Source organism: Dasypus novemcinctus, chromosome 1 (assembly GCF_030445035.2).
Source record: "Dasypus novemcinctus isolate mDasNov1 chromosome 1, mDasNov1.1.hap2, whole genome shotgun sequence".
In the NCBI taxonomy this organism is placed as follows: domain Eukaryota; kingdom Metazoa; phylum Chordata; class Mammalia; order Cingulata; family Dasypodidae; genus Dasypus; species Dasypus novemcinctus.
In genome coordinates this window covers 121,733,340-121,856,289 of record NC_080673.1, presented here as the reverse complement: position 1 = coordinate 121,856,289, position 122,950 = coordinate 121,733,340, and the positions used below count along the sequence as shown (strand labels likewise).

Sequence of the window (122,950 nt, the reverse complement as noted above, 5' to 3'; positions counted from 1 at the left end):
GTAAAAGGAGTAATTGGAAAAGTAAGGAGACTATGAAAGGAAATTATGCACTAGGATTAGATTAGAAAGGAATTTAAGGCAGAAAAGGAGAGTGCTCATTATCTAGCCATCAGAGAGAATTGAGGTAGAAAGGCATTTACTGTTCATGATAATAAAAACAGGGTACCAGGAAAATGGTTTAGTTTACATTGAGTCATGAGGACAGAAAATAGATATGGAAATCAGAGAAAATGGAAATATTGGATTCAGCTTATTAAAGTGGGGTATGAAAGGAAAGGGAAAAGGAGGTCAGTGGAATGTATCTTAGATTCTAAGAAAACCATTTATGATGGAATGTGATGGAGAAGGGTGTTAGGAAGAACATGACAGAGAAAATAGACTGGCCACTAGAGAGGAAAAATGCCTACGTAAGAAAGGGGGTAGTGAACTAGGAGCTGAATCCAGATAAATTCATGTCCTTAATAAGGGCAGGAGGACAAAAATCACCTCTGAAACTTCCAAAAAGGGAACAAAAGCATGAATTTTCTCCATATTCTGTTTGCAGGGAATTAAGACAAAGGCCTCTTTTAAAGTTTTAACCCCATTTTATTTCTCTTTGTTATCCAGATCTTCTGCCTCAGTTGTGCTCTTTTCCAGTGCATTGATTTCAATCTTAGGTCAAAACCCAGGTATTTTTTTTCCCCCCAGAGGAGAAGCCTTAGACAAAGATGGTTCTCTTGTATTAGCAGCAATTCTGGAGTTGCAGGATTTCCAGTTTGGCTTTCTGGCCTTAGTTGCTAAAGCTTACTGATAAGTTTAGAGCAAACAAGGAAAGGTTGAGAGCCACTGGCCTACTGCCAAGACAGATTTATAGCAGCCTTTGCCCAGCAGATGGTGCTCTTTCTCCAGACAACCTGTCAAGGTCGCAGCCACCTGATACAGCAGATGGAGCTAGGAGGATTGCATTCAAAGAAAATAAGGATAGTTCATTTATCCTTAAAAACCAATAGCAGCATGATATTGCAAAAGTCAGAGTACTTTGGAAAAAATGACAATAATCTCGAATGAAATCCACTAATATTCCTATTCTGTCTTTCCTTCTAAGTCACATTTTAAAAAAAAATGTAAGTTTTGGATAATTTTTCCAGCTTCAGTGCTAGAAAGGGTTTATTTTTCATTTTTTTCATTCCAATCAATGCAAAATTGATTTTAGTGTGTGTTAAATTTTTTATACTACCACCTAAGACCAGATGACCAAATGATATTGTCCTCAGCCTAATATTTAAGAATAATCTGTAGTTTCTAACATTCTTGGACTGACTCTCATAACAGAAGTAAAACTCACCCTCCTGGCAGATTTAACTCAGATTTACTCAAGAAATGTTATTAAGTATCTACAATGTGCCTGGGTTCTGCTGCAAGGGAATAAAGTAGTGAACCAGTCTTTCCTTACTCTCATGGCACCTGTATTCTTGGAGGCAGCTGATAAAAAGTGAACAACACATATTTTTCATAATGTAATTTAAAAAAATAAAAATAAAAAAATAAATAATTAAAAAAAAAAAGTGAACAACAAAAGTCAGATGCTAGTAAGTGCTATGCAGAGAACATATGATGGTGTAGACTGACCTACATAGGAGCATCTGAGAAGGTGACAGCTAATCAAAACAGTGTGAAAGACAAGGATGCAAGAAACCATGAAGATAAGCACTCTGTGCAGATGGAATAGCATGGCAAAGACTCAGGACAGGTTGGCCTCTTCAGCAACTGAGAGAAGGCCAGTGGCCAGATGCTGTCAGAGAAGTGAGCAGAAGCCAGATCATCTGGCCCTGGGCTTTTCTTTGTTGAAAGTTCCCTCCCCACCCCAATCCAACATTGTATTATGAGAACTTTTAAACACACAGCCAAGTTGAAAGAATTTGATTGAATATCTGTACACCCACTATCTGATTCTACCATTAACATTTTACTGTATTTGCTTTATCATACACCTGTCTATCCTATCCATCCATTCATCCAACTTTTTTTTCTTTTTATTGTGAACTTGGAAAGTTTTGATTATTAATTCAATCTCTTGTGATAGGTCAATTCAGATTTTTTGTTTCTTGAAGTAGTTTCAGTAGTTTGTATCTTTCTAGGAATTTGCCCGTTTTGTTGGCATACGGTTGTTCATATTATTCTCTTATTTTTGTTCCTGAAAGGGTAGTAATAATGTCCCCACTTTGATTTGCAATTTTAGTTATTTGATTTTTCTGTTTCTCTTTGACAGTCTACCTAAAGATTTGTCAATTTTGTTGATCTTTTCAATCTTTTCAATGAACCAGCTTTTGATTTTTTTTATTCCATTGTATTTCTATTTTCTACTTCTCTCTCTTTTTTTTCTTTTTCTGTAATCCTTATTATCCTTCCTTCTGCTTGTTTTGGGTTTAGTTTGTTCTTTTCTTAGTTCCTTAAGATGGAAAGTTAGGGGGAAATGGATGTGGCTAAATCAATTGGGCTCCTGTTTACCATATAGTAGGTCCAGGGTTTGATGCCCAGGGCCTCCTGGTGAGGGCAAGCTGGCCCATGAGGAGTGCTGGCCCACCTGGGAATGCTCCCCTGTGCAGGAGTGCCACCCTGCATGAGAATGCCACCCAGTGTGGGAAAGCCACCCTGTGCAGGAGTGCCGGCCGACGCGGAGAGCTAGCGCAGCAAGATGATGCAACAAGAGACACAGAAAAGAGAAAATAAGAAGACATAGCAGAACAGGGAGCTGAGATGACACAAGAGAGTAATTGCCTCTCTCTCACTCTGGAAGGTCCCAGCATCGGTTCCTGGAGCCGCCTAATGAGAATACAAGCAGACACAGAAGAACACACAGTGAATGGACACAGAGAGCCAACAATGGGGGAACAGGGCTGGGTGGGGAGAGGCGAATAAAATTTAAAAAAAAAAAATATGGAAAGTTAGGTTATGGATGTGAGATCTTCCTTTTTTCAATGTAAGCATTTACAGCTATAAATCTCTGAGCACTGCTCTCCATACATCCTTTAGGTTTTAGTATGTTGTATTTTCATTTTTTATTCATCTTAAAGTGTTTTATAATTTCCCTTGTGATTTTTTTCTTTGACCCATTTGTTGTCTGAGTGTTTAATTTCCACATATTTGTGAATTTTCTTCTGTTAATGATTTGTAATTTCATAACATACTTTGATTTCCATCTTTTTAAGTTTATTGAGACTTGTTTTGGGCCTAACATATGGTCTATCCTGGAGAATGTTTTATGCGCACTTGAGAAGAATTTTTATTCTGCTCTCGTGGGGTGGAGTATTCTATAGATATGTCTCTTAGGTCTTTTTCGGGGGTTCTTAACCAGGGGTCCATGACTTTGAATTGAAATTCAAAAAAACATTATTCTGTGGGAACGTGTTGGTGCAGGTGTGATATATTTATTAAATAATGCACAGTATAGTGTGGACTTGTTAAGGGATCTGTGGTATTCACCTGACTGGCAGAGGTGTCTGTGGAACAAAAAAGGTTAAGAGCCCCTGGTTGGTTTGTAGTATTGAGTCTTCTGTCTTCTTCTTGATCTCTGCCTAGTTATTCTATTTTTGAAATGTGAGGTATTGGTTGAGCTGTTTCTCCTTTCAGTTCTGTCATTTTCTGCTTCATGTATTTTGGGGCTCAGTTGTTAGGTGAAAATAGGTTTATAATTATTTTATCTCGGTAGACTTACCCATTTATTATGTATATAATATCCTTTGTAATATTGTCTTTCATAATAATTTTTGGCTTAACCTATTTTGTCTCATATCAGCATAACCACTCCACCTGTCTTTTGGTTACTGTTTGCATAGAATATCTTTTTTCATCTTTTTACTTTCAACCTATTTGTATCTTTGAAACTAAAATATGTTTCTTGTAGAAAGCAAATAGTTGAATCATTTTTTTTAAATCCATATTGCCAATTCTTTTTAACTGCAGTTTAACCCACCTAAATTTAATGTAATGACTTCTACGTAGGATTTGCATCTGCAAATTTGCTATTTGTTTCTATATGTCATGTCTTTTCAGTTTCCTCAGTTCTTCCATTCCTGCCTTCTTTTGTGTTAGATATTTCTTGGTGTGCCATTTTCGCTTGCTGTTTCTTTTATTATGTATTTCTGAGTTATTTTCTAGTGGTTGCCCTGGAGATTGTAATTAACATCTTAATTCATAACAATCTAGATATGGCTAGTACCACCTTTAATTTTAGTAGCATACAAAAACCTCTCTCCTGTATAGCTCCATTCTCCTCCCCCGTGTTGTTATGGTCACACAGTATATGTTTATATACTATTGCTTATCAACATAGGTTTCTTTTTTTTTCTTTTTTTTTTTTAAAGATTTTTTATTTTTTATTTATTTAATTCCCCTCCCCTCCCCCGGTTGTCTGTTTTCTGTGTCTTTTTGCTGCGTCTTGTTTCTTTGTCCACTTCTGTTGTCGTCAGCAGCACGGGAAGTGTGGGCAGCGCCATTCCTCGGCTGGCTGCTCCCTCCTTCGCGCTGGGCGGCTCTCCTTATGGGTGCACTCCTTGCGCGTGGGGCTCCCCTACGCAGGGGACACCCCTGTGTGGCAGGGCACTCCTTGCGCGCATCAGCACTGCGCATGGGCCAGCTCCACACAGGTCAAGGAGGCCCAGGGCTTGAACCACGGGCCTCCCATGTGGTAGACGGATGCCCTAATCACTGGGCCAAAGTCCGTTTCCCCACCATAGGTTTCTAATTACTGATTTATGCAGCTGTTTTTTAAATCAGACAAGAAAAAAAAGGGGAGTTACAAACAAAACATTTAAACAGTGTTTTATATTTGCCTATCTAGTTACCCTCATCGGCAGTCTTTATTTCTTTATGAGGCTTTGATTTACTGTCTTGTCTTTTCATTTCAGCCTGCAGTTTTTCCTTTAACATTTTGTATAGAGCAGGTCTACTAGTAACAAGCTCTCTCAGTGTTTGTTTGTCTGGGAATATCTTAATTTTTTCATTTTTGAAGGGTTGTTTTGCCAGATTAGAATTATGCGTTGACAGTTCATTTCTTTCAGTACTTTGGATTTGTCATACCTTTGCTTTCTTGCCTCCATGGTTTTTGATAAGAAATCAGCTGTTAATCATATTGAGGCTCTCTTGTATGTGACCTGTTACTTCTCTCTCTCTCTACGTTCAAGATTGTCTTTGTCTTTCAGTGATTTAGGTATAATGTGTCTTATTATGTATCTCTAGTTTATCCCACATGGAGTTCATTGAGCTTTTTGGATGTGTAGATTGGTTTTCTTCAAAATTGGGAAGTTTTGGGCCATTCTTTAAATATTCTTTTTCTGGTATTCCCATTATGTATATGTTGGTATACGTGACGGTATCCCACAAGTCTCCTAGGCTCTGTTCATTTTCTGTCATTTTTTTTTCTTTCTTTTCTTCAGATTGGATAATCTCTCTTCAAGTTTGCAAATTCTTTCTTCTGCCTGCTCAAGTCTGTTGCTGAGGTCCTCTAGTGAATTTCTCATTTCAGTTATTACACTTTCCAACTGTAGACTTTCTATTTGGTGCCTTTTGTATGTCTTTATTGATGTTCTCTTTGGTGAGACATTGTTCTGATGGTTTCCTTTAGTTCTTTAGACATGATTTACTTTAGCTCTTTGAATTTATTTAAAGTAGTTGGTTTAAAGTCTTTTTTTTAGTGGTCCAATGTCTGGGGTTCCTCAGAGGGACTTTCCATTAACTGCTCCTTTTACTGTGTGTGGACCATAATCTCTTGTTTCTTTGTATGCCTCATAATATTTTTCATTGAAAACTAGACATTTTGAATGTCTTAATGTGGCAACTCTGGACATCAGATTCTCCACCTCCACTGGTTTTGTTGTTGGCTGCTTGTTGTAGTAGTCATTTATTTGTTTAGGGACTTTGTAGACTTTAATTTTTTAAAGTCTGTATTCTTTGCCATGTGTGATCACTTAAGTATTTGTTCTGTTAACTTACGGGGCAACTAGTGATTGGACAGAGATTTCCTTATACTCCTGGAATCCATAAAAAATTACAGCCTTTTTAGGTGCACTCTGTGTATGTGTTGGGGCACACCTTCAACACTCAGCTAGGCAGTTTACAACTGTGCCTTAGCCTTCACTGTTTTTGTACAGAGCACGAAGGTCACCTGGGCATGAGAGTTTGGAGACATACTCAGCTCTTCGTATATGCATGGCTTTCTAGAATCCCAGGAATAAATCCGAGCTTTTCAAAGCCCTTATTCTTCAACGCATTCCCTATCCTTTCCTCCCAAGTTTTTTGATTCATCCATATTTTGCCTCAACTCTTATCCATTATCCCAGGTAGCTGCACAAATATATTTGCCTATTAATATTTCCGACAAATACCCCTGGGTAGCAGCTGCACCAGCACTGGGAGTTCCTAATTAGGTGAGGTAAAGGCAAGCCCTTTGAACCAGTCCTCCAGGGAACTACTAGACAAGTCAAAACAAATAACCACAATTTCTTGTCTGCTCCCTCCCTTTCTGAACCTATACTAAGAATGTGGGCTGTTATCTTGAAGCTACTGTCCAACTGGAGAATGGGATTGAACTAGCGTAGGTTAAAATGTCACAAAGCTCTCTGTGCTTGCTAAGAGCCAGTTTTCCTTCATTAAGTCAGTGTTTTCATGATTCCTCTAGTTGTTGCAAGCTTTTGGTTAGATTCCAGAACTCCAAAAAAGTTGATTCTGACAGTTTTTGCCAGGTTATTCTTCGCTTTTATGGAAGGACAGACTTTTGGAGTCCTTACTTTACCATTTTTACTGACATCAACCCACAGACTCTTTCACAGTGTGAGTTTTTGACACTTTTCTCACCAAGAGTTGGGGTCTGTATCTCCTCCCCGTGAATCTGAGTGGGGGCTTATGACTGCTCCAACCAAAAGAGGACAACAGCAGTGATGCTTTGTGACTTTCCAGGTTAGGTTATGGATAAGATACAGCTTCTGCCTGGCCCTCTTATTTGGAGGTTGAGGACCATTCATTTTGGGGAAGTAGCTGTCTGCTCTGAGGGAGCTCAAACTCTGCCCACATGGACAGAGCAATTGGAGAGGCCCATGTAAAAAGAAAATGAGACCCCAGCCTACAGCCAGACTGCCAGACCTGTCAGTAAATTAGCCTACAGGTGATCTTAGCCTCCAGTCTGCAAGTCTTCCAGCTGGGGCTCCAAATGTCATGGAGTAGCAATAAGCTGTTCCTGTGATGTCCCATCTGAATTCCAGACCTGCAGAATCCAGGAACCTAATAAGTGGTTGTTTTATGCCACTGCATTTTGTGATAATGTGTTACATAGAGTAACTCAAACATTCACCAAGGGAATCAAACGGTACCAAGCAGCAGGCAGGTTTATTCAGCCCTTCCAATGCTGAAAGTGAAGCCTTTAAAGGGCCTGTGCTGGAGCATACAGTCAGGGACATCACAATTGTATTTTCCCTCAAAATAGTTGTCTCTTGAGTCTTCCTAGATTTTGTAAGCATATCATCATCTCAGTTGTCTAAGCTTGAAACCTCAGAATGTCTTTGCCTATTTCTTCCTTACCACCCTCCTTACATAGGCAGTGTTTTAATTTGCCAAGAGGGTGCTGATGCAAAGCACCAGAAAAGGGTTGGCTTTTATAAAGATTTTTTTGGGGTAAAAGCTTACAGTTCCACGGCTGTGAAAAGTCCAAACCAAGGCACCATCAGAGATGCTTTTTCACCAAGTCAGCTACTGTTGATCCCAGCGTGTTGCCATGTAGTAAAGCAAGATGGCCGCCAACCTCTGCCCAGGTTTCAGCCTTCCCTTCAGGGCTCACCCTTTCCTCTTGAACTGCTCCATGGACCCAGCTTCTTGGAGATGCATCCTTAAGCGATCGTTTCTCTTACCTTGCAGGATCAAACATGGTAGCGTCCTTTTCCTGTGTCTGTCTGAGTGAGTCTGTGTTTCTGTTCAATTCAGACCAAGCAAGGGGTAGAGACTCAAACTGAGTCATGCCTCACTGACAAAGTCCAGTCAAAAGCTCTAAAGCAATTTTATCAAGTAACCTGATCAAAGGCCCCTCAACTGAATTTAATGCAATCAGAGGGTATCACACCCAGAGGAATAGATTAGTTTACAAACATAATATTTCTCTTTTTGGGATTCATAAAATAATTTCAAACTACCACAAGCAGCAAGTCACACCGTTTTTAAAAAGACAACGCCTCTCAGATTCACTTTTTATTCCCATTCCTAACAGCCTGTGCTTGAAGCTCCAGTAGTTCATTATTACCTACAGAATAAAATGCAATGGAATAGAAAAGGACCAATAATAAGCATTGTGCTCAGGTTTTATACTAGAAGAGGGTAGTGTTTAAGCCTTCCAAGGGCAAGTAATGATAATGTTTATAGATAGAATATAGAAGGCCAGTGAATTTTGAGAAAGCTGCCTCCCATTTCAGCAATGAGAAAGCAAATCCCTGGCTAGTCTCTGGAGTGTTTCTAGTCCCTGAATTTACTTTGGTCCTGTGTTTAGTCAAAGTTTTTTCCTGCTGCTCTTCTTAACAATCCCTTGCTACAAATTTTAATTTGGTCTACAACAATCTAAAGATATTAGATATACTAGTATCGACTAGTAAATCTTAGTTCAGCTTTCTACAGAAGTATCCATCGAAAACTTACATCTTCTTTCTTTATCCTTATTCATCAAACAGCATTTGTGAGGGTAGTTTGTAATAAATTTTAAAAATTGAGTACAATCACTCAGCATCTTCTCTTAAAGGGAAACACGAAATACATTTAAATGTCCTCAGCCAAAGGCAGAGATTTGAAGCTACACAAGAGGTTATCAGATGCTGACACAGGGTTTGCATAAGGATGTTTTGGTTCCTATTTAAACTTGGGTATTTGACATGTTCTAGTTGCTGAGGACATCATAAAAAATAACCCTTTTAATAATCCAAAACTTTCTCCTTAAGACACAACTTTTCTAGGAGAAGCAGGACAATTATATCCTCTGAAATCTGACCACATTACCATTGTTTCCTAAATGCCCTGAACACCGAGCAACTCATATCTAAGAAACTAACTCTGAAAGCAACAACAATGGGACAACTACCATTCACTTATTTATTTTAAGAATATTTATTAAGCACTTTAACTATGATTCAGGCACTGTTCTTGATTCTGGGTGTAAGGCAGGTGAAATTCCTGCATCCATGGAGCTTACATCGAGGTAGAAAAGGAAAATAGTAACAAAATAAATTAAGTGAAATGTGGTAGACCATGTTATACATGTTGGAATTTTAACTAATCATAGGACCATATTTTAAAAAAGTGCTGTAGAGCAAAACAAAGCTGGGAAGGTAAGGTAGTGCTGGGCGGGCACAGGGTGTTGAATTTTAGGTCAGAGAGGCTGCAGTGAGTAGGTGAAGAAGAGAGATTTAAATATCTGGGGAAACATAGTCCCCAGCAGAGGTCACAAAGGCCCTGAGGTCAGAGCATGCCTGTCTGTTGGAGGAACACAGAAGGCAGAAGAACTGGAATAGAGAGAATGAAAGGGGAAGAGGCAGATTTTAGTAATTGAGATTTTAGTCTAAGTGAAGGTGTTAGAGGGATTTGAACAGAAGCGATGATGATCTAAATTAGCATTTCATAGGATCGTTTTGGCCACTGTATTGAGGACAGCCTGAAATGGAACAAACGATGGAAGTAGGGAGAACAGATTTGGTGGCTAGTACAAAAATCCAGGAGACAGGGTGTTTTAATCTACTAGACTGCTGGAAGCAATATACCAGAAATGGGTTGGCTTTTACAATGGGGATTTATTAGTTGACAAGCATAGAGTTTCTATACTGAGAAAAATGTCCAAATCATGGCATCATCAGGTGATGTTTTCTCCTCAAAGACTGACTGCTGCTGATTATGAACTCTCTCATATGACAAGGCATGTGGCAAAATCTGCTGGTTTCTCTTCTCTTCTGGGTCTCGTTGCTAGGGACGTGGGGAGAGGGTGGTAAAATTTTCAGGCATTGCATATGGATTGAGGTAAGATAGGACTGAAAACTGACCACTGCATATAACATCATGAGGTCTTTGAGAGCTTGAGTAAAGCAGTTTCTTTGAAGCAATGGGAGCAGAAACATGATGGGAGTGGGTTCAAGAAAGAATTGGGGAAAATTAGGGGAAGATGGCAGAGTAGGAAGTTCTGGGCATTAGTCCCTCCACTAGAACAACGATTAAACAGACAGGAACTGTCTGAATCAACTGTTTTGAAACTCCGCATCCAGTAGAACTTTATACAGTATCCAGGGAAAAGCAGGAGGAAGAAACTGGTAAATCATGGTAAATACCAATAAAGTGCTCTCTTCATGTGGTAGTTACTGGTGCACATCCCTCAATCACGTAGCAGGCCACTTGAAGTCAAACTCCTGGCATGCCTTGCTGATGCCCAAAAGAGCCATAAAAATCCACTTCCCCAAGTCTGAGGTAGGCATAGACTGATTGCTGATCATGGCTTTTGATTCATGACTTCACACCACTGGGGGTCCACTCTGAGGTTGACCGTTGTTCCAACCCATCCCAGACAAAGGAGGGGGCAAGATTTAAAGATGCTAAGCTTCCTCAGAGCCACAGGGGACAGTTGAATGGCTGCATTTGCTGAGAAGTTCAAGAAAACACAGCTTTGGGGAGCCATGGAGGAAGTTCCTGGTGCCATTCCTGACTCCTTTCTTATCCTCTACCCAGAGCAGTTTGGAGCCTGTCTGCACCTTCTTAGTGGGTCCCTGATCTTGTTCCCACTGGAAAAGAATAACCTGGGAAAGTACTCTCCAATGTGTCCCTTCTCCCAGAATTTGCACTCCAGACAAAAGCAGCTTGAAACAAAGAAAGCAATGTAAGAAACAGTTGAGGTAGATGGCCTGGGACAAAGACCTGTACTAAATAGAGCTGCAAAACACCTGGGAGAGGGAGTCTGTTTCCTGGGAAATAGAGAGGACATTTAAACTCTTGTAAATGGGAACTCCAAAACAACTCACAAGCACAAGCCCAGGACAAGACATAGGCCAAGAAAAGACAGGCAGAATACTGTACACTGGATTTGCCTTGGGAAGACCTTCCTGACAGCAGAAGTGATGCTGAAGAAAGTCTCTATCCTATAAAGAGATGGTTACAGAACAAAAAAGACTTCTTAAGGAATAAATCCCAGAGATAACAGTTTAAAATATTAAAATGTACACTGTGCAATGTAAAATACAAGACAAAGAAACAGGAAAGGAAGAGGATAAAAATCCAGAAAACACCAATGAAGAAAAACAGATTGTGGACATACCAAAAAACAACTTAAAAAAAAAAAAGACTGTAAATATCCTCAAGGAGATGAAAGAAAATACAGAGAAAGAACTAAAGGGTATCAGGAAAACAAATGGATGGGCAATATGAGAATCTTAGTTAAGAGACAGAAATTTTAAAAAGGAATCAAACAGAACTACTGGAGTTGAAGACCACAATAATGGAAATGAAAAATTCCCAGGAGGGTTTTAATAGCAGATTGGAGCTGGCAGAAGAAAGCATTAGTGGACTCAAAGACAACACAATTGAAATGAGTCAGGCTAAGGTGCTGAAAGAAGAAAAAATTATAAAATGTGAGAAATGCCTAATACATTTCTGGGACACTATCAAGTGTACTGATTATATGCATTATGGGAGTCTCAGGAGGAGAATAAAGAGAGAAAGAGGCAGAAAGAATATTCAAATAAATGACAGAAAACTTCCCAAACTTAGCAAAAGACACGAATATGCACATCCAAGAAGTCCAGAGAACAGCAAAGAGGATAATACACCCCATCATATGAAGAAAATATACCCCGTCATATATTGATCACACTGTCAACGGTGAAGGACAAGGAGAGAGTTCTGAAAGCTACAAGAGAAAAACAATGTGTTACATACAAGGGAGTCCTAATTAGATTAAGTGCTGATTTCTCATCAGAAACCATGGAGGTAGGAAGGCAGTGGGTTGAAATATTTAAAATGCTAAAAGAAAACAATTCCCAGTCAAGAGTTTTATATCTAGTGAGTCTTTCTTTCAAAAGTGAGGGAGAAATTAAGATATTCTGATAAAAGCTGAGAGAGTTCATCACCACTAGACCTGCCCTACAAGCAATGTTAAGGAAGTTCTTCAGATGGAAAGGAAAGGATACTAGACAGTGGTTCAAAGTGACTTAAAGAAATAAAACCTCTGGTAAAGGTAACCATTTGGCTAATTATAAATGCCAGTATTATTATATTGTATTGTTTAGTATGTAACTCCACTTCTTATTTCCTAAAGTTGCTAAAAAAGCAAATGTATAAAAAGTAATGATAACTCTATGGTTTGGATATAGAATGTAAAAAGATATGTGATAAAAAATACCAAAAAAAGGTGGTGGACAGAGGGGTATATGAAAAGTATGTGTGTATGCTAGAAGTCAAGTTGGTATCAAACTTATGATTGTTATATATTTATGGTGTTCAAATTTCAACCCCATGGTAAACACAAGGAAAATATATGAAAAATATATCCATACAGAAAGGAGAAGGCACTAGTTTGTCAAAGGGCTGCCAATGCAAAGTACCAGAAATGGCTTGGCTTTTATAAAGGGGATTATTTGGGGGTAAATGCTTACAGTTCCAAAGCTGTGAAAAGTCCAACTCAAGGCACCATTAAGAGGTGTTTTCTCTTTAAAGTCATCTGCCATGTGTTGAAGCAAGAAGGCAGGTGATCTCTGCCTAAGTCTCTGCCTTCCACTCCAGGCTGTACCATCTCCTAGAGCTCAGCTGTGGGAAACCAGGCATAGGGCTTGTCTCTTACTAGGTTTGTCTGCTCTGATTTCTTCCTGCATTCAGCTGCAAGCTCTCAGGCATACAGCTCATCTCTTGCCAGGTCTCACCTCTTTGAGCCTCTTTTCTCTCACATGGCAGGATCAAATATGGTGGGCCTCTCTTTTCATGTGTGTTTCTATCAGACCCAGTAAGAGAGAGGGACCTCAACCTGAGCTACACTGCCCTGATGTATTCCAATTTGAAAGGATCTCACACCCACAAGAATGAACCAGCTCACAGATGCAATATTTCTCTCTTTGGGATTCATAAAATAATTTCAAACTGCCATAGCACTCGGTATGTACAACACAAAAATCAAATAAATATAGAAGTAGGCATTAATGGAAACATTGAGAGGCAAAAATGTAAAAGACTTACAAAGCCTAAGCAGCAATTTGGTACCAAATTCCTCCATTATCACCAGCAAATAAATGCTCCAGTCAAAAGGCAGAGATTGGCATAAAACATGACCCAACTATATCTGTCTGCAAGAGACTCACCACAAATTCAAAGATACAAGTATATATACAAGTGGTAACCAAAAGAGAGCTGGGGTAACTATTCTAATATCAGATAAAATAGATTTTAAGTAAAAAAATTATGGGGAGGGGGTTGCCCAAGATGGCAGCAGTAAGGAGCTCCAAGAGTCAGTTCATCCTACAGGGCAGTTAGTAATCACCCACAGCTATCTAAAGCACCAGTTTGGGGGCCCCAGGAGACCAGAAGAGCATCCTGCAACATCCTTGAAAGTATGGAAGGAGGAGACTGCCCATCTACAGGGATGATTAGTGAGTAGAGCACTCCACACTGTCTGTGGTGCAAGCTGCCTCTGGAGCTATTCCATGGCTGGAACTGGAAACTCCATTTCCCTGAAATGGGGAAGGAAGACACAATGTGGCACCAACTTCAGCTACTGATTAGTAAATTTGGCAGGCTAAAGTGTAATCCTAAGAACAGCTAAAGTTTAAACCTGCCCATGTCAGAAAGAGGCTGGTAGCTGCCTTCCACCCAGATTGGATTGCAGGTTTAGCCTAAACCCCAGCCCCACCTCCAGCAGGGAGGAAGCTGGGAGGACCTGCATCAACTATCTGGGAAACTGTAAGCCACGCCATGGAGGCTGGTGCCCATCCTACTCTAGCTGGTCAAACTGTCTCAGGAGCTATTCTGTGGCTGGAGAGGAATGTTCCATTTCCTGTAAATAGGGGAGGGAGAGATGATTGTCCACTGACTTCAGTTACTGATTGATGGACTCTGCTGGCTAAAGTATAATCCTAAGAACAGCTAGGGTTTGAACCAGTGGAAGTTGGAAAGAGTCAGGTAGCTGCCATTTTGACTCCACCCCTGGCATGCAGGGAAGCCAGGCGTGACCAAAAATCACAGTGAAGTTAGGGACTGGCTTATTCCACCAAGATCAGACTGCACCCCCACCCCAGCCTAAGCTCCAGCCCCACATCCAGCAAGGAGGAAGCTGGAAGGGCCTGCACCAGTCAGGCACCTGGGGCTACATCCTTGCACCCCAATAGGGGAGCTGGGTCTCCTTGGCCTCTCCAAGCAACTGCTGGTGTTTTCAGCTCACGTGAACTGGTTTGCTTAGTGCCTCTGAGTCCATCTCCACTTCTGCCCCACCATAGGACAGGAGGGAGCTGGTGTTTCCTCTGCCTCTCAGGGCAACTGCAGGCACTTTCAGCCTGCACAGACTTGACTGTTGGGCACCTGTGGCTCCACCCCCCCACCCCCAATAGGACAAGAGAGGAACTGTGTTTGCCCAGCTTCTCTGGGTAACTGCAGGTGCTTTTGGTCCATGCAGCCTGGACTGGTGGGTATTTGTGGATCCACCCCCACCACCCAATAGGAAAGAAGGGTGGGTAGTGTTTCCACAGCCTTTCTGAGCAACAGCAGGCACTTTCAGCTTACAGGGACTGAACTTTTGGGTGCCTGTGGATCCAACCCTATGCCCTAATAGGATAGGAGGGGACTGGTGTTTCCTCAGCCTCTCTGGGCAATGGCAGGTAGTCTTGGTCTAAAGGGACTAAACTATTGGATGCCTGTAGATCCATCTCCACCACCCAATAGGATAGTAGGGGGCTGGTGTCTCCACAGCCTCTCCAGGTAACAGCAGGTACTTTCAGCCTGCATAGACTGAACTGTTGGGCATCCGTGGTTCCATTCCCAACCCCTAAAGGGAAGAAGGCACAATACTCCCTCAGCCTCTCAGGGCTGAAGGCATTTTCGGCCCATACAGATTAGATTGTTGGACACTGCAGAGGGTCCATCCTCACCCCCCGCAGGGAGGTGGGGGGCAGTGCTATATTAGTTTACCTAGGCAACTGCAGTCATTTTGGACCCACATGGCATAAATTTCTGCCCACAACTGCAGCTCCATCCCAGCCCCAGTAAGGTGAGGAAGGGGTGTGAATCTTCATTAGTCTGTCCGGGCAACTACAAACAGTCTTGTCCTGCATAACTTGAGTTATTACAAACAACAGTAGCTCTGTCCCTACCCCTGACAGAGGAGAAAGGTGGGAGAAGATTCATCAATTCCTAGGGCAATGTGGGCAGCTTCAGCCTCCATTGCTTTTAGCACCAACTACATCCTTGGCTCCTACTACACAACAGCAAGGGAGAAAAGACAAAAAAAGCCCTAAACTAAAGAATAAATATACCTAGCAAGCCAGATGCGAAGACACCAACAAAAAATTAAAGCCATACCAAGAAACAGGAAGGTATGGCCCAGTTAAAGGAACAAGATGAGCCTACAGATGACATAAAGGAGTTGAGACAACTAATTATAGATGTTCAAACAAACCTCCTTAATAAATTCAATGAGATGGCTAAAGAGATTGAGGATATTAAGAAGACACTGTGTGAGCACAAAGAAGAATTCAAAAGTGTACACAGAAAAATAGCAGATCTTATGGAAATGAAAGGTGCAATAAATGAAATAAAAAATACACTGGTGGCATAAAACAGCAGATTTCAGAAGGGAGAAGAAAGGATCAGTGAGCCTGAAGACATGGCCTCTGAAAGCAAACATACAAAAGAAGAGGTGAGGAAAAGAATGGAAAAAATTGAACAGAGTCTCAAGGAACTAAATGGCAGCAAGAGACATGTAAACGTACATGTCATGGGTGTCCTAGAAGGAGAAGAGAAAGGAAAAGAGCAGAAGGAATATTTGAAGAAATAATGGTAGAAAATTTCCCAAAGCTATTGAAAGACATAGATATCCATGTCCACAAAGTACATTATACTCCCATCTGAATAAGTCTGAATAGACCAACTCTGAGACACATATAAAGCACTTTCTCTGATCATAATGGAAAAAAGTTAGAAAACAACAAGAGGCAAGGAAAATTCACATATATTGAGAGACTAAACAATACATTCTTAAATAATCAGTGGGTCAAAGAAGATTTCAAGAGAAATCAATAAATATCTTGAGATGAATGACCATGAGAACACAACATATCAGAACTTATGAGATGCAGTGAAGGCAGTGCTAAGAAGGAAATGTATAGCCCTCAAAGCTTACATTAAAAAAGAAAAAAGAGCTAAAATCAATGACCTAACTACACAGCTGGAGGAACAAGTAAAAGAACAGCAAACTAATCCCAAAGCAAGTAGAAAGAATGACAGAAAGATTAGAGCAGAAATAAATGAAATTGAGAACAATAACAAAAACAATAATTAACAAAACCAAAAATTGGTACTTCAAGATTAACAAAATCAACAAACCCACAGATAGACTGAGTAAGAAAAAAAAAAAGAGAAGATGCAAACAAGTGAAACAAAAAAATGAAAATGGGAACATTATTACTGACCCCACAGAAATAAGAGAGATCATAAGAGGACACTATGAACAACTTAATGCCAAGAAACTAGAAATATAGATGAAATGGAAAATTTCCTAGGAACATACAAACCTACACTGACCCTAGAAGAAATAGAAGACCTCAATAAACCAATCACAAATAAAGAGATTGAAAGTCATCAAATGGCTCCCCCAAATGAAAAAGCCCAGGACCAGACAGTTTCACTGGTGAGTTCTATGAAGCCTTTAAAGAAGATTTAATACTAATCTTACTGAAGCTCTAGCAAAAAATTGAACAAGAAGGAATGATACCAAATTCATTCTTTGAAGCCAATATCACCCTAATACCAAAGCCAGATAAAGATACTACAAAAAAGGAAAATTACAGATGCATTTCTCTAATGAAGACAGATGCAAAAATCTTCAATAAAATACTTGCTATCGAATCCAACAACACATTAAAAGAATTATTCATCATGATCAAGTGGGTTTTATACCAGGCATGCAAGGGTGGTTCAATCCAAGAAAGTCGACCAGTATAATACACCACATTAATAAATCAAAGAAGAAAAATCACGTGATCTTATCAATCGATGCAGATAAGGCATCTGACCAAATACAGCATCCTTTCTTGATAAGAACACTACAAAAGATGGGAATTGAAGGAAACTTTCTCAACATGATAAAGGCTATAATTGACAAACCCACAGCTAACATTGTACTCAGTGGTTAAAGACTGAAAACTTTCCCATTAAGATCAGGGACAAGACAAGAATGCCCACTGTCACCACTGTTGTTCAACATAGTGCTAGAGGTTCTAGCTAGAGCATTCAGGCAAGAAAAAGCAAAGGCATCCAAATTGGAAAGGAAGAAGAAAAACTTTCACTATTTGCAGATGATACAATCCTATATCTAGAAAGTCCTGAAAAATCTACAACAAAGTTGCTAGAGCTAATAAACAATTTCAGCAGAGTGTCAGGATACAAGATCAATACACAAAAATCCACGATGTTTCTATACAATTTTAATGCACAATCTGAGGAGCAAGTCAGGAAAAAAAAAATCCATTTACAATAACAACTAAAAGAATAAAATATTTATGAATAAACTTAACCAAGGATGTAAAGCATTTGTATTCAGAAAACTACAATGCATTCCTAAAAGAAACCAAAAAATATCTAAATAATTGGAAGAACATTCCTTGCTCATGGATTGGGACACTAAATATCATTAAGATGTCAATTCTACCCAAGTTGATATACGATCCCAATTAAAATTCTACCAGCATTTTTTAAACAAATGGAAAACACAATTATCAAATTTATCTGGGAGAGTAAGAGGCCCTGAATAGCCAGAAACATCTTTTTTTAAAAGGGAAAGTAAAGTTGGAGAACTCTCATTTCTGAACTTGAAATCATATTACTTAGCTACAGTGGTAATAACAGCATGGTATTGGCATAAAGATAGACACATAGACCAATGGAACCAAACTGATGGTTCAGAAATAGACCCTCACATGTTTGGCCAAGTGATTTTTGACAAGCCTGTCAAACCCACCTAGTTGGGGCAGAACAGTCTTTTCAACAAATGGTGCTGGGAGAACTGGATATCCATAGCCAAAAGCAAGAAAGAAGACCCTTATCTCATACCTTATACAAAAATTAACTCAAAGTGGACCAAACACCTAAATATAAAAGTAAGAACCTAAAGCTCCTAGAATAAAATGTAGAGAAACAACTTCAAGACCTGGAGGTAGGTGGTGGATTCTTAAACCTTATACTGAAAGCACAAGCAATGAAAGAAAAAATGGATAAATGGGACTTCCTCAGAATTAAACACTTCTGTGATCAAAGGACTTCATCAAGAAGGTGTGAAGGCAGCCCATTCAATGGAAAAAAATATTTGGAAACCACATATCCAATAAGGCTTTGATTTCAATTCTATAGAAAGAGATCATACAACTCAACAATAAATGAGCAGGCAATCCAATTAAAAAATGGGCAAAAGATTTAAACAGACATTTCTCCAAATAACTACAAATGGCCAAAAAGCACATGAGAAAATGTTCCATATCACTAGCTATTGTGGAAATGCAAATCAAAACAACAATGAGATATCATCTAACACTGCATAGAATGGCCACTATTTAAAAAACAGACAACAATAAGTGCTGGAGAGTATGTGAAGAAATAGGAACAGTCCTTCACTGTTGGTGGGATTGTAAAATGGTGTAGCCTCTGTGGAAGACAGTTTGGTAGTTCCCAAGGAAGTTAAATATAGAACTGCCATATGATCCAGCAATTCCTCTACTAGGAATATATCCAGAAGAACTAAAAACTATGACAAGAACAGACATCTGTACACCAATGTTCATAGCAGCATTATTCACAGTTAACAAAAGATGGAAACAACCCAAGCGTCCATCAACCAATGAATGGATAAACAAAATGTGGTATATACATATGATGGAATACTATGATGCAGTAAGAAGAAATGAAATTGGGACACATACGATAACATGGATGAATCTTGAGGACATTATGCTAAATGAAGTAAGCCAGACACAAAAGGACAAATGTTGCATGGTCTCATTAACATGAACTAAATATGAAGTTTAAACGCGTGGAGTTAAAACCTAGAGTCTAGGTTATTAGGAAATAAGAGGAGGGTTGAGAAGAAATACTGATGCTTCATGTATGTAGAAGTTTTAATTGACTGTAAAAGTGTGGAAATGGATAGAGGCGATGGTAACACATTATAGTGAGTAGCAGCTGGTTTATAAATGAGATTGTGGCTCAAAAGAGTAGTTTGGGGAAATAAATATCAATTGAAAGAAAGCTAGAGAATAATCTAGAGACTGAATAACACAGTGAACCCAGAGGTGGATGAGAATTGTGGCTGATGGTACAGATGCAAAAGTGTCCTTCTGTGAGTTAGAGTATATGTACATCACTATTGCAAGATGGTGGGAATATGAGGATGTATGGGGAAAAATACAACTGGAGTGACCTATGAACTGTGGTTAACAGAAATACTGTAAAGTTCATGTATCTATGGTAAACATATACTATGCTGATAAGGGGGAGTGTGGGAAAAATGTGCCAAATGTACACTCTGAACCATGGTTGGTGATAATAGTCTGATGATATTATCTCATAATCTGTAACAAATATTCCACCACAGTGTGGTGTGTTGGTGAAGGGCTCTTGTATGGGAATTCTACACATGTGCATGATCATTTTCTAAGTTCACAACCTCTGTTATAAAAATATATTTTTAAAAAATAGGGTAGGTAGGAAGAAAAATACACCAAATGTAAGATAGGGACTATAGTTAGTAGTAACATTTTGATTATGATCTTGCAAAGTCTGTAATAAAAGTTTCACAAGAATGCAAGGTATTGGTGGAGGGGAGATGTATGGGACCCCTGTATGATGTTATGCATGTTTATAAGTTCACAACCTTACTATAAACTTATGTTCATGCATGTTCATGTATGAATGATAAACTTCAATAAACAATATATTAAAAAAAACAGTTATAGGGGCCAAAGATAGTCTTTATATACTGAAAAGGGGGGTCAATTCAACAAGAAGACATAATGATTATACATGCAACTAACAGGAGAGTTCCAAAATATATGAAACAAATACTGACAGATGTGAAGGGAGAAATAGACATTTCTACATTAATAACAGGAGACTTCAATATGCCACTTCTAATTATGTATAGAACACCTAGACAGAAGATTAATAAGGAAATACAAGACTTCAACAATATCCTAAACCAGCTAGACCTAATAGACATATATAGAACATGTTACTGAACAATAATGGAAAACACATTCTTCTCAAGTGCACATGGGTCATTTTCCAGGAGAGGCTATATCTTAGGTCACAAAACAAGTCTCAACAAATTCAAAAATACGGAAATCATACATTGAATCTTCTCTGACCACAATGGATTTAAGCTATAAAGCAATAACAGAAGGATAAATGGAAAATTCACAAACATGTAGGAATTCAACAACCAATGGTTGAAAAAGGAAATCAGAAGGGAAATTAGGAAATATCTTGTTGTGAATGAAAATGAAATACATCAGACCAAAACTAATGGGATGCAACAAAGTCAGTGCTGAAAGGCAAATTTATAGTTCTAACTGCTTACACTAAAAAGGAAAAAAAGATTTCAAATCAGAGCCTTAACCTCAAAATTGGAATAACTAGGAAAAAAAAAAAAAGAAAACTAAACCCAAAGTGAGCAGAAGGAAGTAACAAAGATCAGAGCAGAGATAAATGAAAAAGAGAACAACAACAACAAAAAAAAAAATAGAGAAAAATCAACAAAACCAAAAATTGGTTCTTTGAAAGATCAATAAAATGTACAAGTTAGCTAGACTGACAGACAGAAAAAGAGAGAGTATACAAATGAAAATCAGAAATGAAAAGGGGGAAATTACTACCAGCCCTGCTGAAATAAAAAGGACTATAAGAGGATACTATGAACAACTATACTCTAGTAAATTAGATAACCCAGATGAAATGGACAAATTCTTAGAAACATGCAAATTACCTACATGGACGCAAGAAGAAACAGATCTCAACAAACCAATTACTAGTAAAGACATCGAATCAGTAACCAAAAACCTCCCAACAAAGAAAAGCCTAGGACCAGATGGCTTCACAGAGGAATTCTACCAAAGATTCTAAGATGTAACTCCAATCCTACTCAAACGCTTTCAAAAAATAGAAGAGGAGGGAACACTCCCTAAGTCATTCTATGAGGCCAACATCACTCTCATACTAAAGCCACATAAAGATACCACAAGAAAAGAAAATTATAGGACTTGTGAATATAGATGCAAAAAATGTCTTGTGAATATAGATGCAAAAATCCTCAACAAAATATTAGCAAACCAGATCCAACAGTACATGAAAAATACACCATATTCAAGTAGGATTTATCCCTAGTATGCTAGGGTGGTTCAACATAAAAAATCTATTAATATAATACACCACATTAACAAAATGAAGAAAAAACACATGATCATTTCAATTGATGCAGAAAAGGTATTTACAAATTCCAGCACCCTTTCTTCATATAAACATTTAGAACACCAGGAATAGAAGGAAACTTTCAGTGCTATAAAGGGCATATGTGAAAAACTGACAGCTATCATCCTACTTAGTGGTGAAAGACCGACAGCTTTCCCTCTAAGATCAGGAACAAGATAAGAATGTCCTCGGTCGCCACTTATTTAACATTTTACTGGATGTTCTTGCCAGAGCAATTAGGCAAGGAAAAGAAGTTGAAAAGGAAGAAGTAACAGTTTCACTATTTGTTGTTGTTTTTTTTTTTAAGATTTATTTCTTTAACCCCCCCCCCCCCCCCCCCGCCTGGTTGTCTGTTCTCTGTGTCTATTTACTGTGTCTTGTTTCTTTGTCTGCTTCTGTTGTCATCAGCGGCATGGGAAGTGTGGGCGGCGCCATTCCTGGGCAGGCTGCACTTTCTTTCCTGCTGGGCGGCTCTCCTTACGGGTCGCACTCCTTGTGCGTGGGGCTCCCCTACGCGGGGGACACCCCTGCGTGGCATGGCACTCCTTGCGCACATCAGCACTGCGCATGGTCCAGCTCCACACGGGTCAAGGAGGCCCGGGGTTTGAACCGCGGACTTCCCATGTGGTAGACGGACGCCCTAAACACTGGGCCAAGTCCGTTTCCTGACTATTTGTTGAAGTCATGATCCTATATATGGAAAATCCTGAAAAACTTCACAACAAAGCTCCTAGAGCTAATAATTCAGCAAAGTGATGGGGTACAAAATTAACATGCATAAATCAGTAGTGTTTTAATACATCAGCAATGAACAATCAGAAGAAGAAATCAAGAAAAATATTCCATTCACAATAGCAGCTAAAAGAATCAAATATCTAGGAATAAATTTAACCAAGGATGGAATGGACTTATACAAGGAAAACTACAAAACATTGCTAAAATAAATAAAAAACCTAAACAAATAAAAGGGCATTCCATGTTTATGGACTAGAAAACTAAATATTGTTAAGACGTCTAATTTATCTAAAGCAATTTACAGATCCAGTGCAATGCCTGTAAAAATTCCAACCATCCTCTTTCTAGATATGGGAAAGCCAATCATCAAATTTATATGGAAGGATAAGGTGTCCTGAATAGCCATAGCTATCTTTACAAAGAAGAATAAAGTTGGAGGATTCACATTTCCTGTTTTAGTTTGCTAAGGGCTGCCAATGCAACATATCAGAAGTGTGTTGGCTTTTATGCTGGGAATTTATCAGGATAAAATTTTACAGTTCTGAGGATGTTAAAATGTCCAAGGTATCATCAGAGATGCACTCTCACCAAAGGTTGGCTGCTGGCAATCTTGGACTCCTGCCACATTTTTCTTTCTTTTTTTTTTTTTAAAGATTTATTTATTTATTTCTCTCCTCTTCCCCCCCGCCCCCCACCCCAGTTGTCTGTTCTCTTGTCTATTTGCTGCGTCTTCTTTGTCCGCTTCTGTTGTTGTCAGCGGCACGGGAATCTGTGTTTCTTTTTGTTGTGTCAGCTCTCTGTGTGTGCGGTGCCATTCCTGGGCAGGCTGCACTTTCTTTCGTGCTGGGCGGCTCTTCTTACCGGGCACACTCCTTCTGCGTGGGGCTCCCCTACGTGGGGGACACCCCTGCGTGGCACGGCACTCCTTGCACACATCAGCACTGCGCATGGGTCAGCTCCACATGGGTCAAGGAGGTCCGGGGTTTGAACCGTGGACCTCCCATGTGGTAGACAGACGCCCTAACCACTGGGCCAAGTCCGCTGCCTCCTGCTATATTTCAAGGCAAAATGGCAGCTGGCTTCTGCCTTCTCCAGACTCACTTTCTCCCTGAGCTCAGCTGTGGGTGATCATGCATATGGCTTGCCTCCCTGGGCCTCAACTCTTCAGATTTGGGCTGCTCCACTGATTCCAGCCTCTCTCTCTCTCAGCCTTTTTGGGTTTCTCTGTCTTTTTGAGGCGATAGGTGAACCTAGAGTCCTCTCTGACGTGGCAAGGTAAAAGCTTACAGTTCATTTCTCTGAGTGCCTCTGTTTTCAGTCCTCAGTTTATACAAGACTCCAGTAAAAGGATTAGGGCCTTCCCTGGGTCCCACAATCTAATCAAAGGCCCTTAACTGAACGTATCTAATCAAATGTGATCTAATTGAAAGGACCCTTAACTGAATCTAGCCAAAAGGTCACACACACAATACACTTACATGCACAGGAATGGGTTAGCTTAAGAACATAATATCCTGAGTCCAAAAAAAAACCCCTCAAACTGGCACACTTCTTGATCTTAAAACTTATTAGAAAACCACAATAATCAAAATGGCATGGTACTTGCACAAGGATAGACATATAGACCTATGGAATTTAATTGAGAGCTCAGAATTCAACCCTCACATATATGGCCAACTGATTTTTGACAAGTGGGGAATGACTTCTTAACTGGGAAAGAAAAGTCTCATCAACAAATGGTGTTGGGAAACCTATGTCTCGATTTGGAAAAGAATGGTTGACCCCTACCTCACACCATATACAAAAACAACTCAAAATTTATCAAAGGAATCAATATAAGAGCCAGAACTGGAACCTCCTAAAAGAAAATGTAGGGAAGCATCTTGAGGACTTTGTGTTAGGCAATGATTTCTTAGGCTTTACACCCAAAGTACAATCAACAAAAGAAAAAATATATAAATGAGACCTCATCAAAATGAAAAACTTTTTCACTTTAAATGACTTTATCAAGAAAGTAAAATGACAACCTATACAATAGGAGAAAATACTTGAAAACTATAAATCTGATAATGGTTTAATGTTCAGAATCTATGAAGAAATCCTTCAACTCAATAACAAAAATACTAACAACCCAATTTAAAAATGGTCAAAAGACTTGAACAGACATTTCTCCAAATAGGATACACAAATGGCCAAAAAGCACACAAAAAGATGCTCAGTATCATTACCCATCAGGGAAATGCAAGTCAAAATCATGATTTCACACTCACTAGAATGGCTCCTCTTCAAACCTGGAAAATTACAAGTGTTGGGAAGGGTGTGGAGAAACAGGAATGCCCATTCATTGCTGGTGGGAATGTAAAATGGTGAAGTGCTGTGGAAGATAGTGTGTCAGTTCCTCCGAAAGTATATAAATACCATGTGACCCAGCAATCCCACTTATAGGTATATACCCCAAATAATTGAAAGCAGGCACTAAAATAGAGATATTTGCACACCCATGTTCATCACAGCATTATTCACAAATGTCCAAAGATGGATGTAGCCCATGTATCTATTAATTGATGAATGGATAAACAAAATGTGGTATATACTGACAATGGAATATTATTATTCAGCCATAAAAAGTAATGAAGTTCTGGTACATGTGACATCATGGATGAACCTTGAAGACGTTGTGTTGAATGATAAGAGAGACACAAAAAGACAAATATCGTATGATCTCACTGATATGAAATAATTAGAATAGGCAAACTCCTAGAGCCAGAATCTAGAATATAGGTTACCAGAGGGTTGTGGGTAGGGAACAGGGAGTTAATGCTCAAATTGTGCCAAGTTTCTATTTGGGATGATGGAAAAGTTTTGGTAATGGATGGTGGTGGTAGCACAACATTGTGAATGTAATCAACAGCACCAAATTAAATATTTGAAAGTGGTTAAAAGTGAATACTTTAGGTTGTATATATGGTACAATAATAAAAATAAATAAATCCATAGACCTGCACAACAGACACAATTAACCCTAGGTTAAAACATGGACTGTAGTTAATAGTACAATTATAAAAATGTGCTTTCATCAATTGCAACAAATGTAACACACCAGTGCAAGGTGTTAACAACAGGGTGGTACATGGAATCCTGTATTTCATGCATAATTTGTTCTGTAAACCCACAACTTCACTAATAAAAATAAATAAATGAAAGTTCTAATTCTTAGAAATGGGAAAACGAAACAAAACAATCCAAAAAAAATCAGCCTCTCCTGCCTGACATAGTGCCCAAGGACAAAAATAAAATAAACAGTGATGTTCCAATCTCCATTTATAACCGGATGATTACAGAGTTTGGAATATGAAAGTTTTGTTTTCCCCCACCAGGGTCAAAGGAAGCCCAGAAAATAAAACATAACAAAACTTTACCCCCTGTTTGTTGTCCATTAAATCCAAAGATATCACACTTTTAAAATATTAACTTTGTTTTAGAAATATTTCTATCCTTACCAGGAGAGTAACTTTTCTTCAAGAGACTGAGATGAACTATCTGAAAGCTAGCTTAGTGTATTCTGAACTTTGTTCTCTGGGCTGTCTTTATTAGCTCTTCCTGGGATGCTTGGTACAAATGCTGAATCCCTGGTCTTGTTCTCCAAGTATGAATACTGTGGTTCTTAGTTCCTAGGAGATTCTGTAATCTTGATCTTTATTTTTATATGCTATTAATGTAACATTTTCAACATAATCTCTGAGTTTAACATATTTCAATATTAGAGAAGAAAGAGTGTCAGAGACAAGGAAATCATAATTCTGCATAAAAGAATTTTATTTACTGGTCAGATCCGAAAGAATAATGTTGGTCATTGCTTGATTCTGCTAAAATGTTCTAAGAAAGTATATAGTGCATCACCAAAAGCTGTGTAACTGGATTGTGTAGAGTAAAAGAAAACACCATAAATCCTTATTCTTTGATAAAACTTTTAAATATAAAAAAGAAAAAAAAACATTAAAAAATAATAAATGTCACCTTGAACTATATACAGTTAAATGCCTTTTTAATAAGAGAATGCTCTTTGCTTAATTATTTTGCTCACATTATACCTATTCCTTAAGGTTGTCTCCCTCCCGCATTTGACCTATATTCAAGCTTCCCCCATTCCTGTCTTCATGTGCAGTCATCATTTTCTATTTTCTTGTCATCTTTGAATCTTCCTTTGATACTCCTTTTCTCTCCTCTTACATTACCTCTATTTCTATTCACCAGACATTTGTTGAGCACCTAATATGTGCCAGGCACTGACAGGAGCAGGGATAGATGGAGATGAAAGGACACTGACCCCCTCCTCAAGAGGCTCACACTGTGGGCTGAAGGGAAAAACAATGCTGTTCATATTATTTTCCATGAAACCCCAGGAGGCCCCTGAGAAGTAAATTTGGGGATTTCTTGAAACCAAGTGTTCTCATGGAAGGAGGGTCTGTCAACTTGACCCACTCCACAATGGCTGAATTTTTAATTCTGCTTCTCTTTTGGAAGCACAGCCTATGAAATTGCACCCGAGGTCTAGAGTTTGAAAGCAGGGGTCCTGAACTCACAGCAAGTGTAAACCACGTGTTGGGCAGAGGGAACCAGCGGCCTCAACTGGTTTTAGGGGAGAGTGGTCTTTCAATAGCTGTCTACAAATTCCAAGTTTGAAAAGCCCTTAATCCACCCAAAATACTAAATCTGAACAATAGATTCATTTTAAGGAACCCTCCCCAGATTACATCCCCCTGGACTTTGCTCTAAAACTTGCATCTTTTATAAATGTCCAGCAGGAGCTCTTTCTATTACCTCCATACATTCTTCTTTATACTTTTCTGTGAACGTTTTCTTTGCTTCAAATATAAAGCAGACAAACAAGCCTGCAGAGAATTTTCTTTTTTTCTTTCTTTCATCATGATAGAACCCAAAGCAAGCTCAATGCTTGCATTTGGGCTACCATCTTCTTTGTCCATGAGACCTAGAGAGACTCATGGTAGTTACTCTGAGGAAAAAAAAAAAGGTAATCCATGGAAGAAAACAAAAACTGTATATGGAAACAAAACTAAACCTTACCCTCACTGCCTCATTTTGTTCCATGTGTGGCAGACCATGTCCCTTCAAACATTCACATTTGGAAATATTTCTCAGTCACAATGAATCAAGTCCATACCACGGTTGCAGGCTTCACTCTTAGAGCACGTGGCATACTCTTTTTGAATTCACACAGTCTGCTGCTGAGCGATCACGAAGTGAGTTTTCATAGGGAAGTGCTGTCCTTGATCCCACACCTTTCCACAGGTTACACAAGTTAAATCTCAATACAGTTTTCCCCAACTAGATGATACTTTCTTATCCACTCAAGAGTATTAATTAGTGCTGGATTCAGAGCTTCTTCCTCACGAGCTGGTTCCCAGCCCTTTGGATCTCAAGGCAACTTCGGGAGTTGGTACTATTCCCATGTCACATTTGGTCTGCCCTACTCTATGGTAGGGTGAGCATGACGTCTGAAATATGTGAGGAGAATGTAAAGAGCAGGGAGTATGGGGAGAAGGAGGTAATCATGCACAAGCTTCTTGCTCCGTCGTGCATATATTTTCAGTGTAACAGCATGTTTTTTGACACATAAGGGCTTGTGATATTTCCTTAAAGATAACTCACCCTGAAAAGTGCATTTGGCAAATGTGGCCACGAACATGTATATGTGTGTGTTTGTGAGAAAATTGTGTCACGAGGTCACGTGTCAAGTCCTGTGTGTGTGTCCTCCTGGGCCCTCCCCCGTCACACCCACCTCACCAGCAAGGGAAAGCCGTTGGGTTACACCTGGTCAGTCTGATATTCAGACGCTTCTGACAGACTTTCTGAGAAGCTCAGGAAGTTCTCCTGGTACTCGGAGCAAACAATCTCGTAGCGGTAATGCCGGAACTCTACAGCGAAGGTGCCAAAGTAAGACAGGAAGCACATGACCAGGCCCCACTGGATCCTGGCTGCATACATGTGGATGCCTTGGGCCATGAGGATGAAATCTGGGGAGAACTGGTCAAGGAAAGTAACGCCGTTAGCCATATGACAACTGGACTCTCTTCTGGGCAGACACACGTGACAAAAAATGTCTGGCTGTCCACCTTACTAGCAAAGTTGGTAGATTGATAGAACTTCCTCTATATGAATAACAATAGATAATATTATTGAGCTCTTATTTTGTGTCAGACATGGATTTTTTTGTTTGTTTGCTTGTTTGTTTTTTGAGGTACTGGGGTTGGGGATTCAACCCTTGCATGTGGGAAGCCTGAGCACAACCACTGTGCCATGTCAGCCTTCCTGAATTGATTTTTTCATTCATTTGCTTGTTTGTTTTTAGGAGGCACTAGGAATTGACTCCAGGACCTCCCATGTGGAAAGCAGGTGCTCAACTGCTTGAGCCACATCCTTTCCCCGAGACATGGTTTTAAGTGTTTGAATGGATGATCTTATTTAATCCTCACAACAACTCTATTATCACTTCATTTACAAATAGGGAAACCAAGGCCAAGAGAGTAACTTACCTGAGGTCCCATTAATTAGTGGAGTTCAGATTATGAAATTAGTATCCATGTATTTAATCACTATATTTTATAGCCAACTAATTAACTATGAGATTAGCAAAAGGATTACAATCCCAAACTAATTAGTTGACCAGAAAAATAAAACTCACTTGTAAAATCACTGCAAATGGCTGTGGAGTCACAGTCATGTTTATGTCTGTAGAAATTATTATGAACATGCCAAATTGCTAATTACCTCCACATAAGCTGGGTTTGTCTCTGCACCACTATTAATAATCTGAGTTGCCCCACTTACCCTTCTAATTTTCACTATTGTTTTTCAGACAATACTTAGCAGAAAAAAGAACTGCAATAGTGCAATAAAAATCCAAGCATTAATATAGAGGCTAGTTTCATTCCTGTTGTCACATTTAAACTTGTGCCTAAATAAAAATATGCAATAAAAAAAAAATAAAAAGATGAGACTCTTAAGCCTGAATATTTATAACCTCACTCAGTATATATATAGATGGGAGCTGGGAAGGAGAACACTTGGAAAGGCCAAGGACTGAATACATTTATTCAGAAAAATCAGAAATATCCTGTTAGAATTATTTCTGTTTTCATAACTGTACTTAAAATCTTGAGAAATTTTCAGATGGAAAAAGCATATGAAACCACTTTAGCCAAAATTTGCTCTCCTGACAGGCCTGGATCCATTCACCTGAGAACCAAGAAATAATTCCAGGTGTTCAGAAATAACACATATTAGAATCATTTGGTATAAGCTCAAAACTCAGAAAAATTTAAAGCCCATCCATACTCTTCTGACTGAGGGTTCAAAATACTGCCAAAGCAATATTAACGTACTACTAAATTAACAGGGAAAGGGTACTCTTCAAATTGACAGAGTTTTGACTGTTTTACTCATATTTTGTCAGGTCGCTAGCAAGAGGCAAGTTTTTTGGCTTGAATTTCAGTTTCTTAAATGTTCTCTATCAGATGTGACTGGTAGAACATCAGACAACCAGAGAAATGATTGAATGGCAGCTCTGATGGAAGAAGATACAAAAGACCCACATACTCCACTAACTAGAGAAGGTTTCTGGATACTAAATGTGGACTTCATATTTTAAAGCCAACTTTCTCTAAGACTAGACAGTTAAGAGTACAAGACCTGAGCCCAAGTTTAAATCTTGAGCCATCATGTATTCTGTGTGTGATCTTGGGCAAATTAACCTGTGTTTCATTATTCTAACATGTTAAATGGGGATTAAAAGAACTGATACATTTAAAGTGCTTTGGTGAGTGATTAGCACACAATAAATACTCAATAAGTGTTTGACATTATTTTTATGATTGAAGTTGAATAGTTGTGTTAACTATACAGTTTACCATTAAGGAACTTTTGTTCCCTTCTCCTCACGTTTCCTGAGGAGGAGGACCTATTGGAGTGAACTTACCTGATATTCCACCCCATAAAAGGAGTGACTGATCTGATTGGTGGATTTGGAACTGAAAGCCTTTCATTGGGCTATGGTAGCAGTAAATGGGGTCACTGTGACCCATCTTAGGTCACATCCAGTCTCTGCCTGGGGCCTATGTGGGGGGCTAAGCAGAGTGTTCCCCTCTTTCTCAGTCTGCTACTGGTAGGATAAATTAAACTCTTGGGTGTGAGATAGGGACCTGTGGCCTTCTGCTTAAACAGGAATAAAGGCTGATTCCTTCTTCCCATCTGACAACTTGTGTCTATTCTCAATTGTTCAAATTCTGAGAAAGGAAATAAATAGCACCCCAATACCTCAAAAATACTTGTCTGGAAAAACTATGTGATAACACATAGGTTGTTCTTTACTCCTACAAATTGTAATGTGATCAAATCAGTGTTAATGACAATTGTTTGTTTGCTTGTTTTCCTATAGTAATAAGAAAAACTGCCACCTATGAGCTTCTGCTAAATTTGGTGACCCATTAGAGAGCACCAGTGTTTGAAGATTCACAAGCCATATAGTAGTAACCTATTTCTTGAATTTATTTTCCAGAAAAGTTTAGTTACTTTCCTGTAAAATATAAATAGATATGTTCATTCAAATTATTTTGGAGTTAAAAAAGTAAATAAAATGAGGTCATTCATGAAGTCACAAATGAAAAAATAATTAAGATGGAGAAAAAATTTACAATTCTTTTTTGACTATGCAATATATGTTTTTCTAAAAGGAGAACTTTTTCATCATTAGTGATAAGGAGAACACGTGACACCATTCCTACACACTGAAACTAAAACAAACTTGAAAAGGCAGTGCTTGTTTTTTTGGTTGTTGTTGTTTAGTTCTCTACCTCATCTTTGGCATAAAAAATAGGTTCTGAGAGTTTTTGTTTTTAAACTCATTTTCTTTTCTGTTTTGTGTAAGATTCTGAGATTCTGGCAGTATATACCAATCCACTGGGAAAGGCAATCATCTCATCTTCCACAAAGACAAGTTTTCTGTGTTTTAATCTTACTAAAAAAAACCTTTTCACATTCAAAGGATACAGAGTACCACACAGAGAGTGACAGATGCTGACAGAATAACTCTCGGAATTCCAACTTTCCGTCCTTCATTCTTGATGTTAACTTTGAGTGTCAACATGGCCTGGATCCAGCAAGTTAATGTGCCAAATCCAAAGGTCAAGGAAGTCCCCACATTATGGATTTCTTCATCATTCGTGAGCTAAGGAATGAACAGATTGGCATGTTGGGGCCCATTTAGAAAAGAAGATGCGAAAACCATTAGAGTAGGAGAGGGAGAAAAGACAGGAAAAGGGATACCAATAACCATCAGTATTAGAGAGACTGGATTCCTTCATCTCCATGTGGCTCCCTGTGTCCTAAATTGGTTTGAACTCTGAGGGGAAAAAGGAAAATAAATAGTACCCCCAAACCTCAAAAACATTTGCCTAGAAAAACCATATGAGCAGTGGTAATCTATTCTTTGTATTATTTTCCAGAAAAGGTTTATGGGAAAGTAAAAGAAAACAGGAGGAGAGTTACATAAAACAGAGAAATGTTAAGGTCTCTACAAGTCTACACCCGAAACTGTTTTTCAGGATCAGAAAATGAGACTCAGGAACTGGCTGTGTATTTACTGACACTGTATGGGCAATTCTAGGCAGGCCAAGATTTTAATGGCATAGACAACTGATAACACATAGGTTGTTCTTTACTCCTACAAATTGTAATGTGATCAAATCAGTGTTAATGACAATTGTTTGTTTGCTTGTTTTCCTATAGTAATAAGAAAAACTGCCACCTATGAGCTTCTGCTAAATTTGGTGACCCATTAGAGGGCAACAGTGTTTGAAGATTCACGAGCCAGACTTCTATAGAATTAATGGGTTAAACAGGATGTGAGTTGTTTCAGTTAAGGGTTAGAGTTGTAAACTTCCCAAATCATTACCCACTGACACTGAAAAACATGTCACTTAAAACACCTTTTATAATTGCATATATATATATGTATATATTTTGGTTTTATTTTTATTTTTTGCACATATATTTTTAATTGCACATGTAGGAAAATAAAATCTACTGTTGAAGAGATGGCTTTTAAAACATGGTGAAAACGTTATTTTTTAAAAATTGCCAATGCCTTCAGATATTGTGTTGTCTTACATTGTTATAAACAATAGTATCAAATCAACATTGCTTTTCCTTTAACATTTTTTCCTATTGATTTGCTTTATACTTTTTTTTACTTTTCTTTGGAAGAAGCCACTTTTTTCCCTTAGAGCTCAAAAGATGGATTTTCAAAACCTATTTTAAATAATGATTCCTCCAATCAAATTTTACTTCTAGTAAATTGGTTTTCCATGCTGTGCAGTCTATTCATTTATTATTTCTTGCTTAATTTAAAAAATAGATAATAAAGTCAAATGGTTCAAACTTTCAAAAACCATAAAAGGATATAAGCAGAAAGTTATATGCTACCATGTATGATTCCTCCACAGGCAACCAATGCTGTTTCATGTGTATTCTCTGTAGACATTCCATTTACACATAAGCAAATAGATATACATTATTTTCCACCTCCTTTTGCACCAACACAAATGAACTATTCTACCTTACTTATTTTTACTTTATGATATATCTTGAAGAATTTTCCAGATTAGCATATATGAAATATCTCTGTTCTGTTTTTTAAAAAAATAAGGCTACCCTGTATTCCATTTTGTTCCTTAACTTATTCAACCTATTGATAGACATTTTCATTATTTCTAATCTCTTGCTAGTCCAGACAATGACGAAAATATGGTCTGAGAGTTTTTGTTTTTAAACCCATTTACTTCACCATTTATCTAAGATTCTGAGATGATCCATTTCACATGTGTGCAAGGATATTTGGAGGATAAAATTACCCCCAGTAGGTCAGGAGAAACAATAGTTACTGAGCACTTCACTATCTGCCTGCATGTGCAGCACAGGTAGGCATGCAGGAGAAAGACCCTCACCAAAGTCTCAATGAAAAAAGCTCCCTGCCCCTAAATGATTGGAGTTGAACAGGATAAGGTCTCAGATATTCTCCTGATAAGCCACTGAATCAGGAAGACTCGTTCCCCAAGACTTCCTCTGGCAAATAACTACTACTCAATAAATACTGTTTCCTTGATGGATTGTTTGACAGGCTGTCTACCAATTCCTCTAGTTTAAGTTCCATCCCATATCACACTGGACAGCCAGTTAAGCTGCATTCTTGGAACACAATGGCCAGGACTCCTGTGGAACCACACTCACTGAGTTATATCTTATGCCTTCAATTATATTGAGAGTCAGGATAAGAAAAGGTCTTAGAAAATTCACTACCATATTTGGAGTAAGAATGTTACCAAATGCATAGTAACATACTGAGGGTCTTGAATGCCTATCCCATTTAGATTTCTTTCAATAGATGGGGGGAGGAGAGTGATAGAATTGGAATTTGACAGCAAGGAGGAAATTACTATTACTAATAGTGGTATATAGCAAAGGTTGCAGGATGACAGGAAGAGAATAGAGGCCAGGAAATTACTTAGGCAACTGCAGTAATAGTGCAGGGATCACCTTGGATATTTTACAAATGAAGTCATTCAGTCAAGAGATGGGTTATATAGGTGAACTACATAGGTGAGCGTGGTTAAAAGGGGAAACTTTAGGTTGTATGTATTACTAGAGTAAAAATTAAAAGATAATACATAGGACTGCACGCACAACACAGTGAACCCTATTGTAGATGAAGGACTATCGTTAATAGTAAAGGAAAAAAAAAGGCTCTTTCATGAATTATAACACATTTATGATACTAATACAAGGTAATAATAATAGGATGGTATATGGGAAATATACACCTAATGGAAATAATGGACAAGAAATCTATTTTAGTAATCTTTCACCAATTGTAACAAAGGTAACTTCTGTTTTTAAAAATAGTACAATTATTTAAAAGTGCTATCATCAAATGTAACGAATGCTCCATACCAATGCAAGGTGTTGGTGGTGGGGTGGTATATGGGAATCCTGTATTTTGTGCATAATTGTTTTGTAACTCACTTCTCTAAACAAGAAGAAAGATGGGTTATAATATTGGCAAGGAAAATTATTCTTAAAGGTTGTGATCTTGGGCTTCTGAACTCTCTTTATATTAAGTGTTAAGTAATCTAGAGAAATTCTGGGCTTTCAAACTTAACGGCCACGATAGCTTGCAAATCTGATATACAAGCTTCCATCCAATAAGGATGTTTAATGTTTAATTTTAAGAAGGCAATGATCCCATTCATTTTCCAGAAAGGTACATTAGGACACAATTTGTTAGGAAACAATATGTGTAAAGCACTTTGAAATCCTTTGCAGAAAATACATGGTTGTTTTCATAGTTAATCTTTCCCAATAGCCAACACACTGTATTTCAAATACATAGTTAGCACAGGTAGATCAAGCTGAAAGAGTAAAAGCAGACCCTGCAGATATCAGGAACCAGTGTTTGAAATGTTATTTCAGAATTATATGGGCCATGTTGAAACTAATCACTTCGTTTTGTCTATAACCAGGTTTTTGAAAAATGTAAGTAAGGGATTCCACAGTGGCTATGGTAATAGTACAGGTCAATGCCTTACCAGTGTGAGAGGAAGATGAAAAAAGGTCAAGGGAAGTACCTGAAAATTACCAAGTAAGGTCATTCCAAACGAAGCCAGACACAGGGCCACCAATCCACTAATATTCAACCACGGGTTTAAAACCTTTGGTTTCAGTTGTATGAAGCGCAGAACAGCTACCACCAGAGCTGAGAATAAAACAAAATATGAAAATTTGAAAAATGTAAGTCACAGATCCAGACTATGGGGCAGAGTTTTAAAGCCACAATGTATAAAATTAAACTTTTCACCACAGGACATTTTAAATCTCCAAGTGACAATTTTTTAAAAGAAATTTTCTATGCTATGCTTATTATTATTTAAGTATTCTATTATACCAGCATGAGGGAGGCAGAGAGGAAGGGAAGCAGCAGTGCTTATGTTATTTGGGTAATGTAAGGATGACAGAACTGTTAATCGTGTTCTCAGGGTTCTCAAAAACCAGGTGAGCCCAGGACAGACTGGCTTAAGAGAGCACTGCAGAGGCTTGACACACGTAACAAGTATGACCGGGATAAAGACAGACCAAGGCACAGAAATCCACTGATCTGATCAGCCTTTAGCTTAGAACAGGGTTAGACCAGAAAGAATAGGAAAACGTGGGGAAGAAAACAGGGTTCCCACATCTAGACAAACCTGCTGGCCCTTAGGCCAAAACTCATTCCTGGGGAACGGAAGGAAGATAAAGGAAAGTGGACAAATCCCTTCATGTCTGATTTTACTCCTATTTCCCTTTGAATCCTCCAGTAGGTATTTGTGCCCAAGGACAAAGACACTTAATCCAAATTATAGCAGTAAGTATAATCAGCTTTTACAAAATCTGTACTTTAACACAGCAGACTTGAGGCTTTGGTACGTATTAAAAATCATAGCTATTATATTGAGAAAACTTAATTCTTCTAAATGATGTTAATTACTCATTTCAAAAGACTACCTTTCAAAGCAAATTATTAGCTGAGAATTTGAACAGATAATAAGGGAAGTTACTTAGTTTTCAAACCTGACTTCTAATATTAGCTTGGGGATGATCCAGACTGAAGCCGCTAACCTCAGAATCACCTTTTATTAATTGTTTAGTACAGAGGTATTTTCATATTTACTCAAAAAGCTGGGACAGTTAGTCTGTAAATAATGGAAAAGTACGTGCAATTAGTATAATTTACATGTAGATATAAGGAAATGCACTCACTACTTCCTAAGACAATTTATTTTTACATTTAGGTTCAGCAGGAAAGACAATTAGAATTTCAAGAATTACCCTATTTATAAAAGCAACTGAATAGGTAATTATTTGCTAAAGGTTTTACCTTAATTACAGGCCATTAGTAGTCATTAATATCTATAAATTTGCATTTCCCAAGTATTCTGAATTTCATGGTCTAGAGTTTCAAGCTCTGAAGCTAAGCTCACTGAGTATACTTTCAGTTCTAAGTACCTCCGATCAAAGAGAGGTATACAACTTAATTAATATTTGGATTTTGGAAACAAAATGGAAATAAAGCATAATTTATGAAATCTCTAATTTTTCAGCCCTGTTTTGTTATATTTCAGCTAATGGCTGCTATTAATCAGAAAATAAATTAATACTTGACAGGCAATAGTTTCTCAACCTAATGGTTTGAGGGACCTAGTTAGGAATTATAACAGATCAAAGGTCTGTTAATAATGACAATAACCATACTAAAGGATAAAAAAAGCAGCACAACTTCTTGTTAATTTTTAGGATGGGAATAGGAAGAGTAATTCAACATATAGTGAAGTCATCGTTAGATGAAGAAGCCATTAGATCGAGACCAGAAACTTCAACATAGGGTACGATGGGACACATTTGCTAAATAATTGTGTATGGTATTAGTCAGGGCATAATGACAAAACATGAAGAGAGCACATTTAATTTATTTTTTAAATTACTAATGAAAATTATTTCTCTGGGAACTTTCTGGCTGTCATTTAGTTTGGAGGGATAGGATCATGCTGGAACTTTGGCCTAAGCCATAAACCACTGATGAAGCAGAAACCAAAATGGCTCTTCATGTTGACCCACCCATTCAAAGAGTTTGTTCCACTCTGCCCAAGAGAAGTGAGTCAACAGTATTCTCTGCGCAATCCATTTCTCACCATAGATCATTTCCTGGGCCCTGCATTACTAGTCTTTCCATTTGTGATATGGATAACAAATCATTTTATCATGCACAGATGAAGAATTTAAGCAGGAAAAAGAAACATATTTGAAGGTTGTAATTCAATCCAACACTCCTAACTTCCATAATTGCGTTTCAAACACCACACTTTGTTCTTTTTGCCTATTAGCTCAGATAGGATCATTCTTTCCACTGAAAACAAATTTTAGTTACATTTTTAGGATGCAGAAAGAATAAAGATTCTGGCCTGCCTTATTTACTAAGTTGCTAAGACAAATACCATACAAAGTGTTGGCTTAACAACAGCATGTATTGGCTCACAGTTTCAGAGACGAGAAGGCTTACTATCTTCCCAAAGACTATGGTGCTCTGGTACTGGCTTGCTGGCAATCCTTGGGGTTCCTTGGCCTTCCCGTCACCTGGCCATATCTCTCCTTTCTCTTCCTGTTCTGCTGACATTTTGCTTCTGCTCTTCCATGTGGCTTTCTCTTCATACAGCCTCCAGAAGTAGGACTAAGGCCCAGCCTCATTCAGTTAGGCCTCATCTTAACTAAAAATACCACCGTTAAAAGATCCTATGTACAATGGGTTCACACCCACAGAGATAGATTTGGATTAAGAAAATGCTTTTTTCAGGGATACATAATTCAACTTGCTGCATGGCCTTTTAACCATTTTATTAACACCTAGGTTTAAATGGAGGCAGGTCTAGGTTATCTGTTATGAAGTCTGATTTCAAACAAGTAGTGATTTAATTATACTTTTCCTCAAAGAGACTTCTGAGCAGTAGGGCAATTCCGAAGTCATCTCTACATATACCAAACGGCTTTTACCATATTTATATTCTGATCAACAGAAATAATTACAGTTTCATGAAAAATTTTAGATTCTAACAATTTTAGCAAAGATTTTTAGATGCCGTTCTTTGGTATTCAGAACAGTCCTTTGCTTTGCAAGTGTTATTTATTAATGTATCTGTCTATTTTAAAAGAGTCCAAATATTAGAATAATTGCTCATTCCTGACTTTTTAAATTAAGCTTTTTCCTCTTGAGGCTGATTGGGTTTTTAAAGCTCAAAACGCAAAATAAAGTCTCTTCACTGCAGCTCTAAACTGTGTCTAGCCAAATTCTTTTTGTCTTGTTTAGTTTTACTGTTTATACATCAGTAATTCCTATTTATGACTGCAGGAGAACCCGACGGTCAATATGTTTTAGCTGAAGGACAGTCAATATATTTTGCTATTAGGTGACTGAAATCATTCAGCTAATAGCTTTATCCTTGCGACCTCCCCAGGGCAGGAAATAACATTTCTTTCACGAAATTTGTCTTAGGTCTTTTTTTCCCCAAGGGAAGGACTAGTGTGGATTCAGACCTAAGAGCATAACTGGTTCTGTAAGGAAAATAATTGAGCATTCAATCTTTGATTAGTCCATCAAAAAGATAAAAGATCTTTGCTAACTAATTTTAAAAAATGTTTCACCAACTCATTTGTAGATTGTAAATAGTATTCTATACAGCTGCCAAAACACAGTGGCTTATGCAGCCTGGGTTATTTCTTAAAGTCAGTTATAGGGTCTAAAGTAATAGGTTGAGGTACAAAAGGGATAGGCCTGGGGAGAAAAAGGCCTCCAAAGTTGAGAGCAAGAAAATAATTAGTAAATTGGTTTTTTTTTTTTTGAGGTACTGGCACTGGGGGTTGAACCCTGGACCTTGTATGTGGGAGGCCAGCACTCAACCACTGAGCCACACTGGCTCCCCTGAGTTGGCTCCCTCATCTGGTTGTTGTTTGTTTGTTTTTGCTCTTTGCTCGTTGTCTGCTCATTGTTGTTGTTTTCTTGGCTGCTCATGTTTTTGCTCGTTGTCAGCTGGTTGTTTGTTTTCTTTAGGAGGCACTGGGAACTGAACCCAGGACTTCCCATGTGGGAGGCAGGCACTCAACTGCTCAAGTCACAGCTGCTCCCAAACTGATTATTTTTAACTCCCAGAGTTGATAAACAACTCTTGTGTGGCTCCCATCAAACACTAGCAGTTTTGTGCTAAACAGATGGCTCTAAAAATCATGAAAGATAATAAAGAATAAACACTGGGTGTTGCAATACCTTACAGCAAGGACTTGTAAAACTTAATTGCTTCTTGGTGGAGCAGGGAAGGACTGGAGAATAAGACAATGATGAATATCATCTGGAAGACGGGGACTTGTTCACTGTTTTTGGAAATGCATTTATAACTAATTAATTATAAGGTTTGTAACTGGATAAATTGGTGAGCTGTACAAACTGGTACTTTTTAAGATTATACACTAAAGAATACTGGGAAAACGCAATTTGTCTTAAGAATATGAGAGAAACAATATGTGGCTTTCAACATGTTCACTGGTTTCTTTAAATCACAATGGAAGACAGACAGCTTGTGACAATAATTTTATAAGGGTGGGCTCCCGTGTGTTGTGATTAAATGAGGTAGTATTTGCAAAGCACTTCGCACCGTGCTTGGAATATGAGGTTACCCTTAATTACTGTTATTATTCACCCTCTGGGGATGATCATATGAGTAGGCACCAACAAGCAAGTCTATGTGGTGTGACTGCAGAGAGGCTGGAAAAGGTCCCTGACCCTGCAATTCAAGATTCGCTCCTGTGGCTCTGCGCTCTCCTAAATCCAGACATTTCCTTAGCGGTCATTTATGCCTTGGTATGAATATATTTATTGAATCTTTTCATAAGTGTAGTGTCTAGAGTAGAAAAAAAAAGGAGCAAGTATAAAAGACCGCCAGCAGCTCTGAGGCTGAAGAGAGTGAGAACAAAACTTTATGGAATGGGACCGGCCCTGATGACCTCAGGTGCAGCCGCTTTTTCAATATTTGTGACTATTTGGGATATGAAAATCCTGACTGCTAATATGCGAGAAGCGCTTCTTTAAAGACTGAGCATCCCCAGCCTCAGGGTGTATGTAACCTTCTGCGTAGTAGGAGTGTAGTAGTCCCTGCTTTCTAAAGGCTTTGCTGAGGGGAATGGGATCTGCCGTAGGGAAGCTGGGTAGGGCAAGGCTTTGGTCAAATTAAAGAATCCCAGGAACTGCAGAGAAATCCCCAGTGTGCTATGTTAGAGACACCGTGGGAAAGCCAAAAAGAATAGAGAGCATGGCCAGTTCCCACAACCACCAACTGACTCACAGGATCGTTGAAGCACGTACAGAACCGGGGAGGGCAGGATATTAAATGAGGGTCTTGGGCCCTGAAGAAATAGTGGGGATATTGGTATTGGGGTTGGATATGAGTACCAAAGATTTCTTTTCTGTTTTTTTTTGACACTAGTTCTCCACTGTCATATAGGCATAGTGTCACCCTAATGCTAATGCTGACCTTCAGATTTAAAGACGATACCTGCATACATAAATATTTATCACAGAGCACATTTTTTTCATCTTTGTCATAAATAAGGCATTCTTTTCAAAGCAAATTATTTCATTACATTACCTTCTCATGCAAGATTTTGTGGCACCTGAAATACATAATTTCATGTAGCAAAAGAAATAAAGTCAAGAATCAGCAGAAATGATAAAAGAAGGTAAAGGGAAAAGAAAAATGTAAGATAAATGGGGTGAATGTAAAAGGTTTATGAGGAAAACCACTTCTAAAACAAACAGCTTTGCTTTGCTTTTGATATGGGTTTGAGAGAATCTAAAATAAATAAATGTATCAAAGTACCTAAAGCATTCTTGAAGCTGTTCTTACCTAGAAATGCAGCCATGTTCATAACTTGACTAAACACACAGCTTGCAGGAGGGTCATCACCTGCAATACTTGAGAAATACGAAACATTTTACCATTACTACAACGCTCCCAACTTTTAATAAGATTCAACAGATCAGAAGAAAATTTTCAAGTTACCTTATATATGGTGCATGCTTCACACCAGGTTTCCTGGATAACAAAAAGCACAGAAGCTCAGATTAAAGGATGGTCATTTATGCACAGTTTAACCTCTCCAGTGGCAAAACTTTTGCCATGTTTATCGATGAACAGTGAATTACTGAGAGAAACTTTACCTTTCAGCTGAATTTAATGGGAAAATTTTGTCATCTTCCACAGCTATGAAGTATCTATCAAAAAAATAAATATAAAAGTTTATAAAACAAAAAAATTTTCAAAAAAAGAGTCATTTGTCTTAACCACAATAAATTCCATTATTATTTTTTCTAATTGAGAAAATGCTTTTACTAGAAAGCCTTTACCTGTGGATCACCTCCTACAATACGTGTGAGCAGGTCTGTGTGTGTCTGTGTGTGTGGTATGTATGGCAGGGAATGGGCAGGTGGAAGGTGAGCAAAGGTGGAGGAGCTGGGCCAAATCGGGCACAAAATGGGCAGCCTATGGAAGGAAACTGAGGCGGGAGGACAGTGGAGAGAGGAGGGAGTAGTACCGTATCCAGCCCAGGTCAGGAGGACTGGGAACCAAAAGGGATGGAGGGAGGAGAAGAGAGAAGAGGCCACTGAGGCAGAGACAAGGAGGAAAGGGTCTTGGAGGAGCCGCCCTGGAGACAAAAAAATGAAATAAATTAACGAGATCATGAACTGGATTTTGAATGGAATCCATAGCATGTTAGTGTCAAATTAGCAAATACTTGTGAATAATGGGTTCATGTGACCAGTTTATAGAATGTTCATTACTGGAAGAAAACCCAACCACAAAATACAGCCAGTATTGTTCACTACCTGCTTTGCAACATTTATCACTTACCCTTGTTATTTAATTTGGGTAGCAGAATAAAGGAAGAAAAATGGGGACTTTAGCAAGGTTCAATTAGTAAATATATTATTTTTAAAAGTATCTATAAACACATGACAGATATACTATACACTCTCAACACTCTACATTTTTTTCTGCATTGCACACGTATCCTTAAATAATTAAATTAAATTTAGAGACTACTTACACTATCCACAATCCAGCCGAAGTAAACAAGGTGAATACAAGAGGTAAAAACATCCATATGCTGCATTTCTTCCCATCCATGCCTACGCCACTGAAATAAAATGCCTATGTATTAATAACTATGGCAAAAATTTACCTCTTTGAAGACAGCAAGGAAGTTTAATGTAACTTAAAAATAGGGTACTTTATGAAACCGTATTTTATGACACTCATTCAAATCCATATTCTTTCTGCCACCTACACATGGGAAATCCCTTGAGCAGTTAACGCAGACGATGTAATCTTAAATATTACAGAGTTTTAGTTAAGGAATGATGGAGAATTCTTCATGAAGACATTTATTCTTATACCAAATTATCAGTATAAAGAAGGGAAAAAAAGCGTCTGGGTTCGGCTTTTCAGGTGAAAAGCTAGCTAGGTACCAATGGCTACTCCAGAATACGTTTAGTGCTATTATTAATAGCTATGGATTTATGGGGCTGGTATATGCATATGTCTACAGTCTGGCAGGTGAGAGAGTTAGAAACTAATGGCTATTAAATAAATTATATTGGCCAATGCAGGCAGAAATGACAAATGCTTTGGAAACTGGAACTTTTCTCATTACTGAGCAACTATCTCAGAAGACTCCAAAGATGAATGCTTTGGGAACCATTGTATTGTGTAGGAATTTACATGAGTTCTGACAAAACACTTCAGAAAAAAATACAGATTTCAGGCATTTGGGATGTCATATTTTAAAGCAAAAATACATGAATAAAAAAATTCCTCACAAAAATGAAGTGAAAACCAGAAGCACCAGAAGTATCTATGAAAAATGACTGGTATTGAACAGAAAAAAATAACTGATCATCACTTTACTTCCTATCTTTCACTCAAGCCATCAGACAAAATCTATTTGAGACACTGCATGCCAACATAACACTTCAGGCAAAACAACAACAACAACAACAACAACAACAAAACACCTGTTCTGAGAAAATCAAGTGTCCTAGTGGCCTCTACTGGCAACATGACAAACAGAAGGAAAATGTGATTAAATGGTACCTTAGGGAGATATTACTGCTCATTATTTTGGGTTTCAGCATTTACTGCAAGAAGTTCATTGATGCGTTTTGAACCAGCACCGCTACATTTTTGAGTACCTTCATGATATCTTCTTTCACTGCTTGAACTCTCTAGACATTACAAATGTTGAGACCAGGGAGAAATCATGACACTCCCTTAAGGCTGGTGGGCCAATCCCTTCTGCAACAGCATGGGAAGGTTTTAGTTCTCAGAACTGACCTACCTGATTAAGTAGCTCTTTCAGACCAGGAGAGAACTGGGCCCACCAATTTGTCTTTGAACAGCTGTATGTAAGTCTATGCGCCTACGTGGGCAGGGATGTTAAATACATTACAAAATCTAAGAGTAGAAAGACATTAGAGTCACATTCCATCAATCTAATTCAATCCGATCCAATTCACAATTATTGACATCCTGTTTGTGCCAGGTACTATTTCAGGTGGTGGAAATATTGAGGTGAGGTAAAAGGTGGCCCATGGCTATCCAGTTTATAAAGTGTGGAAGAATGACGAATATTTTATGTATACACAACATGGCTAGACTGTCAATTTATTTATTTAGGTCCAGAAATAATATGGGCTCATAATAAATGCTATAAATTAGGATAACAAAATGATTCCGTAACTAGCCAAGATGTAGAGGCAGTATAGAAAACATGATTTAGTATGTAAAATGAACTATTTTAGTTCGATTAGGGTGCTCCAACAGGATGAGTACAGCAGAGATGGTTACACTGAGAAATGACAGGAAACCTAGTTTCGAGCCTTACTTTGCCAATAACTAACTTTTGGGCTGGGATACTTACTTAAATCTGTAACACCATCTCGCTATGTGAAGATTGTTGAATTCAAAGAAAAGGAGAAGGATGTCAAAGACTGAGACCTCCCTAGTCCAGTGGGGGTGGGGGTAGAGAAGAGGTGTCACCCAAATCCAGTGTCTTAGTTTAGCTTTGCAGTAATAGAATGCTCCAACATACCCAGGATTAAGCCAAGGGGAACCCATACCTATTAATCATTTCTAAAACAGATTGGCGAATAAATCAAAATGCCAACTTATTAATGCACAGTGAGAAACACAACTTGCAAAGGAATATCAATATGGGAAATCAAAATTTGGAAACAGGGAAGTAGAGTAAAGAAATTTAACCAGATAGTCCAAGAATAATGACATTAAGCTACAGTCGATTTATGGATTAGTTTTTTTAAAAGAGAGGTAGTGTGGTAGAGTGGAAATAGTATGGCAAGGCACAGGATTGAAATTCAGCTCTGCCACTTACTAGCTATGTCATCTTTGGCAAACTACGTTATCTCTTAAGCTTTAGTTTAAACATGGAAATAACTTCTGTCTTGTAGGGTTGTACTGAGGAATGCTGAGGATAAAGGTTAAGCACCTTGCATATAACCTCAGTTCTGTAAGCAGCAGCTGTGCCAAGTCTAACTGCCAAGCAAATCAATACATGTGTAAGGACAAGTCAGCCTCTCTCTAGGACAGGGTTCAGGACAACTTTAGACTTTCTTTTCCTCTGGACTCCCACTTTTCTAGACTCCATACAGTCACCCTTCCTGATGGTAATAGTTTCAGGCTACAGATGGCTTGTCCCAAAATTACTTAGTTCATATCTTCTTAATCATATGCACAAATTTAAGGCTACCTTCCTGAGACTCAACTCTTAAGTTATCTTTCACTATGCACTGCTTTTCTTGTTTTGTTTTGGAAGCATCTTAAGTGGCTACTCTCCTAAATTGTTTTATTTTTATGACTTTAGCTCTCAAAGGGCTACCTTAAAACCAAATTCTGGGAAAACCATATTGCATCCCTTGCACATGATAGACAAAATTGCCCTTTCCTAATTCAAAGAGATGCCTTGGGAAGTGAAAAGAATAGTGGTCATGATATCCAAGTCTATGGATAGTTGTTACATTAGCTTCCACAGTAATTACTTTGGTGTTATCTCTCTCTCTCTCTTTTTTTTTGATAATTGCAGATTTGTATGCAGTTGTAAGAAATATTACAGATAGAACTCCCCAATGTAACATCATGCATAACCATAGCACAATATCAATAACCAGAAAATTGACAATGATACAATCCTTTGACCTTAAGTAGATTTCACCAGTTTTACGGTGTAGATTCGTATGGTCATCACAGTCAAGACACTGGAAGTTCCATTGACTCCACGAGCCCTCATGTTGCCCTTTTATAGTCATATTCACTTCCCTCTCCTGTGTTTCCCCTTCCCCACCCCTAAGTCCCTCGCAACCACTAATCTCTTCTCCATTTCTATAATTTTATAGTTTCAAAAATGTTATACAAATGGAATGTAATCTTTTAGGTTGCACTGTGAAACTTTTTGGCTTTGCTTTTTTCACTCAGACTAAATTCCTACAGATTGATCCAAAGTTTGTGTTCAATAGTCTGTTCCTTTATTGCTGGGTAGTAGTCTATGTCTGTGGGAGATGTACCACAGATTGTTTAAACACTCATCTGTTAGAAGATATTTTAGTTTCCTTGGCTGTTCATGCAAATACCATGAATTGAGTTGGATTAAGCAATGAGAATTTACTAGCTCATAGTTTTGAAGCTAAAAGAAAGTCAAATCAAGGCATCATCAAGGCGATGCTTTCTTCCCAAAGACTGTGTGTTCTGGGGCTGGCTGCCAGTGATCGTTGGTGCTTAGCTTGTCACAGGACAAGGCACGTGGCAGCATCTCCTGATCTCGCCCTTCTCTTTCTGGTTCCATTGATGTTGTTTCTGGCTGCTCCCTCTGTGGCTTTCTCTCTTCTGTCTGAGTTTCACTGTTCTCATAAAGGACTCCAGTAATAGGATTAAGGTCCATCCTGAATGAGATGTACTATGCCTTAACTGAAGTAACCGCATCAAAAGATCCTACTCACACAAAGGTTCACATCTACACAAATGGATTAAACTTAAGAACATGTTTTTTTCTGGAGCATATATAGCTCTAAACCACCACAGAGGACATCTTGGTTATTTCAAGTTTTTGGCTATTGTGAATAAAGTTGTTATGAATATTCATGTATGATTTTTTGGTTTTGTTTTTTTTTAAGAGGTACTGGGGATTGAACCCTGGATCTCATACGTGGGAAGCAGGCACACAACCACTTGAGCTACATCTACTCCCCTATATGGTTGTGGTTTTTTTTTTATTATATTTTATCAAGATCCATTTCCATTTCTATGGAATAAATGTCCCAGATTGCAATTGCTGGGCCTTATGGTAGTTTTGTGTTTATTTTTAAGAAATTGTCAAACTGTTTTCCAGAGTAGCTGTACCATTTTGTATTCCCACCAGAAGTGTACAATAAATAGAGTTTCTTCATATCCTTGCCAGCCAGCTTTTTGCTGTTATCACTACTTTTTATTTCAGCTATTCTGATAGGTGTAAGGATATCCCATTGTGGTTCTATTTGGCATTTCCACGACAGATAGGGATGTTAAACATCTTCTCATATACTTTATTTGCCATCTGTATATCCTCTTCACTGAAATGTCTGTTCATGTCTGTGACAGTTTGGAATTATTTATGAATCCCCAAAAGAGAACGATTATGTTTGTAAACTCTTCTGGGTGTGATACCTTTTGATTATATTGGATTCAGTTGAGGGGCCCTTGATTAAATTACCTGTTAATATTAGGGCTTTGATTCAACCACATCAGTAAGGCATGACTTAGGTTGAGTCCCCAGGCTCTTGGTGGACCAATATAAACAGACACTCACTCAAGAAGATACATGGGAAGAGAGAGAGCTCTGTCACTTTTGATCATGGGGCCCCAGGGAGCAATAAGCCATTCACTGATAGTTTGCAGCTGACCTTGGGAAGAGAAAAGAACAGCTGAGAAGGCCCGAAAAGAAATGAGCCCTATGCCAGGAGAGAAAGGAAGCCCTGAGAGACAAGCCCTAAGCCAGCCTGAAGCTGAGAGAGAGGGAGGCCAGAGGGGAAGGCTGAACCCTCGCAGAGATCAGTGATCATCTTGCTTCAACACATGGCAACTGACTTTGGTGAGAAAGCAACCTTGAGTTGAACTCTTTAGGGCATTATAACTGTAAGCTTTTACCCCAAATAAATATCCTTCATAAAAACCAACAGATTTCTGGTACGTTGAATTGGCACCCCTTTGGCAGACTAATACAATATCTTTTGCCCAACTGGATTGTTTCTCTACTGTTAAGAGTTTTAAAAAAATGGGCGTGGTTGCCAAGCTGTGCATATGAGTCAACATATTAGCTCCACTACCCACCACTGTGCCTGCTGTCCACCATCATGCCCACTGCAAGGCCACTGTGGCAGTTTTTTTCTTCACAGATTGGGAAATACAGGGCATGGATGGACGGAAGCCTTTGCAGGTATCAGAAGTTCACATATCAGATATACCTACCTGCATGTGCTGGTTATGTTGGTTACATTAAATATTAAATATGCCATCTTGGTTTGATGTTATTGGACTTTTGCCCAATTCACAGGAGGAGGAACCTGGAATCAAGCAGGGAGCAGAAAACATCAAAACTTTGATAGACCAAGAGGTGAAGAATGGAATTCCTTCTAACAGGATTATTTTGGGAGGATTTTCTCAGGGAGGAGTTTTATCTTTATATACTGCTCTTACCACACAGCAGAAACTGGCAGGTGTTGTTACAGTCAGCTGCTGGCCTCCACTTCGGGATTCAATTCCACATGGTCTTTTCAGTGGTGCTAATAAAAATATTTCTGTTCTCTAGTGCAGGGGTTCTTAACGTTTTCATTCCACAGACCCCTTTGCCAGTCAGGTGAAATGAATACTACTGTAATTTATTTATTGCATACATTCATAAGTGAAGGAAACGCTAGATTTCAGTAAAAGGTCAGAGAAAATAAAGTTAATATGCTGATTTTTTTTCAATTCAAGCTCACAGATTCCCTGAAATCTTTCCATGGGCCCTTCGGGGGTCTGTGGGCCCTTGGTTAAGAACCGCTGTTCTAGTGCCATGGACATTACGACCCTTTAGTTCCCCTAATGTTTGGCTCTCTTATTGCTGAAAGGCTAACAGTACTGGTAAATCCAGCCAATGTAATCTTCAAAACCTGTGAAGGCATTCACCAGGAAATGATGGCTATCTCACAATTCATTGATAAAGTCCTACCATCAGTTGATTGACATCAGTGAGAGGCCTTGTGTAGAAGTACACCTGAATCATTGCAGTAAGAGTAGAAACCTTTAAACTTCTTCTTTGCACTGGTAGACTATTTTGCAAGTACATACAAATGACACAGACTAAATAATGTCTCCTCATGGGAAATGTATGTTCTTTTAAGTTTCTATATGTGTCTTTGTATAATATGATCCCAGAGTATACTATTTAAACCAGGTGAAGCAGCTGGCTTCTTTATCTCAAATGTAATTCAGAAAAATAATAAAATACTGCAGTCAGAATTTTTTTACATTATTTGGAAATTTTTTGTGTGCTTAATGAAAATTGATTCAGGTATACATGAGCAATTAAGATATAAATGATTATCATTTATATCAAAGTGTATTGTGACTTAAACTATTGATTTACCCCAAAATTGCCTAGTCACCACACAGTGGCCATATTTTTATATATGTGTTCATATATACATAATAATTATAATACAAAATAGGAATAAGATGGTATCATTTCTAATAATAGGAATACACTTTTAAGTATTAGTGGAAGAGTAATATTACTGCTCCCCTCAATTAATAATCCTTTTATTTTGGGGACAATTTTTTTTTTTCACCTATCATTTCCATTTAATATTCTTTTCTCCTCTCTTGAAAAGATGTGTTATTTCTTTATTATCCTTCATAGGAGGGCAAATATTGCTTCCCTGCATAGACATCTGGTGTTAATAAATGTAGTAACTTGACATTCTGAATCTCAGATATATGGTATTTATGATTTATGATGTATTTATACTTATAATGAAATCAGACATCACTTAAAACTTATGTACTACTTACTTCTTTAACTGTACCTTAGTCCAAATTTAGACTTATTCAGTTATTAGACTCTTTCGTTCAGGTAACAGGAATAATTCTGTACTTTTAGTTTTCTATAATCAACTGGAAGAATAATTAGATCAGACTCTAGTATGTTCTGAAATACTTAAGACTTGATCTTAGAAATTATAACTTCTAAGATGATTTGATGTAAGATGATTATCCTTGGAACAGAGTTTACTTATGTGTGAATCTAAGTAGATTCATCAGAAAATTATGCTTTAGTCAAATGATTTTTAACTAGTTTTTGTGCAAAACATGAAAATAGCAATCTTGTTATTTTATACAGTCAAAATTTTCAGATTACTGAGTAAAAATTCTTTGAAAATAAATTTCTGGGTTATAAAAGTTTGTCAGAACTCGATATATAAGGTATAATTACCACATGGTTTAATATTTAATTGAAATGTGTGCTTGGTATTTTTGAACTGTAAGTTTTTTTGCTGTATTCTACCTGTTCAAAACAATGGTGGTGTTGCACCTTTATAAATGGGTGTTAATTGATAATGAAATAATTTTGCAGTATACAATACAGATTGTTAGTAATTAAGCCATATGTTTATGTCTGGATTTAAAAATTTTAAACAATCATTTACAAATGCATTGTCCTTTACTTTGAGGAATATAAACAGTTATATTCAGTTACACAAATCAGGAATATCTTATTTATAGTAAGATATCTTCTTCTGTTGAAAAGTTTTGCTAGTATGGGAAAATGTAAATCTTTTTCACAGTTTCTATCAATGTGAAATAAAATTTAATTCTGAAAAAAAGTAAAAAATGATTTTTGATTCTAGATACTAGTCCTTTGATAAGTGGTTTGCAAATATTTTCTCCTCGTTTGTAGCTTGCCACTTCATCCTCTTAATAGGGTCTTGTGCAGAACAAAAGTTTCTGATTTTTATGAGATCCAATTCATCCAATTTTCCATCTACGTATTGTGATTTTTGGTGTCAAACTCTTTTCTTAGCCTTAGACCCTGAAGATTCTCCTTTATATTTTTTCTAAAAGATTTATAGCTTTAGATTTTACATTTAAATCTGTGAGCCAGTTATGTCTTTTTATTTTTTATTTTTTTTAAAGATTTATTTATTTATTTAATTCCCCTCCCTCCCTCGGTTGTCTGTTCTCTGTGTCTATTTGCTGCGTCTTGTTTCTTTGCCGGCTTCTGTTGTCTGCCCGCTTCTGTTGTCATCAGCCGCTCCGGAAGTGTGGGTGGCGCCATTCCTGGACAGGCTGCACTTTCTTTCGCGCTGGGCGGATCTCCTTACGGGGCGCACTCCTTGCGCGTGGGGCTCCCCTACGTGGGGATACCCCGCGTGACACGGCACTCCTTGCGCGCATCAGCACTGCACATGGGCCAGCTCCACACGGGTCAAGGAGGCCCGGGGTTTGAACCGCGGACCTCCCATGTGGTAGACGGAAGCCCTAACGCTGGGCCAAGTCCCTTTCCCGTTATGTTTTTTTAAATGATAGGTCTGCACTGTCTTATCAAATGCAGTTAGTCTTGGATGATCTATAAATCATTTTGACAAGGATCAGGAAATACATGATGATCTAAGTCAGAATTCTGAAGTAGTAAAGGAAGGTTCTTATGATGAAGAACATACATTTTAGCCATAATATATTCTATCACTTTAGGTGCTTTTGGCAACAGACTAGTATGAGCTTAAGAACAGGAGAGTAACGAGGTATATGTGTGTGTACATGTGTGCATACATGCGCACGTGTGTGTGGGTGGGTATAGATGGGGGAAAACACCGTTATTCACTCCACTTCCTTATTCATCTTTGATCACGGAGACCAGGAGATCAAAGTGTAAATCTCTTTCACGAGCAGTTCCTGGTTTTGTTAACCTACCAATGTCCCATCGACATATTTTGGGCCTTTTCTTCTTTCTCCCCTCTTCGTAGAATTATGTTAACTAAGGAGAACTCTATTTCCTTGCCCCCCCAAAGAGTCTCCTTGTCCTTCATTAGCCCATACTTAGCCTAGAATGTGACCAAAGAACCTGCAGTAGAAAAACATTACTGACATGCTTTCAGCTTTCTGTGCTGGAGGAGGATTCTTGGAGGTGACAGGAGAGAAAGGCTTGGTTTAGTTTGGTTATACAGGAATTGCTCTGAGCTGTTCTGGCTTGACAAGTGCAGATACCTTTGTAAAGAACAAATGAATAGATCTATTCAATTAACTCTCTTCACTTTGCCTCAGTGTTGTCTGTGAATTAAAAGTTAAAGTTGGGAGATGGTTCTCTTTCTTCCATCCTTTTAGACACCATTAAAATAAACCAGTCCATTGCTTCCAGGAGCATCAGAAAGTTTCACCACACTTTACTTATATTTCCTAGCAAGGCCAAGTTCCACTTTCTGGATCAAAAAGGTTTCCCTGAGATAAATCAGTAAGGTACCTATCAGCTAGGAGAATATGTTTTTCTTGCCTCTTTAAGGAAAGAAAAGAAAGAATACATCACACTCCTTAGATAGTTTCATATTTGCATTCTGAATTATTCTTTTATAATTCAGTATAATACTCTTTGGATATTGGTTAATCTTCAAATAATATCTCAAGTAAAAGCCTTAAGATAATTAATTGTTCATATGTCTAAATGGCAAACTATTATCTGGCACAATGTCACCTAATGAGAATCTGACAAAAGGAGGAAAAGAATCTGAATTGCATAAACCTTCTTGAAAGGGTTCTGGCATTTAGATTTGGTTTGGAAGACTGTTGTCCAAATAGTATCATTTATCAAAATGATTTGCAAAGCTGTTATCCAGATGGGCAAATCTTCCTGGAGAACCAATACTGTTCACTCTCTGTACATTTCTATCCCATGTTCTCTTCTTTCAACAAATGTCATTCCCATAGTTTCAGTGATATTCACTCTCTTTTCCCAATCTGTGTTATGAGCGAATCTGCCTAGTGGGTACACTTCAACGTTTTGCCAAAAAAGTTAAGATAACGCTTTCTGGGCAAGAAGGGATTTGCTTATTAAGAATTAGAAGAACTTTCCACTACCTGAGGTAATGGAAAGAGGCAACTGGAGTTCACGGTCCCTGGAACCAGACTACCAAGGCCTCAGAATCCCAGCTCTGATAGTTTTTATTTGTGTGGCCCTGGGTAAGTCCCCTCTGTGCTTTGGTTTCTTCATCAGTAAAGTGAACATAATGAATGTACCTCGCTCACAGAACTTCTATTTTTAAAATTTTTTTATGAGGATTGGAAACAGATTTAAAGTACTCAGGTGTTAAACACATAGCAAGCCTTCATGTTAGCCTGATGTTAACTATACTCCATCGAAAGTGCTGTTCGGGGGCTTTAGTTATCTACTTTTAGTGTTTGTAAATTATCAGGAAATGAGCTTCCTGCTACAGTAATTTTTCATTCTTTTCTCAGGGCCAGCTGGAATGGAGCAGGAAAAATTATAAGTCACCCCACTTATGACCACGACTGTCACAGTGTCTATGAAATAAGACTATCCTTGATTTTTTGTTAACTTTCTGGAAATCAAGGTTTTTTTTCACGTGCGTCATAGGCAAATGTGAAGGGCTTGAATTATGTTGTAATTCATCAGCAATTGTAGGTGGTAATGACAAGGATTATTTGTTTTGTTTTGTTTTTTTCCTAAAACATTTACAGACTGTCAGATATAAATCAGCATGGGGAGATATACAATAAAACTAACAAAAAAGATATACTAATTATGCTGACAGTTAAAATTTTGTTTCCATAGACTCTTAAGTTTTGGAAAGCAAGATATTCTGCATGACCTGCTGTCAACTTTAAATATGTGACTGCTGTTAATCAAACAGATACAAATAATATTACTCAATCTTTAAGGTCAATTTCCTCAGAAAATAAATTTCATGAGCACCAGCAAGAAACAGTATATTAATTGGTAAAGGATTTCTGTAAAATATCACCAATCCCCAAGAGAACAAGATGATTTCTAAATAGAAGTAGTGGGGAAACGGACTTTGGCCCAGTGGTTAGGGCGTCCGTCTACCACATGGGAGGTCTGTGGTTCAAGCCCCGGGCCTCCTTGACCTGTGTGGAGCTGGCCCATGTGCAGTGCTGATGCGCGCAAGGAGTGCCGTGCCACACAAGGGTGTCCCCCGCGTAGGGGAGCCCCACGCGCAAGGAGTGCGCCCATAAGGAGAGCCGCCCAGCGCGAAGGAGGGAGCAGCCTGCCGAGGAATGGCGCCGCCCACACTTCCCGTGCCGCTGACGACAACAGAAGCGGACAAAAGAAAACAAGACGCAGCAAAAAGACACAGAAAACAGGCAACCAGGGGAGGGGAGGGGAATTAAATAAATAAAAATAAATCTTTAAAAAATAAATAAATAAATAAATAAATAGAACTAGTGGTGATTGTTTTTTCTTCAATGCCCTTTCTCTCTTTTTTTTAAGGTACCGAGGGCCAGGGATTGAACCCAGGACCTTATGTGCGAGAAGCCAGTGCTCAACCACTGAGCCACATCTGCCCCTCTCTAATGCTCCCTTGATTTCTAAAAGCAATTGCTTTCATTCAATTGAAAGATGGCTATAAGGATGCTTTCATGCTAGTGGCCCAAAAGATCCTTTTTCTCAGAATTAGAGGGAACATACTGTTCCTACACTATTCACAGAATAATCCCTAAAGGAAATTCCTTCTAACAGTACTTCAATTCAACATTATCTCCTTATAGAGTCTATGACAAGATCCTCCTTAGAGTATACTTGTATCTTTAATAATAAACAACAATGTTGCCCATATGTGACAGATATAATTGCCAACTCAACAGTTATTTCTCACCTTTTCTCAGCTAATAGAACTCTTTTTTTTAAAAAAAAGATTTATTTATTTATTTTTCTCCCCGCCCCCCCACCCTGGTTGTCTGTTCTCTGTGTCTATTTGCTGTGTCTTCTTCTTTGTCCGCTTCTGTTGTTGTCAGCAGCATGGGAATCTGTTTCTTTTTGTTGCGTCATCTTGTTGCGTCAGCTCTCCGTGTGTGTGTCGCCATTCCTGGGCAGGCTGAACTTTCTTTCACGCTGGGTGGCTCTCCTTACGGGGCGCACTCCTTGAGCGTGGGGCTCCCCTACGCGGGGACACCCCTGCGTGGCAGGGCACTCCTTGTGCGCATCAGCACTGCGCATGGGCCAGCTGCACACAGGTCAAGGAGGCCCGGGGTTTGAACCGTGGACCTCCCATGTGGTAGACGGACGCCCTAACCACTGGGCCAAGTTCGCTTCCCTAGAACTCTTAATTTTCCTCAGGACTCAAGTGTTCAGCCCAAGAGTATGAATCATGATCAGTCTAAGTCAGTTGGAGTGACTGTGTTTTCCTTTGACAAGCACCTTTCCAGACTCTTGTGCATCAGAATGATGAGATGCAATGGGAAATCTACTGTATAGCAAATGGGAAGAGCTTGCTTCCCCAATTTGGAAAGCCCTTTTTCCACCCACCATATGATTGATGCCTAGTGCTATGGCAGCCATCATGTAACTATGACACAACAAACACAAGAACCCAAAGCCAAAGCCAATATACTGAAGATGGCAGAGTAGAAGAGGGAAAACACTGAGTTCTTGATAATGCCCAACAAGACTGCACCAATCCCCTAAAACTATAATCCCCCAAACTTCAAGGAATATGAAACAAGTCTCTATTGCTTTATTACTGTAGGTTAGTATAGCACCAAAACTCATTCTCTCTTCTTCCATTATAACTGGGAAAATGGCAGTTCAGCTTCACGATAATTACTAGCCTCCCCTGCAAGTAGGTATGGCCCTGGCAATAAGTTCTTTTTAATGGAATGTGAGTGGAAAGGTCTTATGACAATGATATCGTGTTATATAGAAAAAGGTCTCATTTTTTAGAGGAGCATACTGAAGTATTAAGTAATCAATTGTCATAATGCTTAAAACTTTACTTAAAAAGATGAAGTAAATACATCAAAATGTTATTAATTTGGTAAGGGATAAATGGGTATTCGTTATACCATTATTTATGTTTTCCCGTATTTTTGAACTTTTTAATAACAAAAAGTAAAAACAAAACTAAACAGAAAGACTAAAAGAATTAGATGGTAGATTGCCAGAAAATAGGTATACCAGGCTGGAAAGGTGAAGACTCTGCTATGCTGTGACAAAGCTTTTATTGAAACTGTCACCTGACATAATTGAGCCTATAAACATAGGAAAAGTGATTGAAAAGAGCCTGTATATTAATATGCATTGTTTGCTCCTTGATGTTTTGCCTCACTTTTACAAGAGTAAAAGACTGATATGCAAACAGAAATGCAAAGGAAGAGAAAAGGTTCAGAAATGCAGGGCCTTGAATGCTTACAAAACCCAATGGCTTTTGTACCTTGAACAGCAAGAGGTGAACAATGAAAAGGAAGATGTTACTTTCCTGCCCAAGTCTGTTGTTTCAGAGGCCTCAATACATACGTCATTAAAATGAGACAGGGGGTTATGGAAGGCAAAGAAGCAAGGAAATAAAGCAGACTTACGATTCATGTCTAGAAGGACCTTTGGGTGTGATTATAGGCATGTGAACTGGTGGAAGTTACTAGATCAAAAGCCAGCTAAGGGAAGGAATTAGATTCCCCAAGGAACCAAAGCTAAGCCAACAAAACCTTTTGGCTGCTACACCCTCAGACCCCCAAATTTGTTCCAGCAGAGAGTAGCTGCAAAAGCTGTACAGCCACCAAGGAGGGCATATCCCTGATATCCACTTCAGAGTTGGCCAAGGAGGAAAGTGAACAGGAAGAGCCCTCCTCCCCTGAGGGCAAGGCTAAGGGACACAAAGACCCAAGGCCAAGGGGTTGCTCCTGAAGGGCAGAGCCAAGGTCTAATGAGGGAAATTCCTCCTCTGCCAGGGCAGGGGGACTTCCCATTGCTGCCACAGGATTCCAGCCTTGCTACACACCAGTGGCTGCTTGTGCATTTCTTTCTCCCCTTTTTTGAATGGAAGTTTTCATCATGGTGTTTCTCCCTGTTCCAACATTGTATGTTGACTGTTGGAACCAGCGTAGAGGGGGAAATAATTTGTCTTATAGTTCATAGGTTGCCAGATCATGAGAAACCACATTTGAACTTGATGGAAATGACTGCATACTGTGAGGCTGTGGACTTCGAGGTGGTATTTACTGAGGGGGATTTTGAAAATCCGTCTCTTCCACTATGTTAGAATAATAATTAGGCATACGGCCATTTGGCTACACTATACTTCCCAATTTCCTCTGCAGTGTGAAGTAGCCATGTGACTAAATTCTTGCCAATAGGGTGTGAGCAGAAGATGGGTGTCATTTCCCGGTCTGGCACAGACACACATTTCCTATGGGCTGAGATGGCAATGACCAGAAGACAGAAGCAATGCTGAAGATGGCTTGGCTGTCATGAACTTTCCACCCTCCACTGAAACATCCACCCTGGCTGTTACATGAGAAAAAATAAATAACTTCATTTTTAAGCCTTATTATTGTTGGGTTTCTTGTTACTGCAGCTGAACCTTTTATTGCAACTAATACAGTCGGATATTCTGTTAATTGCAGCCCCAAACATAAGGTCTGATATCCCAACCTATTCCCCATTAAGAATGAGAAAGCGACTCTACCTACCTATGAGCTACTTGAGAGGTATACTGATTCTTTGGTGACACTAATTTAACAGAAGCCCAAAAGTTTCAAGTGACTAAGTAGTTTCCCCAAGTGCCTGGCAGAATAAAGCCAGGGAATGGCTTCCTTGGTTAGCAATATCCCCCTGGGGGATATGAAAGGGCTGGGCAGTATTACTAATTTTATTCTATAGATGACAATTAAGTGCTTACTCTTGCCATGCCTGATTCGGCAGTTCTTAAGAATCTTTTCTAGACCCTTTGCCATTTTCAGTTATTCCACGTGCCATTATATACCTGAGGTAAAACACAAACTTATAAAAACAGCAGTCTACCTACATACTAACTGGAAATGAGATCCTCGTGCCTGGAAGCCCCTAAGCCACAGCTATGAAACAGCATCACAACAAAGCTTTCTGGCCCCTAACAGCTCCAAATGCCACCCCAGACAATGACCCTTCATGATGCTGCTTCTCTCTTGCTAGGCTCTGCACCCAACACCTGGTTCAGTAAAGAGGAACAACCAAACATGAAACAAACCAGATCAAAATAAGAAACGTACTCTCCCCAAATCTCCAGATGACAGACGTGTCAAGTAAGTTCAAGAGATGGGGATTTGAGGTCAAATTCAGGTCAAATTTTATGTGCCTAACATTAGAATGCTCAGGCTGCACAACCATCAAACCCAAAATGCTAAGCCTGGATCTCTTCAACAATCAAAATGGTAGTTGCTCTGTAGAGGTTTTATACCAAAGGTGATGGTCAAAGTGATAACTCCTCCATTCTCCATTAGAGTGGGAAGGCAGAACACAGCAGGAACTATGAGCTCATGTCTTAGATTCAGACTCTCTGGTTTAAAATCCAGGCTCTGTCACTTACTAGTTGGGTGACCTCGTGCAAATTATTTTAACTTTCTACTTCTCAATTTTCTCGGCTATAAAATAGGGGACACAATAGTGCCTTTCTCCTAGGGTTGCCATGAAGATTAACAAAATTGACACATATACGGCACTTTAGTAAGCACACGGCAAGCATTCTGTAATAACTGTAAGCTATTATTATTATAAATGGTTGTCTTAATATCAGTGATACCCACCTCATTTGTGGTCTAGGAAAAGGAAATGGTACTACAAATTTAGTCCAGCTAAATGATGACTGCTCAGGAATTCAATGAGGAACCAAAAAAGAACATAGGCTATGCTATTTTTTTTTTTTTTCTGCTACTGGGGGCTGGGAAATGAACCAGGGACCTTGTATGTGGGAAGCTGGTGCTCAACCACAGAGTCATATTGGCTTTTCTGAGTTGGCTTTTTCATTTGTTTTGCTTGTGTTTTTGTTTATTCAGGAGGTACCTGGAGCTGAACCCAGGACCTCTCACGTGGGAGGTGGACGCTCAACCACTTGAGCCACATTTACTCCCAGGATATGCTTTCAATGTTCTCTGGGCAAAGCAGGGTATGTACGACCTTCTACAAAAATCCTTCAAACAATTCCTTAGAAATTACTTTTTGCTGATGACTTCTTTGGAAGGAAAAACAAAGAAACTCACACACATGAAATACAGCAGGCCAGAGGTTGCTTTGTGAAGTCAAACCAGCTGTGTGGATTATAGCTCAGACATGCTGCAAGAGACCACACATCATTCTGTACCCTCCCATGGCCAGAACTAATCGACAACTCAGAATCCAGGCTGTCCCTGAATGCTCAGCCTACAACTGCCCCAGAACGAAAAGCAGTGAACGCAGGCACTTGTAAAATGCAGCCAACTGCCCGATTCTCATTTCTGCAAAGCCAGCCAGCACCCACTGCGCCTCGTGAAAGAGACCTAACACAGTTTCTCGTTCCACACAGGACCTGGACAAAAACAAACTGGAACAGCCTTCATACATATCAGCCTCCTCCATCTTCCTCAATCCCTTACCCCCATTCCATGGAAGCTCTTATTTCCTATTAATTTTAAGCATTTAGGAGCTAACAGGATATAAACAAGGGTGTATTTGCAGAATTAAGAGCAAAATTAGAAAAATCACCAATAAAATGGCTCCACTAAAAATCCACAGTTAATCAATGAAATTAATCACGAACAGCTGTAACATACCCAAATGATGATTTACAAATGTGCTGCTAGGAGGACTGGCATGTTTCCCAACTGCCCTTGAACAGACTAGGAAATATACTCAGAGTAGTAACTGGCATGACACTGGAACTCTAAACTACTCAGTTCTGCTGTCTCCCACCTCCTCCAGGTCAAGCCCCTCAGAGGCTCTCCAGACACTGGAATGGACTTTTCCCCAGACCAAGGGTGAACTTGGCTTTATCCTGGTTTACCGCCCTTGGACAGTCCTTTCACAGCCCATATTCCAGCTCCCTTATTTGGCCCTATCTCTCCCTGTGAAGGTGGATTACACATTGACCCTCTCGTCCTCTCCTGGCAGGAAGGCAGGGGGCAGGGTAGAAGTGGGGTGGAATTGCCCCTCCTTTGACACATACATGATCTCTCCCAAGTCCCTCCATTTTGTTCTCTTTACCATACCCGGGCAGCAGTCTACTGTGGTTTGGTTGCCTGGTTTCCAGGCACTCTTTTACCTTTCAGGACTTGCCACCTGCCTGTCCTTCCAGCTATGGCAAATGCAGAGTTCACCTTTTTTTTTAAGTATTTATGTATTTTCCCTTCCCCTCCCCCACCCTGCTGTTTTTGCTGCCTGTGTCCATTTGCTATGCGATCTTCTGTATCTATTTCTCTATCTTCTCTTTTCATTTTTTTCCCTCTAGGATTCACTGGGATTCAATCCTGGGGACCTCTGATGTGGAGAGAGGTTCCCTGTCAGCTGAGCCACCTCAGTTCTTGGTTTCTACTGTGCTTCATTTTGACTCTCCCCTTCGTCTCTTTTATTACATCATCATCTTGCTACGTGACTTACTTGCACGGGCACTGGCTCACTATGCAGGCACTCGGCTTGCCATGTGAGCAACAGGCTCACCGCGAGGGTGCTCAGTTCACCACATGGGCACTCACGCTGGCACGTGGCTCGCCATGTGGGCGCTCAGCTCGCTATGTGGGCACTCATGTGGGCACTCGGCTTGCCATGTGGGCACTCACACAGGCACCCGGCCCACTGCGTGGGCACTTGGCTCACCATGTGGGCACTGGCTCGCCACGCAGGCACACTTTCTCTTCTTTTTCACCAGGAGGCCCCAGGGATTGAACCCAGGTCTTCCCATATGGTAGGCGGAAGCCCTGTCACTTGAGCCACATCTGCTTCCCCACAGTTCACCTTTAAAACAGTGGTACAGTACAAGGTCCCCTTATAAAAGAAATAGTTATCTTAGAAATAGCTAGTCACTAAATATATAATCTGTTCTCTTTCTGTAGATAACTAAAATTTATTGTAACTATTTGGATTCTCAAATCAGTTATCCTTCCTCTAATATCTTGAATTTCTCCTGGCCTGATGTGAATTAAGAGAAGATTCACTGACTGAGGAAGTTGAACCATTAGAATTTGTAGTGCATATGGATAGTAAAATATAGGGAAAATTTTGTTTTGATTCTGAGGATGAATATTAGCTTTCTGGAAAGAAACAACCCTACTGTAGTAAAGAAGAGCAAACCACCAAACCTGTCTTGATTGATAGAAATACCCTCACTTCTACTATTCTAAATCTTTATCTACCAAGGCGCCTTTCGGCCTTTAATATGGTTTTCTAAAGGGACTTATAAGAAACTATTTTTCCTAAGTTGAATTATTAATACTATTTAATCGCTGTTATGATGAGTTTGAGCAACTTCTAGTAAATGATGAAGTAAATTAACAAAACCTTCGACCTGGGTAGACTTACCTGGTACAATCACCCTGCCTAAACCAGCTCTGCTCCTGTCTTCTTACACACATGGAGGGCAGGAACCAAGTCTTATGTATTTATTTCCCTCATACCACCTGGACAGGTAGATTGCATACAGAATTAAAAATCAGAATGTGGAAAATCCCAAGGAATGCCACCCCCTAAATAATTAGCTACTAATGTTAAACATATATTGTCCCAGCCTTTCCCCCCATTTGCATAGGTAATATTTTGAAAAATTAATTTATTGAAGTATATCACTCATACATAAACATAAAGAATAAGTGTACAATAATAGTTGTGAACTTACATGACAAACATATATAACATCATACAGGACTCTCATAACTCACCCTATCACCAATAACTTGCATTGTTGTTAAACCTTTTTAACTAATGATTAAAGAGCATTGTCAAAATATTACCACTAACCAAAGTACTTTTCCCCCAACCAACCCTACTGTTATCTTTATATCATTTATATATGAACATACATAAACAATTTACTATACATAAAGTATAGTAAAAGTTGTGACCTGACAAAGAAAACATGCATACATCATTCAGGGGTCCCATACATTAACTCTCCACCAACACCTTGCATTGTTGTGAGACGTTTGTTACAAATTATGAGAGAATATTGTCAAAATCTTACAACTAATCATAGTCCTTATCTTACATTTGGTGTGTTTTTTCCCCCAACCCACCCTATTATTATTTTTTAAATATTTTTTTTAAGACAGAAGTTGTAAACTTATAAAACAATCATGCACATGTGCAGAATTACCAAACAGCACCCCTCCACCAACATACCACAGTGTGGTGGAACATTGGCTACAGATAAGATAATATTATCTGATTGTTACCATGTGCGTAATGTACATTTGGCTCACATTTTCCATACTGCCTCAGTATCAACACAGTACATCTTTGGCATAGATGCAAGAATATTATATTATTAGTGCTAATCACAGCCCATAGGTCACTCCACCTGTATTTTTCCCATTGTTCTCCACATTCCCGAAACCCTGCAGTAGTGTTGTACATTTGCTCTTGCTCACAAAGGACACTCTTGCATCTGTACCATCAACCACAAGTCTCATTCACCTCTTGGTTTACCATGCTATTCAATTCCTAGATTATTCTCTAGCATTCTGTCAGTTGGTATTTACATACCTACACTACCATTTTCAGCCACATCCCCATTTATAAACTAGCTGTTACTCACTATGTGTTACCATCCACTCTATACATTTCCACACTTTTACAGTAAAGCTAATTAAAACTACATACATTAAACATCAGTAGTCCATCTCAGATCCCTCTTATCTCCTTTAAGAATCTACCACCTACCACAATTTCTTGAACATATTTTCCTACAATTGCTTCTAGAAGTTTAATGGTTCTTGCTTTTATTTTTAGGTTTTTGAACCATTTTGGGTTAATTTTTGAATAAGTTGTGAGATAGGGGTCCTCTTTCCTTCTTTCGGCTATGGATATCCAATTCTTTCAGCACAATTTGTTGAATGGACTGTTCTGCCCGAGTTGTGTGTATTTGACAGGCTAGTCAAAAAGACTTGGCCCAATGGATAGGGCATCCACCTACCACATGGGAGGTCCGTGGTTCAAACCCCGGGCTTCCTTGACTCGTGTGGAGCTGGCCCATGCACAGTGCTGATGTGTGCAAGGAGTGCCGTGCCATGCAGGGGTGTCCCCCGTAGAGGGGAGACCCACGCGCAAGGAGTGCGCCCTGTGGGGAGAGTCGCCCAGTGCAAAACAAAGAGCAGCCTGTCCAAGAATGGCGCTGCACACATGGAGAGCTGACACAACAAGATGATGCAACAAAAAGAAACACTCATTCTGGGTGCCGCTGATAAGGACAGAAGGGGTCACAGAAAACATACAGCGAATGGACACAGAGCAGACAACTGGGCAAGGGGGAAGGGGAGAGAAATAAATTTTAAAGAAATCACTTGATCATACATGTGAGAGTCTGTTTCTGAACCATCAATTTGATTCTATTGGTCTATGTATCTGTCTTTATGCCAGTACCATGCTGTTTTTACCACAATAGCTAGGTAATCTGATTTAAAGTCTGGAGATAAGGGTTCACTTTTCCTTTTTATGATGTTTCTGGCTATTCAGGACCCCTTACCCTTCCAAATAAATTTGATGATCACATTTTTTCAATTTTTTTTTAAATGCTGGTGAAGTTTTTATCGGGATTGCATTGAATCTGTTTATCAATTTGAGTAGAATTGACATCTTAATGATATTTAGTGTTCCAATCCATGAGCATGGACTATTCTTCCAGTTATTTAGGCTTTTTAAAATTTCTTTTAACATTGAGTTGCAGTTTTCTGAATACAAGTGCTTTACATCGTTGGTTAAGTTTATTTCTATTTGAGTTTTATCTGTTGTATTTTATTTTCACCACTCTTTAGATACTTTAAGTTACTTTTATTGATATAATCTTCATTTCTAGACTCTCTTCCAGGCCTCTCTCTCCTGTCTTTTCTTTTCAGGCTCCAGTACACCCTTTAGCATTTCCTGAAAATTTGGTCTCTTGCTTAGAAATTCTCTCAGTTTCTGTTTATCTGTGAATATTCTAATCTTTCCCTCATTTTTGAAAGACAGTCTTGCTGCATATAAGGTTCTTGGCTGGTCACTAAATGGTGATGCAACTAGAAAAAGACCTTGAATAAAAAGGGGAAATGGTAAAGACAAATGAGTTTATATGGACAAGAGTCTTCAAAAAAGAGTTGGGAGGTCATCAGAGGGGTCGTGCTTACGCACACCTCAGCAGGATTCCAGAGATAGCCAAAGTAGATACAGCCCCAGGTACTGGTGCTCCTGAGGGTTATGGAGACACACAGGTTCTATAGTTATGGCAGCTGGATCTGGAGTTCAGTGCCTTGTCAGTGGGCCCCACTTTGGAATTTGTGTTCCTGAGTGTGATGAAGTGACCTTTCTACACATGCCTCTTCTCTCACTTTTACTGAACCTGTGGTTGGCACTAGGGTTGGTGTATACCCAGGAGACTTGAATCTCTGAACTGGTCATGTGCCAGCTGGGCCCTGAGCCTCAGCAGAGTTGCAACTTCTACTCTCTGGTTCATTGGACTTACCTAGGTCAGCTAACGGAGAGGGGAAGATGGTCAACCACCACAACAGGAACCAAGAGTGTCCACAACTCCAAGCTGGAGAATCGCATCCATCAACCATGTGGGATCTAAGCCCCTCTCAATATAGAGATGGGGTAGATATCACCATCCCAGGGTCCACAGGATGGAGGAATAAAATACGGATTAGAGTGGACTTACTGGCATTCTACTATGGAACTATTATGATAAATAATGGAAGAAACTGTAGCATTGATGTGGAAAAAATGGCCATGGTAGTTGCTGAGGGCAGGGAGAGGGAAGAAGAGATGTGATGTGGGGGCATTTTCAGGACTCGGACTTGTCCTAAATGATACTACAGGGACAGAGGCTGGACATTATATATCCTGTCATAACCCACTGCATGTACTGGGGGAGAGTGTAAACTACAATGTGAACTATGATCCATGCGGTGCAGCAGTGTTCCAAGAGGTATTCACCAAATGCAATGGATGTTACACAATGATGAAGGAGGTTGTTGATGTGGGAGGGAAGAATGTGTGTGGGGGGGTTAGGGAGTGGAGTATGTGGAAACCTCTTATATTTTTTAATGTAACATTTTTTGTGATCTACGTATCTTCAAAAAAATACAATAAAAAAAGATTCTTGGCTGGAAGTTTTTCTCTTGTAGTATCTTAAATACATCAGATCACTGTCTTCTTGTCTGCATGGTTTCTGATGAGAAATCAGCAGTTAATCTTATTGGGTATCCCTTATATGTTTTGCATGGCTTTTCTCTCGCTGTTCTCAGAATTCTCTTTGTCTATGGCATTTTATATCCTGATGAGTATGTGTCTCAGAGTTGGTCTATTTGGATTTTTCCAGATGGGAATATGTTGTACTTCTTGGACTTGGATATCTATGTCCTTCAATAGGGTTGGGAAATTTTCTACCATTATTTCTTCAAACATTCCTTCTGCCCCTTTTCCCTTCTCTTCTCCTTCTGGGACACCCATGACATATATGTTTGCATGCCTTTTGCTGTCATTTAGTCCCTAAGACCTTGTTCAATTTTTTTGATTCTTTTCTTCATTTGTTCTTCTGTATGTTCACATTCAGAGGCTATCTCTTCAAGCTCACCAATCCTTTCTTCTGCTTCGTCAAACCTGCTATTATATGATTTCAATGTTTAATTTCATTTATTGGGGCGGCAGATTGGCCCAGTGGTTAGGGCATCTATCTACCACATGGGAGGTCCGTGGTTCAAACCCTGGGCCTCCTTGACCCATGTGCAGCTGGCCCACTTGCAGTGCTGATGCACGCAAGGAATGCGTCCCACACAGGGGTGTCCCTTGCGTAGGGGAGCCCCACGCGCAAGGAGTGTGCCCTGTAAGGAGAGCCGCCCAGCGCGAAAGAAAGTGCAGCCTGCCCAGGAATGGTGCTGCACACACGGAGAGCTGACACAACAAGATGATGCAACAAAGAGAAACACAGATTTCTGGTGCCGCTGATAAGGATAGAAGCAGTCATAGAAGAACATACAGCAAATGAACACAGAGAGCAGACAATTGGGGGGGGGGGAGAAATTAATTTAAAAAATAAATCTTTAAAAAAAAATTTCATTTATTGCACCTTTCATTCCCATAAGATCTGCTATTTTTCTGTGTATGCTTTCAAAACTTCTTTATACTCATCCCGTGTCTTCTGAATATCCTTAATCTCTTTAGCCAACTCATTGAATTTATTAAGGAGATTTGTTTGAATATGTATGATTAGTTGTCTCAACTCCTTCATGTCATCTGGAGGCTTATCTTATTCCTTTACCTGGGTCATAGCTTCCTGTTTCTTGGCGTGGATTGTAATTTTTTCTTGGTGTTTTGGCATCTGGCCAAAACTAGACTATTTATTCTGGGTGCAGTTTTTCTCTTCAACTTAGGGCTTCCTGCCCTTTCTCCCTTCCTGGTTGTGCAGTAGGAGCCAAGGTTGTAATTGGTGCTATAGCTGTGGAGGCTCAAGCTACCCTCATTGTGCCAGGAACTGATGAAGCTTCTCCCAACATTCTCCTTTGCCAAAGGCAGGGACAGAGTCACAGCTGTGTGGAATAACCCAAGTTGTGCAGGCCTAGATTGTGGTTGCCTGGAGAGACTGATGAAGCTTCACACCCCTTTCTTCCCTGCCTGGGGTGGGAATGGAGCTACAGGTGTGGGCAGCAATCCATGCAGTGCCAAGATGACCACAATTGCCCTGGTAGAATTCCAATTTTCAGTCAGTGCCAGCCAAAGACACCTGCTGTTACCTAGATAGGTTGGTGCAGGGCCTACAAGCCTCCTCCCTGCCAGAGGTAGAGCTGAAGCCTATGCTAGGGATGCACCCTGATCTGGGTAAAAGAAACTGGTTTCTACCATCACTGTGATTTTCGGTCCTGGCCTTCCCTCAGGTTAGGGGAGGAGTCAAAATGGCAGCCACTGGCATCTTTCCACCTTGGGCAGATTCACACCCCAGCTCTTCCCAGGGTTTTATTTTAGCCAGTCGAGTCCACCAGTTAGTAGCTGAAATTGGTACCCAACCATCTCCTCCTCCTCTGTTTTTGGGAAATGGAGGTTCCAATTCCAGCCACAGAAAAGCTTTTGTGGTGGCTCGTGCTGCCGGAGTAGGATAATCACTGGATTCCATGACTTGGCTGGTAATTTCCCAGAGAGGCTGGCACAGGTCCCCACAGCTTCTTCCTGCTGGAAGCGGAACTGGGGCCTAGGCTAGAGCTACAATCTGATCTGGATGGAAAGAAGCTGGTCCCCACCAGCACTGTGATTTTTGGTCCGCCCTGCTTCCCCTTGTGCCAGGCGAGGAGTTAAGATGGTGGTTACCAGTCTCTTTATGACTTGGACAGGCTCAAACTTTAGCTGTTCTTAGGATTATGCTTTAGCCTGCTGAATTTACTCATCAGTAACTAAAGCAGGTGCCCAACTGTTTCTTCCTCCCCTGGTTTTGGGAAGTGGAGCTTTCAATTCCAGCTGCAGAACAGCTCCCAAGTAGCTTGTGCCTCCAGTAGAGGATAGGAATTGGCGTCCATGGTGTAGAGCATTCTACTTAAGAGTCTTCTCTGCAGACGGGCAGTCTCCTCCTTCCTTTTCTTCAAGGATGTGGCAGGATGCTCTTCTGGCCTCCTGGAGCCCTCAAACAGGTGCTTCATCTAGCTCCAGATAGCTCTGAGTGTTTGCTAACTACCCTGTGGCAGGAGCTGACTCTAGGAGCTCCTTACTCTGCGGCCATCTTGCTAGTTGTGTCTGTATAGGTAATATTTTTTACTTAACAATATATTGTGATCACCTCTTTATGTCAGTACACCCAAACGTCCTCTCAATCTTAGTCCTCCAAGCCTACTCTGCCTGTAATCTTCCCTCCTCCATTAGAGGAGGCTCTATTCTTCCAGTTTCTTAGCCAAAAGCCTTGGGGCCAATTTAGATCCCTCTCTTCTCACATTCCACATTCGATTTGTCAAGAACTCCTGAGCCAAAATACATCTGGAACCTAACCACTTCATTAGCTCAAAAACCAGGTAAGAGTGAAAGTCCAAGCCCCTTCCTCCAGGCACCCACTGCTCTCTGATGTGGCCCACGGCTCTCCCTGGCTCCAGTCACTCCACCTCCTTGGTTCTTCAAGGGCCACGCAGGTACAGAGCTGTTTGCCCTGAGCACACAGCTGTTTCTGCACCTCACAAGTCTTTCCAGAATGGCACCTTCTTGGGGAGGCCTTCCCTCAACCTTATTTAAAATCACCCTCACCTCCAGAATTATCAGCCCTCCTTGCTCTAGTTTTCTCCACAGCCAATCTCTTAGTTTGCCCAAGGTTGCCGTAACAAAGTACCAGAAACTGAGTCGCTCAAAACAACAGAAACTTACTCTCTCTCAGTTCTGGAGTCTAGAAATCCAAAGTTAAGGTGTCAGCAGAACCATGCTCCCTTTGAAGTCTATAAGGTTGTGGTGGTGGCTTGTTACCACTCAGCTGTCTTTCTCTCTCTGTCTCTTGCCATGTCAAAATTTCCTGTCCTTATAAGGACACCAGTCATATTATTTAGGACACCATCCTAACTAATAACATCTTCAAGATCCTACACAAATACCTTCACATTTATAGGACAGAGGCATAGGACTTGAGCATGTCTTTAGGGGCTAAGGCTGCCAAGGCAATATACCAGAAATGCACTGGCTTTTACAATGGGGACTTTTTAGGGTGCCAGCGTACAGTTCTGAGGCCACGAAAATGTCCAAATCAAGGCATCGGGCACTTCCAGATCTCGTTGCTTCCATCTTCCTGGTTTCCATGGCTTCCTCTCTCCTTGCCTCTGTACTCTGCTGTTTCCAGCCTTCAGTCTCCGGGACCTTCTCTCTCAGCCTGTGGGGGTTTTGCTCCTGTGTGTGTCTGTGACCTTTCTCTCAGGTTCTTTGATTTCAGTTTCTGGCTCTCCTGGCTTTTTCTCTCTGCTCCTGTGGGATCCTCTCTGAGCTCCTGGGGACTTTTCTCTCTGTGCCTCTGTGTGTTTCTCCTATTTACAAAGGATTCCAGTAAGAGGATTAAGACCCACCCTGGGTTACAACTTGCTGAAGTAATCTAAGCAAATGGCCCTTACCTGAATCTGATCAAAAGGTCCCACTCACAATAAGTTCATACCCACAGGAATGGATTAATTTAAGAACATAATTTTCTAGGGTCCGCAAGAGTCTCAAACTGCCACAGAGTGGGCACATTCAATCCAAAACAACTCCTATTATTATATTTTACCTATTTATTTTATTAATGAACTTTCTTCTTTCACTAAATATAAGTTCCATGAGGGTAGGGACTTTTATCTTTTGTTCCTACTTTATCCTCAGTGTCTTGAACAAGACCTGGCACATAGGATGCTCAGTAAATATGTGGTGAAGAAAGAAAGAAAAGTGCTTTGCTAGGAAGTAGAATAGAAAAGAAAAGACCAAAACTAAAACAGGAGCCTTGGCTCGAGGGAACATAAATGTGAACTCAAATAACTATAGTGTGAGGAAAAACCCAACCACTGCTATACGTAAGCTAACAACAAAGATCAATATCCACACCACTAATAAAAGTGGCCAATTCTGAACACAGGGATGAGGACTAGGCCCATGGAGAGGGTGGCATTTGAGGTGGACCTTGGATGATGAATAGAATGGCAAGATACTGAAAGAGAAAGGAAGGCTATCGAGTAACAGAAATTAGAAAAGGAAATATAAAAAATTTAATGGAAAACACTGAGTAATGCAGTGGGGTTTATGCAAAGGGTATTTTGTTAAGGAGGTGTGAGCTAGAAGGTGGGGCTGGAGGGGCATTTGGATGGTGTGCTCAGGAAGGGCACGCCATTCTTGGATAATGGGGGGAACATTCTCATTATGAGTTATAAAGTAAAAATGGGGGGGATTAAAATTGCTATTTGCTTACAGTATTCTCCAGAAACATGAAGACACGGGAGGGAGATAATCAGGTTAGGAGGCTACAGGAAGGAACCCATATTCTAATCACAGTTATCTGCCCTTGCAGGTCTCTGGCTGGGAACAGTGAGAGAAATAGGTGCACCTGTCCTAGTTAATCTCACCAAAACCCATAATTGATCAAGGGGAAACAATGTTGAATATTCCTGAAATGGCTTTTGACGAGAGTAATCTCCAATAAGTGAACATCACAGAAGATCTTCTGGAAATCAGTTAGGGGGACAGTAGCCCTCACAATATTATTTTCTGTAGAGCAAAATGACAGATTTACAAAGATAAACAGGTGCTTCTGGATTTTTTGAGAAACAAAGAGAGTCTGGCATCTTAATACAGGAAATAAAAATGTGTTCTGTCCTGGGAGGTATTAGTTAGCAAATTACATGGTCCTTAAACATTCTATACATACTGTTAAAGAATGAAAGGAAAAAGGAGGCAGGGTTAAAATAACCTATTTTATTAAAACATAACAACTAAAAACATGATCATAACTGAAAATTAGGTCACAGAATCTAAGGTTATCTCAGAAGTATCATTTTATTCTTTGATTCCTATGCAGCCAAAAATAATAGTTTTTCTTTCTCCAAAGGCACTAATTGTACATTTAGGTAGACACTATATATTTCTAACGAGAGTTGTGAAAGCCTTGGGAACGGTGCATTTCATCCTCGAGCTGTGAACCACTGGCCCATTTCTTTTAAATTGCCAACAAATTACCTACAGCTTTCTCAAAGTCTTCAGGAAAATTTCCAAGGAGTTTTCTTCTTTATTACACATTTTTCCTTCTTATCTATATGCCCCCTTAAAAAGGAGGTTGTATTTTCATTCACTCAACAAGCATTTACCAAGCACCTGCCATGGGTTAAGTATTATGTTGGTTGTGTTCGCACAATTATGAATAAGGCAAGAACTCTGCCCTCATTTTGTCTAGAGAAGGAGATGGACACAAATAATTACAAATGCAAATGTAATCATTTCATAATACAAACAAGCTCTGCAAAGTCCAAAGTAAGGCAAGCATAATTCTACCTGAAGAAGCTAGGAAGAGATCAAGAGGAGGTGACATTTAAGATGGGTCTTGAAGGCATTCACAGGACAGACACAGCTTAAAGGGGCATTCTGGGGAGAGCAATAGCATGAACAAAGCCATGGAAATATGATTTGATTATAAACCCATTTTACCAAGGAATAGGATTCAGAACGGCTACGGTATGGGGGTAGTGGGAAGCTATTGCAATGTTCCTGTAAAGAGAAGTAGGTATCCTGAACCAAAGCCGTAGCAGTTGGGATATCAGGAAACAGATGAATTCAAGAAATATTCTGGAGGTGGGTGGTAAAAACAGAAAGAATGCTTGAATCATGTCATTCTGAAAACACAGCCAAGCTAGGACTTACGATATACATCTTTCAATGACTACACACTCTTTAATTTATTCCACCGAGGGAATTTATGTGTTTGGGTAAAGTCAGTTTGGGCTGAAGGTATTTTGATAAAAAAGAACTAAACTATTACGTTGATAGGATCTGTGGCTTTTGGTTAAAATAGAGGCAGGTAAATGGAAATACATTCTGGGGATCCAATCAATATTGAAATTGAGTAATAAAACCAGAAGAGTCTACTGTTTTAGCATGGCCACAATACAGAAAACCTAATTAAAGATGTGGGGGAAGGGAATAAAGATTTACAGGAGGTAAGGATTTTGTGAAAACTCAGTATAATCATGATAAAGAAAGTGGTTAGAATAGGAATTTATTTAAAGGATAACATTTAATTCTTTGTTTCTTATTGTTTAGAAAAGATAAAAAGATACCAGTCCTTTCTCTCTGACAGAAAAAGGCTTAACGGCTTCAATTATGGTTCCAAATAACACTCAAGGCTGTAGACTGACACCATTCTATTGTTCCACGCCCCGCAACACAAGTCTCTGAACTGTGCTAAAGGGAGTCCATATGAGCACTTTAACCTCATCTCACTCTTTCTTGCTGGGACCTGAAAGGGGGCCAGGGGACCCTGGGCAATGTGCACACAGCTGCCTGAAAGGGCAGGTGGCCATGGCCCCAGCCACTGCTCCCTGGACTCCAAAACCATGTTATCCAAGTCCTGGTCACATAAAAGGGATGGATGGAGCTGAAGCAGGGCATATGCAGTGGAACATAAGGCAGCAAAGATAAAGACTTTGCAACCTTTATTAAGGCTCCATTACCTAAGATAGGAAGAATGGAAGAAAAAACAAGATGCCCAAGGAAACAAGCAAGATTTGATAGTCATCTTTCTGGATTTGTCAAATATGTAGGAAGATGCTGCCTAAATTATATTTAGGGGTAAACTGGTGGTCTTAAATATTGTCATTACAGTGAAAAAGGAAAGGGAGGGAAGGAGGGAGGGCAACAAGCATTACCTTGATGAAGTTAGGGGGAAAAAACAATAAAACAAATATAAAGTACCTATTAGGAAGGAAATAATAAAGTGAAAAGCAACAATCAGTGAATTAAAAAAAAACTGAATGAAGAACATAAATATATGTTAACATAAGTTAACACGAATTAACATAAAGATATTCATGAGCTGGTGCTTATGCCACTACCACCTCTACCACCAAAAAATTCTGACAAATCAAATGTAGTAAAAAATATGTAAAAACAGTATTAGAAATATAAAATATATTTATGCTGATTGGCATATACGCATATATATATATAACAAATAGCAGTAGTTACCTGTTGGGAGGAGTAGAAATTAGGAAGATAGAGGACAAGGTAAGAGAAATATTTTTTTCAATATATAACTTTTAATATTTTTTGACATTTGAATCAGAGGAATGCATTACCTATTCAAAAATAATTTTAAAAGAAAGTTCTAGAAAATACAGATTTTTAAAAATCATGAGAATTCTATGAGCAATTGGATGTTAATACATTTTAAAAGTTCAATGAAATGGACTATATATATTGAAAACCATAGTCAATGTTTGTCTTAGTTTACCAGGGCTGCTATGACAAATACCAAACACTGCTTTGATTAAACAACAGGAATTTATTGTGTCATGGTTTTGGTGGATAAAAGTCCAACTTCAAGGTATTGGCAAGGCTTGCTTTCTCCCAGAGACTGTAGCTTTCTGGCCATCCTCCATTACATGATGATCTATCTCTTCCTCTCCTGTCTGCTCTTCTGGTTTCCACTGACTTCTGGTTTCTACTTCCGTGTCCAATTTCCTTTGCTTATAAGGGCTCCAGCCATATGATTTGAGGCCAGTCCTAATTCAATCTGGCATCTTCAAAGATCCTATTCACAAATGGGTTCACCTCCACAGGACCAGGGATTAGGACCTGAATATGTCTTTTGTGGGAACATGATTCAAACCCCAATACTCTGGATCCTAAAAAAACACATTCTACCCACACACAAAATAAATTCACTCCTATACAGTATCTCAAAATCCTTAAGCCATTTCAGTAACAACTCTAAATCCCAAATCTCACAAAATCAGTTATGGGTATAGTCCATCCTGGTACAAAATTCCTCTCCATCTGTGGGCCTGTGAAACCTAGAAAACAAGTTATCCACTTCTAAAATACAATTGTGGGACAGGCATAGGACAGATATCCCCATTCAAAAAGGAAGAAACTGGAAGAAGAATAAGGATCACAGGGCCTAAGCAATTCTGAAACCCAACAGGGAAAACTCCTTTAGATTCCAAGATCTGAAAGTTATCTGTAGATCAGTGCTTTTTCCTCTGGGCCTTTGTCCTCTGAGCCTGATCTCCCCAAATACCAGGGCAGAGGCCCCATGCTCTTTAAGCACCAGAGTGTGGCCAGACTCTCCTAGAAATGCTGAGGCATAGGATCCAACCTCTCGGAATACTGGACTATGAGTGTGGCAGCCCCATTATCCCCATATCTGGGCCGAAGGCCTGCCCCTCCATGTGCCAGGGCACAAATCCTTCTTTCTTGGCCTAAGGAAAGCTTTTCAGTCCAGACCTCTATTTCTAAGTTTCTGCCCTTGAAGTCATTTTTCTTTCATTTTGTCCCATCTCTGACCCTTCCAGTCCAGGATGGCAGGGCATCCAATCATAAAAGTTCTCAAAAACTATGTCAGCTTTCCACGCATTTCAAGGTAGTCCAAACCATCAGACAAAAGGATCTCCTACAGATACTTTATGGATAATTGCATTTCCAATCCTGACATCCTCTGAGATAGGTGGATGGATCCCTGAGTCATGCATAATCTCTTTAGCAAAGGATTATTCAGCCATGTACTTGTGCAGAGCCCTGTTCTCTGGGAACTCAATGCCTGGGAACTCAGGGAAGGTTCTAAGAGAGGCAATTCTGGCCCTAGTTTCAGAGCATGCAATCCATATAGGCTGAGAAATTTCCAGATCATCAACTGTTGGTTCCTTTATGTTTAACAGTTTAGTCCTCAATTTATTCTTTCTTACCTTTTACTATAAGCAGCAAGGAGAGACTAGGCTGTGCCTTCTACATTTTTCTTGTATATCTCCTTAGTTAAACACCCAAATTTATCACTTACAAATTCTACTTTCAATCCAACACCAGAACATAATTCAGCCAAGTTCTCTGCCACTTTATAACAAGGATCATCTTTTCTTCAATTTCCAATAACACATTCATCATTTCCTTCTAAGGCCTTACCAGAAGTGCCTTTAATGACCACATATCTAATATTCTGTTCATGACAATATATGTATTCCCTAAGATGATAGAAACTTTCTTTACTAATCTCACTTATCTCACTTAATTCTGAGCCCTCACAGAATCACCTTCAATATCCATATCTCTACTGATAGTCTGCTTCTCTAGTCAGCTGGCTTCTGGCTTCTACTTCTGGTGTCCAATGTCCTTGGCTTATAAGGACTCTAGCCATATGATTTAAAGTCCATCCTGATTCAATCTGGCCTCAACTAAATAGGATCTTCCAAGATCATATTCATATCTTCAAAGTTCCTATTTACAAATGGGTTCAAACTCATAGGACTGGGGATTAGGATTTGAATATGTCTTTTGTGGGAGACATAATTCAATCCCCAACAGGTTTTATTCATTTATTTAACCCTTAATCACCTTTGAAAGTTTAGTTTCAAAATCAACTCTCACAATTGACTAAAACTTGCTATCCTAGGAAATATAATTCAGAGTACTTGAAAAGAATAAGCTACCACAACTAAGTATGAATTACTTCAAAAGGGTGAGGATGTTTTGAAATTAAGAATTTTATTAATACATAATTTTCTTTTTAAAATAAGGGAAAATATTTTCACTTAAGTAGTTACAGAAAAGGTATTTAATAAGATCCTATATCTATTACTTATTTAAAAAACAAAGAGCTTTAAAAAGACTTGAAATAGAAGGCTATTACCTTAACATAATTTTTAAAAAGGTCAATAGCCAGCAAAATTATTAATCATGAAGCCATAACAGAGACATTACCTTTAAAATTGGGAACAAATTAAGGGTGGAGTATACCAGCGTTTATTTAACAATGTTCAGGTCAAGGCAGTAACACATAAATTAGAAATAATAGGTATAATATTGTAAAAGAGGAAGCAAAAGTCCTTTGCTCCCAGATGATAGGCTTATTTACCAAGCACTTTGACTGTACAAAAGTTTTCTCTGAAAAACTATTAGACTTAACATGAGAGCTCAGCAGAGAGGTTAGATATAAACAACAACAAGAACAAGAAAAATCATCTAAAAATCAATAGCTTTCCTGTGTACCAGCAATAACAATAACAAGATATAATAGAAAAAAGAGATCATTCATAATGTAGAAGTAACAAGTGGTGGGAAAATTTTGCTAAAAGAGAAAAATAAGATCCAAAAAATGAAGAAATAAAAAGACTGTGCAAATCACTTCACAACAGTGTGTCTCTAAATGAGTTCCAGGGATCACTGGCTCAAAATGACCTCATTGCTTATTAAAATGCAGATTCTTGGGCTCCAACGAAGGCTTAGAGTCAAAAGGGAGGGGGTGAGGGTGGGCTTTCAAGACACTTGTGTTCTTAACAAGCTCCCGAGGTGATTCTAACACATCAAAATTTAGCAACTCCTGCTTTATGTAGGTTTCATAAAATTCCAGTAGGATTCCAACTTCTTCTGGAATGAGAGCCAAAAAGAGCTAAGAAAACTTATAAAAGAAGAGTAATTGGAGGGGACTGCCCTAACATATGTTAAAGTGTATCATAAACTTACCCATAAAGTATATCATAAACTTCAGTAATAACGTGATCTTGTACAAAAACTATAAACACATCAACTGAAGAGAACACATGGCCTCAAGACAAACTCCTACATTAAGTTACAGAATTAAAATTGGCTGTGTGTCAATGACTGCCTCCAAAAAGCTGCTGAATCTTTTTTTGTTTAATTTGGGAGGAATGTCTGGAACGATTTAATGCCATATAGTTTAAAAGCAATTAACCTAGGGAGGCCACAGGTATACCTCAGAGATGCAGTCAAAACCTGTGCAAGGGGAGGCCGGTGCATTGCTGGTAAGGAGATGCATCCTATACGCAAAGAGATGTAATAAGACATAGAAAATGGTGATTTCAAAATGAGCCTCCAAACTGAATATAAAAAGGAAGACCTAAGGAAACGTAGTCACTGATCTGGTAATGAGCTATTTGTCACTATGCATCAGGTTCTGGAATGAGTAGCAGCAGTGACTGTATTATTCAACAATATCTAATAGCTGCCATGGACAAGGTCAGATACTCTAAGACAAACATTAAAACAAGGTTTCTCAACAGCGACACCACTGACATTTTGGGCTAGTAGCATTCACCAACTGTGACAACCAAAAATGTCTCCAGACACTGTCAAATATCACAGGTGTGTGTGTGTCAAAATCAAAATGGTCCCACTTGAGAACTACTGCTTTAAAGAAATCACTGAGGAATAGAAGAATTATTTAAGATTTTAAAATAGGGAATAAAACCCCACATCTATTTAGATCATCTAATACATATAAATAAATTCTAGGTGAAATAAAGTATAAAACATAAAACTTGAAATATAATATAGTTAGTAAATTTAGGCAAATATTTAGCTAATGTCTGGCTATAGAAGCATTTTTTGAAGTTTAACAATAAATCATAATGGAAATATTGATTTTTTTTGACCACATATGGCTAGACTTCAGTAAAATTAAAAGGCAAATGACAAACTAGAAAAATATTACAAGCAAATGGCAATGGACTAATATTCTTAATATATAATGGCAGTATCAATCAGAAAATGTCTGATGCTTTAAAAAAATGGGCAAAAACATAATCAAAGATTTCACGGAAGACATTTATTTCTACAAATGTCTTAAAAGTACACAAAATTTTGTCCAATTTCAGCAACAGTTCAAGAAATAATTTTGAAAATAATGAGTTTCCATTTTTAAGCTATCCAGCAGGCAAAGATTTTTTTAAAAAATGGTAGTACTTAATGTATTTGAGGATCTAGATAAATGGGTAGTTTATACACCACTGATAATAAATGAGCCTTGGGGAAAGGAATTTGATAACACATATCAAGAGACATAAAAATGCTTCCATATTTTTACTTTGTATCTCCACTCACAGGAATTTATGCTAAGAAAATAATCAGAGATGTGAACAAAGATTTACATATAAAGATGTTCATCTCTGTACTATTTATAACTGCAAAAAAACCCAGAAAACCTTAAAGCAATGAAAAAGAGAGGAAGGAGTAAGTTATTAGGTGCCCATAATATATTATGCAGCCATTAAAATATGTTTTGAAATTTTTTTCATGCTATAAAAAAATTCTTATGTAAGTGGAAAATTCAGAATACAAAAGTATAAATACACTGTGATTCCAAAATGCAACTACATATAATATGCATACTGACTGATAAAATTTAGTGTTCTTCCCTTACAAAATATCTAGGAAAACTAGGAATAGGAAGCTTCTATAATGAATATCTCTATCAAACCATCATCCAATGTCATTTTTTGGTATGAAAAGAGAGTTTTCCTATTAAGCAAAATTAGGATTAATGAATACTATTCATTAACATTAAATGGCATTTTTTTAACCAATTCAATAAGATAAGAAACAGAAATAAGATGTATAGTTTATAAGAAGTACAGAATAGAATTATCATTATCTGTAACAAGACCAGCGAACTGAATAAAATATTATTAGAATCAATAAGTGTTCATATAAAGAGTTGGATTAAAGACGAAAATTCAGTTTTTAATTATATAGAAGAAACAGAAACAAAAGATTTACAATAACAGTAGAAACCATAGGATATCTAGGACTATCTATAATAAGAAATGTACCAAAAAAAAAAAAAAAAAAAAACCTCACAAAACTCTACTGAGAGTCACAAAACCTTGAAAAAATATTCCTGGAGGGTAAAGTAGAATACTTCGAAGTAAACCATTTTGCAAATTAACTTAGAGATATAAGAGAATTCAATAAGGAATTAAAGGGGATTGATTTGGAATTTGACAGTTTTTAAGTTCATCTGGCATAACTGTTGAAACACACACATACATACATACTGACCTATCAAAATGTGTGTCCAAGTCCCTTTTAAAAATCTAATTATCCTGCAGAAAGTTCATTTTACTTGAAGATTCACAAAATAAATTATTTGATGTCTCCAGTTGGTCTTTTATCTATAAAATTAATAAAGAAAACAATTTTATTGCTTGGAAAGCTTCAAAACTGAAGGTTGTTTTCTTTTAAAAGTATATTTTTTTCCTGAGCATTATTTCTTTTTTACTCTCTTCCTTGTATTCCCAACTAATTTCCTCCAGGAGCATGTGAACCCTTGCAGAGCCCTGTGGTTATTTAAAAGAAGTATTATTGAAACCTTTGTACTTACATATTGAACTATATTTTTATATTGACATAAAGACAGGTTAGTATAATAAAGGAGTTTAGATCTGAATTTCAACTCTGTCACTAGATTAGTTGTGTAGCTTTAGGCAGTGCATTCTGATTAATTTTTTCATTTTTTATTTTTATTTTTCTCTCCCCATCCCCCTCCCCCAGTTGTCTGTTCTCTATGTCTATTTGCTGTGTGTTCTTCTTTGTCCGCTTCTGTTGTCATCAACAGCATAGGAATTTGTGTTTCTTTTTGTTGCGTCATCTTGCTGTGTCAGCTCTCCATATGTGAGGAGCCATTCTTGGGCAGGATGAACTTTCTTTCACACTGGGCGGCTCTCCTTACGGGGCGCACTCCTTGCCTGTAGGGCTCCCCCACGCGGTGGACACCCCTGCGTGGCAGGGCACTCCTTGCATGCATCAGCACTGCGCATGGGCCAGCTCCACACGGGTCAAGGAGGCCCGGGTTTGAACCGTGGACCTCCCATGTGGTAGACGGACGCCCTAACCACTGGGCAAAGTCTGCTTCCCTAATATATTTATTTTTGAAAACAGATTAACATACTTACCTGAAATATATGCTATAAGGATATGGTCACATCACTATTAACTAGCGTAGTGCTTAGCATATCCTAGAAAATTAGTAAGTATGATTTATTATAAAATATACTTTCCAAGCTTCTATCTTTTTCTTTGTATTTCTCCAAAAAGTTTGCTTTTATAACTACTTAACCCTTATTTAATTCAATTTCATACTATGGCTAGATCATAGTTTGTTTATATGCATGTCTGGTGAGCTGGCCCATGTGCAGTGCTGATACATGCAATGAGTGCCGAGCTACCCGGGGGAGTCCCCCACACAGGGGAGCCCCACGTGCAAGAAGTGCACCCCATAAGGAGAGCAGCTCCACGCAAAAAGCACAGCCACACACACACAGAGCTGATGCAGCAAGATGAGACACCGATTCCCAGAGCTGCTGAGAATGCAAGCAAACACAGAAGAACACACAGCAAATGGACACAGGAGAGCAGACAACGGTGGGTGGGGGGAGAAATAAATGAAATAAATCTTTAAAAACACACAAAAAACCCACATGTAATATGCTTGTACTCTAGGAATAAAATATTATTTCATTATATTGAAGTTTAATAAAATCTTAGTTATTTTTAAAGATATACTAAATTAATACAAAGAGGTGAACTGACCTGCACAAATCAGTAAGGAACCAAAAATAAACCACAAATCAATCTGTTCATAACATATACTGAATTCCCACTATGTACTAAATGGCTTCAGGATTCTGACTCTTAATTCCATAGTCTATCAATGGTTTAAAATTGAAGAAGTGTTGACAAACTGAAAGAGCTAAAGTTCATGTATTCTGAAAGACAAGAAATACAAAATTATGATTCCTTTAAAAGTAACAGTAGCCCAGCCTTGCTCCACAATATTGTTTTATTTTACTACCTGGATTCCAGGGCTTTATTTATGTGCAGTGGGGTGGAATTACAGTTCCCGAGATCAACTTAGATCAACTTAGAACATTTTTTTATTCATACATTTAAATAACTACAATTTTCCTGAATGCCTAATAGGTTAGCTTATAATAACTTTAGTATTATCAAATTAACTGTCTGAGTCTTCAGTGAGAAGATACTAATTTAAAAATGGCATCTCATGAAGTTCTAAATTACATATAATCAAATGCAAAAATAGAGGGAGAAGTCAATCATTGTTCCAGAAGTAGTAGAATTTAAGAAAATTGTGGGCAAATGAAAATGAAAAGAATGAGTCAAGGAGGGCATTTTAGTGCAGGAACCACACAAAAGGAAAGTAAGAAGCCAAGACTGGTCCAGTGATTGGGCAATAAAGGTCTATGTTTGAGAGGAATCAGAAGAAAAACGTGGATAGATAAAATGGGGCCAGATTGTGCATGGCCTTGAGTGTTGATCACCCATCGCTCAGCTGTTCTATAAACAAGGCACTCAGAGCCGACCTGGGCAGGGGAGGGAGCTTATGAAAGTGAAATCCTGGGGAGATTAGGGGGGTGGCACAACGCACAAGAGACTAACGTGTCCAAGAGGAAACCAGTGTGGAAACTACTACAGTGTTTTCAGACATTAAGTCATTTTTTTCTTTAACATGAACTTAAAAATCGGTAATGTGTCGAATCGGCCAGTAATTTCTGAACAGCAAATGGTGGAAGAGTAAGGAAAGAAGAGCAGGCAGCAGTTCCAGGCCCGGTCAGCCCAAGGTCACGCCTTCTTTGAATCTTTATAATTTGCAATGAGGTAATCTTGGGTATCAATAAAGGACCTAGGTGAAAGACACCCCAGCTGGACTGTAGAAAATATGAAAGAGAAAGGAATCATCACTAGTTAAAATAGGAAAGATACAGTAATGAAAGTATTTCAAAGCGTGTCCAATATTTAGCAAGACATCATTGGGTAAGTTATACCTTCAGGTGAATAGCACTTTGGAAAGCCGTTTCACACGTTTTATTAATGACTGGGGTATTTATGTACCACTTGCTGCAGACCAGGACTGCTGCAAGAGCTTTAGGTGTATTGATACATTTAACTCTGACTTTACAGATGTCCAGAGAGTAACTTGCCCAACCTCATGCTGGAGCCAGCACTGGGATCCTGGGGGTTAACTTCAGCATCTGTGCTCTTAACGCTATACTCTGCTGCTGCTCATCTTACTTGCTCTTTAAAACAAGCCCTAAAGAAGGTTAAAATTCAACAAATATTTATAGTTCTTACCTGCCATGTCCCATTCTATGCATTGAGTTTCCAATGATGGATGAGCTATAACCATTACTCTCAAGAAGCTTATGTACAGTAAGCAAAACAGACAGGTACATCCACAGTTTACTGATGAAAAAAACAGAAACTCTAAGCTCACAAATATTAAATAATTTATTTATACATACTGGCACACAGGCCGGTATAGAAGGTGGTCAGGTCAAGATTTAAATGCCAATATCCTATCTCTGAACCTAATGCTTATTCCACATTACGCTTTTAGTTCCTTTTCTGGGCTAGTGGATAAAAGAACAATAAGTTAATGATAACGAAAGCCTATCTAACATAGCCAAATGTCTACAAAGACAGCTTGACCTTGGTAAGAAGAAAAAATTAAATTCAGAGGTTGTGGCTTTCATGCACACAATTCAGGCTACCTATGCCAATAGGTAAAGTAAACTACAGTGGTTCAACAGTTGCAAAAGGCAATATTTGAAACATTAAATGTTCTATCATCACAAATATTTTTGATAAAATTATTTCAGGTAAATAATTGGATGAATCACTCACATAGGGCCACTTTTCTCAAGGAAAACGAAGAGAAACCCTTGTGGGCTGAGAAGCTGACCATGGCTCCAAACAATTCTTCCTCACAGTAATTGACTTTTTCAGTTTTCCTTCTTCCCTTTTAATGCTGCCCAAAGAAGGCTACATAGCCTCCTTTAATATGTCTGAGAACTGTCACTTACTACCGTCTGTATCAGCCCAAGAGATCGTTTTTCCAAATTTGGATGATCCATTACAGTTTTTCAGCATGGACCTCTATTAATCACAGTAAGATGCTACCTGCACCTCAGACTCCAGGTATTGCTGGCAACTTCAAGTACAGCAGGATTCCTTAGTTAAGTCTTCACTATGAAGGTGCTTAACAATGGACCTGGAGCCATGGCAGTAGCAGATATTCTTGCTTCTTTTTGATTTCCCCAAAAGGGTCCTGATGGGGATCAATCATTCATTTAGCACAAGCAGCTTGTCACCATCATGTGACTTGGAGGAGGATGATAACGGTCTCCCTTACTCCTGTCCTAGCCTGTCAATGTGGCTGAATTTGAGGAAGTTTGATTGTAGGGCACTGTTAGTGTTATTAAGGAGGTTAACAGGTATTTACTGAACATGCGTGTGGTGGTTTCAATCTGTATGTAGGCCTGAAAAACAAATTCTTAAAGTTAATCCATTCTGGGGGTATGAACCCATTGTAAGTTCGACCTTTTCATGAAGTTACTTCAGTTAAGTTGTGGCCTACCTCAATCAGTATGAGTAGTAATCCTACTACTGGAGTCTTTAATAAGCAGAATGATTTCCAACATGAGAAAGAGGCAGCCACAGGATGCAAGGGGCTGAAATGGGACCTGGAAGAGAAGGAAGAATCCAGAAGACACCGCCACGTGACAGAGGAACCAAGGACCACTGGCAGCCGTCCCAGTATGGGGCAATCTTTGGGGAGAAGGCATCACCTTGAAATGCCTTGATTTGTACACTTTTCTGGCCTTAAAACTGTGAGCAAATAAATTCCCATTGTTTAAACTAAACCATTTGCTTCAGCAGCCTAGGAAACTAAAATGATGCATTATGAGCCCAACATACCAGGAGATCAGGTATGACCCACTTGACCAAGGATAGAGACCAGCGTCACTAGTTATCATTAAGACTAAAATGTGTTTTTTTCCAATAATTTTAACATCTAATTTGTTTTTAATAAATTCCTAAATATTTAAAAATCTTTACACTGTTCTTCCAAGAGGGGAGCAGGTATAGTGGAATGAAGGCCTCGGGGCATGTTCCCACCTACTTTTCCAGCCTCATTTCTGAACATCCTGTGCTTCAGCCCCTCTGAAGGACTTGTGGTTCCCGAAGTAGTCAGGTTGCTGTTTGCCAGCCTCTGTGCTAAGTGGTGTGAATACAAGATGAATACAGCAGCTCACATGAATAGATTCTATTGCAGAGATCTACCTTAATTTATATACCCTTGCAGAGTTATTTTTTTAAGATGTGAATGCTTACTTGCAGATGGGAAAGTGTAAGTAAAGAGCAGAGAGAAGTGCAAGACCACAGAGCAGAGTAGTGTTAGTAGAGAAAAGATCCTAAAGGAAGCAGGAGATGGCATTAAGGGTTCATGTGAAGGGCTGGCCTTAAACAGGGGAAAGATGGAAACCACATCCCCTAAGGAAAGGAGATGAAGATGGGCATAAATGCTTTTGTATTTGTAAGGAAGAGTTTGGACAGTTTGAGGAAGATCAAGAGACTGCACATCTTTATTAAGTGAAAGAGGTAGACAGAGTGGGGATGTGAGTTGGAAGGTTACATAGCTATGGTCAGAGAATGGGAGACTGGGTTAAGATTTCAAGATGAGAAACTTCCATCTGGACAAGAATTTGGGTGAAGGTTTGGGCATGAGTAACCATAGTTTAGTCAAGGTGCACTCATTAGCAATAAGAATGTCCATGGACTTTGAGGCTGGATTCATGGAAGATCATATAGGATGGTGCCATCACTAAGGATTATGACAAGCATTGGAAAGGAGAGGAAGGTACAGGAAGACATGGGCCAAGGTCTTCAGCTCTTTAAGAAATGGATATGAGTGACCAGGAGCTGGCTAGTTAGTAGCGATGAGAAGGCTATAAGATGGTCTCCCACATTTAGCCTCAAAGTTGAGGTTGACAAGTCTTTTCATGTGGTGATCCCTGCAAGAGGTTGAGAAAGCATTCAGTCAAAAAGTTGAGAACCATAGGGTGAAAAGGAAAAGACTGGGGGGAGGGGGGGGAAGGGGAGGTGGACAGAGAATTCAACAGAGGACTAGGGATGAAGAGGTGAAAAGGGGAAGGGGGAGTTAAGACACAAGACAGTATTATGGGAGTGGGAGGCGGGTATGAGAGATCTTGTTGGCCTGTAGGGTTATGCTCCTGTAGGAGTTAGCAAGACTTGGGGTTATGGGTACAGGTGGATGAGTAAGACTTGAACAGAGGGAAGAAAATGGTAGTACTTGTCTAGGGTCCAAAAAGTGATGAACTGCCATTAAGCTTGCAGAGAGGCAGCAAAGAAAGACACCGTTCTCAGAACACATACTCCAGTATCCTCAAATTCTTGAGCATGATTTATTTTTCTCCACAGCACACATACCATATGTTATTTCCTTATCTATTCCTGGTCTGTCTCCCCCACCCTACATGAAAATATAGAGCTCCCTGAAGGCAGGAATGTTCACTGCCTACAACACCAAGATCATGGCTGCACATAGCAATACCTCAACAAATCATAGCTGTGGATTGAATGAGTGAGTGAATGAATGAGTAAATGATAAAGGTCAGTTAGGATAAGGATATCCCGTGAGGCTGGCTACAGTAGGAGGCAGGGAGCTATCTTAGGGTGTTCACTCTTAGAAAATGTCACCCAGGGCCTCATAGGCTGCATCTGCTCTTTCTTCATTTTCCCCTTCTTCACATGTACTTCTTCGGATCCTGTCGGACTCAGCTCGGGCATCACCACCTTTGGGAATCCCTGCCTGATGTCCCTCCCCCCTTCCAGAACAGCTGTCCCCTCTTGGATGCTCTCATACACACTGTTCTTAGGCTTATCCTGCTGTGTGACAGCTGTTTACATAGCGGTCTCCTGCACTAGACCGAGCAAGTTCAGCAGATCTCAAGCTCACAGCAGGGATTCCATAAATGTTTGTTGAATATATAAATGGAATGAGCACTGGACATGTAAGTAGGTCAGTAAGACTATGTATTTTTACTTCTTTGAAGCTCAGCTCCGTCATGCACAAATCTGTACTTTGGTTCCACTAAGCAAGTGGGCCCCTGTTGCCAGGACAACCGGGTGAGAAAACAGCTCAGCCCCTAACACCAAAGATAAGCTGGAGACCTGCTGTTTAAGATAACAGAGGGGTCCCACAGACCCTCACATGCCCATTCCCCTGCCATCTGATCGTAAGAACACTTGTGATGCCACAAACAGCATCAGATTGCCTTGCCCTCCCGTGATGTTGCCCGGCCAGCAGAGCACAATGGGATCACCTGGAGAGCTTTAAAAAACTGCCTGGGCCCTGCCCCTAGAGATTATGATCTAATTGGTTAGTCTGGGGTGCAGCTTGGAATTTTGCAGTTCTTCAGACGATTCTCATGTGCAGCTAGGGTGCTGGCTCTTCTGCCATCCTCTGCTCTGCAGCTGTCCAAGGTTGCAACTCACTGAGATTGTCTTCACCCCCGTGCCCATGCCAGCCATAAGCAAAGGTCAGGGCTCTGTTTCCACAATGCCTTAAGGACCAGAAGCCAAGCCACACAGAGTGAACTGACTGGAGGACACCACATCTTTGTATTCAATCTAAAAAGTGCACCATCCAATAGCCACATATGGCTGTTTAAATTAATCAAAAATATCTTTTTAATTTAAAAGTTCAGTTCTTCAGTTGCATAGTCAAGTGCTCAATAGCCAGTGGCTACTATATGGGAAAGGACAGAAAAAGAATGTTTTCATCATCACAGAAAGTATTATTGGACAGTGCTAATACATTAAGTCTCTTTCTTCAGAAAATAACCTGGGGTGGTTATTTCCATTTTCTGCAAATAATGGGTAAATGACCCACACAGCATACAAAGGGTGAACAAACAATCTCGGGGCCAAGTCCTTTGTTTTCTCAGCAGCACACTTAGGTGAGGGAGGGCAGCCCTTGAGATCCCCTTTTGGGAATGAGAACTGAGAAAGGAATGTTGTCCTTTCATGACCACAAGATTTTCTCATCAGTTCGAATTTGTTTCAGGGCAGCAGTGGCTTTTCAACTTTTTGGAACATGACTAGCAGTAAAAAATACATTTTATATGACAACTAGTACACATGCACACACACGCACACACACGCAGAACAAAACGAAAAGTTTTACTAATCGATATTTAAGCTGATTATGTGTTGCACTTGATATTTTCTTTGTTGTTCTATTATACTTCCTACTTTATTAAAAAACTAAACCTACTTAACTGTTTTCACAGCCCTATAATTAGAAAAAGATATAGTTAGAAAGATATAGGTTGTCTACGACAAAGCTAGGATCCAACTTTCCCCTGCAGGGAATTACACTCTTTAGATTAACAGCCAAATGGATAATAATTAATAACATTTATTGGTCACTTACTATGGCGAAGCCCTATGCTTTACATTCATTTTTCCATTCAATCCTTACACAACCCCATAGAGGAGGTGTCAAGAACTCTGAAAAGTCTGAGATTTGCATGCCAATTTCTTGGATGCTGGTAGAACACACAAGACTCCTGGCTCAGAGACAAAGGACTTTATTACTCACAGAAATAGCAGTGGTCAGAGCATCAGTATTTTCTTGTGCTGGTTCCCTGAGCTCTAATCCCCACAGTGTGTCACAAAGAGGGCTACTTGACACCTGCATACCTGACAATGGAGAGGAACCCTGAGCTGGGGGAACTAAATCTATTATATAGGACGATAAGCATGCCTGCCTGCCCTTTACTTCTAAGGAAGACACAGTACCTCTGTCTTCCAAAGCTGTAAGCAGATCTGCCCTTTGCTCTGGAAGGAGACATTACCTCTATTTTCCAAGAGTCTTCACTACACAAACAGCCTTGAAAAGACAGTTCAGAACAAAAGGGGAGTCAGTGCCTCTTTTTTGAAACCAGGGTCTCGTACATGCGAAGCAAGTGCTCAACCACTGACCTACACCTGCTCCCCAAGCACCACTCTTCAACATGTGCCGAAGCACAAGAGACCCATGGACAACTGTCTTCCAACAGTAGGTATTATATTTATTCTCATTTTGTACATGGGAAGGGGTGGCTTAAAAGTGGCTTAAAGGGAAGCAGACATGGCTTTGATACCTGGGGCCTCCTGGTGAAAAAGAAGAGAAAGTGTGCCTGTGTGGTGAGCCGGTGCCTGTATGGTGAGCCAGTGCCTGCGCAGTGAGCCAAGTGCGCACACAAGTGCCCGCATGGCAAGTCACGCAGCAAGATGATGACTCAACAAAAGACAGCCATTGGGGACAGTCAAGGTGAAGCGCAGTAGAAACCAGGACCTGAGGTGGCGCAGCTGACAGGGAACCTCTCTCCACATCAGAAGTCCTCAGGATTGAATCCCAGTGAATGGTAGAGGAGAAAAAATGAGAAGAGAAGACAAAAAGAGAAATGGATACAGAAGATCACACAGCAAGTGGACACAGACAGCAAGAACAGCAGGATGTGGGGAGGGGAAGGCGAAGGGGGTAAAATAAATAAATAAATCTTTTTAACAAATGGCTTAAAACTTATTCAAAGTTACAGAGCTAGTGACCCAGGTCTACCTGATACCTAAGTCAACACTGGTGAGAACTTCTTTCATGGCCAATGGACAATAAAATAGGAAGAGAGTTGTCATTCATTGGTCATTCAGATGTGAAATCTGTTCCTACACATAGCAATTAGCTGTATATAATTTGTAATAGGACATCTTTTTCAAGGACCCCATAAGAAAAGTATTATATGAACAGGAGCTGATAAACTTTTTCTACAAAGGGCCAGATGATAGGTATTTTTGGCTTTGGGGGTCACAAAGTCTTTGCTCCAACCACTCGACTCAATGGGTGTGTCTGTATTTAAACAAAACTTTATTTACAAAAATAGGTGGCACATCAGAATTGGCCCACAAGCCATAGTTTCTCTACCCCTACCTTAAGACAACCAAGTGGAACACCCCCAAAAATTACCCTATAAAATTTCTATACATAAAGAGATAATGATTTAAGTGGAAAGACAAGGGAATTATGCAACAAAGCAAGTGGACCAGGATATATGTGAAACTAAAGTGAACCTTAAGGTACAACATCAAAGTCATGTTAAATCTGCCTGGGCAAACAGTATGCTGAGAATTAATGTAAAATATTCATAGTGTAAAAGTAGAATGGGGTTTCATCTTTCTATAATGGCTGTGGCCATGCCAAGACCCAAAAATAAATCAACAACAATAACAAAAAAGTTACTGTGAGCTAAGGACCATGCTAAGGACTTCAAATATATTTGTCCAATAACTAATAAAGAACAGCATCTCCAAACAGCTGTATTTATGTCTCTTTAAGCTGACAGTCACTTGGTTCTATGACCTGATCTCAAAGATCACTATGTGCCAGTATTTGATCATAACCGTATCACTTCCCCAAATCAGTTAATGGGAAATTTCTGTCTTTATTTTTACATGAATACACATACAACCAAAATTTTGATTATTATAAATAGCAACCCACTCCTTTTCATATAAATCAACCTTATGCTACATATAAGCTGAAATTAAAGTGGTAAAAACACCAATCAAAATATCATAGAAGAGATAATCGGCTTTCTCAAGAACAATTCTAATAGCTGTGAAAGTTACAGAGAGATAAATATGGTTCTAGTGAATATTGTGCTGCCATTAATGAGATTGGCAAAATTCTCAAAATGCCATATTTTTTAATCCTGGGATATGCAAGAAGATAAAGGAAGAAACATTGTCACCCAAAAGTCAAAATCCCCGGCATATATGTAGGTATATTTCAGCTATAAGTTTTTCTATATAAATACACTTTATATCTTAGTGAAAAGCAGAATTTAGAAACTCCAGGACATATATATCCATTAGAAACTCCAGGACAATTACATTAGAGAATTCTTCTAATTATAATTTCAAACTCTCCAATTTCAGTAAAAAAGTAAATATTTCAATTTGAATTGTTTTACAATGGGATCAAAATTTCTTAATAACCCCTTTTCACTCATGAATCAATAGAATTAAAAATAATTTGAGAAAACCTATTTTACTCCCCAGTTAAAACTATGTAACATCATTTTAGCTATGTACAGTCTGTTTTAATTTATGCTTTAAAACTTATACCATTTAAAATATTTCTTTGGTGGCTAAGTCACAATAAGTATAAAAAACACAGGAAGAAATTTATTTCATCAATAAATGAAATGTTTAATGAATAGTAAGACTGTGCTATTTTTGGAGATACTTACGTTTACATTCAGTCAAAAAAACATTATAATTCACTATAACTGCCTCAGAGTTAAATAACACCATTTAAGCTACAGGCTAGCTTCCTCCACTCTTCTATTTAAGCACGATGACTTCTTCATAAGCTTCATCTACACTAGTCTAAACATATTATACAACTTTCAAGCTTTTCAAAGACAATTCATCTCTCCCCTTTGTATTCCACCGAGAGTCTGCATCTCTGTCCTTGGAGATGGACAAGTCTGAAGCCTTGAACCGAGTCTGAATATCCTGAGTAATTTCTAGTGTGGCAGACACAAGCCATGTACCTTTTAAAGAAAAAAAGCAACCATGATGGCAAGCTGTAGCCTCTACCTGACAAAGTCTAGGGACAAGTGATTGCTTACACCTATTTATTTCCTTTAAGGAAAACTGAAATTTACTTCCAGAATGAAATTTGTTTTATTTTCCAGATTGCACTTGGGAGAAAAAACATTTTTCAGCCTCAATTTTGAGGCATTTCCTTTTAAATGAAAGTCTTGAAATATATCATGAGACATTCATTCCTAGGAGGGACATGATTTTTGAAAAACAAATACTTTAGGATAAAGTAAAAAGTGGGGAATTTATGAGATGCACATATCTATTTAGGCCATTTTCACTATTTGCTACAAACCAGTATGCAGAAGTTAGGACGCACTTAGAGGGAAGGAAGACTGAGTTCCGGAGATGCAATCTGCAGTTAATTTCTAGGACATTCCCACTTTTCAGGCACGAGGCTGGCTTTTCTGGAACATTATCATTAAGAAACCACAGGCTGGCAGCAGCGAGGTCTCTTCAAGCCTAAAATTGCAAAGACTCCCCTCTCACCGGCCAGGGCTTGTCGTACACAAAAAATTAACGGTTGCCAGCTAACTTCTGCACTTGGGCAGTGCTGTACGATGTCTTGAGTCTTCGGGCCTGCAGATGTCTAAGTACTGCTATCATAGCACCACGGAAGGCGGTGAGGTGGGTGAGTGCGTGGGCTCTGCCCCCAGGCTGCCGGGGTTCAGAATGCAGTGCCTGCAATGTAGGCACTGAGAGAAAATGATAATTACCTACACATCAAAGGACTGTTGTGAAAAACAAAACGCAACAAGACATGTAAAGAAAGCATTCAGTATGGAGCCTCTTGGCAGGCTTCAGTAAATGCTCTTCCTTCCTACTGGTGATTACTTTATGTCTTAGATCAGTTTTTTCCTATAGAGGGTCCCAAGCCTAGTTCCAGAGGCAATATTTTACATCATGATCAGTATACAGGCACCCATTATGTAATAATGCAAATACCCACCATGCTTAGACAGTGCTTACTAGGGACTGGGCAGTGCAGAGTCCGTGGGTGACGGCAGGGCTCCGCCACACTGCCTCTGTGCCTTGGGCTTGCTGCACGGGGAGGAGCCAGAAGTTCCATCAAACACCACTAACCCTCAGTCACAGGGAGGCCGAGTAGTCATTTCTATTCTACTATGCATTCTATTTCATGAAAAAAAAATCTGATCCCAACCTGTTAAATTGATTTCATGGCCCAGGATACAGTTTGAAAGTGTTGTGTGAAAAATATTGAAAGAACACTAATGAGTATTCCTATCTCAACTATACTATTGGGCATTGTAAATCTCCAAAAGAAAGAATGATATGAAGCATTTCCTAAATTTATTTGAGCACCCTTGACACCTTGCAGGATAAACCCTAACTTGGGAAATGTTAAGGGTATTCACCTTAAGGGTAGAGACAGTCCGGGGTTAATTTAATCTATCCTCTAGTTAGATGGAAAAACACACATTCGGTGGATTCCTAAGGAAGTGACTGAGGGAGACTCCCTCCCCAGGAGGGCACCCTCAGGACCCCGGGGATGGTTGGAAGGGTATGCTGTGGGGTGGGGGTGTGGGAGTCATTCACCCAAGAAAGACGAGGCAGATTAGATGAGACAGTCTAATAAAAGACGGGACCCTCTCAATGGCTGAAATAGTGGCTTCAACCAAAGCAAATTAGTTTAAAAATCTAAATAAACTGGCAGATGCCAGTTTAATGGTTTTACTAAAATTAACAATGGGTTACTTTTCAAGTGAATTTGCTAATCCATAGGGCTGGGCTGGGAGGGAGGATCTGGGTTTGAAACTGAAGGGAAAGAGGCCAAAGGAAAAAGGGCTCAGAGGAGACATAGGCTTCAGTCACTGCTTGACCCAAGGGGTACCCAATTGCCAGACTTTTCAGAGGCTATGTGACTGCAGGGATGGGAGAAAGGAATGGTCATGCTTCAGCACCTCCTTCCTTCCTTGACCCCTTTTCCCTCCAGCTTGAAAAATGCAGAAACGGACTCTAAAAATAAATGATACTATAGTGTGCAAAAGAGCAAAGATGCTCAAGTTCAAGAGCACAGACACATAGGGCCAAGCAGCTAAACAACTCTGGGTGATGCTTATTTTTGTGTCTAGCAGATTTATGGAAATAAAAAAGGGTGGCTTTTATTTTTAGGGTAGAATTGAACTTTGGCATAACATACTTTCTTCAGAGTAAATTAAAGTATTTTTTCACAGCAAGAGGACTAATAGAGTCAAATCTTAATTACCGGTTCTATCAACACCAATTTCTACTTTCTTTTCATTATCAAGTGTCATCTCTTTAGGAAGTGCGGGGAGAGAATTTAGAGAGGCACTATCCAAAATAGTAGCCACTAGTCACATGTAACTATTTTAATTTGAACTAATTAAAATTAAAATAAATCTAAAATTCAGTTCCTCTGTTAAACTAGCCTTATTTCAAGTGCTCAATAGCCACATGTGGCTAGGGGCTACCATATTGGGCAGCAGAGATTATAAAACATTTCCATCACTGCAGGAAGTTCTATCGGACAGCATCTATCTAGAAAAAGGCCATTTACAGATGCGAAGAAGAACGTTGTTAATTTCTCACTTGGTAAAGGAGTTCCAAGCCCTTCCTAGCACAGCTGGCTTGACAGAGTTCTGTGGGGATAAATTTGAAGGCCAGAGCCAAAGATACCATTATCATCTTGAAATGCCATTCAAACTGGCCTAACTAAAATTTCATTGCATTAAGACTTTCCATTGTCCCAAGTTATCTTTCAAAAGCCACCCCTGCTAGGAAATTTTGGTGGCAACAATAACTTGTGAAAGTTCTGATAACTTATGAACTAGCTTGAAAGTGTACAGAGCAACTCAGGAAAAACATAAAGACAGCACTATCGATCTCAAGAATAAATGTTTATACTTAAAATAAGTATAGGGAAGTGGATTTGGCTCAACTGATAAAGTAACTACCTACCATGTGGGAGGTCCAGGGTTGAAACCCACAGCCTCCTGACCAGTGTGGTGAGCTGGCCCATGTGCAGAGCTCAATGCGCAAGGAGTGCCGTGCCACGCAGGGGTGTCCCCCGCGTATGGGAGCCCCATGCACAAGGAGTGCACCCCGCAAGGAGAGACACCCAACACAAATAAAGCGCAGCCAGCCCAGGAGTGGCACCACACATACGGAGAGCTGATGCAGTAAGATGACACAACAAAAAGAGACACAGATTCCAGGTGCTGCTGACAAGAATGCAAGCGAACACAGAAGAACACACAGCGAATGGACACAGAGAGCAGACAACCACGGGGAGGGAGGAGAGAGAGAGAAAAAAAGTATAAATCCCTTTCTGTTAGATAAGGTAAATATTTACCACACACTGAGACTGGCCCTAGCCTTTGTATGAACTTAGATCGAGATTCACCTACACTTTGTATCACATATTGGGAACTTTAGCACATGCCTCATTTTAGCCTTACCAGAACCTAACACCACTGCTGTGCTGATTCTGAGTGTCTAGATTCTTCTAAGGAAAGGGAAGACTGAGAAGTAATACGTTATTTTGCCAATATCTATCTTGCTCAGTTGTAAACTCTTCCCACGTAGCCACTCTACAGTGAAACCAAACAGCTAAGATTGTAGGGGCCAGCTAGTTAGCCCTCTTTCATGACTCCAGGCTCTCCCCTTAATCCAGCCACTGTACTTACTGTAGCGGTAATGCCTGGGTCACAGGGGAAACGGAGCAGGAATCTGGACAAGAATGTAAATCTATCTTTCCAGTCTGAAATAGAACATAAAGTGCCTACCGCTCTTGACAATCACAAGGAAGGTAAAATGAGTAAAGCGACTTTTTTTTTTTTTAAGCAAGGTTGCTGTGAGAATAACTGTGGTAGTTCTATAACAGCCTAAATATAAGGCATTAGTATATTCATGCAAAAACTTTTAATTATTCCATAGAACAAACCATCTCCCCATAAAGCAACTTCCGAAAAGGCATTTTCAAATGGATGTGGCTCAAGTGGTTGAGTGCTCACTTCCCACACGGGAGGTCCCAGGATCAGTTCCTGGTGCCTCCTAAAAACAAACAAACAAACAAAACAACAACAAGCAAAACAAATGAAAAAAATAACTCAGGGGAGCCAATGTGGCTCCACAATCAAGTTTCTGGATTCAATCCCTAGACCGGCACCTCAAAAAAAAGGCATTTGATGGGAAAATACATGAAATAAGCAACTTTTATAAACACATTTTGATGCTGATTTAAATCATCCAAACGGATTGCTTTCCTCTAATGGCAGGAATATTATAAACATGCAGTCTCCAAATACTTTGTTTGCTTAATGTCATAACATTTGTCGACTAGTCATTGTTGTTAGAAAAAGTACTTTGTTTACCATGGCCAGTTTTTGAGCTTCCAACTTGAGGAGCTTGCAAAACATTTATTAAATGATTTCCAAATAAAGGACATGCCATTAAAATGTGTATGCTATGCCTTGATGACTAAACTCAAATTCTAGTTCATTAAGAGATAACAGCCATTGTTAGCCTTGGAAACACTGTGTCTCTAGGATACATACAAGAAAAAGCTTGGAATTTAATGCATGGAAACTAAGATTAAAATTCTTTGATCTGCAAATATCACATATATGAGTCCAAGAATTTTTCCTTGAGATAGAAAACTTTAAGTAGGTCAACTTATTAACTGCTACCATGGAGTTTATATATCCACATTCGCCTCTCCTTTTGATTAACTATACAGCCTAGAATGGAGTTACAGTATTAAAATCTGCCTTTGATCCAAGCGAAGAAACAAAGTAGTAACTATTATTACCCTTTAGACTTTGTTATTTTAATTGATCCAAAAACTTAAAAAAACAACAACCCATAAACGTATCATTAATATATTTGGTTCCCTAACAGGACCATGTAAGTGGGACGTGAGAGTGGGTTCCCTCAGGGAGATGTGTTCCCATTTCAATTGGTCTATGTCCCCTCATATTCCTAGGCACAATCCTGGCTCAGCCCTGAAAGGCGGTCTGGGCAAAACAAACCCGATTTAAAAAATCAGTCCAGTGTTTGAGATACAATAAAGTATCGTAGGGGTAGGGGTGGAAGGAGATGGATGAGTAGAGAGAAAATATTAATTTAAAATGGGAAAACCCTCTCATTCTTTGATTCATTTAAAAAGGGGAAAACCAAACAAGCACTCCCTCCATAATCCAAGACTAATCACTTTTTAACTGCAAAGAATGACCAAACAGCCTCTGCAACCCATCCACTGCCGCCACTCCCAAGCAACCGAAAATCACATTTCTTCCTAAGTGTGCACAGAGGAAATGAAAGCAAGACGGTGCATTTAGAGCGGAGGATGGTGCACAGAGCAAGGCAAGTTAGTGTCTCCTTCCCGGATCCCCTGCTTCCCAAGCCGGCCTGACTCGGCTAACGGTAAAGTGCACAGTGAATGGCAGAGGAGCTGGGAGGCCAAACTTAAGGGTCGCTTCAGACCAGAGTCCCCCCGATAACAAAAGGCCTAGTTATCCAGACGGGGCTGTGGTGTGGACCTCTGTCAGAGGAGGCGGGCCGGGGCCGGGGCCGGGGCCGGGGCCGGGGCCGGGGCCGGGGCCGGGGCCGGTGGGCGGCGAAGGCGATCGACGGTGGACAGCACTGCGGCGGGGACAGAGGCGCGCGGGCTGGAGCGCCCCGGGCGCGCGGCGCACGGCAGACACCGGCTCCAGGGCGCCGCCGGGCACCCGCGCCTCGATCCGGGTGTGCGCCGGCCGGGGGGCACCTCGCAACTGCGGCCCCGCGCTGGGGGCGCCCTGGGGAGGGGCCGGGAGCCCGGCAGGGCCCCGCGGGCCGGGCGGACCCCCCGCCCCAGTCGCGCCGCAGCGCCCGCCACCCGGGTCTCCGCCTCCGGGCAGGGCGCGGAAGCGGGGCCGGTCGCCCCCCGGCCGCCTGGCGGGCCCGCGGGCCGGCCCGGGTCCGCGCGGGGGAAGGGGCGCCGCGAGCGCCGCGCCTACCTGCTGGGGAGCGGCGGGGCCGCGCTCGCGTCCGGGGCCGGCACCTGCGGCGGCGGCGGCGGCGGCGGCGGCGGGGAGGGCGCTTCCTTCAGGAAGGGGTGGGATCTGCTCGCCCGCCCGCCCGGCCCCCTTGCTCCTCGCCGCGGCCCGCCCCCGACTTATTCTGGGGTCCCTGCTGCGGGCCCTCCGCCTAGAGCTCAGCCGCCGGGGCTCGGGCTTACAACTCCCGGGTTCCTAATAGTTACCTGGTGTGGAGCCCGGTGCGGACTGCCGAACCGCTTCCTAGAGCCTCTGGACGCGTGAGCCTGGCGCTCCTCGCCCAACAAAAGGAAGGGCAGAATCTAGGATCCTCCTCCTGGTGGTGAATTGTTCCTGACTTCTTGTAACCTTCTGGCCGTTCCCTTCTGTCCACACACCTAGAGTTTGTGCACATTGCAGCTAAAATTCATTTTCATGCCCACTCACTGATTGTAGTTGTCAGCCACTCAGCGCTCTCCCGCGGTTTTCTTTCAGGGTTTTGAACAAACGCAGGGCCAACTTCTGACCCTGGCAGTGAAGAGCGAACCTTTTGCCTCTCAGCACCAGCTTGCTCTCTCCCAGTATCTCTTCGGAATCCTTATAAAACTATAAAAATCAGCATTTTGATAGCTTCCCCCACTCCGGGCTCCTGCCTACCAGTGGCGCCCCTGTCGATGACCTCAGGCAGCAGCTGTGGATAAATGCCATTTTTATCACATGCTGGTCATTAATTTCTGTTTCCAAACATAACCTTACGGTGCTCCCATAGTAGATCTTTTCTTTACTCAACGTGTCTTTGGCTGACTTCCATTCTTTTTTCTTAGTTCATACACAACACCTTCTTGAAACTGATGTTTGTCAGAGCATGTGTTTCTAAGAACCTTCTCCAATTAAACCTCTTCCACATCTCCAGTTCAATATTAGCTTCCAGAACTAATTAACTTTCCCAACCACTCCTGATTATTGTGTTCACCTATATATGTGTATATTGATTTCTTCTTACTATTTTCTTCTGGAAGCTTCTTGAGACCAGGAACTTGGCCTTTTCTTGCTTTCCCTATCTTAATGAATGGGACTGTTACCCATCCAATTATGATAACAAAAGAAAAACATAATTCTAGTCTAAAATCCCATGAAATTACATGCCAGATTTTGTGGATGTTAGCCTATATACATTTTTCTGATACATATCAAAGTGGGCTATGACTCCCCCAAAAGTTAAGAATTGATTGAGGGCCATCCATGGACCCCAGACCCGATGTGACCCCTGCTCCCTCTCTTCTCTGCCATTCATTTCTCTCTGCTATGACTGAAGGAGCCCTTCAGTGCAATCCATTCTTTTAAAACTTCTAGAACTATTGTAAAACTTAATGATGCTTCTCAACTTGGTTTGCACATCAAAATCACCAGTGGGTACTTCTCAAAAATAGAAATACCTAGATCTACCCAAGGCCCACCAAGTCAGACCCTCAGGGTGGAGGGGCAGGGATGAGAGCGAAGGGATGGCGCCAGGACATGGGTGTCTGTACAAAATCCACAGGTAATTCTGACATGCCTAAGACTGAGTCACGGCCTTTCTGGGGAATAGGGTCATTGTAAAACACCCTTACTTTTCTTTTTTCTCTAATGGAAAGCCTGAGAACACTTGCACCATGTTTAATTTATTTGAAGATTTTCATCTTCACTTATAGCCAGACCCACTTCTGTTTTAGAAACCAACTTGAGTTCTGTGAGGGTGGCAGGCTCAGTGCCATTTGTCAGCAGCACTAAATCACTGCCACCTTCATCTCCAAAATGTCCATCCAAATAAACCCAAAGGGTGAAATAAATTACATTCCTGACAGTGATATCAGTGCTGAAATATTATGTTAAAATGCTGGCCATGAAGGAGAGTTGGTTGCTACAAGCATATTCCATTAGTGTCAAGAGAATTTTAGCAAAGCTTCAAGAAAACCGAAGACAAATCAAACATAAGCTTATCTGTGTTATTATATTTGTTTTATTGGTCTTGGTATCCTACCCATTTAAAGTTGTTCATTATGTACGTAATGTGACTTTAGATATTTTTAATTGTGTATAGGTGTAAGATCAAAATATTCTCACATAGCTGCTTGTCTTTTTTTTTTAAACTGTGTATAAAGAGCCATCCTGTATCCAAACGGATCTGTTGACAGGGCTCCAAGATGCTTCAGCTTTTGTGGAGGAGATCAAGCACAGAGTTAGAGACTGAATGCGGAACAAACAGGGGTTAAGTAAGGTGTGATGGAGGTGAATACTCAGAGACATCGTCACCCTACAGGACCACAGGGAGGCTCCTGATTTTGATGCCAAATCGCTATCCCAAGTCTACTGATCTAACTGGTAAATAGCATAGGTATCCATCCACCTGAGAAAGGGTGAAGGTTTTTTCTGATATAAGTAAATTTGTTATTTAATGGAAGCCACCACAGAATATTTAGAATTACAAAGAAATTCTATATTCCTGCTCAGTTCCTTGCTTTTGGGAGGCCAATTTGTTGTTGCTGTTAATGATTCAAATGACTTCCCTTAATCAGCTGGAGGAGCTGGTTTCAGAAGCAAGCTCATCAATAACATTCCCAGCGATTCTGAAACTGCTACTGGTTAAATTGCAATGAATACCATTATAATAAAAATCTGTATAACAAAGTTATTGCTGATTCTTATCCAAACAACCAGTAATTCAAGTAATCTTTGAGAAATGACAAAGCCATACAAAGTTTGTTGAAATAGTACTTGATCTTCAACAAAATTTGTGTATTAAAGAAAACTTTGGAGGGGCAATTGGAATGAGACTGATAATACATTAGATAACAGGATTCTAAATGGGAGCTACTATTTTATTTCCATTTTGACAGAGGCCCCAGATCATTTGTCAATCACTCTCACATTTCAAACAAGGTGCAAGAGATCACCATGTAGAACCTGCAAAGAAAAGGGAGAAAGCATGCTTTGTGAGCCTTAGCCTTGCACTTACCTCGAAGGTATATAAGGGATGAAATTGAGATGAATAGATCGCTGAGGACCGGAGGAGAGATTCTGTAGAAGAAGTCGTGGGTGCTGTAGGAGGCCCTTCCTCTGCACCCAACTGAGGGAGGACAACAGGGGCTTTCCCCTCACCTAAAGCCTGGTGAGCAGAGCTTCAGGTAGACCTCTCAGAGGGCTTGATATGTGCCTTCTGCAGTCCGCGGAACACTGTGGGTTGGTGTCTGCATCATGCCTGAGAAATCTAAAGGACCAGAATTGGCAAAAGTGGCCTAAAGATAGGGTAGGGGCTGTGGTTTGGACAGTAATTTACTCCCACAGAAGATAAGCCGGAGGAGCATGCTTCCTGTGGATCAGGAGAGAGGCAGCAGCGTGGGATTCACTTTGATCCTACCCAAGAGCACTGCTGAGAAAGGCAAAGAGACCTCAGCAGAAAGAGGCCAGAGGTTTGCCTCCAGGTGCCCAGGGCCCAGGGGGGAGAATCTACAGCCTCCAGTCAGGGGCAAACTGAACTCGCTGAGCCAAGGGAATGGACAGTGAACCATTCCCAGAAGGGTGGTGGTAGCGAGGGTGGTTCTAACAAACGCATGAGAAAAAGTGTCAGCTGGCAGCATGTGCCATGATGGCCAGAGGAAGCCATGATAGCTCGAACCAGGCAGGCCTTCCTGCCTCCTGAGATAGCTGTCTGTCTTTCTCTCTCTCTCTATCCCCTTGTCCCCACACACACTTCAATCCAGGAGGCAGCCCAGTAAGGGAGAAGGGGAGAAGTATAAGCCTGGAAGAAATACAGAGGAAGCTTATTATCACACTTTCTCCAAATGAAGTTTGAGGTTTTTTATTACAAGCTAACAGACACATTAATTACCGATTTCAGACTGTGTTTTTGGCTAAAAGTGACCAGACACCTTTTTATTATTTGAATAAGGCCTCCTCATTAATTCAACTAAGGGATAGGAAAACAACTAGCCCCACATTGCAAGTCTGAACAGGCAGCAAGGGAGTAGAATAAAGTTGTTTTCTAATTACTCCCACGAGTCTCACTGGGTCAATATATCAGCTATACATTCAAATATACTGTATTCCATACTATACCTTAAGGCTCTGAGGGTATTTCATTATGGTTTCTTGCCTGAATCACAAATAAGTAAGATGTGTCAAGAAAGCCCCTTCATATGCTTATGAGTTATATGACTTAAGCTTTCTAAAAAGAAAGAAGAATATGGAATTAAAAGAACTCAAGACCTAAATGTTGGTCTAACCTCTGATTAAATAGCTGGGCCTGGGCTTCCTCATTTCTAAAGAGCTGAGATTTGATGATTGCCAAGGTCTCTTTCTGTTAGAAAAGTCTGTTTTGAAAAGACTCTGGCCACTGCAGCCTGCCCTAGAACAACTGCCAGCAGCCCTCCAATCAGCACATCTGAGACCAGCGTTCTGCAGCAGTTGGGCAAGATAAGGGAGAGGGATTTCAAAATGCAGCCCTGACAGATACAGCGGTGCCGGCCTTTGGAGGCTGAGGCTGATATGATCGCCTTGGTGACGGTTTCCATATTCATGTACTTGGCAGTTGTGACCGGGAATCCCCAAACACTTTCATGTATTCTCTTGAGTGTAGTGCTCTCACTCTCACTCTTCTCCGGTGGAAGAGGTGAGTTCAGAGAGGTGTGTGACTGGTGCTTAGAGGGAGATTCTGTGTTCTGAAACTCTTAGTAATCCCACTTTCCCTCTTTGAACTATGGCATGGTTGTTTACGGCCAGAGAGAAACTAAAAGAATGTAAACAGCTTTGATTTCAGTCAATCCCCATTTTGGCCCTTTTGCCAATGTGCACTGGGTTAATGGAAGGCATCATTATTTATTTACTTGACAAAAACAAAAAACCTAAATCAGAGAGCCAAATAGTCATTTTACATTATGATATTCTTTTTGTCACATATGATTGTTTTTGAGGAATTTAGATAGTTCTTATTCCACCTTTTGCAGTTCTAGCTAAGAGGTGTTGCACCTGTCCTCTAGTTTCGTTGCCCTTCTCTGCTTCCCACCGTTACCCTGAGACCTCACCATGATCTAGCAACTAAAGAGTTAGCGGTGAACAGTGCAGGGGGCTCCAGGATCCCGATTCAGTGCCCAGCCTGTGTCTCACTGTTAAGCTGGTGCCCATTCTCCACTAGTTGTTAATTATTTCAAATGTCACCCCTAGATGGTGGCTTTTTAACAACTTCCTCAGTTTATCGCCACCAAAAAAAGATATATTTTTATATTCTATAATGCTCTTTCTCACTCTTCTCTTAGAGGATGAAGGTCGCCAATTTATTTCCTCTCTTAACGCCCCATTTTATGAATACCTAATCCCTCCCTTTCAACTGGCTTTCTTTTAGCCTACGGACTACCTCCTGCATATTTCCACCACCCTAAAAACACTGTCCACCCATCCTGCTTTCTCAGTCAGGTTCCTATTTCATACTTACCTTCCTTTCACGGAGAAATTTCTCATAAGCATAGCTTTCATTTGCTGCCTCTTCTTCACCCCTTGTCTTGATTTATTCTCAGTCCCCAGCCACCTGGATTCCATACCTTCTCTCTTGAAAATGTTCCCGTGTATGTCTACATGCATGACCTTCCAGGCCCAAGTTCCACTGACTGCTGCATGGGCTCCTATTCCCCTACCTTACGCTCCTTGACACTCACCAGACTTGGGAGTTGGGATGATGCAATCTCTTCAACATCTTCCATGTCTTTAGTCAATTCAAAACCACTTCTCCTTTTTTGTAGGTCAGCCTGAAATCTTGGAGTTAGTAACAGCTATATAAAAACTTTTAAAATTATTTTCGGAGGTACCCGGGATTGAACCCAGGACCTCATACGTGCAAAGCAGGCGTTCAACTAATGAGCTACTCACACTCCTCAACAGCTACGTTTCAGGTGACCTCATCTTCACTCAGTAACTAAGTCCTAGTTCCTGAACGGACTTTTACAATGTCTTGACAGTCTGTCTCCTTTTCATTTTTATTGGATTCCGGCAAGTCCTCATCACCTTACGCATGCCCCATTGCCCTACTTCCTTCTCCAACTCCACTGTCTCCCCAACTCCAATATCTCTCACAGTTCTTCTTTAAATCATCTTATTTTCTTTTGTTATTTCACTTTTTACTTAGATACATGGTTACATGCTTAATTAAAAATGGGAAAAAATTCCAAATATTTATAAACAAAAAGTTAATAATCTCCCACTGTCTCCAACCTCTTCCTTTCTTCCTCTCAATGTTAACAGTCTGGTGAGTATCCTTTTGAATTTTTTTCATGCTAATACATATCTTCCTGTAAAATGTTTTGCACATGTAAATGGAATCACAGTGTGTATATTACTTTAGAACTCCCTTTTCTCACATGACAGCATTTCATGGACCTGCCTCTGGGTCAAGAGATATAGACCTAACTGATTTTAAAAATATATGTATAGCAGTTTTCATGAATAAAATTCACATCCCATAAAATTCAACCTTTTTTTTTTTAAAGATTTATTTATTTATTTCTCTCCCCTTCACCCCACCCCACCCCAGTTGTCTGTTCTCTGTGTCTATTTTGCTGCGTCTTCTTTGTCCGCTTCTGTTGTTGTCAGCAGCACGGGAATCTGTGTTTCTTTTCATTGTGTCATCTTGTTGTGTCAGCTCTCCGTGTGTGCGGCACCATTCCTGGGCAGGCTGCACTTTCTTTTGTGGTGGGCGGCTCTCCTTATGGGGCGCACTCCTTGTGCATGGGGCTCCCCTACGCGGGGGACACCCCTGCGTGGCAGGACACTCCTTGCGCATATCAACACTGCGCAGGGGTCAGCTCCATACGGGTCAAGGAGGCCCGGGGTTTGAACCGCAGACCTCCCATGTGGTAGACGGACGCCTTAACCACTGGGCCAAGTCCACCGCCAAAATTCAACCTTTCAAAGTGACTTTAGATATATTCAGAATTGTGCAACCATCACCACAATCAATCTGAGAACATTTTCATCACCTCAGAAACTATACCCATTAGCAATTATTCCCCATTTCCCCAATCTGCCACCTCTCTCCCCCTACTACCCTAGCTCCCCGAAACTACTATCTACTTTCTGTCTCTATGGATTTGTCTATTCTGGATATTTCATAGAAATGGATCATATAATATGTGGCCTTCGTGTCTGGCTTCTTTCATGTAGTATAATGTTTACAAGATTGATCCATGTTTTAGTATGTATCAGAACTTCATTTTTATTGCCAAATAACATTCCATTATATGGATATGCCCCATTTTTTAATCCATTCATCAGTTAATGGATATTATTTCCAGTTTTTTATTATTATAAATGATTCTTCTATGAATATTTATGTACAAGTTTTTGTGTGGACATATTTTTCCATTTCTTGTATATGTGCCTAGGAATAGAATTGCTGGGTCATATAGTAACTCTATAATTTGCTTTTTGACGCACCTGTTTTCCAAAGCAGCTATCCCATTTTACATTCTCACCAGTGTATGTGTGTTCCAATTTCTCCATATCCTGACCAATTGTTATTACTGTCTTTTTTATTGTAGCCATTATAGTGAATGTAAAATGCCTTCTTATGGGTGTGACTCGCATTTCCCTGGTGACTAATGATGTTAAGTATCTTTTCATGTGCTCTTGGCTATTTGTATACCTTTTGAAAAATGTCTGTTCAGACTTTTTGCCCATTTTTAAATTGGGTTATTGGTCTTTTTATTGCTCAGTGTTCATATATATATATATTCTAGATAGCAGTACCTTATCAGGTACATGATTTTCAAATACTTTCTCCCATTATGAGGGTGGTCTTTTCTCTTCCTTGATGGTATCTTTTCAAGAACAAAAGTCCAATTAATCTATTTTTTTCTTCGGTAGTTGGTGTATTTGGTGTTATACTTAAGAAATAATTGCCTAATTCAAGGTCAAGAGGATTTATTCCTATGCTTCTGTATTTTCTTCTAAGAGTTGTATAGTTTTAACTCTTGTATTTGTCTTTCATCTATTTGTGGTTATTTTTTGTGTAGGGAAATAGGCAGGTGTCCTATATCATTCTTTTGCATTTGGGTATCCAGTTGTCCCAGCTCCATTTTTGAAAAGACATTTTTTTCTTCATTTAAATGTCTTAGTAACCTTGTCAAAAATCAATTTTCCATAAATGTGAGGGTTTATTTCTGTACGCTTCATTCTGTTCTGTTGATCTATATCAATATGCCTTATGCTAGTACCATACTGTCTTGATTACTATATCTTTGTATTAAGTTTTGAAATCAGGAAGCATCAGTCCTCCAACTTTGTTCTTTTTCAAGATTCTTTTAGCTCTTTTGTGTCCCTTGAATTTCCATTTGAATTTTAAGGTCAACTTAATTTCTGCAAAGAAGTCAGCTGGAAATTTGGCAGAGATTGCATTGAATCTGTAGATAATTTGAGGAATACTGCTGTCTTAACAATATTTAGTCTTTTAATACATGAACATAGAAAGTCTTTCCATTTACTTAGGTCTTCTTTAATTTATTTCAGCGTTTTATAGTTTTCATGTATGTCTTTGACTTCCTTCTTTAAATTCATTCCTAAGTATTTTATTATTTTTTTATGCTATTGTAAATGGATCATGTCCTTCATTTCATTTTCTAGATTATTTGTTGTTGATGTATAGAAATACAGCTGATTTTTGTATAATGATCTTATATCCTGCAACTTTGCCTAACTCATTTATTATCTTTAGGTTTTTTTTTTGTGTGTGGATTCTTTACAGTTTACTATATGTAAGATTATGTCATCCAAGAATAGAGATAATTTTACTTCTTCCTGTCCAAACAGGATGCTTTTTATTTCATTTTCTTATTTAATTGTCCTGGCTAGAACCTCCAGTAAAATAGAAGTGAATAGACGTGTCAGGAGGAGACATCTTTGTCTTGTTCCTGACTTGAGGGGGAAAACATTTAGTCTTTCAAAATTAAGTATGATGTTAATTGTGAGCTTTTCATGTGTTCTTTATCAAGCTGAGGAAGCTCCCATTTGTTTATCAAGTTGAGGAAGTTCACATCTATTCCTAGGTTGTTGAATGTTTTTATCTTGAAAGTTTGTTGTATTTTGTCAAATAGTTTTTCCCTGTCCATGTGATGATCATGTGGATCGTGTTCCTTATTCTAGTGATATGTTAAATCAACCTTGTATTCCTGGGATATATCTCCCTTGCTCATCGTGTACCATCTGTTTCTTTTGTTGCTAGGTTTGATTTGATAATATTTTGTTAGGATTTTTGCATCTATGTTCATGAAAGATTTCTTTTCTTGTGATGTCTTTGCTTATGATATAATTACTGGCATGATAGAATGAGTTGGAATAATTCATTTTTTAGCAGTTTTAAATATTTCATAATTTGAATGTGTTGTAATTGCTTTAGCTATTGTCTTATTGATCATTATTTGTTTTCTTTTTTCAGTTGTTTGCCACTATCAGCAAAGTCTTAGACATGTACTTATGTACTTGTACTTTTATTTCTGAAGGAAATTCCCAAATGTGGGATTTCCAAGGTTGAAGGACATAGAATTTTAGTTTTCATAGAGGCTTCCAGATATCTTTCCAAAAAGATTATAACAATTTGCACCTCTGCCAGCAACGTATTGGTTTCTCTAAATCTTACCAAGACTGAATGTCATAATTGTTTCTAAATTTTTAACATTTGCCAATCTGATCCATGCTTTCCATTTCCTTGGCTACTATTTTTTTCTACTGGATATTTTTAGGAGTTCTTCATATGCTAAGAATAGTAATATTTTGTTATATATCTAACAATTTTTATTTCAGTTCAAGATTTGTCTTTTGACTTTGCTTTTGGTGTTTTTGACCATTAGAATATTTAAAAAAATTTTTGTGGTTAAATGTTTCTTTTTTCTTGTGGCTTCTCAGTTTCCTGCCTTACTTGGAAAAGTCTCTTTCAACCCAATTTAGATATTAGTCTAAGTTTTTTTCTAATATTTTTATTCTGTTTTTTAACTTTTAATTATCTGATACATTTGAAATTTAATTTTATTTAAGTTGTGAGGTAGGGATCTATCTTGATTTCTTTCCAGGTTGATAATGATGTCAGCACTCTTTACTAAGTAAGCCACTTTGCCATCAAATTGCCACCTTTGTCATATTGTAATATAAACTTGAGTCTATTTCTGGGGTCTCTGTGCCAATACAATTCTATTTTGGTAATTATAAAAGTTTAAAATCCAATATGGCAATTTCTTCCTTGGTGTTCTTCTTTTTCACAAATTTCTTCCCTATCCTTGGACAATTATTTGTTATATTATAATAAACATTGTCGGTTGCCTCCTCAGCTTTTCCTCTTTTACTGAGTAACCACCATGCGGTTGGGGTGGATTGACCCACTTTTGGTGATGGGTTGGCCTTAATAGCCTAAGCTAAGGTATTTAACCCTGTTTCTCTGACCACGTTGATTTTTTCTTGGGGATAATGAGGTCTAATCAGAGTGAAACTTTGAACTTTCTGTTAATGGCTGAGGGAAGAAACAAATAGCCTTGTTGTAGCTGGCAGCCATGAGAGAAGCCAGTCTGAGGATGATGCCAATGCACAGAGGAGGACAAAACCTAAGAAAATCACAGAGAAATGAAGCCAGGGCCTTAATTAAATTGTGTCTAAAGTCCACCTTACCTTGGAATGTTTCTCAGTTTTACATGCCACAAATTCCCTGCTCTGTTTAAACTTGTTGGAGTTGGGTTTTCTATACTTGCAATGAAAAGCCCCCTAATTGATACATATATGGGCTCTACAGGAATTTTCTTTCTAAATATTAATACGAAAACGATCTTTAATTGTCCCCAAACTCTTCAATCTTCCCAATGGCAAAATGAGATTCCAGCTCTTTGGCATGGCCTTTAAAGCTCACTGAAATCTGGTACCATCACTGTTTTCAGCCTCATTTACCATTATTATTGTTCCCTTCACCTAAATTGACCCCAAATTCATCTCCCAATTCCTCTCTTGTAATTCTAGTGTATTAAGCCTTATGTTAAATACTATACACATTTCAACATATAATTCCTCAAACAGCTTACTATGTGAATGGCCTGTGTATGGTGCTGGGGTCACAAACATAAATAAAATGTGGATGATGCCTTAAAGGAACAACCAACTAGTTGGGAAGTTGGATTCATAACCTGATCATTTAATTGTGACGGGAGCTCTCAGAGACATGTGTAATCCCTCATATATAGTAAATGATGAATATATTAAACAATACTTTTAAACAAAGTAGAATTTAAGGGAAACGGACTTTGGCCCAGTGGTTAGGGCGTCCGTCTACCACATGGGAGGCCCGCGGTTCAAGCCCCGGGCCTCCTTGACCCGTGTGGAGCTGGCCCATGCGCAGTGCTGATGCGCGCAAGGAGTGCCCTGCTACACAGGGGTGTCCCCCGCGTAGGGGAGCCCCACGCGCAAGGAGTGCACCCATAAGGAGAGCCGCCCAGCGCGAAGGAGGGAGCAGCCTGCCAAGGAATGGCGCCGCCCACATTTCCTGTGCCGCTGACGACAACAGAAGCGGACAAAGAAACAAGACGCAGCAAAAAGACACAGAAAACAGACAACAGGTGGAGGGGAGGGGAATTAAATAAACAAAAATAAAATCTAAAAAAAAAAAAAAAAGTAGAATTTAAGGTAGTGTTTTTTTTTTAAAGAGTTATTTATTTATTTATCTCCCCTTCCCCCCCCCACCCCAGTTGTCTGTTCTCTGTATGTATTTGCTGCGTCTTCTTTGTCTGCTTCTGTTGTTGTCAGCGGCATGGGAATCTGTGTTTCTTTTCGTTGCGTCATCTTGTTGTGTCAGGAATCTGTGTTTCTTTTTGTTGCATCATCTTGTTGTGTCAGCTCTCCGTGTGTGAGGCACCATTCCTGGGCAGGCTGCACTTTCTTTTGCGCTGGGCGGCTCTCCTTACAGGGCCCACTCCTTGCGGGGCGCACTCCTTGCACATGGGGCTCCCCTATGCGGGGAACACCGCTGCGTGCATCAGCACCACACATGGGCCAGCTCCACACGGGTCAAGGAGGCCCGGGGTTTGAACCACGGACCTCCCATTTGTTAGACGGATGCCCTAACCACTGGGCCAAGTCTGCCGCTTTAAGGCAGTGTTAACACAACCATATAGATTCTAGATCTTTAAAGTTTATATGTGGAAACAGGCTTGGCCCAGTGATTAGGGCGTCCGTCTACCACATGGTAGGTCCGCGGTTCAAACCCCCGGCCTCCTTGACCCGTGTGGAGCTGGCCCATGCACGGTGCTGATGCGCGCAAGGAGTGCTGCGCCACGCAGGGGTGTCCCCGGCGAAGGCGAGCCCCGCGCGCAAGGAGTGCACCCTGTAAGGAGAGCCGCCCAGCAAGAAAGAAAGTGCAGCCTGCCCAGGAATGGCGCCGCCCACACTTCCTGTGCCGCTGACGACAGCAGAAGCGGACAAAGAAACAAGACGCAGCAAATAGACACAGAGAACAGACAACCGGGGGAGGGGGGCAATTAAATAAATAAATAAATCTTAAAAAAATAAAATAAAATACAAAATGTTTTTAAAAAAATGAAGTTTATATGTAAAAAATAAACAACTGCAAGTAAAAAGTAAATATATGAAATGAATAAGATCTTTTAACAGAATATAGTAATTTATAGCTTTTGCATGTCCTAGGCTGAGCAGATTGAAGTAGATGAGTAAAAGCCAACTGGGTGATTATTTTAGTTCCCATGACAAATAGCACACAGTGGCTTAAGTAACAGAAATTTCTTGTCTCATAGTTTTGGAGGTTAGAAGTGCAACATCAGGGTATTGGCAGGGCTTGCTTCCCATTCCTCTCTGCACTGTAGCGTTCCGGCAATCCTCCATCACATGGTGATCTCTCTTTCTCCTTGTGTTCTTCAAAGGTCCTATTTGCCAATGGGTTTATACCCACAGGAATGCAGATTAAGACTAGAATTTGTCTTTGTGGGAGACATGATTCAATCTACCACAGTGCTAAAAAGATAATGGAAAAATTACAAGTGTTGGAGAGGATATGGAGAAATAGGAACACTCATTCATTATTGGGGGAGTATAAAATGGTGCAGCTGCTGTGGAAGACATATGGCTGTTCCTCAGAAAGTTAAGTGTAGAATTGTCATATGACCTGGCAATTCCACTTCTAGACATAAACCCCAAAGATTTGAAAGCAGGGACTTACGCAGCTATTAGCACACCATTATTCAAAGCAGCATTATTCACAATTGCCAAAAGATGGAAGCAACTCAAGTGTCCATCAACTGATGAACAGATAAACAAAATGTGGTATATACTCATAATGGAATATCATTCGGCTGTAAAAAGGAATGAAGTTCTGATACATGCAACAACATGGATGAACTTTGAATACATCATGTTGAGTGAAATAAGCCAGATATAGGACACAGATCATATGATCTTACTGATATGGAGTAAGTAGAATAACCAAACTCAGAGTCAGAAACCAGAATATAGGTTACCAGGATATGAGTAGTAGTAGGGAATGGAGAGCCAATGCTTAAATTGTACAGTTTCTATTTGGGTTGATCATAAAGTTTTGGTATGGACAATGAATGTAATTAGAGCACTGAATTGCATATGTGAATGTAGTTAAAAGGGGGAAATTTTAGGTCACACATATTAATAGAATAAAAATTTTAAGAAAACAACATAGGAATGTATAATACAAACAGTGAACCCTATTGTAAACAATGGACTATAATTAATAATATAATTTTTTAAATGTTCTTTAATGAATTGTAACAAGTGCACCACACCAATGCAAGGTGTTACTAATAATAAGGTGGTATGTGGAAAATCTGCATGATTTTTCTGTAAACTTACAACTTCTTTAATAAAAGGAAAGAAAAGAAAACGAGTCTCAGGCACACAGTGTAATTGTGGCCTACCTGAAGTCGATGGCTCTGCTTTGTTTGCCGTAGTAGCCCCAGTTATCTTAGCACAGTTTTGTCACACATGATAGAAACTCCATTAATGGTTACAGAATTGCAAAGGCACTTGTCCCGGCCCGCGGGACGATCAACGGAGACTCCAGGTCCTATGAGGGAAGAATGGTATGGGACAAGAGACACAAAGAACGACAGCAAGACAGTATTCTGATCAAGCTGCAAAATTTTATTGAGGGGACTGAGCATATATACTCTAGGGAGGAGGGGGGTGGCGGGTAAGGATAGGTGGCGGTCTGGGGTTGGCGGCTGCTGTTGCTAGGGTGGAAGGCAGACAGGCGGGTAAGCACTTTTGGTGCGAACTAGTCCCGCAAAGAAGGGAGAGGGTGACCTAAGCTACTGTTGTATCAGCCCGGGCGGCCATGTTACTGGCATTGCTGAAAGGTAGATTCTATGCATGCTGCCTTGATTGCCCACAACAGGCACTACCACCCTCCCCCTCAAAAAGCTGGCACTTTCTCCTGGCGTAAAAAGCCCTATCTAGTCTCCCACTTTACCCACACCCTCACCCCCAAGCTATTTGTTCTTTTTTCCATTAAGTCTTTCTCCCTTTTTCTCTTTAGGGACTGCCCCCACCTTCATTTGAGTCCTGGTGACCAGTGGAAGAAGATAATGGTAGGTAGGGTGGGTCAGCACCAGGTGTGAGCCACCTGAATTTCAAGTTTACCAGGGCCACCTCGGAACAAAGTTAATAATAAACCTTGAGGCGCCTACTTCTAAAGAACAGATCCTTGAAAACCAGTCTCCACTGTCACCATTAGCTGAATCTGTCAAAATTTTAGATGCAGCTCAGCACTGCATATGCACACTTAATTATGTCCCTCACCTTTTGCCCCTTCGTTGCACTTAATTGAAAGGTAGCTCTCCAACGCTACCATCAGGCAGTCTCAGCCCTGCCCTGCTCAAGTCCTCTCTCCAGGATGTGAGCCTTCAAATCTCCCCTCAGGTGGCCCCTATCAAATTAGCAGAGCCCTGAGCTTTAAAGAGGCAGGCTGGCTTGATCCCTTCCCTAAGGGGTTCTGGCTGGGCCTCTGCTGAGCTGTCCTTTGTCAGGAGTTAGATAGAGTCATTTGAAAATCACAGAGCTGCCCTTGCTGCGAGGCATTCTGCAACACTTTCCACTGGTTGAGCCTGCTCTCCGCCAAATAGGGAGATTGTAAGTCCTGATCCCTAAATTCAAACCCAGGACTCCACAAGCACCACCTTGCAAGGGGCCATTTTACATTAGACAGAGGCAGGACTGGCCCCCAAGTACTGCGTGAGAAGTAGCTCCCTGCGGGAGTCGAATCACACCAATTCAACTCAACTCCGCACAACATCCTCCTGTCAGGGAACTGAATTTGTCGAAGAGGGTTCTTGTGCCATTAACTGGATGTGTCACCTCGGGACAGCCCAATTCTCTGGGCCTCAGCCATAAAATTAAAGTCTTGGTCCCTACAGGATCTTCTACCTCTCACTGTCTATGACTCTAATTTGGGGTCGCCTATGCAGTATGGGACCGAGGCAAGTCCTGTGGGATCCCCTGTCCTTCCCCTTAATAGGTTTACACAGATGAAACCTGATGAGATATAACATAAAGGGCAGCCTTGGTTGCTTAACTAAAGCTGATACTAGGAGGGCAGGGTGGATCCTGGCTGCCAGGCAACCAGCCTCCATCCTTTTTGGCAGAGGGACGGAGCTGGTTGTTAATGTGAACACTTGAGTCTTTTGTTGCTGCAACTGGTGGGGCCACTCGGTGGTCTTCTTTCTGCCCTTTGCCATCCTATGAAGTTCCAACCAACCCCACCTTCTGCTCTATCCCCACCCCCAAAGTCTGCAGACTAGAGCAGTGTAACCAACTTCTTGCTCTAAAAGATCAGCTCTGTCCACATTCCTAGTGTACATATATGTGTGTGCCTGTTTAATATCTGAAAACATTAAGTAGTGCAACCTCTCCCATCTTACGGAATTATTCCCTGTATACCCCTGAGGGACTGCTCCTGCCCCAGACAGATAGACAAGTGTCATCCAATTCAGAAACCGAAGAAAAACTGGAAATACTCAGTAAGCCTACTTATAAAACTGAAAGATTCAAGTGAATATTTGTCGAGCAAGTTTCCCCTGAGCACGGTAGGGCTGGAAAAGAGGAGGAGGGAGCGGAGACATTGAGGACAGATTTTAATTCTGAGAAATGTCATGTTTCTTTCATTTCTCACCACTGCCAGTGGGCCTCCCGGCCAGGGCCCAGATGTTTGATTGAAGGTCACTGACCCTCCCCTGCATGGTCAGCACATGCCTCTCCATCACCCAGTCGCTGAAGCTTGACTGCGCACCGAGATGGATCAGCTCTTCCTTGCGTATCCGCATTCAGAAAACCCCTTCGACAACAGTCCAGTACCCGTGTTGACCACTGTGACAGAAAGTTTTTGTGCATCCAAGAAAAGATCATGTCCTTAGAGCTAATTTATTCCTGTGCATGTATACCTGTTGTAGGTGAGAACTCTTGATTACATTGCTTCTGTCATGGGCCTTTGATTTGTTGTGTGACCCAGGGTGGGTCTTAAGCGTCTTACTAGAGTCTTTTATAAAATGGAGGACTAAAAGCAGCAGACACGGGAAAAGTGTCAGAGACAGAGAAACCCCAAGGCTGAGAGAAAAGTCCAGGAGGCTGGAGGCTGGAATCAGTGGAGCACCGAGATATGGAAAGAGGCTGAGATGAGGTCTGGAGGAGAGGGGTGAGCCATATACCTGATCACCCACAGCTGAGCTCAGGAAGAAGGAGTCTGGAGGAGAAGGCAGCGACCAGAAGAGCTGCCCTTTGCCCTCCCATGTGCCTGATCACCAACAACTGCAACGTGGTGAGACAGCATCTCTGACAATGCCTTGGTTTGGCCACTTTTGTGGCCTCAGAATTGTTAGCTTTTAATCTAATAAATTCCTATTGTAAAAATCAACCATTTCTGGTATATCACTCCCAGTGGTTTTTAGCAAATTAAGACAACTGCTCAGAAGGGCTAATTAGAGGAGAAGATTGGTCTCTACATACCTTGAGGAGGGGTAGTGGAATGAGGGGCAGCCCATGCCCCTAACCAAGGAGAAAGGAGATGGAAAAGTTTGAAATCACCCATTGAACCAGCATAATGGTGCCTCGTATCGTCCTTAGCAAATACATACACAAATAAAAATGATTCCCCAGGTTCCTCTTCAATTTTTCTTGCCACCACCTTCATTCAACTTCTACCATCATTTACAACTACCAGTTGTAAATGGTCTACTCCTGTCTCCCTTCAATCCATTCCCCACACAGCAGGCAAAGCAAATAAAAGCAAAACACTTGCAGATTCTTTCTCCCCTTGGTGGCTTTCCATTGCACTTAGAATAAAATCCAAGCACTTTCCCGCTGCCTACAAGGCACTGTAGGGCCAGGGATCCAGATACCTGTCCAGCCTCATCCAGGCCCTATCCTCTGCTCGCCATGCTCCAGTGGTACTGACCCTCTGGGCCAATCTAAAATATGCCAACATCTTTTCTCCAGTAGGGCCTTTGCCCCAACGCTCTCACTGCTTGAAAAGTTTTCCCATTGTGTGTTCATATGGCTGACTCCTTCTCATCAATTAAATCTCAACTTAATTCTTCCCTGCCTGCCCTATCTATAGACAGTTGCCCCTTCGATTATCTATTTTGTCATCCTGTTTTTTTCCTTTACAGAATTTATCACACTCTATAATAATCTTTTTAACTTATTTATTGTTGGTTTCTTTCATCAGAATACGAGCTCAGCATGGTCCGGAGGCATTCTATCTTGTTCATAGTTTTATCCAAGTGTCTAGCTCGCTGCCTGGCACATATTAAATGTTCAATAAAAGAATGATGAATGAAACACATGCTAGGATAACACATTTACATGTAATCACACACACATATAAGAAAAATACTCAGCTAATGCTCACTATGTGCAAGGCACTGTCCTAAGCACTTTCCTTAGGTTAACTCACTTAGTTCTCACATAACCCTGTGAAGTAGGATTTATTATTATCCCCTGTTTATAGTGAAGGAAACTGAGGCACAGAATAGTTCCTTAACTTACCTGATTCAAATAGTGTGTGAGTGGTGGGGACTGGGATTGAATCCCCTGAGTGCCAGCACTCTCTCTTCAGGGTCTGTGTTCTTAAACATTAGGCTGTATTATAACATATGTAACAACTTTTTTGTCTCCTGATGTGGCAGGCATTCTTAGGGCCTATTCAACACCCATCTCAGCACCCTCCCTCATCTTTTCCTTGTCAACAGATCCTCACTTTGTTTCAGGAAGGCAACATGCCCAGCCCCAACATGCTCAGCCAGCCTTGGTAGCTCTGCTCCCATTTGCTACTTACCATCTTTCTTAGGCTTTGGGGCTGCTAGGGGTGATCATGTGACCTAGTTCTGCCCAAAGAGAGATCAGAAGTCGGTTTTGGATTTCCTTTTATAAAGGAGACAGGTAGGAATGAAGAACTCACTAACACGATCTTTTTTCTTGCCATGTATGTGGACTTGATCCTAAAGCTGAAATCGCCATCTTGGGATCATTAGAAGATGAGCTTGAGGGAAAAAGGCCAACATGCTCGGGATGGTGAATTACAAAGAACATGACACTTGCTGTGGAACCAAGCCAGGAATCAACTACTTTCAGACGTCTTGTCATAAGAGGTAATTAAATATCTCTATGTAACTTTAAAAAAAGATTTATTTATTTTTTTAAATTTCTCTCCCTTCCCCGCCCCCAGTTGTCTGTTCTCTGTGTCCATTTTGCTGTGTGTTCTTCTTTGTCCGCTTCTGTTGTTGTCAGCGGCTTGGGAATCTGTTTCTTTTTGTTGCGTCATCTTGCCGCGTCAGCTCTCCGTGTGTGCGGTGCCATTCTTGGGCAGGCTGCACTTTCTTTCACGCTGGGCGGCTCTCCTTATGGGGTGCACTCCTTGTGTGTGGGGCTCCTCTATGCGGGGACACCCTGCGTGGCAGGGCACTCCTTGCGCACATCAGCACTGCGCATGGACCAGCTCCACATGGGTCAAGGAGGCCTGGGGTTCGAACCTTGGACCTCCCATGTGGTAGTCGGACGCCCTATCCATTGGGTCAAGTCTGCTTCCCTATGTAACTGTTTTTTTAAAACAGATTAATTGAGGTACAATTTAATTGAAACACCATAAAAGCCACCCATATTAAATGTACAATTTTAGTAAATTTACAGAGCTGTGCAACCATTGCTAAAATCAGGTTTTAGAACATTTTCATCAACTCCAAAAGATCCCTTCTATTCACCCAAAGTTCCAGGCAACCACTAATCTGCCTTCTAGATTTACCTTTTCCAGACATTACACAAAGTATTTGATTTTTGTAGCCAAAAGTACTCCTAACTGCTCTTCATGGATTACTGATATGCAATTGGTAATTGGTTTCGTTTGCTAATAGCTGCTTGGAGAAATATACCAAAATGACCTGACTTTTACAGTGGGATTTATTAGGTTAAAAGCTTACATTTCTGAGCCTGGGAAAAATGTCCAAATCAAGGCATAAGGCAATCCTATGTCCCTGAACATCATCTGCTTGTGATCCTGGACTCCAGTCACATGGCATGGCACGGTGGCAGCTTTGCCAATCTCTGCTTTCTCTTCTGGGCTCACTTTCTCCTCAAACCCATTCCCCGTATAATTACAGTCCATTTGATTATGGTCGTCTGCAAGGACATGGGGTGGTTAATAGGAGCTTAGGAATAAGGTTTCATATCTTGTTCCAGGGATCAGTTATAATAGGGGGTAAGATCAAAGCAAAGGAAAGAACCAAAGATGAGCAGTTCACCTTCTATGGGAAGCTCAGTTCTAAGGTTCTGGTGACTCTTTAGAGGAATTAAATCTAGAATTTGGAGGAAACCAGGCACTGGTATAGCAATGTAGGAAGAGGATTTTGTATAAGGATTTGAGTGACATACCCAGCAATCCTTCAGTTATCCTCCCCAGGCAAGGGTTTGGGAAGCTTTAATAATGAAAAGTTCCTTCAACTTTTCCATGTGACAAGGGAAGTTATAAGCAGACAAGGTTATAAGGATGAAAAAAATGCCAATCATTTTTATCATCTAATCTAAAGGGTTTAGATTGTAATCTAAAGGATTACAATCTGGTACCTAGTCTAAAATACCGAGTAATCCAGATTGTTCACTATGCAGAAAATGGTCTGAACCTTTAGGTAAGAGATATGCCATCATTAACACATAAAATATTATTTAAAACTCTAGCCAACATGGTAGCTGCTGAGGGTGGGAATGAGAAGAAGAGATATGATGTGGGGGTACTTTCAGGACTTGGAGGTGTCCTGGGTGGCACTGCAGGGACAGTTACTGGACATTGTATGTCCTCCCATGGCCCACTGTGTGGACTGGGGGAGAGTGTAAATTGTAATGTGGACCATTGACCATGTGGTGCAGCAGTGCTCAGAGATGTATTCACCAAGTGCAATGAATGTCTCATGATGATGGAGGAGGTTGTGGTTATGGGAGGAGTGGGGTGAGGGGGGTGGGGGGTATATGGGGACCTCATATTTTTTTAATGTAACATTAAAAATAGAGAAATTAATTAATTTTAAAAAAAACTCCAGCCAACTAGAAAGAGAAGAATACATGGCCAAGCACTACAATCTACATTAGGAATTACTTACCTTGCTATTTCCCTTTTAAAAGCAATCTTAAGTCCGTGATGGGTTCACAGGTATTATTGAAGGGTGGAGAATCTTGATTAGGGTGGCAGTCTTGCTCTGGTGCTGAGGGAAGCAAAACTTCAGCCATCCTTCCACAAGGGAGAGAATCACCCTTTGGATGATGAGCCATTAAAGGATGGATCCAAGGTTAGATTCCCTGTAACTTAACAGAAAAATGAGTAACAAGCAAGACATGGATATGGCCCATTCCATTGGGCTTTGAATGAACTATCTGGGTGTTGAATTTTCCAATTTCTAGGAAGTACCCAATCTTCTGAATTGATACAATGCAGGGGGACATCTGTGGGGAATAGGAGCCAATCAGAGGCAAACTGGTGTATTGCAGAGAGAGTGGCTCCTAAAGATTGAATTGATTTTATGGTTTCCAATTTGGTAATAACATGCTCACTGTCTAGATTGTGACTACAATTGGTTTTAAGGGAGACTTTCCCATACATTATTTCGTAAGAGCTCTAACTGAGCTGGCTTCTGGGCTACCCTTATCCTAAGCAGGGCAATGGCAGAGTTTTGTCCCAGAATAAAGTTGTCTCTGGCAGAACTTGACTAGAGTTGTCCTTAGGGTATGATTCATTTTTTTCAGTTTTTCCCATGGATTGTATTCTCAAAGATGCGTGTAGCCTCCAATCAATTCCTAAAGTGTTAGATTCATCTTAAGTTACTTAAGTAAGGATGGTACTCCCATTATCACTCTGAATAGTGAGCAGCATTCCAAAGAGGGGAATAATTTCCCTTAGTTACTTCACATGCTCTTTCTGTTCTGCAAGGGAAAACCTCAACCTAACCTGAAAAAATGTTCATGAACACAAGCAGATATTTATAGTTTCCTTGCGCTTTGGCACACAGCAGTCTATTTGCCAGTCTTCCCCGATTCTGTTCCTCGTACTTGAACTTCCCTTATAGTCTGTGGAGGGCCTGTCTTGGGACTGATTTTGGCACAAATAAGACACTCTTGTGTCACTCTCTGTATAGTTTTTCCCGTGCTAGGGCCCACAGTGTACTTCTGTAGCCATTGGTACATGGCGTCCCTTCCATCATGAGTGCCCTGGTGTAAACAGGCAGTAGTTCTTTTCGTTAAGTTTTCTGAAATCAGGACTACTCCTTCTTCATTATAAATCCAGCCCTCTGGAGTGGTCTGCACTGGCTCCCCTGGTGCCTCTGGATTATCCCACGGATGGGATTGATATAATGGTTTGGAAGTAAAACCCCATTCCTTGGCTCTTGACAGGTCATTTGAGGAATATTGGGGTGTAAACAGTGTTAAATCACTACTTGGTATAAGAGCCGCAGTGACTACTTTAGGTGCCTGGAACTTGGCTGCTTCTTTTGCTATATAATCTGCTAAATTGTTTCCTGTTGCTATTAAGTTATTATTCCTTTGATGTCCAGGGCAATGGATGATTGCTACTTCTTGAGGCAGCTTGATAGCGTCTAACAAGGTCAGAATTATGTCAGCGTGTTTTATCTCCCTTTTCCCTAAGGCTAACAGAACTCCTTCCTTCCAAATGGCTCTATGAGCATGGACCACTGAAAATGTGTATCTAGAGTCTGTGTGTGTGTTTATTAGGAACTCTTGCATCAGGCTTGACTCTTACCTGGACTGGCTTTCCCCGGAATCCAGTCAACCCATACCTCTGGCTTTATCTTTGAGAGGATGTTTTCAGGTATTTCCAACCAGACTCCTTTTCCTAGCTGCAGCAAAGCAGACTGGAGGGAACAGGCTTGGTCTGGAGGAACTTCAATGTCCAGTTTATCTGCTGAAAAGGTCCCTCGTGCATTCAATTTGGTTAGTAAACCCTGTCCAAGTAGAGGCATAGGGCACTCAGGCATATAAAGAAATCTGTGTTTCAAACTGGCATTCCCCAACTGACATTCAAGTGGTTGTAAGAAAGGCTTATTATTTGAAGTTCCAGACACTCCAATCACACACAACTGTTTTTGGAGACAGAGTCTTTTCCTTCTGATTTAAAACGGAGTAGAGAGCTCCAGTGTCAATTAAAAAGTCTACAAGTTTCTTTCCCACTAGTATAGATACCTGGGGATCCTCATGGGAAATGGTGATGTGGTCACTAAAGTTGGAAGGGTCCCTGTACCCCATCATTCCTGATCACCCTCATCCTCTGCAAGCTGTGGCATCTGGTATGTTGGTCTGTGAGGTGCTTGAGTCTCCTCTTCCTGGGGGTGGCTGGGATTCTCACCTCCAGTATCCTTCTTTCTTGCAAATAAGCACATTGTTGTTGCCCTAAAGGCCAGGTAAGACTTGGGCTAGTCAGTGGGGGCTTTTGAGATCTTACTGTCCGATGTTCTTGTTTGCCTGTTTCCAGTCATCTTGATCCAGTTAAGCTCTGACTGATGGCTTCTCCCAGCAAAGCAGTTTGCCGCTTCACCTGCTTCTCTTGGAGTTGATCCTGGTTGTTAAAAACCTTAAAAGCAATCTCATGAGACATTGCCGTTCCTAATCCTCCTTCTAATTTCTGCCATTTCTTTCTTAGGTCTGGAGCACTTTGACTAATGTAAGTCATATCACGGCGGCAGACTTGGCCCAGTTGTTAGGGCGTCCGTCTACCACATGGGAGGTCCGCGGTTCAAACCCCGGGCCTCCTTGACCCGTGTGGAGCTGGCCCATGTGCAGTGCTGATGCGCGCAAGGAGTGCCGTGCCACGTTGGGGTGTGCCCCGCGTAGGGGAGCCCCACGCACAGGGAGTGCACCCCATAAGGAGAGCAGCCCAGTGTGAAAGAAAGTGCAGCCTGCCCAGGAATGGCGCCGCATACAGGGAGAGCTGACACAACAAGATGACGCAACAAAAAGAAACACAGATTCCCATGCTGCTGACAACAACAGAAGCAGATAAAGAAGACGCAGAAATAGACACAGAGAACAGACGACTGGGGGGGGGGGGAGGGGAGAGAAGTAAATAAATAAATCAATCTAAAAAAAAAAAAGAAAGTCATATCAGTCTCATATTATCTGGATGTTCAGGATCCAGATTGGTGTATTGTCTATTATGTCTCAAAAATCCTTTTAAGAAACACTGATGGAACTTTCTTTTAGACTCTCTTGGCTCTCCTGAACTTTCTTCAGGCATTTTAGTTCTGCACTCCTGTTATGATGCAATCTAGGTCAGTACGCCTGCTCATTTGGGCTGCAATGATGCTCTATCATGGAAATGGCCAGAGCTCCAGGAGCATGCACTGGGCTATTTGGTTGGTGGTCATGCAACCTATGATCTTCCTGCTGGGTCTTCCTGTGCTCCTCAGGGGTGAGGAGAGTATTTAAAAGTGCTTGAAAAGTCATACAGGTTGGGTTATGAGCAGAAGAAAATAGAGGTGAAAAATTCTCCATTTTCTTGGGGTCGTCTCAGTAGGAAGGCATGCTAGTTTTCCAGTTACACAAATCAGAAGTAGAGAAAGGAGAATGTGCACAAATGAAACCTCTGGGGAGTCCCTGATTGTCCAATCCAACAAGAACTTGCATTAGCGGGAATTGCCCTGCCTGGGACTGGGTAGTTCTCTGGCCAAATTGCATGCTCTAGTGGGTTTGGGGTGGAGAGACCATTCCTTCCTGATCAGGAGATAAAGGAGAAATGGATGAAGACCTTCTCTGAGGTGAGGGGAGATACAGTCCTGATTTCTTAGTTGCCTTTTTCCTGAAAATCTTCTTTTTGAATCATAATGTGACATTTTCCCTGCAAATTCTTTTCTGACATAGAGACATAAAGGATTGTACATAGGGAATTTCATCCAATTTCTCTTCCCTTTTACAAAACAACCCTAACTGCAGTATGGTGTTATAACTGAGAGACCCATTTGCAGAGCACTGCTCTACAGATTCTAATTTAAATTGCAGCCAGGCAGTGTCTTAGGAAAATATCATCCTTCTCTTTTTCAAAAATCTGTAACTGAATGTAGACCAATTATCCAGGACATGTTTTAAAGAGCTGCAGCCATCAGTACTGTTAACATTTCCCACTATTACTATTTTAATTTACGGCAACAGGAGATCTTACAGCTGGTATATCGATAGAAGAGAGCCCAGAGTGGGACTCAAACCCACACTAGAGCATGAGCACATAGCAACTGACTCTCGTATGCCTGGGACCTGTACCCAGTATACTGTGGTTGGACTAAGATTGAACTCGTAATTTTAACCCAGTTTCCAGGGTGGGACTTTAACCTATGACCAGAGACCAGACAGTTTTCACATAAGACCAGTCCCCTTAACAAAGTTACTGGTCCAGGAGAGGTCTTTATCTGGAGCTATTTCTTCTCTCAAAATTAAACTGTGCCCCCCAAAACAAACAACAAACAGCAACAACAAAAATTAAACTGTGCCATAAAGTTGACAATGCTGGCAGGGAAAGGAGAGAGTCCTGGCCATGAGCCTCTAAACTAATAGGTCTAGAGGGCTACTCCAGTTGATGGCTGGAAAACTCTGTCTCACAGGGTCCATGGAGGCCTCTGACAGGGTGTCTCTATGACCATTCCATATGGGTTGCCAAACTGATAATGCCCAATGCACACAGAAGTCAATACTGAGTCTCCAGGATCTCGAGAAAAGACTTTATTGCATGATCAGCCTCAGATTAGTCTCCCCAAACAGAACGGACCCTGGGGTTTTATACTGTCTGGGGAAGGCAGGCATAAGGATGTAGCTAAAGGTGGGGTGAGGTGCTGCAGGCCAATCCAGTTTGGGACAGGTGTGAGTGGCATGGTTAAACAGTGAGGGGAGGGGAGGTGGGCCAACCCAGTTTGAGAAAGGCGGGGTTAAACGGAGAATGCGCAATTGTAATGATGGCTGGTCCTAAAGTGGGGCCTAGCATATTCTTTCAGTAGAACCCTCAGAGTTGGCTTTAGCGCCAGTAAATTTTTCTCACAAGACAACAAGCCTATGAATAAACTTGAAGAGGTGGGCATTTGAATGAAAGTTTCTAGAAACTTCCACAAACCAGTAAGGAAGGGACTACTCTGAAAAGTGGGCTAATGAGTGGCAGTTTCGAGGGTTGGATAAGTGATGGTTTAAGTTTCCTCCTTCATCAAATGAGAGGCTGGCTCCAAGCAAAAGCTTTTTAAACCTCATTCCAGCTATACTACCGAAAGATTCTAAGCTAATTTATTTAAGAATAAAGCCACAATTTGAGTTATTCCAGATAAAACTTTTTATCAGTTAATAGAAACTTATTAAAACCATTTCATCTTTCTACAAATATAAACAGTTGGTCAAGTTGAGGTGGATAATTCCACTAAAAAGGAGAACTAAGGGTATTATGAAATATCTATCAAAGAAAGTGCCTATGTTGGGCAGGAAGGTAATTAAATGTAGAAGAGGATGAATGGATTGTTACCAAAGGGTCATGTTTGTTTGGTCCTCTTGTCAGAAGCAAGGGTGAAGAATGCTTATAATATGTTCTTTTTATGGCATATTCAAGTGCCCAGACATGAATGTATCCTTAGTAAAAAGGGCACTATGAATTTGATTGTTTTGTCAAGGGGACCATTCTTGAGAAATAGGAGACTATTTATTCTTAGAAATCTATTACTATCAATTTTTAAAGTACTGTGATAATGTTATTGTGACAATGTATTAAAAATTAGTCCTCTGAGTTGATAGAACTGTTATGTATCCTGATTGTAGCTATGATTACATGAAACTTTATATGTGTTAAAATTCATGGAACTATACACACTCAAAAAAGGTGAATTTTACTGTATTGAAATATTCATGGACAAAATGATTTATCTGGGATTTGCTTCAAAACCCTGGAGGGAAGGAAATGCTAGGGGTACAGAGGAAACAAGATGGGCCACGAACTGATAATTGTTGTATCTGGGTTCATTATACTCTCCAGAGTTCCATTATCCTCTCTTCTCTCTTTTTTGTATATGTTTAAAGTTTTTCATTATAATAAAGTTAAAATTGTAAAGCGTTAGTGGGTAAGAATAAAATTTTTTTCCTACTTGCATGCTTAGCACCAAGGCTGATGCTCCCCTTGAAGCTAAGGAATTGTCTACATGGGCAAAGTAATAGGAAGATGATATCATTTGTCTATATAAGTTATACACATTTCATGATATGAAAAAGGAATTTTAAAATGTATGTGACCCAACTGGGTTGACTATACTTTAAAAGTAATTTTACATCAAATCAGAATAGCTATCATTTATTGTGTCAGCACTATGATAGACATCATTACAATCCTTCAGAAAAAAAATTTCACTAAGTCTTTGCCCCTATCCTAGAAGATAACATTCCTATTTTACAAAGGAGAAAGGTGAAGCTTCGAGGGAACAGGTTACATCTCTAGTATAGTGAAGTCAGAAGGCAAACCAGATCTAGTTCCAGATCCATTGGATTAAGTCTGTTCTGAACAGGACGTCTTTATAGGTTCTGTGTGTCAACTTTCAACTTTTGTTGGCTTCTCTTCTGTCTTAGCACCCCTGACCTTCTTTTGAGGACTCCACAAGGGCTGCTGGAGCTGCTTTGCCCAAAGTCCAGCAAGCCAAAAAATGTAGAGGGCATTACGCCACATAGGGTGACCCAAAAGCTAGTCCTGGTGGTGCATGAGCACGGAAGCTCGACTGCCTTGCCTTGACTGAGACAGACTCTACAGTATTATTAATACTCCAGAGCTCCCCTGGAGGATCATCCTGAAGCAGAAGCTTTGTCTGAAATCACACCTAGCTCAGCTCTCACACTTCTCTGTCCTTCCCCCACTTCCCAACTGTTTTCTCCTAGGAGTATTTCCTTAGTGAATCGCTTGCTCCCTGTCTCAGGGGCTGCTTCTAGAGAGCCCAACCCAACAATTTCCTTTTCCTATTTAGAGGCCAGTTCATTGTTAATTCCTTACCTAGGAGACATTTATGAGAATGTTTATATTTTTGTATATGTGTAAGTTCATA

General features: G+C 40.1%; 1 protein-coding gene, 1 long non-coding RNA gene and 1 pseudogene across 6 annotated transcripts; 2 read left to right on the top strand and 1 right to left on the bottom strand.

The window, feature by feature from the left end:
• Positions 1-26,220: 26,220 nt before the first annotated feature.
• Positions 26,221-95,649, bottom strand: TMEM150C (transmembrane protein 150C). Of its 5 annotated transcripts, XM_071215830.1 has the most exons (13): positions 95,304-95,384; positions 82,226-82,331; positions 79,381-79,556; positions 77,851-77,963; positions 47,646-47,740; positions 43,471-43,586; positions 42,181-42,270; positions 41,294-41,347; positions 41,136-41,168; positions 40,980-41,047; positions 35,127-35,254; positions 31,495-31,672; positions 26,221-28,463 (listed from the first exon to the last, which is right to left on the bottom strand). In XM_071215830.1, the coding sequence occupies exons 7-13, from the start codon at positions 42,258-42,260 to the stop codon at positions 28,255-28,257; spliced, it is 750 nt and encodes a 249-aa protein (XP_071071931.1). In that variant the 5' UTR covers positions 42,261-42,270; positions 43,471-43,586; positions 47,646-47,740; positions 77,851-77,963; positions 79,381-79,556; positions 82,226-82,331; positions 95,304-95,384; the 3' UTR covers positions 26,221-28,254. The 5 variants fall into 5 exon arrangements, with proteins under 5 accessions (XP_071071931.1, XP_071071930.1, XP_071071934.1 ...); XM_071215829.1 differs by lacking the exons at positions 43,471-43,586; positions 47,646-47,740 and having other exon boundaries at positions 95,304-95,366; XM_071215833.1 differs by lacking the exons at positions 43,471-43,586; positions 47,646-47,740; positions 79,381-79,556 and having other exon boundaries at positions 95,304-95,369.
• On the top strand, positions 46,455-48,432 carry LOC101420775 (acyl-protein thioesterase 1 pseudogene; annotated as a pseudogene).
• On the top strand, positions 94,538-121,980 carry LOC131278365 (uncharacterized). The gene is made up of 4 exons (XR_009185689.2): positions 94,538-94,668; positions 109,894-109,945; positions 113,855-113,998; positions 118,546-121,980. It is a non-coding gene; the product is annotated as an uncharacterized lncRNA (long non-coding RNA).
• Positions 121,981-122,950: the final 970 nt, after the last annotated feature.

What these genes read in the sequence shown, in the direction of transcription:
- TMEM150C (XM_071215837.1), bottom strand. Translation starts at nt 42,260, where the DNA reads ATGGATGGGAAGAAATGCAGCATATGGATGTTTTTACCTCTTGTATTC. An exon ending in TCGGCTGGATTGTGGATAGT is followed by an intron (nt 41,348 to 42,180) that starts GTAAGTAGTCTC and finishes TTTTTTTGATAG; the next exon opens with ATACTTCATAGCTGTGGAAG. An exon ending in CACTCTCTGTGTGGTACTCT is followed by an intron (nt 28,464 to 31,494) that starts GTATCCTTTGAA and finishes AGTTCTCCCCAG; the next exon opens with ATTTCATCCTCATGGCCCAA.